This window comes from Pan troglodytes, chromosome 11, assembly GCF_028858775.2.
Source record: "Pan troglodytes isolate AG18354 chromosome 11, NHGRI_mPanTro3-v2.0_pri, whole genome shotgun sequence".
Lineage (NCBI taxonomy): Eukaryota > Metazoa > Chordata > Mammalia > Primates > Hominidae > Pan > Pan troglodytes.
Window position 1 is genome coordinate 33,797,867 of NC_072409.2, and position 144,179 is coordinate 33,942,045.

Genomic DNA, 144,179 nt, shown 5'->3' on the forward strand with positions numbered 1-144,179 from the left:
GTCAGTGATGACTGTAGGTACCTCAGTGGCCTAGGCTGCAGGAAACTGGCAGCAGTGGTGGCAAGGAAGAATGTTAGGGTTCTTGGTGGCAAAGGCTTTAGAGATCTTCGTGTTTTCATTTTCTTCACAGTGGGGAGACTTAGGGGATCTCTCTTGGTGTGTTATCTGACATTGGCCACTGGAAGCCACAACAAGGCTGTGTTCCACCACACAGGTGGTTGGAGTGGCTGTGGATTGTGTCTTGTTGAACTACTGTGGAACCTGTGACATGGGTGCAGGTTTACTCTCTTAGGCATGGGTGGCTGCAGCTTTTCCATCAAGCCAAGGACTGTGACTATGAGACACTCCCCAGCAGTTTGGTTTCATGGGGTAGGGATATAGCTGTGACTCTGATTCTGGGGATCAGAGTATAGGGTTGGCATGGTTCCAGGGATGAAGGTGTGTTCCAGAGGCTCACATTTGGGGGGCAGGGCAATCTGTAATTTGAATTCTGGAGACAAGAGGCCACAGTGGCAACTTGGACACCAAGAGAGAGGGTACTGCATAGTGGTTACTGTGGATCCTGTAATGGTGCGACACAGCAGGGGTTAGGCTCTGTGGAGCTGAATACAGTAGCAACAAGGGCCCATTTCTTGGCAGCAAGGAGTTGTGTGGAGCAGCTGTGGCTTCAGCTCCATGGATGAGGAGCAGTGCAATGTTGTCTTTATTCTCCAGGGAGATGGTGCACCTCAGCAGCACAGACTTTGGAGGGCTGGTCCAGATCCATTGAGGTAGGGCAGTGTGGTTGTTCAGCCCTAAGTTGGGGGGTGATACAGATCAGCCAAAGTTATGTTTCCCTTGGGGGCTGGGCTCATGCATCAAGTTTGCAGCTGTTCCCCTGGGCTAAAGCTCCATTCCCCTGGGGCTGAGGCACTGGGCTGGTTCAGGGCGCTGAGGAGGCTTGACTGCTCTGCTGGCTTGGGTGCAGTTTCTTAGCTGTGCTGGAGTGCCTGGTCCCTAAGGAGCAGGGTGCCACAGGGGCTCAGGTACAGGGTCAAAGTTGCTTCCCTGAGCCAAAGCTCCAGTCCTCTGAGGTCGAGGTACCAGGCTGGTGCAGGTGCTGAGAAGGCATGACTGCTCTGCTGGCTTGGGTGTGGGTTCTCTACTGGGCTGGGGAGCCTGGTCCCCAAGATGCAGGGTACTGTGTGGGCTTGGGCACTGCAATTGCAGCTGCTTTCCTGGGCCATAGCTCTAGTTTTCTGGGCTTGAGGCATCAGGTTGGCTTGGGCACCAAGGCTGCAGAACTGCTTCACCACGTTGGATGTGGCTTCCCCAGCAGAGGGGCACAAGGCTGGTTTACATGCTGGTGGGTCATGGCAACTCTGCTGGCTCAGGCACTGCTTTCCTGGGGATGGGATGCCAAGGCTCTGAATAGTCAGGAGTGGAGTGCAGCAGCCACTGAAATGGGGAAGATGGAGTGTCTCCTAGGCAGCCTGTTTCCAGGGGTTGGTGAGCCCAGCTGATAAATGGCATACTACCATGTGTGAGCATGGTGCAATGATGCTGGAGACTCAGAAATGGAGAGGTGCAGTGCCTATTGACCCCCAGAGGCAGTGGCTTCCATTTCAAGATGGCAAGTGCAGTGGCAGCTTGGGACACGAGGGTGGGTGGGGTGGGGCACAACATGGGCTTGTTTGCTGGAGTAGAATTGAATTCTAGGCAGCTCCCTTAAATTGGGTTCAGGCTCCATGAGGACTGTAGGATTTTCTCATAGCAAAGACTGCAGTGGTGGTAATGGGAGTTGCTGCAGGCTTCCTGCTTACCTTTTCCCAGCAGAGAAGTCCCTCCTGGTTTCCAGCTGATCCCATATGGGCAGATGAGGTGGCAGAGGCAGGGTGTTTTGTTCCCTTTTCTATGCAGTCAGCCTGAGTTTCTGTGTTTTATAAAGTTTCTACCACTTCCTTGATGTACTCCAGCACACTCTTTTAATCATTCTTGTTGAAATGTAGTTGTTTATTCATTGTCTTGGTCCTTTTCTGTGGTAGGAGTGGTAATTAGGCACGTCTAGTTGGCCATCCTGCTGACGTTACTCTCCCATTCTCTTTTATTCCATGTGTTACATGTGTTTCTTGGACTGAATTTTTATTATCCTTTTAATTTTTTCTTCCATATGTTCATTTATTAACTTCCTAGTATTTTTATTTTATTGGGCATTGGGCATCTCTCCGTCTCTCTCTTTAAAACATAGAACCATGTTTCCTGCCATTGGGAAACTTTGAGAAGGTCTCAAATGATTACAATATAATAGCTAAGCACTACAGTATGGGAAAGTGGCAAGGACAGCAGAGAGGAAGGCTTTGATTACTCTTCGGCAGTTTTGGAAGACTCCCTAGAGGGTGAAACACTTCATCAGAGAAGATGAAATATGACAATGCAGGGAGTGTAACATATGCCATGGTTCCAAAGTGTGGAAAAGCCTTAAATAACAGGCAGTTTGATTAGTGATTGCCAATCTGGCTTTTAATTAGAATCATCTGGCAAACTAAAAAATGTACTGATTCTGAAGTCTAATCTCCAGAGATTCTTATTTAACTACTTTTAAATGGGGACCAGACATTTCTTTTTCAGCACCATTTAAAGGAATACAAAGCATATGCAAGGTATCCTACATATGCTATTTAAATTTTTAAAAAATTAATTAATGATGATGGACAGTATAACATATGATTGTCTTCATTTTTGTTGATTAAATTTTTGTCTTATTTATTCAGCATTGGGAATGTGCCTGTCCTTCTGCTAGTGCTGGAAACTAAATGCTGGATAGGATACAGTCCCTACCCTCAAGCATTAGTTTGAGAGAACTCTGTAACAGACATTACTGACATTTTACAAATAAGGAGTTTTAGGCTCAGAGTGATAGTGACAGAGGACAGACAAATTCTTACACAGACAGGGATGAGTCCCTGGTGAAAGCCGACCTTCAAGCCAAAGACAGCCTGAAGCCTGAAGACGGATATGCTGGCTGGATAGAGTCCACGACCGGTGTGAGAACTTCCTCAATGCCTTTTAACCAATTGAATGGTGCTTTTTCCAAGACCACGCATGGACCCCATCAGCACCCACTTCCCCATTCTGAGCCCATAAAAACCAGCCAGACTCAGCCAGACAGACGGCGACCCACTCTTGGGTCCCCTGTTTGCTGACAGCTTTTTTTTTTTTTTTTTTTTTTTTTTTTTTTTTTTTTGAGATGAGTTTCACTCTCGTCGCTCAGGCTGGAGTGCAATGGCACGATCTTGGCTCACTGCAACCTCCGCCTCCCAGGGTCAAGCGATTCTCCTGCCTCAACCTCCCAAGTAGCTGGGATTACAGGTGCCCGCCACCACGACTGGCTAATTTTTGTATTTTTAGTAGAGACAGGGTTTCCCCATGTTGGCCAGGCTGGTCTTGAACTCCTGACCTCAGGTGATCTGCGTGCCTTGGCCTCCCAAAGTGCTGGGATTACAGGCGTGAGCCACAGCGCCCCTCCCTGAGAGCTTTCTTTCTGTTGCTAAATAAATTCTCTGCCTTACTCACTCTCCGGTGTCCACGCACCTTATTCTTCTTGATTGTGGGACAGGAACCCGGATCTCAGTGAGGCTGCGAGCCTGGGGAATGAACAAGCTGTAACATGCCCGTGTTCACTGAGCTGCAGGCGGCAGAACCAGAGAGAGCTGTAACATTTCCTGGGGGCTCAGACCCCGGGACTCCCAGAGCAAAAGCTGTAACATCCCTTGGGGGTCTGCGGTTGCTGGCATCTCCGAGTTTTCGGGTGCCACCACCTCGTCTAGATGCCAGTGCCCAACGCGGAAGCTGCTGTGGCACGCTGAGTCCAGCCGCAGGCTGAGCGTGGAGCCGCGGCAGGCGTGGGATCCGGGCTGGTGGCGCTAGTTGAACACAGCCTTCTGGGCCGAGCGGGCGGAGCAAGTCCGGAGGACCCGAGTGAGGCCCCCGGCAGAGCTCAGGGCGGCCACAGAGATTTCTGGTTGGCGAAACGGCACTGAAGGGATCCTGCAACACTGTAACCCTCCCTCCTGCTCACCCAAGCAACAGGGGAGAAAAAGCCGCCGCGCACTATTCCCTCCTGCTCGCCAAACTGCAAAAGCCACAAGACTTTGTACATGTAATAAGTGGCTGTAGGATTTAAAACCTTCTCTGTCTGCAATAAATGTGCAAGTTTAAGAAATGAAGTAACGGCTGGGTGCGGTGGCTCACGCCTGTAATCCCAGCACTCTGGGAGGCTGAGGCTGGTAGATCACCTGAGGTCAGGAGTTCGTGACCAGCCTGGCCAACATGGTGAAACCCCATGTCTACTAAAAAATACAAAAAATTAGCAGGGCATGGTGGTGTGTGCCCGTAATCCCAGCTACTCAGGAGGCTGAGGCAGGAGAATCGCTTGAATCCGCTAGGCAGAGGTTGCAGCGAGCCGAGATCACGCCACTGCACTCCAGCCTCGGCAACAGAGCGAGCCTCCATCTCAAAAAAAAAAAAAAAAAAAAAAAAGAGAGAAATGAAATAATTTCTTTTAAGAGATATTTCAGGAAGACAGGAGAGCAAGAGAGAAATTGTTATAAAGCTTAAGAATAGTTGTTTTTTGGCCGCACGCCGTGGCTCACGCCTGTAATCCCAGCACTTTGGGAGGCCGAGGCGGGCAGATCACGAGGTCAGGAGATAGAGACCATCCTGGCTAACACGGTGAAACCCCGTCTCTACTAAAAATACAAAAAATCAGCGGGTCGTGGTGGTGGGCGCCTGTAGTCCCAGCTACTCAGGAGGCTGAGGCAGGAGAATGGCGTGAACCCGGGAGGCGGAGCTTGCAGTGAGCCGAGATCGTGCCACTGCACTCCAGCCTGGGCGACACAGCGAGACTCCGTCTCAAAAAAAAAAAAAAAAAAAAAAAAAAAGAATAGTTGTTTTTCCTGCTACCTATGCTGACATTCCTCTGAGGGAGTATTAGAATTTTGCTTCTGATTTTTTTGAATTGAGTCGGGGTTTTTCCATATATGCTGCAAACTGAATTTCCTACTAAATACAGAAACATTACTCCAAAGTGTTTTAGCATATACTCTAAAAATCATCACCCAATATTTGCAATTACTTTAAAATTTGTTCTTAAAAATTGAATATGAGTTTGTAGTACAGAATTGGGGCAAACATACAGACAAGAATAGTGATAATATCTTAGGCAACATTATTGCATAATTGTAACTCACTATCTACCCAGGGTAAAATTATTATAGGGGGAAAATATTTAGAATAAAGTTATTTATTGTTTCTGAACCAGAGAGAAAGAATTAGTGCTCTTTAAAAGAAGTTTGGTCATCGACAGTAATCTCGTGTCAATTGATTATCAGAGAATAATGTATACTGATATGCTTTTTTGTCTTACTCAACCCAATGACCTCTGCAGTATATTTTAGTCAATCTTTTTTCCCCCTGGTTTCCCCTATACTAAAAGATGATCTGAGGCCAGATGCAGTAGCTTATGCCTATAATCTCAGCAGTTTGGGAGGCCAAGGCGTGTGGATCACTTGAGCTCAGGAGTTCCAGACCATCCTGGGCAATGTGGCAAAATCCCGCCTCTACTAAAAAAAAAAAAAAGGCTGGGCATGGTGATGCATGCTTGTACTCCCAGCTACTTGGGAGGCTGAGGTGGGAGGATCACTTGAGCCTAGGAGGTGGAGGCTGCAGTGAGCCCGGATTGCATCACTGCACTCCAGCCTGGGTGACAGAGGGAGACCCTGTCTCAAACAACAACAACAAAAGGATTATCTGATATTATACCAAAAGTATTTGGAATTGTGGTTTGGGGGATGAAATAATATATAAAGTTCATTTCTTTTAGTTTGAATACTTGGACTTTTATTTTTACTGTTCTTTTAAAATTTTAATTAGTTCATTCAGCGGTTTATTGCTGCCTACTATTTTAAATTAACATGGCATTGGACTTCATAAAGAGAACAGTGAGCCATGGTCCTGCCATTGAGAAGATTTCAGAAACTAACAAATGGTTATAGCATAAAAGAAAGACCACTGTAGCAGAAGTAAAGGTCTGGGTAGCATAGAAGAGGGAATAAGTATTAGGTTGGTGCAAAAGTAATTGCTGTTTTTTTTTTTTTTTTTTTTTTTCGTTTTTCTGAGATGGAGTCTCACTGTGTTGCCAGGCTGGAGTGCACTGGCACGATCTCAGCTCACTGCAACCTCCACCTCCTGGGTTCAAGTGATTCTCCTGCCTCAGCGTCCCAAGTAGCTGGGACTACAGGAGCGCACCACCATACCCAGCTAATTTTTGTATTTTTAGTAGAGACAGGGTTTCACCATGTTGGCCAGGATGATCTTGATCTCTTGACCTCGTGAGCTGCCCGCCTCGGCCTCCCAAAGTGCTGGGATTACAGGTGTGAGCTACTGCACCTGGCCTGTTTTTGCTGTTTTAATGACAGTATTGGAAAGCTTTGCAGAGGATATGACACTTTGCCCATCTCTTCTGAGATTTTACCAGAGAAGAAGGAGAAATGTGATCATGCAGAGGAAGTAGCATATACTGTTGCACTTAGGTGTGAAAGAGCTTGAAATAATTGTGTAAATACATAGAGAATGGAACACAGTATGTGGAAAGGGGGATGGAGGCAACATGGGTATGGACAGAAAAGGGTGAAGTATGTAGCTAGAAATGTAGGTGAGGGCCAGATAAGGTCCCTGGGTAAAAAAACAAATAAGCATAAACAAATAAATATATAAAAGGTATTCCAAAGAGGGCTGACAAATATATTTTATTTGTTAAGGACTTATGTTGTCTTTTCTTGGAAAGGCTTAATTATAAATATTTTTTGTCTGACTCCCATAACTTTACATGTACTTCTTAGATTACTTGTCTCTATATTTTTATGAGGTCATGGTCATTTTCTTAAAGATAAATATTAGATTATTAATGTTGAAACTTCTTTCTAATGCTGAAATTTTGTTTCTAGACATAATCGTCATTTCTTCTGTTCTATTTATATTTAAAATTCTTGCCTCAAAATATGTGAGCTTATTTTGTACATGAACTCAAAGATGTCAGGTTCTCATCATTTTTCCACACCAGGGTCTACTCATACTGATCAATTTCTTCATAACCCCAAGCACCTCCATATTCCCCAGGCTATAGATGATAAGATTGAGCATGAGCATTACTACCCCGTAGAACAGGTCAACCAGTTTCTCTGAAGTAGTGCCATTAGATGTTGCCTTTATGTACATGAAGAGGATTGTCTGGTGAAACCCAATCACCACTGTTATGTGGGCTGAACAGGTGGAAGAGACCTTTTTCCTTCCTTCAGCTGAATTGATTTCAATACAGCATAGATGGTGAAAATATGAAAAACTGAATATAAAAAACTGAAATGGTAGTAATAAAGTAAATGAAAAGTTTACTTTGCCCAATATTATTATATTCTCATTCAAGGAAATATCTATGCAGGCCAGAGGCATTAACTGTAATATTTTATAAAAATGATTAATGACGTGTTTTCCACAAAAGTGCATTCATATGTAACTATTAATACATTTTGTGCCAGTCTGTTGAGAAATCCTAATTCATAAGAGACAGCAGCCATGAAAACACAAAGCACCTTTTAAATTTAATTTTATTTTATAGTATTTTTGAGGTGGAGTTTTGCTCTTGTTGCCCAGACTGGAGTGCAGTGGCATGATATTGGCTCATTGCAACCTTGGCCTCCCGGGTTCAAGCAATTCTCCTGCCTCAGCCTCCCAAGTAGCTGGGATTACCGGTGCCCGCCACTGCACAGGGCTAATTTTTTGTATTTTTAGTAGAGATGGGGTTTCATCATGTTGACCAAGCTGGTTTTGAACTCCTGACCTCCGGTGATCCACCAGCCTCGGACTCCCAGAGTGCTGGGATTACAGGCATGAGCCACTGCGCCCAGCCAAGGCACCTTATTTATGATGAGAGGGTATCTCAGGAATTTGCTGATGACCACACAGTTATCATATGCCATCACTGCTAGGAGCACACACTCCGTAGACACCATGGAATAGAAGATAGACATTTGTATAATACAATCTGTGAAAGAGAGTTTTTTTCCCTCTGATAGGAAGTTTATTAGGATAGAGGGAGTAAAAAGGATGTAAGCCCGATATCCAGGAAGGAGGGATTGCCATGGCATAAATATAGGTGGGAAACAAGGAGTGTCGGGATGATCTATATTCTGTTCCCCAAGAGGGTCACTAGATACACCACTAAGCATGTGACAAAAAGGAGTTTTTGTCAACTTATGAGTACTCATAGACTTATGAGAATCAACTCAAACTCAGTTGTTCAATTAGTCCTTTCCATGTACTTTTTCATACCTAGAGTATGACTGATCCAGAAAAGGACACAGCATGTGAGTTAAACGAATGGTCCCATATTATGTAAAGTAAGAGGTCATAGAAGTTGGAGGTCCAACAACTATGCTAGTACTAGCTGGAATAGTGGTAACAGGAATGAGTTTAGCTTATGGGATTCCTCTTTTAGCTCATAAAGCAATTGCGCTACATTGGTAGGTCATTAAATATGCAAACTTCTGTATTCCACTTCCTGAGATTGAGCATGAGGTCTGAGGAAGGGAAGAGCTCTTTGCATTTTAAAACAAGTGTCGGTTATTACTGATACAATTGATCCACAAAGTCCACTTTGAAAAATTAGCATCAAAGAGAGCATACTTTAATCTGATCAACAGACTTATTTATTTGGGTTTATACCATACAAATCATTAACAATACCATTGGTTTAGGATTTTATAGTTTACAAATATGATCACACACATTACTCATTTTATCATCACTATAATTCTCTGAGGGAAATGAAATCTTGAAAGATGAAATTTATATAAAATTAGAGTAAGTGTGAGTGAGCTGCTATTTAAATCTGAGTTTTCTGATTTTAAATCCCATGTATTTTTTTTAACTATACTTCATTGGGTGGGAATCAGACATCTTTTTAATAATGCTCTCCAGGTTATTCTAATGTGCAACTGAGGAAGAACATAACTGATTTAGTCAATGTGCTTCTCAAACTTTAATATTCCCAGGAGTCACCTGGGGAATCTATGTAAAAGATTCTGATTCAGTGGGTCGGACCTGGGTTCTGAGATCTGCATTTATTAACACCCCAGGTAATGTTGATGCTGCTCATCTACAGAACACACGTGAGTAGCAAGGTATCTCTGACCATCTCTCTTTAATACCTTAGAGAGGACCATTGGTGCTTTAATTGTGTGTAGGATAGTAATTAGATAGCTGATGTGAAACAATATTCTGGTGAGACTTGGAGATAAGACTTCTGTATAGCTTATTGCAAATAATTTTGGGTTCTTGATATTTTTAGAATTAAAAGCAACCAAATTGCACACAGGAGAGCCTGCCTTTTATTTCTATACATATGAAAGTCATTTTCTTCTACTTGTTAAATTTATTGTTAGGACCCATATTTTCCTGAAGAAGGAATTTTGAGTCAGCTCAAGCATCTGAGTTGTGAACCAAAGAACATAAAGAAAATGATATAACTATCAGCGGGTGACCTTGTTTGTAGTAAATGCATCAGAGAATATCATTTTAAAAACAACTCTGCATCTTCATGGTATTCTACCTCAGCTGCGAAATATATCCCTAGACAAATACATTAATTGGCTCAATAGACGAGTATACTTAGTATTATAACTTAGTATTTTCAAACAATAGTTTTGGTTATGGTATAGGATTTGCCTTATAATAGTCATTTGCCGATAGGTTATGCTGCTCCTTAATTAAACAATGTTCAACATAGAAGAGAATTTCTAATCCTATTGGCTTTGGAAAGGAGGATTGTCACTGAATTCGAGCTTTCCTAAATTACGCATGCCTCCAAATAGAGCAGGAAAATGTGGATAGGCCAAGATATACTCCTATTTGGTACTATTTATGATTAGAATTTGATCGACTATAGGAGTACAATCTCAGTTGGACAGCAAAATTCTAATAGAGACTTTGAACAAACATCAGTAGTCTGGAGTTCATACTAAACCTGTTTCAGGGAAGGTATGAATTAAGTGGAAAGCCATTCCTTCTCTTTTAACTTCTCCAAAATGTTTATTCCTATTTTAAAGTTGCTTTAAGAAAATATTCATTTTATGCTGAGAATAAGGTAGTAAGTTTGGTACTCGAACATCCTCGAGACGGTTATTCCCAAAGAATTTTACTTGCAAACATCCCTATGGAATCCACCCATGTCTTTTGATCCGTTTTTTTAAAAAAAGATAATAGCATAGAGGCCATTATTTGTATTTCTCTTGTAATGCTAGTGTAACTTCTTTAAAAATCAGTTAATAGATTCCAAACATTTGATCATTGAAAAAGCACTGTGTTTTAATACTTTGTGCTAGAGACTTCTGACATTTATGTTTTTTTTTCTCTAAGGTGAAGTCTTATATTCTGTTTGGGTAAAGATATTGAAAATTTAAGACTATAAAGAGTCCCTAATAAATTATTTTTGTAGGACTTGGAGGATTGGATAATTTTGTTATCATTTTTATGCTTGTCTACTGTGATGAAGGGGAAATATAAAATCATCATAGTACTTTTATTTAGTGGAATATTTGTAACTATTAAATAACATTTTTGAAGAATTTGTGTTAATATAAAAACACTTATGTTAATATAGTTAAAAGAAAAACAAAAACAGTATTTTGCATTGTTTTACAAAACCAAAACCTAAAGCAAGAATACTTACTCAGAATAAAGGCTGAAAAGAAATATCCAAAAGGCCAGGCGCGGTGGCTCATGCCTGTAATCCCAGCACTTTGGGAGGCTGAGGTGGGCGGATCATGAGTTTAGGACTTTGAGACCAGCCTGGCCAATATGGTGAAACCCTGTCTCTACTAAAAATACAAAAATTATCCGGGCGTGATGGCGGGTGCCTGTAATCCCAGATACTCGGGAGGCTGAGGCAGGAGAATCACTTGAAACTGGAAGGTGGAGGTTGCAGTGAGCTGAGATCGCACCACTGCACTCCAGCCCGGGCAATAGGAGTGAAACTCAGTCTCAAAAAAAAAAAAAAAGAAAGAAATATCCAAAAAATTTATCTTGGTGTCTTTTCTGAAATTTCTAAGTTTTTAACATAAGTATGGATACATACATATGGATAAAAGAAAAATGTAACTCCAAAAAGAATAAATGGAAGCAGGGGCATAATTATATTAGAAAGATGACTCAGTAAAAACTGTCAAATCTTAATTTAAATGGCAATTTCTTTAGGTATCTGGAGATCACACATAAAGGCTGAGTTGCACTGCATGTCCATTAGGATGTTTTTCACATCCCAAGTTATATCAGAAGAAATAACTGTACTTTTAAAAATTTTCTGATGGGGGAGTACTTTAATGGACCATTTACTTTTATACAAATATGACCTATGTCCCAGGTTTAATGAAATAGGTTAAAAAAATAGTAACTAAAACTTTGCCAAATAAAGTAAGTGAACAATCTCATTAGCTTGAAACTGTTCTGATATGACTGATTTGGAGGCTTTACTTAAGTAATGCTGGATATAGGATTTAGGGGTCCCTTGTGACTTGGCAAGAAAGAGGAGGGAAAAATGAGTAAAGAGCTTACCTTTTTATTTCTTAAAAAAAAGTACATAGTTATGAAACAAAACAAAACAAAACACAGAAGTCCAAAACCGCTTTCTTCTTAGGAGGGAAACTGTATTAGTCTGTTTACATGCTGCTGATAAAGATATACCTGAGACTGTGAAGAAAAAGAGGTTTAATTGGACTTACAGTTCTGCATGGCAGGGGAGGCCTCCGAATCATTGTGGGAGGCAAAAGGCACTTCTTACATGGTGGCAGCAAGAGAAAATGAGGAAGAAGCAAAAAAGAAACCTCTGATAAACCCATCAGATCTCTTGAGACTTACTCACTATCATGAGAATAGCACAGGAAAGACTGGCTCCCATGATTCAATTACCTCCCCTACGTCACTCCCACAACACATGCTGGGAGATAGAATTCAAGCTGAGATTTGGGTGGGAACACAGCCAAACCATATAATGCCACTCCTGGCCCCTCCAAATCTCATGTCCTCACATTTCAAAACCAATCATGCCTTCCCAACGGTCCCCCAAAGTCTTAACTCATTTCAGCACTAATCCAAAAGTCCACAGTCCAAAGTTTCATCTGAGACAAGGCAAGTCCCTTTCACTCATGAGCCTGTAAAATCAAAAGCAAGCTAGTTACTTCCTAGATACAATGAGGATACAGACATTGGGTAAATACAACCGTTCCAAATTGGAGAAACTGGACAAAACAAAGGGGTTATAGAGCCCATGCAAGTCCGAAATCCAGCAGGGCAGTTAAATTTTAAAGCTCCAAAATGATCTCCTTTGACTCTGGTCTCATATCCAGGTCACACTGATGCAAGAAGTGCATTCCCATGGTCTTGGGCAGCTCTGACCCTGTGGCTTTGCAGAGTACAGACTCCTTCTCAGCTACTTTCACAGGCTGGTATTGAGTGTCTGTGGCTTTTCCAGGCAAATGGTGCAAGCTGTTGGTGGATCTACCATTCTGGAGTCTGGAGGATGGTGGCCCTCTTCTCACAGCTCCACTAGGCAGTGCCCCAGTAGGGACTCTGTGTGGGGGTTCCAACCCCACTTTTCCCTTCTGCACTGCCCTATCAGAGGTTCTCCATGAGCACCCCATCCCTGCAGCAAACTTCTGCCTGGACATCCAGGTGTTTCCATACATCTTCTGAAATCTAGGTAGAGGTTTCCAAACCCCAATTCTTGACTTCTGTGCACTTGCAGGCTCAACACCATGTGGAAGCTTCCAAGGCTTGAGGCTTACCCCCTCTGAAGCCATGGCCCGAGCTCTGCATTGGCCCCTTTTAGCCACATCTGGAGCAGCTGGGACGCAGGGCACCAAGTCCCTAGGCTGCACCCAGCAGGAGGTCCCTGGGCCAGCGAAACCACTTTCTCCTAGGCCTCCAGCCTGTGATGGGAGGAGCTGCAGTGAAGACCTCTGACATGCCCTGGAGACAATTTCCCCATTATCTTAGGGATTAACATTTGGCTCCTGGTTACTTATGCAAATTTCTGTAGCCAGCTTGAATTTCTCCTCAGAAAATGGATTTTTCTTTTCTATCACATTGTCAGGTTGCAAATTTTCCAAACTTTTATGCTCTGCTTCCCTGATAAAACTGAATGCCTTTAGTAGCACCCAAGTCACCTATTGAATGCTTTGCTGCTTAGAAATTTTTTCAGCCAAATACCCAAAATCATCTCTCTCAAGTTCAAAGTTCCACAAATCTCTAGGGCAGGGGCAAATTGCCACCAGTCTCTTTGCTAAAACATGACAAGAGTCACCTTTGCTCCAGCTCCCAACAAGTTTCTCATCTCCATCTGAGACCACCTCAGCCTGGACCTTATTATCCATATTGCTATCAACATTTTGGGTAAAGCCATTCAGCAAGTCTGTAGGAAGTTCTAAACTTTCCCACATTTTCCTGTCTTCTTCTGAGCCCTCCAAACTGTTCCATCTTCTGCCTGTTACCCAGTTCCAAAGTCGCTTCCACATTTTAGGGGATCTCTTCAGCAATGCCCCACTCTACTGGTACCAATTTACTGTATTAGTCTGTTTTCCCCCTGCTGATAAAGACATACCTGAGACTGGGAAGAAAAAGAGTTTTCATTGGACTTACAGTTCCACATGGCTGGGGTGTCAGAATCATGGCGGAAGGTGAAAGGGACTTCTTACTTGGTGGCGGCAAGAGAAAACGAGGAAGAAGCAAAAGCGGAAACCCCTGATAAACCCATCAGATCTCATGATACTTATTCACTATCATGAGAATAGCAGGGGAAAGACCTGCCTCCGTGATTCAATTACCTCCCACTGGGTCCTTCCCACAACACGTGGGAATTCTAGGAGATACAATTCAAGTTGAGATTTCGGTGGGGACACAGCCAAACCATATCAGAAGCTTAGCCACATGGTGACAGATCAGAACTTAACAAGATGGCCAGGAAGCAATTCCTTGTGATCTGGGATGGTTTCGCATCACCTCCTCCCACTGTAAATTACATAAGATTTTTATGCCAATAAATCTAGGGAATAGTATTATCTGTTTAGGTGAATTTTTTGGAAATGCTTACGGTATGGAGTGAGATGAAGTTACAAATTAGCTTCTGGAGTAACAATAAAAAAGCTAAATAGCTTCTACATTTCTATCGTATGATTTAAACATTTCTGAATTTGTTGTGAATTTCAAAATGCCACCCACATTTACAATAACATCTAAATTCCAATTTCAGAGCAAAATACAATTATTTCTAGATTAGTTATACATTAAAACTTGTTTTTTCTTTTTTTATTATACTTTAAGTTCTAGGGTACATGTGCACAACGTGCAGGTTTGTTACATGTGTATATATGCGCCATGTTGGTGTGCTGCACCCATTAACTCGTCATTTACATTAGGTATATCTCCTAATGCTATCCCTCCCCTCTCCCCCCACCCCACGACAGGCCCTGGTGTGTGATGTTCCCCTTCCTGTGTCCAAGTGTTCTCATTGTTCAATTCCCACCTATGAGTGAGAACATATGGTGTTTGGTTTTTTGTCCTTGCAATAGTTTGCTGAGAATGATGGTTTCCAGCTTCATTCATGTCCCTACAAAGGACAAGAACTCATCCTTTTTTATGGCTGCATAGTATTCCATGGTGTATATGTGCCACATTTTCTTAATCCAGTCTATCACTGATGGACATTTGGGTTGGTTCCCAGTCTTTGCTATTGTGAATAGTGCCTCAATAAACATATGTGTGCATGTGTCTTTATAGCAGCATGATTTATAATCCTTTGGGTATAGACCCAGTAATGGGGATGGCTGGGTCAAATGGTATTTCTAGTTCTAGATCCTTGAGGAGTCGCCACACTGTCTTCCACAATGGTTGAACTAGTTTACAGTCCCACCAACAATGTAAACGTGTTCCTATTTCTCCACATCCTGTCCAGCACCTGTTGTTTCCTGACTTGTTAATGATCGCCATTCTAACTGGTGTGAGATGGTATCTCATTGTGGTTTTGATTTGCATTTCTCTGATGGCCAGTGATGATGAGCATTTTTTCATGTGTCTGTTGCCTGCATAAATGTCTTCTTTTGAGAAGTGTCTGTTCATATCCTTCACCCACTTTTTGATGGGGTTAATTTAACAAAAACAAATTAAATGACATAATATCTATAAAACCCTTATAATGATGCCTGGAAATTTGTATTCTATTATTATTATTGTTAATAATGAAGACTTAATGTAGCCTGAGTTCTTTCTACTGTACTACATACAAGATGACATGATAGGATGAACAAAGGTCTGGACCAAGTGATTAGAATATATTTGGAGAAAGGATCTCAGCAGTATATAGTAATAGATTGAAAATGGGATAAGACATGTCTTCAAGACTTCTGATTTGTTATGTAAATTACAATAATGGGTCTCATATAATTAAGTCTTTAGGGCGTTATTCTTGAAATTTCTAAAAGTTTTGAATATCTTTTGCCTGAAGCAATTTAAAGTTATCACTTAGAAATTTTCAGAAGTCCCTGAGAGCAAGAAATATTTAAATTGCCTCCCTGAGCCCAAGGAAGATTCTTTAGAGAATTTCCTGGGCCTTCTCAATGGGACAATGTTTCCACCTGGGCTTCAAGGGCAAATGAAATGTGCCATAGTCAGAAAGTGAACTGCCCAGTATTTTCTTCTCCTCTTACTTTTGAACTAGCAGAACCAAATTACCCTTCCTTTGTAAATATAGCTGATGTAATGTATGCTGTTTTGAAACAATTTAGAAATAATACCTTTGTTATCAATGTTTTACAGATAATATACCCTGTGTCATTGTGGCTTCCAAACAGTAATCCCTTCTTCAGAAATTCATCAGCTTCACAGAAAATTTTGTTGAACAGCCTAAAAACAGAAGATCAAGGCAAAACAATCTGCTGTGTATTGCAACCTAGGAAGTGAGCTGACCTTCCATTTAGAGGTAATTGCTGAAGCCATACTACTAACACAAATTGAAGGGGGGGTGGTGGTTAGCCTTATGAAATGAATTGAAATAAGCCATGTCTTTTGAAAATGTAGTATTTCTTATTAGAGAAAGTGTACAATCCAAGAGGATTGTTTCAGATATAGTTAGAAAATAGAAAAAAAGAAAAAATATTATCAAAAGACTACTTGCATATCCAAAATAATTTGAGCATTCAAAACAGATGATGTTTAGGTTTATAGTTGTTTTCACGAACAGTCCTTCTACAGAATAGGTTTATAATTTCTAACTGGGAATAAAGATTCATTGGTCAAAATACAGTTTTGTGGTCCTCACTTTATTACAAGCACATGTATATGCATCTGAAAGTATCATCTCTCTTCTGTTGCTCAATAAGCTGCCAATCTGTACTCTTGGTCCAGAATGCAAAGCAGTCTGTTACCACCAAAGTTCTGATTCTGTGGCCATTTAAATCACAGCACCAATTCAGTTTGATTTTGTTCAGTTTAGCAAATGTTCGTCCAATGCTAATCATGAGTAGACAATGTTCTAGCATGGTCCCTGTCCCAGAACCTCTAACTAGGCATGCTATTTGAAACACAAACACTTTATTACTTGTTCTTGAATATATCTTTGAATTTGTGAAAATGCAAATGAAGAGGAGCAATGACTCTTTAGTTAATAGGAAGAATTTTGGCTTCTTATGCTTGCGAGTATTTTGGAGATGTTTGAATATTTTTAATTTTTTTTGTTGCTGGTAATGCATTTGTATGGTGACTTTAGATATAACATTTGTGAGATACACACACACATTTAGATTTTAGATGAATGAACTGAAATAGCCTCTATTTAAAAATGTCACCCTACGCGTTCCTTGTTTTAAACTGCAATGGACTTTTGTTATAATGGTATAACACTGTTCACTGCAAAGTGAGTAGACTTTGGTATAATGCGCATCCATCTCATATCATGAATGTGATAAAAAATAGGTTGACTTAGATGAAAGGAGACTTGATATATGAGAAAGTGTGATTGATGAAATTCCAAAGATACTTGTGCAGCGGTTGATACTGGGGACAGAGACATAAAAGAACTTGAGAGAAGAACAAGTCAGTAGAAAATAAGAAGGAACAAAAATAGTGCTTACTATATGCTATGTACTTTACATGCTTTGCCTATTTATTCTCCCGAGAACCCCATTATAAGCCTATTAAGACCCCCATGTTATAGATGAAGATAGTGAGATTCAGAGAATTTATAAATTGCCCATGGTCACAGCTAGTAACTGGCCAAGATAGGACTTAAGCACATGTTCTCTCTATTAGACAAAGTGGACTTGACACAATAATAGCTGCATCGTGGCAGTGGTTAGAAGAATGTTTCTTACCATGAAATTGCTTCTCAGTCATAATTTAACAGGGAATTGGAATTGAGGTGGCATTATTTATAACATAGCATTAAAAAAGTGAATCTAGGATTTAGATAAAAAAGGATGTATTTCTAGGGTATAAAAGGATCCCAAAGTATAAAAAGTGGAGTTGATGGAAATAAGGGCAAAATATGCTGAAAGGAGAAATACCCTTATAATAGCCAAAGGCAGATCTGGTTAGTTAGAAGCTGGTTGAAATAAGTTCAAACAACTCAATTTAGACCTTAAACTTGTGCCAAGTTTTGTGAATAAAGAAAAATGGCCTATGTGTTAAGTGCCTGGTTTGTTTTCAGAAATTACTTTTGTTTTGTGAACTAAGTGGAAGATATTCATCAATGGACAATGATACTACTGGAAATTTGTTTGTGTAGAGGGGTAGTTGGGTGGGGAGAAATGACTGTTCCTGAGAAAAAATTAAAAGAGATAGCTTGAGACTTTCTGAGGCAAGGTTAAGCAAAATCCACCATTCCCAATTCCCAGGGAATGGCTATTTTCCAGTTGATATTTTCCTGCAGTATCACCTAAAGTGAGATGTGCTGTTAGAACATGTCTCTTTAGTCGTAGTCTTTCTTTGCATCGTGTTCAATTGGACTTAGGCAGCAACCAATTAAAATGGCAACTAAAAGGTGTTTGCATTAGAGAATGAGAAGACAAACCAGCTGCTGGGAGACAATATATGCAAATCACATGATAAATAACTCATATCCAAAATATATAAAGAATTCTCAAAACTCAACAAGAAAAAAAAACTCAATTAAAAATGAGCAATAGAACCAGCATGGTGGTGCATGCCTGTAGTTCTGTGTTCTGGTTAAGTTGGTAGTTACATGAATCTGTAGTCCCAGATACTCAGAGGCTGAGGTGGGAGAATGGCTTGAGGCCAGGAGTTTGAGGACAGCCTGGGAAAAATAGCGAGACCCCCATTTGTTATCAAAAAAGGGGGCAAAAGATACTTTACTAAAGAATGGAAAAACATCATCAATCGTCAAGGAAATGTAAAATAAAATCATAATTAAATATGACTATCTATTAGAATGGATATATCTATTAGAATGGATAAAAAATTACTGACAATATTAAATGATGAGTTGGGAAGCAAGTGGAACTCTCATACATTGTTGGTTGAAATGCAAAACTGGTACAGCCACTCTGGAAAACTGTTTGGCAGCTTCTTATACATTTAAACATGCTTATTGTCTCATTCCTGGATATTCTAAAAAAACGAAAGCTTATGGTCATACAAAAATTGGGGCAGAAATATTTATAGTAGCTCTATTCATAATTGCCCCAAACTGGAAACAATCCAAATATCCTTCAAAAGGTGAACAGATAGGCAAAATACAGTAATCTACTCAATAGAATACTATTTAGCAATAATAACTTGAATGGATCTCAGAGGCTTTATCTAAGTGAAAGAAGCTCAACCCCAGTGGCTCATATGATTCTATTTATAAGTATTTATATGACATTATGGTAAACGTAAAACTATAGGGATAGAAAATATCAGTGGTTGCCAGGATGTACAGGTAAGTGGAAGAGGTGACTAAGAAAAGAATATCACAAAGAAGTGTTTTGTGGTAATAGAAGAGTTCTGTGTTCTGGTTATGGCCGTGGTTATATGAATCTATGCATGTTTTAAAATTCATAGAACCATACAGTAGAAGATAAAAAGTCAGTTTATGGTATGACATCTAACTGTATGATAATTTTAAAAAACCACAAAAAAATTCCACCCCTAACCAAAGAAAAAGGTGTTTGCACTTTAACACGAAGATTTCGTATTATTGGGCTTTACATGAATTGGTCGTGTTCTCTGGATAATCAGGAACGCAGTAATCACTGGTTGGGTTCATTTCTGATGAATCACCCTCCAGATTGACACACTTCTTTCAGTGTTGGAACACATATGGGTTATTGTTGAGTTCTCCTGACCTGGGAGTGAGGTTTTAAAGTAAATTACCAAATCTCTTATGCAATACACTCTGTATTGCTTTTATAATTCATTAAAAAACCTCAGGCAAGTAAGGGACACAAGCAGGTAGTCTTGGAGCCTAGGCTTTGCTACACATTAGTTATATGACTTTAGGCTGAACTCTCTCACTTTAGGTTTTCTTATCTTTCAAATGATAATGTGGAGTTTAAATTACGTAATGTGAAAAAAAATCACAAAGTTCCTGGCCAAGAATGAGTGATCAATATCATAAGCTTTCCCCTCATATTTCTCTTCCTGCATTGTTAATTCTTTTCATTCCATTTCCATATATTCCTTCCTCCTCTTCCCTATTTTCTCTTTCTTCAATACTTTTATGGGTCCGTGGCAAATTTTTATATTTGTACATTGGTATACTTGGATTTACCATGTAAATAAATTATATTATTTTTTTTGACTTCTTACAGGTAAAAGAGAGACATTTAAATGGAATGGGAAAACCAAACCATTCTGGTGGAATTTTTTTCTGAAGGGACTTTCTGGTCACCCAAGGCTTGAGTTATTCTTTTTTGTGCTCATCTTCATAATGTATGTGGTCATCCTTCTGGGGAATGGTACTCTCATTTTAATCAGCATCTTGGACCCTCACCTTCACACCCCTATGTACTTCTTTCTGGGGAACCTCTCCTTCTTGGACATCTGCTACACCACCACCTCTATTCCCTCCACGCTAGTGAGCTTCCTTTCAGAAAGAAAGACCATTTCCTTTTCTGGCTGTGCAGTGCAGATGTTCCTCAGCTTGGCCATGGGGACAACAGAGTGTGTGATTCTGGGCATGATGGCCTTTGACCGCTATGTGGCTATCTGCAACCCTCTGAGATATCCCATCATCATGAGTAAGGATGCCTATGTACCCATGGCTGTTGGGTCTTGGTTTGCAGGAATTGTCAACTCTGCGGTACAAACTACATTTGTAGTACAATCGCCTTTCTGCAGGAATAACATCATCAATCATTTCTCCTGTGAAATTCTAGCTGTCATGAAGATGGCCTGTGCTGACATCTCAGGCAATGAGTTCCTCATGCTTGTGGACACAATATTGTTCACATTGATGCCACTGCTCTTGATAGTTATCTCTTACTCATTAATCATTTCCAGCATCCTCAAGACTCACTCCTCTGAGGGGAGAAGCAAAGCTTTCTCTACTTGCTCAGCCCATCTGACTGTGGTCATAATATTCTATGGGACCATCCTCTTCATGTATATGAAGCCCAAGTCTAAAGAGACACTTAATTCAGATGACTTGGATGCTACCGACAAAATTATATCCATGTTCTATGGGGTGATGACTCCCATGATGAATCCTTTAATCTACAGTCTTAGAAACAAGGATGTGAAAGAGGCAGTAAAACACCTACTGAACAGAAGTTTCTTTAGCAAGTGAATGCAAAATGTACTGGAGTGTGAACACACTTGATATTGTTGAAACTTCAGAATTATGTTAGAATTTTGGATACTTTTACTATTTTTCTGCATTTTCATATATTATGTTAAAATAATGAGATACAGCATTTCAAAATTATTGCATGTCCACTCTAGAGAATTTGCAAGACACAGGGCAGTAGGATGAAGAAGACAGAGAGGTTACCTATATTACTCTAATAGTGGGAAATGGCTACTTTTCAACATTTTGAACAGTATCTTTCGTATTATGGTTTTTAAATTTTGCTGTATTGGAATTGGGTGTGATGTGCCTTTTTATGTTCACTTTTCTACATAACGTTATTTCATAGGCAACATTTCATTGACTCTTTCAAAATAAATAAAGCCCTCTGTTGTAGAAAAAGCAAAACAGAAAAAACCCAATATACTGCACTCACATTTTCCAGTGGCAAGCCTTGTGTTATAGTTTCACATTAATCTCCAGATCCTGTTGAGTCATTAAATACTATTTTCTTGTTCTGTATTTAAATATTTTTGTGTGAAGCTGAGTATTTGGGACTATCAAGGGGCAGTAGATAAATAGAGTTTAAAAGCAGGGCCTATGCAATCAATCGGGATATCCTGCTTTATGGTCTTTCTTTGCTTTAACTTACATGTTGGCTTTAGCATAAAGAACATTTTGCAAAATTAAAAATAGGTTTGAAAATCAGTCTACTGGTCCAGATAATAATGTGGACTAGTTTTGGGTTGAATGGAGTGTCCTATCAATGCCCATTTAGAAGATGCCCAATTTTTTTGCTATCCCGAGGGAATTCCAATATTTTTCCAAGTCTTAGAAGAATGTCCAAGCTCTTAATTTTTAGTACAAATACTATTCATGTCTTGTCTCTGTTACTAACCAGCTTAATTTGAGGAAGAAGAGGATTGGGGAATGTCAGACATTATCTTGCTTTTCCTTGGTTTTTATGTCAACATTTTACTCTATGTGAAGAACATTTTAAATTTACAGCCCAAGATGAATGATGAAGTGTGTTCAGGAGTGAACCACCTTCTAGGTAATCAGTTTAGCTGAATCAATTTTTATTAATGGACCAGTGAATTTAGGGTATATTGGGCATAAACATATTTTACGTAGACAAGTAAGAATTACCTGCTTGTGGAATCTTTCGGTTTAGTCACTCGTTTAATCTTCCCAAGTTCACTTGTTAATTTTAGTGGAAAGAATATTAAACAGTCACAAACTATATTTAAATATATCCATCATAGTTGTTTACAGATTAAATCTGATGGCAAGAGTTGAAATTATTGATAATTAAATTTACATCCTGACAAAATGGGCTGTGAAAATCTATTAGTTCCCATACACGAGTTCATTGGACTTTTTGCACCCACTAAGAATTCCTGGTAGGTAGAAAACTCTGGAAGTCAGGCATTTTATGTTTGACTCGTAGTCAGGTTGTCTTGAATGCTCAAATGCTAATTTTGTTTTCCTTCACAACTTAAATCCAGCCACTTTGATAAATTCTCTGGGATGACTCAGGTGGCTCCATAGTCTTACATCAGATTTATACCATTTTTTATTATTATACTCTAAGTTATAGGGTACATGTGCACAATGTGCACGTTTGTTACATAGGTATACATGTGCCATGTTGGTTTGCTGCTCTCATCAACTCGTCATTTACATTAGGTATTTCTCCTAATGCTATTCCTCTCCCAACACCCTACCCCCCGACAGGCCCCAGTGTGTGATGTTCCCCACCCTGTGTCCAAGTGTTCTCATTGTTGAATTCCCACCTATGAGTGAGAACATGTAGTGTTTGATTTTCTGTCCTTGTGATAGTTCGCTGAGAATGATGGTTTCCAGCTTCGTCCATGTCCCGGCAAAGGACTTGAACTCATCCTTTTTTATGGCTGCATAGTATTCCATGGCATATATGTGCCACATTTTCTTAATCTAGTCTATCATTATGGACATTTGGGCTGGTTCCAAGTCTTTGCTATTGTGAATAGTGCCGCAATAAACATAGGTGTTCATGTGTCTTTATAGTAGCATGATTTATAATCCTTTGGGTATATACCCAGTTATGGGATCACTGGGTCTAATGGTATTTCTAGTTCTAGATCCTTGAAGAATCTCCACACTGTCTTCCACAATGGTTGAACTAGTTTACAGTCCCACCAACAGTGTAAAAGCATTCCTATTTCTTCACATCCTCTCCATCACCTGTTTTTTCCTGACTTTTTAATGATCACCATTCTAACTGGCGTGAGATGGTATCTTATTGTGGTTTTGATTTGCATTTATCTGATAACCAGTGATGGTGAGCATTTTTTCACGTGTCTGTTGGCTGCATAAATGTCTTCTTTTGAGAAGTTTCTGTTCATATCTTGCCCACTTTTTGATAGGGTTGTTTGTTTTTTTCTTGTAAATTTGTTTAAGTTCTTTGTAGATTCTGGATATTAGAGATTTATACATTTTTGATAGAAAATTAAAGCAAGAAGAAATTTTGAAGCACACATTTCTCCTTACAGGAGAATATTAGGAGAGTTTTTCTCTCACAGGGTTGTAGAATCAAGGTCTGAAGAAAATAAAGGCATGTTAACTGTCTTGATATATTTATGTGTTCAAATTTGCTGGGCAAAATACACAATCATTATAATACTGACATAATGCTTTATTTTAATACTTGAGCCTCTAGAGGAGTTTTCATGCAGAAAGTTTATTTTAAAAGCTTATGGAGGATCATTTTGTTGTTAGCAATTTGTTTTTTCTAATTTGGAGACAAAGTAAGATAAACTTATCTGATATAACAGGCATGTATCTCTGTGTGTGTGTGTGTGTGTAGTGTGTGTGTGTGTTTGTAGTGTGTGTGTGTTCCTGTGATTTTTCTACCAGACAGCAAAATCTACCATTTCTACCAGATAGCAAAATCTGCCATTTCTACCAGATAGCAAAAATTTCTACCAGATAGCAAAATCTACAATTCTTAGTGTAACTGAAGAAGCAAGCCACACCCCCATCACATGCTCTGCCAGGGGGATAAGGGAATTTTTCCTGTTTCACTTCCATAGCACACTAAGCCATCACTTTAATCACAGCTTTCACCACTTTGTATTGAAATTCACTAATTACATGAATGTTTTTCTTACTAACTATATGATTCTTGAAGGTGAGGACTGTGTCTGAGGCATTTTTATATTTGCAGATGTTCTTTCTACAAGTTTCATAGAGTATATATATAATACATTTCATGTAAACAAGTGATTTAAAAATGTAAAATTGTGACTGTTATCATTAATTGATATATCTTTATCCTATTTGATACTTTGTTATTAGCTGAAAAGAATATTTAAGAAACCAGTGTAAAAATGTAAAATACACAATAGAAAAATGAATAGAGGACATGAGTGCACAACTCACATGAAAGAAAATAAAACTCTTTAAGACACACCAAAATGTAAATAGTAAATATCTATAAAGATTAAAATGCCATTTACAATAATGACAAGATACCATTTTAAGCCCTTTAGATTAGATTGAAAATCTAAATTATTGACAACATCCAGTGTTGATAAGAGGAAGATAAAATTAGCAACGCCATAACACTACATTAGTATTATCCTTTTAGATTCATAAAAAATCTTCATTGATTTTGACCCACTCATTTCAGTTTTAGAATTCTATCTGAATAAATTTTGAAATTACTTTGATAAAAATAAATTTTAAAAGTAAAGAAGAGAAAAAATGAAAACAATCATTCAGAAGTGTTCAGCCTTAAGATGCCTCAGTTTACTCTCATTAGAGAAAGGCAAATTATTTTAGCCTAAGTTATTACATTGTTTTATGATTAGGATCAGTCTTCTTTCTGAACTGTGGTTTTTGCCAGGCTATTTAATTATAGTTTATTCTTGGCTTTGTTTTTTACACCATTATATACTGCTTGAGGATATCTTTTCTTGTCTTGCCTTCTTTTACCTTCTCTTTCTGTCCCTGTCTTCTTTCCTCTTTTATTCCCTCTCTTCCTTCGTTTATCCTTTTCCCATTCCTCCATCCTTCTCTTCCTTCTGTCCTTTCATTCTTTTTTTTACAGTATGTATCACCATTAGAATAAATGAAAATATATCAATGTCAAAGAGTATACCAATAAACTCATCTTTACATGAAAATATCATACATTGAAAATGCATTTAGTTTATCTAACTTGCCAAACATCACAGCTTAGCCTGGCCTACCTTAAATGTGCTCAGAAGACTTACATTAGCCTATGAGTGGGCAGAATCATGTAACACAAAGCCTATTTTATATTAAAGTGTTGAATATCCTAAGTAATTTATTGAATATTGTGCTGAAAATGAAAAGTAGAATGGTTGTATGTTTCTTGAAGTACAGTTTTTACTCAATGCATATTATTTCACACCATCTGTAAATATATGTTTATTCAGAGTCAACTTTTACTGTAAACTAAATCCATAAAGTGAATGGGAAATTTGTGTACAGAAAACATCAATTATACTTCCAAAATGATGAGAGAGATTGAGAGAGAGAGAGAGAGAGAGAGAGAGAGAGAGAGAGAGAGAGAGAGAAGCTCCCTTCTGATTTTGTGTATGAAATAGAGTAATAGGCCTCCCATAATTAGGTCTTCAGGGCTTTATTTCTGAAGTTTCATAAGTTTTATACACCTTTCATCTTGGAGGCAATTTAAAGTTGTGCACAGAGGTTTAGAAGAGTCCTTAAGAGCAGAATATTTAAATTGTTTCTTAAATCCTGAGGCAGATCTTTAGGAATTTGTGGGTCTCCACAATGGGATGGTATTTCAGCATGCACTTCAGAGGCAAATTCAATTTGCCCTATTCCTAAAATTTATTGCCAAATATTAATTTTCTTTCTATTTTTAAACTAGAGGAATCTGATGATACTTTTTCTGAACTAGAGGAATTTCATGACACTTTATCCTAGTAATCATGTCCATAACACCATGTTTCTGTAAACATCAACTAGTCAATCAGTTTCTATGACAAAATGATTACTCACTCGTCTTGCCTCTTTGGAGATTCAGCTACTAATGAGTGGCTATGAAGACTGGCTGCAAGTAGAAAAGTAAGACAAAATTGTCTGTTGCTGTTGCAACCTATAAAGAGAGGCAACCTCTGGTTTGGAGGTAAGTTATTGCAAAAACAAGAACAATATTTCAACTGTAAGAGAGACTTGGACTGATTGGTTAAATCAGTTTGAAAATGACATTTTTTTTTCTGATTTGAGAGTGACTTTGAATATTGGAAATGGAATTTAAGTGTCTATTCACTGGGATGTAGTAGGAACAAAATAAAAGCCATGAGACCAAAAGAGCAGTTCTGCATGCAAAGGCAATTGAACAAAAACTGAATTTGCCCAGCCCTTATGAATTACTTTTTGTCAGTGTGCAGTTTTTTTATGACATTACAAAGTATTTGGACACTGTATCATCTACTTAAGCTAATTAAAGCTCACTACACAGTAAATAGCAGATTGTGTGTTCTTTAGTATAGAATTCATATTAAACAAATCCTTGACTGTGGTTCCCTAGCAGTAACTCAGGTCTATTTGGTTCAGTTACCCATGAACCAGTTGAACTGTGTGCTAGGTAATATGCCAGGGACTCTTTATACAACAATATCATGTGAGGAGAACATTAATGACAAATTTGGAAAATAAAAAAAACTAAATAATCTCTTCGGATCTGAAATATATAATTTGCCAAAGGAATGCATAGTCAGAAAGAGACCATCTTAGGAAATATCCTCATGTGCTTGCATTAGCATTGGCGACTATTTTGAATATTTGCTTTTCTGTCATTAGGTCATGATTGTAATAGTGAGTAACTTTCCTTTTCCTCTTTTATGTTAATAGGCTTGCTCAAGATGTTAAAATAGTTTCAGTCAAGAAAAACTCAGTCATGTGTTTTAAAACTAGCAACACACTGGCACCTTATTAAAATCCTATCTTTTATACCTAACGTAAATGATGAGTTAATGGGTGCAACACACCAACATGGCACATGTATACATATGTAACAAACCTGCACGTTGTGCACATGTACCCTAAAACTTAAAGTATAATAATAAAAAGAAGACTTCAAAAAAAGATAAGGTTTTATATCCAATAAAACTGTCAAATATAAGAGGACACAATAAACTGTTATCAACATGAGAAAAAATAAAATCCTATCTTTTTTTATGAAATAAATTGACTTTGATAAAAGGTGGATCTTTTGGATGATTTTTCTTTTCTGCCACCTAATTCACTGGCATCCAAAGTGTTGGAGTGACTGTGATAAAACGTATCAGAATTTTTAAAAAATGAAAATAATACCATTTATTAGAACATAGTGTGTGATCTGACTAAGTAAGCCACATACACCTGACCTCATGGAAGGATGATAATGAGTAGTTCATGGAGGTCAAAAAAACTCTTAACAGAATGAAAAGTCATAAAAGACAAGCATGAAGGAAACCACTAACAATAGGAACCATTGCTGTGCTAAGTGAGTTACACACATCATTTCATTTAATCTTATGCACAAGTACATGGTATAGATGTTGTCCATATCTTCATTCTACTGATGACTATGGTGATCAGAGACATGTCCAGGTCACCTAGTTAATAAGGGGCAGAGATGGCATTTGAACCAAGCCTCTTCCAAAGTCTGTGACCTTGACAATATTATGGAATATGCTTGATAGTATATCTTGTAGCACAGAGGTAGCTCATGAAACAATAATTTTTGCAGAGAGCAGATTTTTACAGGTTTGCATATAATCTCCGTTATTCAAAGAACTATACATTGTAAAATGCTCTCTGGGGTCTCAAGTAGTTAATACCTTAATCCAGAAAATCTGAAAAATTCTAGAAAATGTAAATTGTATGAAAAGCTACAGAACGATAGGGGAAATTTAGAATAGGGAAATCAGGTTGGGTTTGAAGTGATCCTGAGGTGACTAATTATGTCTCGAAATTGAGAAGATGGACCTGAGATTCACAGCAAAGTGCCTCATAATGTTAGGTGGAGGAAGTATTCTGAAGATAAAAGGCTCCTTGAACCTGAAAACGGAAAAGAATAATAGCCAACATTTACTGAACCGTAATTTTATTCCAGGAAATTTGCTAGATCATAAAAACATTAAAATGTTTCGTGGAAAAAAAGTGACACGGAATTGGATGTTAGACCCTAAGCCAGGTCAAAGAATAGCCTAGAGCTTGTTGGTAGGAAATGAGACAGACATAGTACTGCAAGTCCTACTGATACTAAATAAATTATCTTAAGTATTGGGAATGTGACTATAAAGTACCTGTTCATCTTCAGCAATTACCATTTAGTGTGTGATATTGAACAAGTTAGAACAGTTTTCAAATGCATGTGGTCATGTCCTATGGCAACGGATGGCTTTAATGTAGTATGCTATTGGAAAGGTGAAAGGAGAAAGGCTAGGAATCCCACAAACAAGAACTCTTTAGCTTAAATATTATTTTATTAATAGGAAATACATTCACAAGGTTCAAAATTTTAAAAATGTGCTAAAGGGTATACTGTTAACAGTCCCGCCCCAATTAATAAGCTATATATTCCCTTTTCTGGGGATAAAAATTATTGTTTATTTTTCTAGAGATACTCTATGTGTGAGCAAAAATACATGCATGTATATATACACATACACATATATATAATCTTTTTTACACAAATGATAGTGTACCATATATACTGTTCTATTACTTTTCCATTTAATGTTTCTTGAAGATCTTTCCACATCAGTGCACAAAACATCCTTACTCCTTGTGACGGCAGTACAATATTGCATTATTTCTATGTTTTCTTCTTGTGGAAATTTAAATTGTTTGCTACATCTGCTGTTACAAATGATACTTTAATGAATCCATTTCTATTAAAATCACTTTGGCATGTGCCAGTATACCTGTATGATAATTACTGAGAAGTCAGTCTGTGGTCAAATGTTATATATATATGTATTTGTTATTTTGATAAATATTGCCACAGAGTGGGAGGTATTAGGGAATTTCTGTTTGAAAGTTCCCTGGGATTTTGGTCACTGGTTTCTTAAATATTCTTTTCAGCTAATAACAGAGTATCAAATAGGATAAAGATATGTCAATTAATGATAACAGTCACAATTTTTTTTGTGTGTATACTGTATATATAATATTTGTATATTTATGTTGCATATAAGATATATTTTCTATATATAAAATATATAACTATGTGTTCCATTTTGTATATAACTATCTTTATTATTTCCTTAGGCTATATCTCAGACACAGAATGTGTGGGCCAAAATTCATAAACTTTTGCCTGTGATATAAAAGGAAGACATTTGGTAATCTATAGGGATTGATGTGAGTATATATTACTCACATTCTCATCTGAGGAAAATCGCTGCAAATATACTATAATCAAACACAAAACAATAAATACAATCCTCAAGAGAGTGAAAAAAAGGGATCAATGATGATCAATGAATATATGTATAGATAGTTAGACATATTGACTATCCAAGCTTGTATAATCTAAAGGCTGAAAAGGAACTCTCAAAAAGGCAGATTGTAAGGACTTTGTAAGTATTATACCAGTAAAACCTAGGAATTAGGAGATTAGAATAAAAGTGGAGTAAAAGCATTCTGAGTTTTGGCTTCATTTCGATTTCAGGGATAATTAAGGTGATTAGAGCACACCCTACTGGAGAAAACAGTTTATGGCCTTAGAAGTTAAATTATGAGAGGAGAGAAAAAGAAGGCAATGACTTCCTGAATGAAAAAAGTGGGTAGTGTTCAAGTTAATGAAAACAAATAGTGATGACAACTTCGTCAATTAGCAAAAATAAAAAAGTGGGAAAAAGAGAATGCAATAATTCAAATAATTAATAAAAATAAATTATGATGGAAAGAATAAAATGTAGTACATTAATAATTATGTTAAAGTAAATAGAATAGTCTGAATATTCTCATAAATGACCCAAACATTTAAAAAGTAGTTAAAACATACTCTGATATTTGTTATTTAAAAGTAGTATACTTTAAACAAAGTGAAAAAGAGAAGTTAAAAATAAGAAGTTGTACAAAGAGATAGCAGACAAAAGCAAACTAAAAGAAAGCGGAAGTGTAATATCAATATCATAAAAGTAGAATTAAACTTTAAAGTGTCAAATAGAATAAAGATACATCAATTAATGATAAGTTATAATTTATGAAGACGATATATTAACCATAAATCTATCTACACTACACTAACATAGAAACTAAGCCTATATAACAAAAGGACTCTAGGTATACAAGAATTTGATAACAATATTTACATAGAATTCATTAAATCTAGGCAGCAGAAAATAGGTTATTTCAAAGATTTTAATAATATATTTAATAAATTTTACATGTATACATGTTTTGTGCATGTATTTAAATCTATGTATCTTCCCAAAGAGAAATCACATTTTTTTGTTAACATTTACAACATACATCATGCAATTGGCTGCACAAAAGTCCATAACTAGAGAATTATAGGTCATGTTTTCTATTAAAATAAAATGGGGCCGGGCGTGGTGGCTCACACTTCTGATCCCAGCACTTTGGGAGGCTGAGGCGGGTGGATCACTTGAGGTCAGGAGTGCAAGATCAGCAAGGGCAACATGGCGAAACCCTGTCTCTACCAAAAACACAAAAATTAGCCAGGCGTGGTGGTGCATGCCTGTAGTCCCAGCTACTCAGAACGCTGAGACAGGAGAATCACTTGAACCAGGGAGGTAGAGGCTACAGTGAGCCAAGATGGCGCCACTGCACTCCAGCCTGAATGACAGAGCGAGTCTTTGTCGCAGAAAAACAGAAAAAGAAAAATATATAAATTAATTAAATAAAATGGGAAATAAATAATAAAAATAGAATGAAAATGCCTAATCACTAAATAATGAAGAAAGATGCTTGGATTTAAGAGGAACTAAAGAGAAAAACAAAAAAAATTATCTAGAAACCAGTAAAAAAAATTCTCATAGAAAACTAAGTCTATAATAGAACAAAAACTGCTCTAAGTGCCTTTATTTGAGCAAGAAATAGAGGAGTAACGAGGAGGAAATAAGAATTTTTCTTCTTATTTCAAGGAATTAGATAAATAGTATTAGAATAGAGAACACAGAAATTAGAAATCAGAAACTTAGAAAAATAGATCCGAATAAACAAGAAACTTATGAAGACAGAAACTTAATGAAACGCAAAAAGTCACGAGGATAAATCTAACCTAAAGCTGTTTTTTTTTTTAAAAACCTGTAATATAGGAAAACCCCTTGTGAGTCGAATAAAGGAGAAAAAAAAGTCAAACAGGCATCATAATGAAAATGAGAACTTTTCATGTAAGGGAGGACACAAGAATTATAATGATCAAATGCAACTCTGTGACAAAATATTTGTTATAGAAATGAGTACTTTTCTAGCAAAATATAAAGTATAAAATCAACTGCTATCAAATTACCATATTGAAATCTTTTTTTATCTGATCACAGTTTTTATCTGATATTTCTTTTGAAATATTAGTATTGTTAATTAGAATACAAGGTATTCTAGTCTGTGAGCCAAATTCTCTTTGCCAAATGAGTATTAGAGCTCGAATTCTGAAGCCATACTGCTTGGGTTTCAGTCCTTGCTCTTTCATTTATTTGTCTTTATGAAATTGACCTTAAGCAAATTACTTAACTTTTCTGTGCCTTATTTTCCCCTCTACACAATAGGCTTTGTGATACTAATAGTAACAGTAATTACCTCATAGCCTTGCTATTCAGACTCCATTATGTAATGCACAAAGAAAACAATTAATAGAGGATTGGCACAGAGTAAGAAATGTAGCAATTATTTTGCCTTTGATTTTGTTCATTCATCCAAGAAATGTTTTTGAACATTTGCATCTGTGTCTGTTCTATTCTAGCTACAGGGGCTGTGGAAATAAGCAAGAATAAGTACCAGCCCTAATGAAGTTTACATTCTACTGGGAAAGAGAGACAACATACGTAACATAGTATAATTTCAAGGAGTGACAAGAGCATCGATCTATTGTGTGGTGATTTATAGCCAATAAAAATAGTTTAGTGTTCAATTATATGTAATACAATGCTCATTTCTATTATAACCTACAGTTTATGTATGTGATGACAAATATGACAAAAAGTTCAGACTTCAACAGGAAGATTTAGGTTTGAATCTTAGCTCTACTATATAGTATGTACCTTTGGTCAAGTTTACTTAACATATCCGCTTTGATTTATTCATCTGTAAAATATGGATACTAATACGCCTCTCCTAGAACTGTGATGATATTAAATGAATTAAATGGCTGTAGCACGAAACATGTTAGTTTTATCTTCCCTTCCCTTTCTCCATTCACTCATTCATTCATTCCCTTCCCTCTTTGCATTCATACATTCCCTCTTTTCTGTCCACTTTTCTTTATGCTCTCTCTTCTTTCTTTGGTCTTTTCCTTTTTTATTTTTCTTTTTCCTGGAAATTATGATACATATTCATTGATACATGCTTGAAAGTAATCAGAGTAAGATAAATATTTGTCTTAACATGCTCTGTCTTACAGGTTAAATAGAGAGTAAAATGGAAGGGGAAAACCACACCATTCTGGTGGAATTTTTTCTGAAGGGACTTTCTGGTCACCCAAGACTTGAGTTACTCTTTTTTGTGCTCATCTTCATAATGTATGTGGTCATCCTTCTGGGGAATGGTACTCTCATTTTAATCAGCATCTTGGACCCTCACCTTCACACCCCTATGTACTTCTTTCTGGGGAACCTCTCCTTCTTGGACATCTGCTACACCACCACCTCTATTCCCTCCACGCTAGTGAGCTTCCTTTCAGAAAGAAAGACCATTTCCCTTTCTGGCTGTGCAGTGCAGATGTTCCTCGGCTTGGCCATGGGGACAACAGAGTGTGTGCTTCTGGGCATGATGGCCTTTGACCGCTATGTGGCTATCTGCAACCCTCTGAGATATCCCATCATCATGAGTAAGGATGCCTATGTACCCATGGCAGCTGGGTCCTGGATCATAGGAGCTGTCAATTCTGCAGTACAAACAGTGTTTGTGGTACAATTGCCTTTCTGCAGGAATAACATCATCAATCATTTCACCTGTGAAATTCTGGCTGTCATGAAACTGGCCTGTGCTGACATCTCAGACAATGAGTTCATCATGCTTGTGGCCACAACATTGTTCATATTGACACCGTTGTTATTAATCATTGTCTCTTACACGTTAATCATTGTGAGCATCTTCAAAATTAGCTCTTCCGAGGGGAGAAGCAAAGCTTCCTCTACCTGTTCAGCCCATCTGACTGTGGTCATAATATTCTATGGGACCATCCTCTTCATGTACATGAAGCCCAAGTCTAAAGAGACACTTAATTCGGATGACTTGGATGCTACCGACAAAATTATATCCATGTTCTATGGGGTGATGACTCCCACGATGAATCCTTTAATCTACAGTCTTAGAAACAAGGATGTGAAAGAGGCAGTAAAACACCTACTGAACAGAAGTTTCTTTAGCAAGTGAATGCAAAATGTACTGGAGTGTGAACACACTTGATATTGTTGAAACTTCAGAATTATGTTAGAATTTTGGATACTTTTACTATTTTTCTGCATTTTCATATATTATGTTAAAATAATGAGATACAGCATTTCAAAATTATTGCATGTCCACTCTAGAGAATTTGCAAGATACAGGGCAGTAGGATGAAGAAGACAGAGGGGTTACCTATTACTCTACTAGTGGGAAATGGCCCCGTTTCAACATTTTGAACAGTAACTTTCATATTATGGGTTTTTTTTTTCTGCATTGGAATTGGGTGTGATGTGCCTTTTTATGTTCACTTTTTTCCATAATGTTACTTCATAGGCAACATTTCATAGAATCTTTCAAAATAAATAAAGCCCTCTGTTGTAGAAAAAGCAAAACAGAAAAACCCCAACATAGTGTACTCACATTTTCCAGGGACAAGCCTTGTGTTACAGTTTCACGTTAATCTCCAGATCCTGTTAAGCCATTAAATACTAGTTTCTTTTTCTGTATTAAATTTTTTGTGTGTGTGTGAAGTTGAGTATCTGGGACTATCAAAGGGCAGTAGATAAATAGAGTTTAAAAGCAGGGCCTATGCAATCAGTCAGGATATCCTGCTTTATGGTCTTTCTTTGCTTTAGCTTACATGTTGGCTTTAGCATAAAGAACATTTTGCAAAATTAAAAATAGGTTTGAAAATCAGTCTACTGGTCCAGATAATAATGTGGACTACTTTTGGGCTGAATGGAGTGTCATATCAATGCCCATTTAGAAGATGCCAGATTTCTTTGCTGTCCCGAGGGAATTCCAATATTTTTCCAAATCTTAGAAGAATGTCCAAGCTCTTAATTTTTAGTAGGAATACTATTGATGTCTTGTCTCTGTTACTAACCAGTTTGATTTGAGGAAGAAGAGGATTGGGGAAAGTCAGACACTACCTTGCTTTTCCTTGGTTTTTACGTCAACTTTTTACTCTATTGAAGAACATTTTAAATTTACAGCCCAAGATGAATGATGAAGTGTGTTCAGGAGTGAACCACATTCTAGGTAATCAGTTTGGCTGAATCAATTTTTATTAATGGACCAGTGAATTTAGATTATATTGGGCATAAACATATTTTGCACAGGCAAATAAGAATTACCTGCTTGTGGAATCTTTTGGGTTTAGTCACTCATTTAATCTTCCCAAGTTCACTTGTTAATTTTAGTTGAAGGAATATTAAACAGTCACAAACTATATTTAAATATATCCATCATAGCTGTTTACAGATTAAATCTGATGGTAAGAGTTGAGATCATTGATAATTAAATTTACATCCTGACAAAATAGGCTATGAGAATCTATTAGTTCCCATACACCAGTTCATTGGACTTTTTGCACCCACTAAGAATTCCAGGTAGGTAGAAAGCCCTGGAAGTCAGGCATTTTATGTTTGACCCACACGTAGGCTGTCTTGAATGCTCAAATGCTGATTTTGTTTTCCTTCACAGCTTAAATCCAGCCACTTTCATAAATTTTCTGGGGTGACTGTGGTAGCTCCATAGTCTTATATCAGATTTATAAATTTTTGATGGAAAATTAACTAAAGCAAGAAGAAATTTAAAAACACACATTTCTCCTCACAGGAGAATATTAGGACAGTTTTTCTCTCACAGGGTTGTAGAATCAAGGTCTGAAGAAAATAAAGGCATGTTACCTGTCTTGATATATTTATGTGTTCAAATTTGCTGGGCAAAATACACAATCATTATAATACTGACATAATGCTTTATTTTAATATTTGGGCCTCTAGAGGAGTTTTCGTTCAGAAAATTTATTTTAAAAGCTTAAGGAGGATGATTTTGTTGTTAGCAACCTGTATTTTTCTAATTTGGAGACAAAGTAAGATAAACTTATCTGATATACCAGGCATGTATCTGTGTGTGTGTGTGTGTGTGTGTGAGTGTGTGTGTGTGTTCAGTTTGTGTATGTGTAGTGTGTGCATGTTCCTGGTGATTTTTCTACCAGATAGCAAAATCTACAAAGGTAAGTATTTCTCTATATTCTTACCATCTTTACTCCCATTGCACTCAATTTAGAGCATGACATTTATAATATGATTCAATATACATTTATATCCATGAATAGGAAAATTATATGGAAGGAGGTGCAACTGGAGCGAAGCACATACTTTTATATCCTGCTGAAGTCCCAAGACAGGTTCATGATTTGGTTAAGAGCAGAGATACAGCAAAAAAGGCAAAATTACATTGCTCTTAATCCAATAAATTATTTCATCATCTTCGTACACTTTTATGCCTGCTCAATTTCCAAGTATTCTAAGCTTGAGATTATGTCAACTTTTTAGGGTCCTGGGGACTTCTAAAATGAACACTTAAAAATGTAGCAATATATTGGCTATCAGCTAATTCACATACATCATCTCTCTAAAATCCTATGATCTGGGCTATAGTGTCGCTATCTCATAGATGAGGCCACAAAGCTTATGGAAGTTAATACATCTTGTCCAAACCTCAAAGTATGCAAGTTAAAGACAAGCATACGCACCTGGCTATTCTTTCTTGAGTTAGTTATTCTTTATACTACAGCATGTTTACTTTTCCACATTGCTTGTCATGACATCTAACACCAGTATTTCTTGGCAGCATAGCTAAAATGACCAAAGAAACTATTACCTGCTTCTCAACTTTCATAGCAAGTATATTAAATTTCCGGAAAATAACTTAAAAAAGAAAATTAATTTAATTATTTATAAAAGAACCTTGACACCATCACATGTTGTGTCCAAAAATATGCTTAATCACAATTGATAGGAATTAAATCTTAAATTAGGGGAAGACCTGACATTAATTGAGATATGAGAAGGGGAGGAATTTGATATTAGCTCTAATCTTCCAGAAAAGACTATAAAAAATAGATTTTTTTTTGTTTTGGTAAAGATAACACTCACTTTACAAAAACAGGGGCTCCTAATTTATGGTGTGTAAGTAAAATTTAATCTTTGAAATTATGAAAATTTTTAAGCTGTTTTTGGATGACAACTACCTTTAATTTATTTATATATCTAAAATTCCAAAGGAAATATGTGCTTATTGTAAAATAGTCAAATACAAAGAAATGTGCAAACTAGAGAATTATAGGTCATGTTTTCATATTAAAATAAAATGGGGCCGGGCACGGTGGCTCATGCCTGTAACCCCAGCACTTTGGGAAGCTGAGGTGGGCGGATCACTTGAGGTCAGGTGTTCAAGACCAGCCTGGCCAACATGGTGAAACCCTGTCTCTACCAAAAACACAAAAATTAGCCAGGCGTGGTGGCACATGCCTGTAGTCCCAGCTACTCAGAAGGCTGAGACAGGAGAATCACTTGAATCTGGGAGGTGGAGGCTCTAGTGAGCCGAGATCGCCCCACTGCACTCCAGCCTGAATGACAGAGGGAGACTCCGTCTCAGAAAAATAAATAAATACATACATACATACATAAAATAAAATAGGAAATAAATAGTAAAAATAGAATGAAAATGCTTAATCACTAAATAATGAAGAAAGATGCTTGGATTTCAGAGGAACTTAACAAACAAAAAAATTATCTAGAAACCAGTAAAAATATTCCCATAAAATACAAAGTCTATAATAAAACAAAAAGTGCTCTAAGTGCCTTCATTAGAGCAAGAAATAGACGAGTAAGAAGGAGGAAATAAGAATTTGTCTTCTTATTTCAAGAAATTAGAAAAATAGATTTGGAAAATAGAAATTAGAAATCAGAAAATTAGAAAAATAGATCTGAATAAACAAGAAATTTATGAAGATAGAAACTTAATGAAACGCAAAAAGTCAAGAGAATAAATCCATCCTAAAGCTGTTTTTTTTTTTTTTTTAAAGACCTGGAATATAGGAAAACCCCTTGTGAGTTGAATAAAGGAAAAAAAAAGTCAAAGAGGCATCATAATGAAAATGAGAAATTTTCATGTAAGGGAGGACACAAGAATTATAATGATCAAATGCAACTCTGTGACAAAACATTTGTTATAGAAATGAGTACTTTTCTAGCAAAATATGAAGCATCAAAATCAACTGCTATCAAATTACCATATTGAAATCCCCTTACTGACCAATCACATTTTTTATCTGATATTTCTTTTGAAATATTAATACTGTTAGTGAGATTGCAAGATATTCTAGCCCATGAGCCAAATTCTCTTTGCAAATTCTCTTTAAGCATTAAGTTATTAAGTACTGAGTATTACGTTTTGAGTATTAAGAGCTCGAATTCTGAAGCCATACTGCTTGGGTTTAAGTCCTTGCTCTTTCATTTATTTGTCTTTATGAAATTGACCTGAAGCAAATTACTTAACTTTTCTGTGCCTTATTTTCCCCTCTACACAATAGGCTTGGTGATACTAAGAGTAACAGTATTACCTCATAGGCTTGCTTTTCAGACTCCATTATGAAATGCACAAAGAAAACAAATAATAGAGGATTGGCACAGAGTAAGAAATATAGCAATTGTTTTGCCTTTGATTTTGTCTGTGCATCCAACAAATGTTTTTGAACATTTGCCTCGGTGTCTGTTCTATTCTAGCTACAGGGGCTCTGGAAATAAGCAAGAATAAGTACCTGCCCATATGAAGTTTACATTCTACTGGGAAAGACAGACAATATACGTAACATAGTATAATTTCAAGGAGTGACAAGAGCATTGATCTATTGTGTGGTGATTTATAGCCAATAAAATAATTTAGTGTTCAGTTTTACATAATACAATGCTCATTTCTATTATAACCTTCAGTTTACTATGTGATGACAAATATGGCAAAAAGTTCAGGCTTCAACAGGAAGATTTAGGTTTGAATCTTAGCTCTGCTATATAGTATGTACCTTTGGTCAAGTTTACTTAACATCCGCTTTGATTTATTCATCTGTAAAATATGGATACTAATACCCCTCTCCTAGAACTGTGATGATATTAAATGAATTAAATGGCTGTAGCACGAAACATGTTACTTTTATCTTTCCTTCCTTCTCTCCATTCATTCATTCATTCATTCATTCCCTTCCCTCTCTCCATTCATAATTCCCTCTTTTCTGTCGACTTTTCTTTATGCTCTCTCTTCTTTCTTTGGTCTTTTCCCATTTTATTTTTCTTTTTCCTTGGGAATTATGGCACATATTCATTGACACATGCTTGAAAGTAATCAGAGTAAGATAAATATTTGTCTTAACATGCTCTGTCTTACAAGTTAAAGAGGGAGTAAAATGGAATGGGAAAACCACACCATTCTGGTGGAATTTTTTCTGAAGGGACTTTCTGGTCACCCAAGGCTTGAGTTACTCTTTTTTGTGCTCATCTTCATAATGTATGTGGTCATCCTTCTGGGGAATGGTACTCTCATTTTAATCAGCATCTTGGACCCTCACCTTCACACCCCTATGTACTTCTTTCTGGGGAACCTCTCCTTCTTGGACATCTGCCACACCACCACCTCTATTTCCTCCACCTTGGTGAGCTTCCTTTCAGAAAGAAAGACCATTTCCCTTTCTGGCTGTGCAGTGCAGATGTTCCTCAGCTTGGCCATGGGGACAACAGAGTGTGTGCTTCTGGGCATGATGGCCTTTGACCACTATGTGGCTATCTGCAACCCTCTGAGATATCCCATCTTCATGAGCAAGGATGCCTATGTATCCATGGCAGCTGGGTCCTGGATCATAGGAGCTGTCAATTCTGCAGTACAAACAGTGTTTGTGGTACAATTGCCTTTCTGCAGGAATAACATCATCAATCATTTCACCTGTGAAATTCTAGCTGTCATGAAACTGGCCTGTGCTGACATCTCAGGCAATGAATTCATCCTGCTTGTGACCACAACATTGTTCCTATTGACACCTTTGTTATTAATTATTGTCTCTTACACGTTAATCATTGTGAGCATCTTCAAAATTAGCTCTTCCGAGGGGAGAAGCAAACCTTCCTCTACCTGCTCAGCTCATCTGACTGTGGTAATAACATTCTGTGGGACCATCTTCCTCATGTACATGAAGCCCAGGTCTCAAGAGACACTTAATTCAGATGACTTGGATGCCACTGACAAACTTATATTCATATTCTACAGGGTGATGACTCCCACGATGAATCCTTTAATCTACAGTCTTAGAAACAAGGATGTGAAGGAGGCAGTAAAACACCTACTGAGAAGAAAAAATTTTAACAAGTAAATGAGAAAGGTGAGAGTAATTTTATATTCACAATATGGAAATCAATTAGAGAAACCAAGGTTAAACAGATAGGTTCTCGTTGCTGTTTCACATTCATCTCTCGAAGTTCTAAAGCTCCAAAATACACTTCTCTGATTGCGATACGTAATGAAAAGCAGTAAATAAATAAATTTCAGCGTTTGGAAATAAGTTTCTATTCTGTTCCATTGGTTGATATGTCTATTTTTATCTGAGTACCATGCTCTTTTGATTACAATAACTTTATAACATATTTTAAAACTGCAGCATATGGTGCTCTCAGCTTTGTTTTTGCTTCAGATTGCTTTGCCCAGGCAGGGTCTTTTCTAGTTCCATGTAAATTTTAGGATTGTTGTTTCAATTTTTATGAAAAATGACATTGGAATTTTGATACGGATTGCATTGAATCTGCAGATTGCTTTAGGTAATATGGACATTTCACAATATTAATTCTTCTAATCCATGAACATGTAATATCTTTCGATTTACTTATGTCTTCTTCAATTTTTTTATCAATGTTTTATAGTTTTCAGTGTATAGTTCTTTTACGTCTTTGGTTGTCTTTTTTATTTTGGAGAGATTGGCAACCAACTCATCTAAAATGATATGTGATCATTAAATAACAAGTAAAAGAATGAGGTTTCAAAACAAAACAACTCTACATTTTTTGCTGGAACATGTTAGCTCTCTTATTAGAAAATTATGCTTATTGGCTTGTATTTTGTGAGATGAGGGGTATATAGTGATGAGTCTATTTTGAGCTTGTACACCTTGGCCTATAACTTATTGTTAACATTAAAATGTAATGGGATAATATCTATAGACAAATAGAAAATTTCAAATAATCCCTTATTCCCCATCATTGCTAGGGATTCGACAGTTCTTTTAAAATTGCCTCATAGCTATACATTTGCACATATACTTCTTTTTGTTCTATGGATTTGTATATGCCATTGCTTTATAAGACATCCTTGATATACTTTTTGCAATTAGCCTTTTCAGGCTCTTATAGATAGCCTCTATTATACTAAAAGCTACGTAAAATGAAATCTTTAAAAATGAGATGTTATTCTCGGTCCCTAAATACTGGGGTAGTTTGAAGATGTCAGGATGTGTTGTCTGCCATGATTCTGAAAAGACTAACATTAAAAGCCATAGTTTTCATTCTCCACTGGCCTGGGGAAACTGATGTTCTGTTATCTATGAAAACCTGGGGGAAAATATATTATTTAATATTATCTTGAGTTATCATAGCCATGAACTACCTTGAGTTCTAAAGATTAAGGCTCCAGGGTTTCCATATATAGTTCATTACGTGTCTTCTTTATGTGAAGACACTTTGTTGCTCAGACCAATGTCATGGAAATTTGGAGGTTCTGGGGAAATTCTGGAGGCCATGCCCTGCATACAGAATGAATGCTGATGTAAGGTAAACTAGAGCTACAAGGAACTAAAGTCGTGTGCCATTTAACAACGTTTTGATCAATGACAGATAACATATAATGGTGGTCTCAGGAGATTATAATTTTATATTTTTACTGTGACTTTTCTTGTTATTTTAGATACACAAATACCATTGTGACACAATCGCCTATAGTGTTCAGTACAGTAGCATGCTGTACAGCTTTGTAGCCTAGGAGCAATAGGCTATGCTATGTAGCCTCAGTGTATAATAGGCTATATCATCTAGGTTTGCATAAATATATCCTGTGATGTTTACAACATAATAAGATTTGACAATTATGCATTTCTCAGACTGTACCCCTGTTTTTATGACTGTAATATTTTTTCATGCTGAAATCTCCATGAGTCTAAAGAACATTACTCTCTGTAATACTCTTTAAATTTGCAGACATGTAGATTTGTGTCTAGTTTTCCTAGACCCCATGGAAAATGTTGGTCAGAAACATACAATTTTTAAAGTATTTAGCTGCTGTTACATTTTGGCAGAATATTTAATAAATAGATCCATATTTATTAAAAAAAGAGGTATGCTCAGTTTTTAATGTTTGGATCCAGTTAGAAGGGATGTCAGCTTATTGTTAATAACACTGACTCAATTAGTATAGATAACCTTTTCATCTTCTCAAAAAAAAAAAGCTTTATCCTCAAGTATATTTTTTCACCTTAAGTTTTCAAATGCTTCGTGATATGAGTTCCAATTACTGGGTTCCAGGCAGAATGTAAGTTGGAACATAAAATATTCAGGACAATTGACCCTGGTCTGTGCTAAAATAGGTGAAGCTTTCCACTGAGGTTTGGGCCTCCATCTCTTAGTCTCCCAGGCACAAGAAATCCTGTCTCAGAATCTACTCATACTGCAGTTACGTTGGCCACATCAAGATCTACCAAGAGACTCTATTATAATGATGTTTTCCACAATTTACTTTGAAATTTGTAATTTCCTTTATATTTATTATACACCAGATAGCGTCCAGGTGTTTTTTTACTTATTTGCATTTCTTCTGTGCTGCCTTACTAATATCATTAGAAAAATGTTTTATAGGATTCCTGGGAGCTCATTTATACAGTTCGTATGAAATTGGCTTTACATTTGCTATAATATTTTGGTGCTAAAAATATTTTATGTTTTCTGCAATTTGCTGAAAAGAGAATCTTAATTTTTACAGAACTCAAAACCTAGTTTTAAATGGCCCATAGCCAATGCCAGGCAACAGTAAATTTTTCAAATAAAGTTTTCTCATTCTACCTTATTTTTCTCAGCTCCTAAATACTCTACTGTGATCATAAATATTGCTTGTGTTTGTGACAGCTATATCCAGGGTTAAAATGTTTTTTGATCCAGAATATCAATGATAAGAAGAATAGGATAGCACAAGGCAGCCAGCACTGGTACACTCTAAAGTGCTAAACATATGCAGAGCAATAACCAGAAGCAATCTTCCTTCCACCACAGATCCAATATCAGGTCCCCAAAACATAGTTGTTTTGTAGTCTTTTAGGAAATCGTTAGTCAGGTGCAGCCACATGAGGAGACACAGAAGAGGGTCAGGAAAGCAAAGTTTATTATACCCACAAGTCTTAGAGATAAGGGGCATGATATATCATACAGGGCCACATGGGGAAACCACCAGGATGGTCAGGAGGCAAAAAACAGGTGTGCAGGGAAGGTTTAGGCCACTGCCTTTATTGGAATTTCCACAGGAAAGGCAAGTCAAGGCACAATGAACAGTTTAGGATTGGAAGGTTTGTATAATTTCTGCAGGCTTTGGGCTAAAGGAGTGATCACTGGTTGTCTGGCAATTGTCACTGGGAACCGGGGTTTGAGGGCCAGATAAAGAAGGTATGGCTCTGGATTCGTTAGTTTCCATGTCAGAGGCATGCTCCTAGCTGAGCTTTTTGCTATCTCTAAGAATTCACTAGCCCATGGAGGGCAGTCTCTTCCAAGCCAGGAATGTTTTTTACGATGTCAAAGCATCATAATATACAAAAATTTAAAAAAAATCTTTACAATGCAATGTTCAATTCAATTAAACATTTATTTCCTGGTGCCTAACATGTCCTTAGCACTGTTCTAAGCACACAAGATACAGTGGTAAACAGAACAGGCATTCTTGCTCTCATAGAGCTCATACTCCAGCCAGGGAGTCAAATAAAAAAAATGTAAAAAAAAAAAAAAAGGTTTACCATATTGTGCATCCACTTCATAATATGGTGGAGTAGCTAATGGTTCTACTAAGAAAAGTAAAAAAATCTATGTAGAATAAAAAGTAAATGGACTTTATTATTTCTGTAGAAGTCAGGATATGAAAAGCTAAGATTCTGAAGAAAAGAGAAGTTTATTTAAATGAGCCAAACATTCTGTACTCCTCTTTTATTCTCTTGGGACATTTGCTGATTCTTAATTGTTGCTTGATAGGCTGAGAAACTGGGCAGAGGGCTGCTACTAAGAGACAGAAAAAGTGAAAATAGATTTTGGCATTGTCATGGGTCTAGGAAGACAAAACATGAACTTTGGACCAGCTAAGACACCCTATTCTTGAGAGGCCAAGGTCCCAAACTGAAGGGATGTGCAGATGAGTGGTCCCCACCATTGTCATTGGTTTTCCACATCAGGCATTTGCTGACTCTAGCCTAGTCAGAACAAGAAGCCAGGATTGTACAAAAAATAACTAAGAATGTTAGCTGAGATTGTGACTGCCTCTTGTGTTTATGAGATCAAAATTGGAGTCTGGGACCTAAGGAAAAAAAAGCTTTTTAATGAAATCTCCAGAATCTCAGTTGGGACTCTGGAGGCTCTGGAGAAAAGAATCTAAGAAAAGGAGGTGAATTAGATTTTGGCTTATATTTACAAAGTCTGAAATCCAACTGTAAGTTATTTCAACCCATCTTTGACCTAAGACAATCTCCCCTACTCTGGGTTTCTACTAGAGAGTAAAGTAAATCCTCTTTGGATAAATAAAACATCACCCAGAGATTCTACATTTTTTTCATCTACAATATCTGGCATTTAATAAAAAAATTACAAAGAATAAGAAAACAGGACCAAGAGACAAAAACAGTTAATTGAAAGACCATCAGGTGATCTAAATTTAGAAGTAATCAGACGCAGAGTTTAAAATAACTAATGTTAACCTGCCGTGAGCATAGATAACAAGATGAGGACTTCACCAGACAACTTAATATTATATTTAAAAAATTGAAATTATGGACCTCCAAACCACAATAACTGGTATTAAGAACTAAATACATAGATTTAATAGCAAAATAGACAAAGTTGAAGAAGGGCTTAACAAGCTGGAAGGTAGATCGGTAGAAAATAACCAGACTGGACACATGGAGAAGACAAAGGAAGGAAAATGCAGAAAGGACTGTGAGAGCTACGTGGAATATAATGGAAGTCTAACATATATATAACTAGTTGCTCAGAGGGAGAGGAGAAAGAGAAATGTAATAGAAGAAAAAATGGCAAATGTCAAATATAATTGTTAAACTTATAAAAGACATCAAGCCACAGATTTAAGGAGATCTACAACATCAAGGAGGATGAGTTAAAAAAAAGCCACCTATAAGAGCCTTGTTATAAAATTTCAGAGACCAACTCTAAAGAGAAAATATAAAAAGCAACGAAAAGAAAAAAAAGACACATTTTTTCAAAGAAGCAGCAACAAAACAGAGGCAACTTCTCAGCAGAAACAATGGATACCAAATATAAAGAACAGCATTTTTTAAGTGTTGAAAAAAAATTGCCAACCAACAAGTGTATACTCAGTGAAAAATCCTTTAAAATTGAGAACAAAATGAAAACATTTCCAGACTCTCCCCCTAACTTCCCTCCATCTACACAAATAATTCTTCTTTAGTAGTCTTACCTTGAAAGAAATCCTGGCTTGGTATGGTGGCTCATGCCTGTAATCCTAGCACTTTAGGAGGCCAAGACAGGTTGATCACTTTAGCCCAGGAGTTTGAGACCAGCCTGGGCAACATGCAAAATCCCATCTCTACAAAAAATTACAAAAATTAGCTGAGTGTGGTGGCATGTGCCTGTAGCCCCAGCTACTCAGGAGGCTGAGGTGGGAGTATCACCTAAGCCAGTGAAGGTTGAGGCTGCAGTGAGCTGTGATTGCTGACATTCTTCTCAACTGGCTTGGGTTCCAACACTTCAGGCAAAGCTGTTTCCTTCAAGAATGCCCACTTCACCCTAATCTGTTTCTCACACACCTTGACTCTTCTCCCCTCCTCAGGTGAGCTCTTTTCACTCCATTTAGGTCTTTCTTCAGGGATTCTCTCTTCACCCCTTTCAGACTTGGACACCCATATTCGGAACCTCCCCATCCCACCACGGATGCTTTTCTTACCCCATGAGGACTCTGACAACTCACTCCAGACCACCTGCCTATGGTGTGCAGGTGTTTTCCTTATCCCACTTGTGTTCTAATATCTTCTATCAGTCAGCTTTTCTTTGCAGGAGTGGTCCTCAACCAGGTGCTAGGATCCACACCTTCCTCTTGTGTGTATGCTCCTTTCACGCTGCTTGGACTTTGACACCCTGAACTGAGCCTCTCTTCCACGTTGACATCTTCCTTATTCTGGACAGGCTCCAAAACATCATACTGGGCAGAGCAAGTAAGGATGCCTTTCTCAATGCCATTGGGTCATAAAAATCTTTACTGGTTTTACTGAACAAGTAAGTTCATAGCCTCAGCTCATAGCCTGAGCTGAGTTCCTCACCCAGCTCAGGCTATGATAGTGTACCAGGCAGCTCAACTATATATTATGCAAATATATATTTTATAAAAAATACAACTATATATTATTCACTAGCCAGTCCAAGGTTTTTTATAATGAAAGGAAAATATTTTAAATGAGACTGTAATGAAAATATTTTAAATGAGACTATTGCTTTTGAAAGAAATTGAAATTGTCAGTGTTCCATAAGAATTTATACAATTGATATATTTTCCTCAGCAATTGCTTATTTGATAATAATAAGCAGTAGGATTTTTGGTCTTACCTAGCCAAAATGATCTCTTCAGTATATTCTATTCAGACTTTATCTTCCCTTATTTTTCTCCACGTTTAAAAATCAGCTGTTATTTTACCAAAATCTTTTAGAATTGTAGTTTGGTAAAGGGAATAATGTATAAATTTCAGTTATCTCCCTGTATTAAATCAGGTACTTAGACCGTATTTTACCAACCTTTAAAATTTTTAATTCAACAGTTAATTATTGCCAACTGTTTTTAATTAACTTGACATTAGATTTTATGCGGAGAATAGTGAGCCATAGTTCTGCTATTGGGAAGAATTTCGGAAGGTAATAAATGATTAGAGTATAAAAGAAAAATCGCTTAGTACAGATAAAGTCCAGGGCAGCACGGAGGAGGGAATAGCTAACTCTGGGAAAGCTTTGGACTGTGTTGCAGAGAATATGACACTTGACCTGTCCTTTATGAGATTGTTAGGATTTCACCTGAGAAGGAGAAATGTGAAAATGCAGATGGAATAGCATGTGCTATTGTCATTAGGTGTGAAAGAAAATGATATAATTTGGTAATTACATAGTAAATAGAACACAGCTTATGCAAAGAGGTAGGGGGAGGGAAAGGACAGGGAAAGAGGTTGAAATATGTAGCTGGAAGGGAAAGATGGGACCAGATCCAGTCCCTGGATAAAATAAAAAGCAAGAATAAAAGAACAAAAATACAAAATAGTTTTTTTAAAAAGAGGGCTGAAAAATGTGTTTTAATTGTTAAAATTAATGAGCTGGGTTTTCTTAGAAAGACTTACTTAAAATATTTTTCTTGTTTCCAAAAGTTTTCTCTCACAGACCACTTGTTTCTACATTTTAATGAAATCAGTCATTTTCATAAAGCAATATCGTTAAACTCTTAATCTTCAAATTTTTTCTAACTCTGAAATTCTGACTCAACATGACCTTAATTGCTTTTCTTCTGTCTATCTTTAAAAGTGTTGTCTCAAACTTGTGAGCGTATTTTGTGCATAAACTCAAAGGTGTCAGTGTGTCGTCATTTCCTCCAGAACCAGGGTCTACTCATTAATTTCCTCATAGCTCCATGCACCTCTGTATTCCTCAGGCTATAGATGATAGGATTGAGCATGGGGGTGACTATGCCATAGAACAGGGCAATCAGTTTGTCAAAAGCAGAGTCTTTGGACTTTGCCTTCATGTACATGAAGAGGATTGTCCCATAAAACACAATCACCACTGTCATGTGGGCTGAGCAGGTGGAAAAGGCCTTTTTCCTTCCTTCAGCTGAATTGATTCTTAGTACAGTAGAAAGGATAAAGATGTAGGAGATACAAATCAGCAGTAATGGAGAAAACAAAAATATTACATTGCCCAACATTATAATAATCTCATTCAAGGAAGTATCTGTGCAAGCCAGCTTGACAAAGGCCAATATTTCACAAACAAAATGATTAATGACATTTTTTCCACAGAAGGGTAACCGTATTGCAAGAACAGTTTCTGTCAATGAGTTGAGAAAGCCTAGTCCCCAAGAGACAGCCACCATCTGAATACAAAGTGCCTTGCCCATGATGATGGGATATCTCAGAGGGTTGCAGATGGCTACATAACGGTCATATGCCATCACTGCTAGAAGCACACACTCGGTGGATCCCATAGTGTAAGAGACAGACATTTGAATCACACATCTAGTGAAGGAGATGGTTTTCTTCTCTGATAGGAAGTGTATCAGCATTGAGGGGATGGAGGAGGATGTGTACCAAATGTCTAGGAAGGAAAGATTCCCAAGGAAGAAGTACATGGGTGTATGGAGACGAGCATCCAGGAGTGTCAGAATGATCAAGGTGCCATTCCCTAGGAGAATCACCAGGTACATCACTAAGCACATCACGAAAAGGAATTTTTCAGCTCTTGGGTACCCTGAAAGTCCTTGCAGAATGAACTCTATCTCTGTCCAATTGGTCCTTTCCATGTTATTTTTTCATACCTGGAGTTTAACAAGTCTGTACAGCATTAACATATGAAGTGAGAGATAATTGGTGTGGGAGGGGCAAGTGTATCTCTGCTAGCTAGAGTGGTGGTAACAGCTTTGAGGTTAGCTTCTGGGATTCCTTTTCTAGCTCATAAAGCAGTGAATTGAAGACACATGTTAGTTATATTGGTAGTTTATTAAAAATTGCAGGCCTCTGTATTCCATTTCTTGAGATTGTGATGCAAGAGGTATGAGGCAGGGAGGAACATTTGCATTTTTAACAAGCATCTGTTACTTCTCATGCAGTTGATCCACAGATCCCACTTTGAAAATCAATATTTTGAAGAGAGCATGCTTTAATCTGTTTGAAAAAGATTTGTAATTTGATTTTATACCATGCAAATAACAATGCCATTGGCTTAGTTTCTTATAGTTTACAAATATGTTCATATATTATTCATTTTATTATAATTCTCTGAAGAAAATGAAGACTATTGAGAAACTTATATACAATTATAGTAAGGGAGGGAGTTGTTATGCAAAGCTTCATTTTTTTGTTTTTAAATCCCTTTTTTTAAAACTATACCTTATAACCCTCCCAAAATGATGTAAGTTCAATCGAAGGGGAGGGAATCAGGCATCTTTTCTTTTTTTATAATACTCTTCACATGATTTTAATTTACAACTGAGGAAGAGACCCAGCTATCTTGTGGAGTGCTTTCAAACTTTAGTCTTCATATAAATCATGTGGGGAATTTTGTAAAACATTCTGATTCAATAAATCTGTGGTGGTTCTGAGCCCTGCATTTATTAACATGTTCCCAGGTGATGCTGATATTGCTTGTCTACAGAACATACCTGAGTAGCAAGGCCTTTCAGACCATCTGACTCCAATATCACTGGAGTGCTTTGCTACTTCAATTTTGTGTAAAATAGCAATTGGACAATAGACAATGCTAAACTGAACACTGCTGAAACATGAAGATACCTCTGTGTAGTTTATTGCAATCAATTCTGGTTATATATGCAAGCAACCAAATTGCACAGAGAAGAACCTGCCTTTTACCTCTGTCCATATGAAATTCATTCCTCTTCTACTTGATGAATTTGCAGTTAGGGCTGGTATTTTTCTAAAGAAGGAATATAAGTCCAGTTCAGGCACCTGAGTAGTGCACCAAAGAACATGGAACAAATGACTTTAATCTGAAAAAACTTAAAGCGTAGATATTAGCAGATTACCTTCTTCTTTACAGCAAATAATCACAGAATATCATTTTGAAAACATCTCAACATCCTCATGGTATTCTATCTAGCTTTAAAATATATCCCTAGCAGAAAAAAATTGATACAATGAATGAATTTTGACTTAATATTTTAAACAAATGGCTTTGTTTCTGGTACAGGATTTGCCATTTCTGTGCTAGTCATTTGCCCACAAGTTGTGCTGCTTTCTATGAAAACTCCAGTTTACAATGGTCAGGCAACATAGTCAGCATAAAAAGATGCTTGTATTTCTTTTCCTTTTTTTTGAGACAGAGTCTCACTCTGCCACCCAGTCTGGAGTGCAGTAGTGTGATTTGGCTCACTGCAACTTCTGCCTCCTGAGTTGAAGCAATTCTCCTGCCTTAGCCTCCTAAGCAGCCAGTTTATAGGTGCCTGCCATCACGCCTGGCTAATTTTTGTATTTTTAGTAGAGATGGGGTTTCACCATGTTGGCCAGCCTGGTCTCAAACTTCTGACCTCAGGTGATTCGCTCCCCTTGGCCTCCCAAAGTGCTGGGATTACAGGCGTGAACCACTACGCCTGGCTGGATGCTTATATTTCTATTGGCTATGGAAATGAGGGCTTTCAACTAGTTCAAGCTGCATCCCACTTTCTAGGCATAAATTACAAAGAAGGCAGAAAGTGTTAGGTAGGCCAGCATACACTTTTTTTGGTAGTAAGATAGGAATTTGAATGACTATAGCTGCATATATTAACCTACTCTGAATCTGTCAATGAAATTTTCATAGAGGCCTCTCTGCATTGAAGTTTTTTCAGGCAAGATATGAATCAGGTACACTGCCCTCTCTTTTCCTTTGTTGGAACATCTAAACATTGATTCCTATTTGGAAATTAATTTTGGAAAATAATTATGGTATAAATAGTATCCTAACAGCCCTAAGATGGTTGCTGCAATCATAATTTCACTCGCAAATACTTATAAGAGAAATCACCAGTCTGCTTCGATGCTTTCAAATGGGAAAAAAGGGATAATGGACAATATAGAATAAATTATTTGAATTACTCTTGCAATGCTGGTGTAATTTAAGAAGAGAGCAACAAACACCCTGTAGGCGTTGTGCCTACAGTTTTTCTGCCCTTAGGTTTAATTTCCTAACATGGATTCCCAGAATCTTCTTGGGAACAGGGAATGAAGATTGTTAAGATGCTGAATAGTTTCTAATAAATCACTTTCCATGGGACTTCTAGTATCAAATAATTTTATTCTTTCCAGATCTTTGCTATTATTGGATATTATCTTTTAAAAGAGTTTTTATTTTTGTCTAATGTTGGTGGAATTGTTAAATAATCATAGTACACTCATGTAATGGGCCTTTATGCACCTATTAATATGATGTTTGTGAGGAGTTTGTATGAACATAAAAGTCATGTTTAAATTATTTTAAGATAATTAAGTTAAAACAGAAACAAAAGTTTATATTATAACATTGTGTGCAAAACCAAAACCTAAACAAACCAAGATAACCCAGACAGAAAATAAAGACTGGAAAGAAATATCCAAAATGTGAATGGTTATTTTAGATAACTTTTTTTCTACTTTTCTGAATATCTACATTTCTAAATAAATATATATAAAAGTAAAATGTAAACAAAAGTGAAAAATGCTGAAGCAGTTGTCTATAATTATGTTAGGAAGACTAACTCAGAGTAAAAAATGTTGAAACAATTGAAATAGTACAGCAATTTTGTCTAGAGATTGCACAATGTGGCTGAATTGTGCAGGTGTGTCCTTTCCAATTATCCACAGGAACTCACTAGTTTTTGTATTGGATCTAGAGCATTTATATCCCTACACTTAAAATCTTCTGGGTAACAGTCTTTATTATTTTCTGGAGGTAACCAAGATAAAGAACTTGAGTTCCTAACTTAATCAGAGGATCTCAAAGGAGATTGCAGACCATTAATGCCTAGAACAGAATTGTTACAAGAAGATGAAGTTTGTATTTGCAGCAGGCTTTAAACTAGCTGGAATCCTGCCACCTCAAATCCCTCTCTCCCAGCCCCTGTAAGAAACAATCAGTCTATGATTCAATGCTCTGGGGCTGCTTTAGTGTTGCAATAGGCCTAAGCAAAGTTTATGACTTTTTAATTCAAGCCAGAAGTCAAACTCTAACTTTCTAGAAAAACATCTAACCTTGTTTTGCTTTGCTTTATTAACTTAGCTACTTGAAGGCCTAATATTTAAAGTACTAATTTTTTTTTCAGCAAAACCATGTAACATCTGTATCCTAAATACTCCCTAGAAGAAACAATCTTGTAATCTCCAGCTTTTCTAAAGAGATCAGTTAAGACCATTGATATTACACAAAGTTTAATGGACATGCCAACTATCAATTTATAGATATACTCTAACCCTCAATTAAAACACCATGAGGAAAGACATATTATTTCAGCTCACAAAGGGAAGGGCAATTTATAACATGTGAAGTATTAGTATGTATTTGACATTTCATATAATTTTTATCACTTAATTGTCAAAATAACCCAAATACTACTATGAATTTTTTTTTTTTTTTTTTTTTTTTTTTACAAAGAAACTAATTTGAGATTTCAAAGGATGGCCGAATAGCAACAGCTCCGGTCTGTAGCTCCCAGCGGGATCAATGCAGAAAATGTTCAATATCTGATAGTAGTAAAGGTTACCACTGTTCTGCAGTGTTCACTTATTTTAAAGTACAAAAATTTTATAAAACCACAATTTAATTAGATGAACTTTCAAAAAGGGTCTTTATGATAATTATGCACATAGAGAATAAATTTACCCCTTTTGGAAACCATTTATAAAGACATTATCTACAATAATGACTTCAAATGAAAGCCTACCCCAAATTCCTTTCAGGTCTATTGTGGGAAATTAAGGGCTAGTACAGTGGAATTTGATTTATTATGTAAATAAGAACTCACAAAAATTTAATGTTTTTTCTTTTACCCTGGCTGCCTGGGGTTCGAACTAACACTCAGTTATAATTATTTCTCACCTCTCTTTCATATTACTTGTTGTTAATTCTATTTTTACTGCAAATACCTTTAATTATATGCTTTCTCAAACCCTTATTAGGCATAGTTTATATATGAATAATATATAAATTGCCGTGTGTTCTTTCTCCATGTTACTGTTACTTAAGACTTAGTGGACCAGATACTTGAGTACAACAACCATTAGCCTATTATTTATGAGTCTGTTGCATTGTAAACAACTTTCTTTTCCTCACATGAATTAATTCTGTGATCTCAAAAGAGACTGCATGCCACTGGATTATTTTGGAATTAAAGAGAAAAATTTAAATAAAGTCTCCTGGTCTGGTAGTTGATGACTGAGTTTTTGCATTTTTTTCCTTGATATATATATTAAATATTTATATTTTTGAAATACCACAAGCAACGACCATGTCAACTCAAAAATCTTTGTTGATAAGATGTTTTTCTTTTGAAATAATCATAATAAAATCTTCCCTCTTTATCTTACCTCCTGACTGGGTTTTAAAATCATCCATACCATTCCATGCTGTTAAGTAATAGAAAAAATTCCCAGGAATTTGAATTTCATTTGTACTTTTCAGATGATACCAGAAGATTCTCAATTTGGATACAGTGCCTCCTCTTTCCTAAAAAGAAATGTGAGGAAGAGTAGGCACAATCAGGCAATTTGGCTGTATGTGAATATTCTTAAGAGGATATCAAGGAAATAAAATATATTAAGCATAATGATCAGTGATGTAACTCTAGTTTTCCCATAATTTGTTCTTAAGTTGGTGCTTACTCAAGGGAGACTCAAGTTTTTTGGAGGTGAATTCAGCAATTACTTTTACAAACTTCTTCAGTCCCTAAGGTTGTAAGTTAAAAAATTATAGGATTCTCTAGGGATACAGTTCCTGACTTCTGCATATTCCAAAGACCCAGTTATTCTGATCTAAAGAAAACCTTCCCCAGCCATACATTTCTTGGAGTATTCATTGAATATGTCTGTATTTGATGGCATTATAATAAGTTGGGGCTCCAGTTAGAATGTCCGAAAGTTCTCAGAAAAGTTAAACTTTTCTCACAAATTCACAGATTTGATTTTTTTTGTACTGCGTAAATAATACTAAGTTAACTCTATAGAATCCTACATTTCAACTGTTTAAATTCTTTCTGTTTTTCATATTTTTGTTAATTCCAGACAACATGCAAACATTTTTCTTTATACCAGTAGAATTGTAGCAGAAATAAATTTTAGTTAGCGTTTGCCACTTTACATCAATAATTTTCTGTGATTTTGCATTTTTTATAGTGTACGTAATATTCTTTTTTAATATTTAAAGAATATTTTATTAAGTGGAATTACTATAGCCTACAATTTTCATATTATTGGGCATATTTTTTAATTTTTTGAGATTTTTATGTAATTACAATTGATATCTATGTACTTGGCTATCTAATCTGCTGTTGCTTCAACTAGAGATAAGATACATTTCTGGAGATAGAACTACAGAATACAAAGATATGAATTATGAGAGAATTCTTAGTACACAGGCAGAATTGTTTCCCCCAATTACACTTCATATTTTTCTTGAAATATTTGCACAGAACATTCTTTGTACATTTTCTAGAACCAGAAAATATATGTATTCTTTTCTATTTGTATAAAATGTTACTTTGTTTTATATTTTATTTCTAAGATTGGTGATTAGATTGAACATTTTCTTTGTGTTTATTATATTTTCTCTCTTCATTTGTATGAACTATTAATTAGATTATATGATTAACACTTTGCTCTTCAAATTTTCTGCAAATATCTTTCAAACTGTGTCTTTTCTTCTTATTTTTAACATGCTTTTAAAAAATTGAGGTAAGATTTTAATATGATCCCTGAAAAAGCCTCAATGAAATATTCTTCTATGACTTATTTTTTCGTTCCATCCATATGATAACTATGTTGTTTTATGTCTCAGGCATAGACCAGATTTACATTGTAAAAATATTAACTGATTTTTCCAAAATGGATTATTAAAGCTATGTCTCACAGTTCCCCCCTTATTCATTCACAAAATATTTATTTAATACCTGTTATGGGCTAGACTCTGTGATCAGCCTTGATATAAACTTGGACATGGTAGAAAAAGATAGGGTCATAAATTTTAAAGATAAACATAAGTAACATTATATTACAGGTTATAATATTTCTTCTACCTTTACTTTTAATTTGCATCCTTTTATACTCAACACTATATCACAAGTAATTTTTTACATATTATCAAATACTCAGGGAACACATGATTTATAAAGGCCACATAGTATTCTGTTCTATTTATATCTCAAGCTTTATTTGATCTATTTTCAATTAATGGGGATTTATCTTCCTTTCATTTCTTTACTATTATAAACAATTCTGTAATAATAATTATAACATTCTTTAAGGGGGTGTTTCTATTTTTTTGCATAACCTTAATCACCTCAATAATGAATTATGAAAGTAGAGGTAAAGATAATTACATACATACTGAAATACAATCATACCAGTGAAATCATCAAGTTCTACATAGTTGGATCTTAGAGGTGGAAATTATCTTAAACCTAGTCCTAAACCTTATGAGATGACAGAAACACATCTACAGTATGGCTGGTGACTACCTTACTTCTGCCTGCATACCTAGTGATGATTAGAACACTTCCTGAGGCCACACAAGTTATTTTTGTACAATTCTAATTATTAGAAAGTTATTTACAGTCAACTATATATATTATATATCTATAGGTATAGATATATAGATATGTTGATATATAACTGTCTGTATGCAACTCTTTTTCCCTGTAGAACAACAACAAAAAAATACAGACTTTTCTCATGACAGCTATTTTTTCTTTTTTTTTTTTTGAGACAGAGTCTCGCTCTGTCACCCAGGCTGGAGTGCAGTGCTGTGATCTCAGCTCACTGCGACCTCCGCCTCCCGGGTTCAAGCAATTCTCCTGCCTCAGCCTCCCAAGTAGCTGGGATTACAGGCGCTCACCACCGTGCCCAGCTAATTTTTTTTGTATTTTTAGTAAAGACGGGGTTTCACCATGTTGGCCAGGCTGGTTTCGAGCTCCTGACCTCGTGATCCTCTCACCTTGGCCTTCCAAAGTGCTAGGATTACAGGAGTGAGGACAGTTTTTTTTTTTTTTTTTTTTTAAGTATTTACAGATAGCTGTTCCTGTCCTTCTGGTCTGGTCTATTGCTCTATGTTCCTTCAGCCATTCTCCATGTGTTTTTAAAAAAATAATTAAGTACTTGTATTGCTGAAGAGACTATTTAGGAATGTGAGGTTCTCTATGATAAATAAGGACCCCTCCTATGCATACTGCTTCTGGTTACTGGTTTTGCAGGACTCTATGGAGCAAAGCACTCTCTGTCATGTAAGAGTTAAGAATGAACTCGTTAAGAGCATAGATTCTGGAATTAGCCCCACTTTGTCAAACACTGCTTCTATGATCTTAGGAAGGTTACTGCACCTCTATAAGCTTCAATTTCCTTATGTGTGAAATTAGAAACTTAAAAATGCCTACCTGATGTTGTTATCCTGAGAATTAATGAGGTTATGCATATGAAGAATTTAACATCGTTATGGAGGCATAGTAGATACTCTGTAAGAGTGCTGCTACTCTTCTAATTATATTGATTAGAAAAGTATTGATGACTGTAAATATGCACCTTGCTTTTATAGAAGGAGAATGACTTTGGAGTTGGAAATACATGGATTAGGACCTCAGTTTCCTGATTTGTAGCTTGATGACCTCTAATAAGCTATAAAATTAGTGTTATAATTATCTTGCAGGACTGTTATGTGGTAAAGTTTAAAGGGTGATTATCTTGATTCTTGGCATTTAATAGGAATTCCATAAAAAACAGTTAACATTGTTACATTTGATTATAAATCAGTGAATCTGAGTATAGTTTGCTTAATATTGATGCCAAAAATAATCACTTTCAATTGATTTTGGTAAATAAAACAGACATGAAATCATTTTGTTTCAGTATGAAGTTATATAAATCAATGGAAAGAATATCAAAATGAATCACTGTTTCCAAAGAATGAAATCTATTCCTGATGAGTTGAGAAAAATACGTATTGCTTCTAATAGACAAAATTATAAACTTATTGAATTTGATTAAACAAAGTATTAGCAAGTTGTCTAAGATAATTTCATCTAAATTAGAAGAGGCTCTTTTTTTTGGTAAGTGTATTGACGTCAATGTAGTTCAGCAAGCACATTAGTAGGCACAAAGATGAGTAGGACACAACTCTGACGAGTCCTGAGTTCCTGCTTATTATGGCATTACTGTCAAACTCATAGGAGCAGAGGTAGAATGGTGGTTGCTAGGGGCTGGGAGTGGGGAAAATGGGGAGGTATTGGTCAGATGGTACAAACTTTCAGTTATTAGGTGAACAAGATCCAGCCTGGGCAACATGGTGAAATCCTGTCTCTACAAAAAATTAGCTGGGCAAGGGGGTGCATGACTGTAGTCCCAGCTATGGGGATGCTGTGGTGGGAGGATCACTTGTGCCCAGGAGATTGAGGTTGCAGTGACCCGTGGCTGGGTGACAGAGTGAGCTCCTGTCTCAGAAAAAAAAAAAAAAAAAGATGAACAAGATAACTAAAGTACAGCATAGGTGGTGATGGATGTGTTAATTGATTTGATTTTGATAATCATTACCCAATGTATACATATATACCTTGAATATATTCAATCTTGACAATTATAAATAAGATAAAATGGCATTTTGCATCAGCTTCCTAACTGGTCTCTCAACTTCCATTATTCCCTTCCTTCAGTGTATTTTCCAGGTAGTTGCATGGCAGATATTCTCAAAATATGATACATTCCAAACCACTACTCTGCTTATCAGCATGTCATACCAGCTGAGATTTGTTAAATGATTGATTGTTGCCCATGTCTTACTTCTTAATTAAAAAAAAAAATCCCTGGCAGGGCCTAGTTTCGCAATCATAGCAAACTGGGAAATGGTCACAACTTGGTGTCTTGTGAGAATACTCTTCTGGACAGTGAAATTTGTCTCAAAATGAGAGAAAATGCTACAATCTGACTACATGTTCTTCATTTTCACGTGCAGCACAGGTTCCTATAAAATAAAGCAGAAAATGTTTGAGAGAAGCATGGCTCATACTTCCAAAGCTCAGGACTGTCATTCCGGCAACATTCACTAGTATGTCCTAGAGCCTCAGCTCCCTAAAAGACCTGAGCTCTTTCAAACCAACCCAATAGCCAGGGCTGAACTAGAGCATCATGCTTCTCCTGGAGCTCTGTGTGAAGTAGGGGTGGGTGAAGAGCATAGTATGGCAGAAACACTGGAGATGGAAGGTCAGCATGGTCCAATTCCCTTCTCACTGCAGATGCCCGTGTCAAATGCTACCAGATGTCAAAGGGACAGATACAGATACATTTTTAGTTGCGATTAGTGCTAAATAATGTTAATAATGGTATAATTATTTGAGACATTCAAATTTAAGTTCTCAGATTTCATCACAAATTTGAGCAATCATGACAAAAAGTTAAGCAGCATGATCAACCCTTGAACACTTGCTCACATTTGTGTTATATTCAATATAATATACTCTCAATGAAGCATCTCATAGATACTTATGATACAGCCTCTGCTAGAAAGCTTGGGTATCCTCACTTAATAGAATATCACCTATATAGATTCAGATGAATAAACAGTTTGTTGTTTGGGGGTGGTCATAGTTTCCCCAGTGATTCTGAATCAGCATGATGGATAGTCAGATTACAAAGCCATGCTGATTAGTATGGTCATTTACTTACCACTCTTTGTTTATTTGCCAGTCATCTTACTGGCCCTGTGCTCTTACTTTGTGCCATCTTTAAGTGTCTTTGTAGATTACGTAAATCAGAGTTGGGAAAAAAAGTCTTAATGAATCCTATCCTTGGTGCTGCAGGATTGTCCTTTATATTGTTCCATCCCATGGCTGTCCTGGATATGTGAACAGTGCAGGAGAAAAAACTCTCCATTCCAAAAGTTGGATCCATTCTATTTCCTTACAACTCTAATTCTTTTTTTTTGATCATAACATTAATTATGTAGGCCCTGAATTAATTTCCCAGGATGAAATTGAAATACCTGAATAATTTAATGTATTCTGGGGTCACAAACTCAAATATCTTCACTGCTATGCAATTGATGTATTTGAATGAAACAGACTGGATGTGAAGCAATATAGAAGGGTGAGGACTGTGGCAAATCTCATTAATTCCATGTGACCAAACAAAATGCATGTGTTATCATATTCCCTTTCTCACTAGTTTGTGACTCTATGTCTCTATTGGAATAAGTCTTCTTTAGCCTGCCTAATTACATTTTAAAAATGACTTGATGATGGCAGTTCATAGAGGACTGCTCTCTTTACCAAGAATAAAGTGATTATCCATTTTAAATTTTCCACATGATGATCTCATACGCTCCTTTTTTATTGTTTAGTTACAACTAAAGAGGAGAAATCAATCTCCTAGGAACAGCCCCAGATTCCCTTCAGAAAACTTGTGGAGGGAAGAGTGTTGTTAAAAAGTTACAAGTTCACTTTAACAAGCTTGACTTTAGACTGTTAGCAGGCACGCGGGATATCATCCCTATGTAACCTATTTGTACCAGAGAGAAGTAGGTCAGTCAACTTTTAATGATGTCCTTTGAGATGTAGTTGCCTGCTCAGGTGTAAATATTAGACTGTGTTTTATATTCCTGTGGGAGAAAATTACTAGGCTAGAGATAACAAATAGAAAAGAAATGGTCTTCCTGAGTTGGTTGGCCTGTCTGGAAGCACTCTGTTTTACACGGTTAAAGGTCATACAGAGCTGTACATTGTCATTATCTATTTGCTACAGAGGTGGATAGAGAGGTCTTGGCAGGTCCTTTAGCAATCAGAAAAAAATGGAGCGCTACGGTGCGGTAATAAGAAGTGTATGAATTTTGGAATCTCTTTAGTTGCACTCCACCCTCCACAGTATGGCTTCCTAGCTGTGTGACCTAGGGCAATTCATGTAACTTTTTTGGACTACATATTCTTTATTGTGTAAATTATGTATATCTTCAGGTTTTTATGAGGATTAAATGTATTTGTGACATAAATGATGTTTAATGTGTTCCCTTACCTGAGCTACAGAAAACATAAGTCACTGAAGCGGTTGTTTCATTTTTAATTAATTTGCAACGAGGAAAAGTCGCCTTCTTCGTTTTCCCATTTCTCTAGAAACCTTATGGATGTTGGTCCAGAGACAGTCAAAATAATTTCCTCTCTAGGCTCAGCAAAATAATTGCTCTATCGTCTTTGTTTAGAGTCCTACTGATCTTGACAACTTTGGACTTTTCACTGGTGTAGAGTTTCCTCTCCAATATGCCCAAGAGGAACCATTTCTGAACTCATTGGGTCAGAGTCTTTCTTTCTACATGGGTATCTCTGATATTTTTGATGTTAGTATCTCTAATTTCCATTCTTAGAGTTAGGTTAGTCCCTTTGGCTTTGGAGGCTCTTCATTTTGTGATCTCTGAGACTACATAGCCATGCCTCTTTTTCCACCCCTTGGACAGCCTGCTTGCCTCTCTTTTAGTGCTTGTATTTCTTTCTTCTTTAGAAGGTGGGGTGAAGTTAGTAATGGTTGCTCTACTTTTCTCATATTCTGCATTACCTATAATATTTGCATCAAGAATTACACCATCTATAGCATCAAATGGAATGTCCATCATTAGTGTTTTAATTTGCATCTCCATATACAGGCTGGATTCCATCAACCTGGTGATTCACTATCACCTCAAGTAAACCTGTTTATAATTAACCTCCCCTATTTCTCCACCTCCTTGGTTTGTTGAACTAAGCATCCTTTCTCTACAGTGAGAGAAATGCTGTAAGTGTGGATGAGTGACCTGGTACGTTTAACCTTCACAGTACATCAGAAAACTGAGGTTCAAAGACATTAAATCACTTGCATAGGCAAGCAAGATAGATGTGGAGGTGAGATTCCAATCTAAGCAGTTTGACAACATATTTAGTCTCCTTACCACTAAGTTTTTCTGTCTCTCTTAATTAACAAAAATTTCTTGCACCCTCTCATCTTCCCTAAAGTATCATCGCACTGAAAACCCATGACCCCAGGTTTATTCAGCAGCTTTTCTGGTTAAAGCCCTTGGTCCTAGCGCTTACTGTCCTTTACCTGTGAGTACAGGGATATCCATAAATTTCTCAAGAGGATGATGCAATACTGGGATCAAGAAAATGTCAAACTATTATCCACTCTACATCATGGCCACAATCATCACAGGACTTGGTCATCATAGTCCCCCGAATTAATCTAAGTATCCAGTTTAACAGCTTTAGAGAAATGCCAAGGTAAAATCCAGTAACTTAACTCTCTTTATTAACTCTCTTGCCTTCTAATACCTTTGGATTATTTTTCATGACTCAGAAGCAACTGGACTTTCAGATGTTTCCCTCCTGACTAGCAGGCATCTAGAGAAAAGAAACATAGCTTTTCCACTTAGAACCTCTAGGAGTCTTAGTCTCTTCAGCTGTAAATTAAGAACAAGAAAATATAATTTTCACTATTACTATGAAGATTTAATTAGAAATAGTATAATATGAATAAATAGCAAAATGCTTGGCATATCCGCTCTGAATTCAAATTACTTAGATTGTTCCTTCTCATTGTCTTTCTTTCCTTTTGTTTCCTTCCTTTTTTCTTCCTTATGAAGTCAAGTTTTCTACAAGAATTTAAGTATAAACATTTTCCAGAAGAAGTTACTTTTTCTGAACCTAGTAAAGGTTAATATGCATTATTCAATTACACTTTATTTCTTAGCAGGATTAATAGTGAATGTATTTAACAAAGACTATGGCATAGCTGCCACCCGATCAGAATGGACACCAACTATAAACAACTAATACAGCTGTACTCCTGGCTGCAGTCTTAAGCATGGTTTTATGAGATTTTAATTTGGGGGTTGTAATTTTAATTTTTTTGTTTGTAATTTTTTTCTCTTACCTATGAGCAAGGGCTGACACTGCTGGCACACATTAATTACTATGGCCACACTGATTGCTTATGGCAAATATTTATTCTAATTTACTAGAACACTTGCCATAGAAGTTAAATATTTTGAACATTGCTGCTACTCAATCATTTAGAAGTGTGTTTTAATTGTCTCAGGTTATGGAGCTTTTAAATTAATTAATTACCTTTAACTTAATTGTATATAGGAAAGAGAATATGACTGTTTAATATTGCTTCCTTAAAATTTACTGATTCTTGCTTTCAGCCTAACATAATATCAATGTTTGCAAATGTCTCAAATGTGTTTTAGAAGAATCTATATTCCATAATAGTTGGGCTGATAAGCTCGTTAATGTTTTTGTTCAAATCTGTTGATTCTTATGTTTGTCTGTTTATTCTTTCAGCACTTAAGATGATATGTAGTTACATTAAGTTTTCTTTTATATATTGAGGCTGTTTTATTAGGAGAATAAAGCTTACAATACACGTTTTACTGATTACATAAACATTTATCATAATGCAACTTCCTCTTTTACTTCTAGTAATGCTTTTTGATCTTAAATCAATTTTGTCACATATTAATATAGAAACATCAGCTTTTGATTGTTACTTGCCTAGTATACTTTTTCCTTCTTTTTACTTCAACCCCTATTTTTCCTATGTAGTAGAAAACATACATATTAAAATAAAATGAAAGTTATGTATTCCCTTAAAATAAAATATTATATGTCTATTATAATAATACTACTTTAAAAATTATGAGTTTAGTTCATTTACAATGACTGGTTATTGTGAGTGTGGACTCTCACTAATGGCGGTTTACTTCTGTTGTGTTTAGTGATTTGTGAGTGTAAATTCAATTTTTCTTTGGGTATCCTGCAGAATTAAATTGAAGATTATTTCCTCCAGAGAGCATTTGATCTGCTTTTGCTGGGAATAAGCAAGTGGTACTAACGTGAAACCATTAAGTGCTGCTGCTAGCTTATATGTTACATGTGTGAGCACTGGAAAATGTGACTCATCTTAGGACATTTGATCTCCAGCTTTTAAGAAATTATGCTGTTGATAGTGTTAAAACAAAATACTTTACTTCTATCTCCCTGAAAATTGCTATGATAAATTTTCAAGTCTATGCTTTCTAGGTTGTGAATAGCTTATTACTGAATGTTGTGAAATTGTGTAAGTACATCTTGTAAAATCATCCACAGTGACACTGAAAAGCCCCTTTTGCCCTAGTAGAGGGTTCAGGTCTAATGGAGGAGTCCCAGATTCAGATCTCCAAATTTTTACTTAAAAATCCATCTGCACAGCTGATACTGGCATTTTCCAACAATCTAATCTTATTACTGCCTTTTTTGCAGGTCATGTCACTTTGTTTCATCTCATAGCTTTTCCTTTATTTGTGTGTTTGGGTTTGTGTGTCAGGAATGGCTGTAGGATGGTTAGGATGTAATAACAAATCCTTTCAACCTCTGTGGCTTATTGCAATAATGGTTTACTTATTGATGCTGCTACGTGTATAATGTGTCATGAGTGGCAGGAAGGTTCTGACAGTCACTCAGGGACTTAGACTAATGGAGGCTCTATTTTGAAATGTACTTTTCCACCTGGCAAGGGGAAGAGGGAGTGGCAGGATCTCTCACTGGCAAATAAATATTTCTATCTGGAAACAATAAATACCACTTCCATTAGAACTTCATTGGTCACAGCAAAGAAAATTTGGGTCCAGTTTCAAGGGGAATAGCAATTTTTCTGTATTCCTAAAAGGAGAACCAGAATGTGCAGTGAACAGCACTAATGACTACCACAGGGCATGAAATAAGAGGTTCCTTAGGGAAAATATCCACTTTTTGTAATGCCAAATTTATATTAATGTCAGTTTTATTTGATATCCAATTGTATTACGGTTAGAGGGATCCTAAAATATTTATTGTTTCATAGCAACAGATGCAGTAAGCAAAGACTGTGCCTTAAGCATGGAGATTGAATGTAGTTCAGATTTCATTTTGGTAGTATTAGTTAGAAAGACCTATTTAATTTACTATCCTATATGAACAGTAGAAATGAAGAATGATTTTTTAAATTTTCTTTCATAAGTGTGAGTTCTTATTCTTTTGAACATTCTGCTTTATTTCATTTGGGATGGAGACGAAGAAGAATTCTAGCCAGGCACTTGGAGAAAATCAAAAGGATTAAATATATCAGTAAAGTGCTAGAGTTCCCTCTTTAAGTCTGTTGTTTGGCTTCAGTCATCTTTTGATCCATCTTTATGAGATCTTCTTTAACTAGCTAAAAATTTTAGACTTTTTAAGGAAACTGTGGCCGTGTGTATTAGTTTGTTTTCACACTGCTATAAAGAACCATCTGAGACTTGGTAATTTATGAAGGAAATAGGTTTAATTAACTCACAGTTCCACAGGCTTAACAGGAAGCATGGTTGGGAGGCCTCAGGAAACTTACTATCATGGCAGAAGGTAAAGGGGAAGCAAGGCGCATCTTCTTATGGTGGAGAGAAAGAGAGCACAATGGGGGAAGTTCCACACACTTTAAAACCATCAGATCTCATGAGAACTCACTCACTATCACAAGAACAGCAAGGGGGAAATTTGCCCCCATGATCCAATCACCTCCCACTAGGCACCTCCTCCAATTTGACATGAGATTTGGTCGGGGACACAAGTCCAAACCGTATCACCATGTAACCAGTCATAAAATTAATGGTGTGTGGGAAATATGGGCAAGGACAATGGACAATGTCATATTCAGGCTTGATTAGGGAATTCTTTTTTTCTGTAGGGCTGGCTTAAACACTTAAAAGTGATTATGGCATAGATATACTTTTATATTTGGTATTTCATTTAGCATTATATCATTTTGTGTCAGATGCTCTAACAGCAGAGAGCAATATAATAGGTACTCTAAACTCCTATGTACTAAAGTGAGTTTATGGACTACCTGTTTAGAACATGCTAAAAAACTGTGAAACCACTTCTCTGTACACATTAGTTTGTCACACACTCCCAGGATCTGTGAGAGAAAGTGAAGAATGTAGTAGAGTTTGAACCTCAGTTGTGTGAATTTTGTAGGGACAAAGATGATTATGATGTACATTCTACCATCACCATAATCTCTTCCTTCTCTACCCCCAACCCCATGACCACCTACAAGGGAAGGTGATCTTTCAAGAGAGCTATTTATAAAGCATCTTAAAATTCAAGGGACTGGCATTTCTTACTGGGGAATATTGGCTTGGGCTGAAGCTGCCCACGCTTAGCAGCAGAGCATGGAGAAATAACAATGTAGGGAAAGGAACTGTGTTTTCAGAGTTTAGTGGAACAAAAAAGTCTGTGCATTTCCCAAGGGCCAGATGTTGACAGTATTGTAAGCAGTTGAGTGGAATAGTTCTGTAAAGAAATTCCTTTAAAACAAGTGAACAAATGTCCTTTCTTCTCCCTCCAAAATAAACCAAAAAGAACATGCAGGTTTACAAGAAAATTTTAGGCAGCCAAACCAGATAAGCTAACATAGCATTTTAATTCACTTACTTATTTTTTAAACTGCATTTTTGAATTACTTTCTGTGTATGTGTGTGCATTGAATTGCTGTTTGGTATTACTTTTTTTTTATCCTGAAGAACTTCCTTTAGTATCTTCATAAGGTAAGTCTGCCTGCAAAGAATCATCTCAATTTGTTTATCAGGTAACACGTTTATTTCACCTTTATTTTTGAAATATGGTTTTGCTGAACATGGGCTTCTTGGTTGACATTTATTTTTATTTTTGTTTTTTATTTCTTCTTCCAGGACTTTGAATATGTTATCCAATTGCCTTATAGCCTCAATTGTTTCTGATGGGAAGTTTGCTGTTAATCTTATAGTGGCTCCCTTACACATGATGAACCAGTTTTCTCTTGATGTTTATGAGGTGTTTTTTTTTTCTTCTTTATCTTACAATATTTTGACTATGGTGTATCTGAGTGTAGATCTCTTTTTAGTTTACCTTACTTAAAATTCATTGATCTTCTTGGATGTATAGACTAGTGTTTCATCAAATTTGTGATGTTTTTAGCAATTACTTAAATAAGTATTTTTTTCTGCCTTCTTCTTTCTGTTATTTCCATTATGTGTATCTTGGTACACTTAGTATTGTCTCACATTTCCCTGAGGCTCTGATTATTATATAATGATTATATAATTATTAGAATTATTCCATTTGAGAGTGTACTAAAGAGACTTTTAATAGTCTACAGTTTAGAAACAAGAAAGCAACTGCAGAAGAAAAAGAAAATGTCTTGCTTGACCCAGTCTATTGCTTATTATCCATCTGATTTGCTACATTTCTCAAGCAGATAGTCGCATATTTCATTGCTTTTAAAGATACCTCAAGAGAGACTAAAAACTTGATAGGCCTTATAATTTACCAGAAATAAGAGCCAAGTGACAGACTTAAAACTCTGAGGATATGGTGCTGGTAGATTATTAATTCTGGATTATGGAGAAAAATAGATGGAACTAAAACCAATATTGGAAGCAGCTAATTGTCATAGTGAATAACTAAAGCTGGGGTGATGCTGACAGGAATGGGAAGCAAATAGGGAGGGGCAAATCCCTTACTTTCATCGAAGCTTTCATTTACCCTCTAGCACTTCTTCTGGTAGTGTCTAACAGAAGCTAGTTAACAAAAGAGGAATGAAATGTGATTTTTAGTGTGCCAACCCTAACTAACAAGGCAGAACATAGAAAAGGAGATTCGAAGCTAAGAGAGTTAATAGCATTAGTTATGCCCTAAAAAAAGGATAAAAATTGCATGCCAACTCAAAGCTTTATGACTTATTAAAGTATACCCAACACTAAAAATAATAAAATAGCTGATGTGTATTGGGGATTTTGGATTTTCCAGGTACTATTAAATGCTATGCATGAATTAACTTATTATATTATGAAATTACAATAATTACCTGTTAACACATGGGAAGGTATTGTGCTCTTACTCTCACAAGTTAGAAGTAGCTCTAGTCTTTTCCTTTGGATTTCTGTTTTACATTTCAACTACCATAGACTCCTCAAAGATCTGTAGGTAAAGGGAATGCTTTCTTCTGTTGACCATCACTGACTCAATTCCTTCAATGGAGGTGGGACTTCCTCACATGGGTGCTGCCCCACAGGGAGCATAAATAGAGATGATCTCACTTTTGAGCCATCTCTGTCTTATCCCTCAGTGCCCAAAACCCTGTGCTCCTTAGTACATTGGATAACTTGACTTAATTTCTTCTGCCACTTCTTATACTCATGTTGCAATTTTTGTCAGTCACTAGTTCTGTCTAGTTTTTCTACTACTTAGATTCCATGTGATCTAATGCAGAGTAGAAAAAAAGTCCTTGTTTCAGCCTGGTCTCTTCTCAAAGTCCAAGAGTAGCACTATGCTACCAGGCTATCTATGTTTTATTAAATTAAAACTTAGGACGCATTACCAGGGAACTCTTTCATTTATATTAGTCTTATTATAAATCAAATTCAAGAAAAGTTATGGAAAATAAAAGGTGATGCCTTAGCTATTAAGGAATGTATATGACTAAATGTCAATACAGTTTATTTAGAAGCATTTAATCTAATCAATTTCTGGTGACTAACCTTTGCTACCTCAGATACCACAAACATACATTTCTCATTTTATATGTGAGGTGGCTCACCTATTTGTTCAAAAATATTTATTGAGCACCCATTATGTGTCAGGCTCTATTACAGGATTTTTTGGATGTTGTAGGGTAATAAACAGACAAGATCCTATCCTCAGGGAGCTTATATGTGCGGTGGACAATGTACAGTAAATAAATGAACAATTAAAAATGAATATATAATACATCATGTGGTGATTAATATTTACTTTTTACACTAATAAATAATGAATTTAATATAGGTCATAAATTGCTTTTTCAAATGCCTTTTGCCTTTATTATTTTCCGAAGATTGGAGAGTGATTATTTTCTGCTCAGGCTTCCAAAGAGATTTTCAACATTTATCCATGATAGTATGTTTTAACACCGGGAGCATGTTTTATTTCTATAGTTATATATTTTTAAACAAAAATCTAACAGTAAAAGAGAAAATATTTCTTTTTTGAGATGAAGTCTCGCTCTGTCGCCCAGGCTGGAGTGCAGAGGCAAGATCTCGGCTTGCTGCAACCTCCTCCTTTCCCGTTCAAGCAATTCTCCTGCCTCAGCCTCCCAAGTAGCTGGGACTACATACCCATGTCACCACGCCTGTCTAATTTTTGTATTTTTAGTAGAGACGGGGTTTTGCCATATTGGCCAGGCTGGTCTCGAACTCCTGACCTCAGGTGACCCACCTGCCTTGGCCTCCCAAAGTGCTGGGATTATAGGCATGAGCCACTGTGCCTGGCCCAAAAATATTTCTACCATATGGTTTTGAATGTCACATGGCAAAATTCGTTTTCACATGGTAATTTTATCTTTCTGAATTTTATGTCTGCAGCAGCATTGAAGTCATGTAGTATAAATCAGTATTCATTTTCCATCAGAAAAGTTTTTCCTACACAGTATGTTTTTGACAGCAGTCTTTACATCCTTGTTTCGCAGACTATAGATGAGAGGATTAAGCATGGGAGTCATCACTCCATAGAAAAGGGAGATGAGGGCCTCAATGATGTCTTCATTACCCGAATCAACAGAGGCTTTAGACTCAGGCTTTGCGTACATGAAGAAGATGGTTCCATAGAATATAATCACCACTGTCAGGTGGGCTGAGCAGGTGGAGAAGGCCTTATGTTTTCCTTCAGTGGAAGGAATCCTCAGAATAGTGGCAACAATAAATATGTAAGAGATGGAAATTACTAACAATGGAATAACCAGAACAATCAGATTCGACCCTGTCATACTAATCACATTGATTGAAATATCAGCACAGGCCAGTTTCAAGATAGCCAGAATTTCACAGACAAAATGGTTAATGACATTATTAGCACAGAATGGTAACTGCATTGCAAGAGCTGTCTGCACTACTGAGTCCACAAGCCCAGTGCCCCAGGACCCAGCTGCCATGGCCACATAGGCACCCTTGCTCATGATGACAGGGTATCTCAGTGGGTAGCAGATGGCCACATAGCGGTCAAGTGCCATCATGCCTAAGAGCATGCACTCCGTGGCCCCCATGGCAAAAGAAATAAACATTTGCACCATACACCCAGAGAAGGAAACCTTTTTCTTTACTGCCAGAAAGCTGGCAAGAATTAGTGGGACAGAGGAACTTGTGTAGCAAACGTCAAGGAAGGAAAGATTACCGAGGAAGAAATACATGGGGGTGTGCAGGTGAGAATCAAAGATGATAACTGAGATAAGGACTCCATTTCCAAGCAGGATCATCAGGTACATCCACAAAATTAGAACGAAGAAAACTGTCTGGAGCTTTGGGTGGGCAGAAAGCCCTACCAGGAAAAATTCTGTCGACGTGGAATCGTTGGTCCTTTCCATATTACATATACCGATCTCCAACAGAACTCTGTGAATGATAGAACAGGAATATGTTAATACAGTGTCTGTGAGAGCTACTTTTAAGAATCATATTCTGTATTATTGCAGTTCTGTATTTGGATGCAACAATATAAGTTTGGGGACAATTTCTTCCTGTGAAACCCAGGCCACTAGAGTAGGAATCCTAACCTGACTGTCTCAGAGTTAAGAGAGAACACATGATTATAGGACCTTTGGATCCCAATCCACTTTATTGCTGTTTCCACAAGTTCTGTCTCTTAACCCATCGGCTGCAAATCAGTGTTCTACAGCCTGGATTCAGCAGACAGGTGTGCTTTGTTTGGCAGTGATTGTCTGCACTGTGTTTAAATTTGAAATAGAGATCAACATTCTTCTTTTTTTTTATCGACACGGAGTCTCGCTCTGTCGCCCAGGCTGGAGTGCAGTGGCGCGATCTCGGCTCACTGCAGGCTCCGCCTCCCGGGTTCACGCCATTCTCCTGCCTCAGCCTCCCGAGTAGCTGGGATTACAGGTGCCCGCCACCACTCCCGGCTAATTTTGTTTTTGTATATTTAGTAAAGACGGGTTTCACCGTGTTAGCCGGGATGGTCTCGATCTCCTGACCTCGTGATCCGCCCTCCTCGGCCTCCCAAGGTGCTGGGATTACAGGCATGAGCCACCGTGCCCGGCCTAGAGATCAACATTCTAATCAACAGATATGGTATAAAAATCTGTGCCTTCAGCTTGTCTTTGAATAAATTAGAATATTTGAAAACATTAGACCTGTTTCTGTCATGGAGCTTAGTTATATTAATAACTGACCCATTGGATCCAACGCATGTCCCTCCATTCTACCAGACTACAATCCTCACTCTCTTGTCACTGGAGGTGAATATAAGTTATCAATTAACATGTTAGTCTCATGTTATTCTCAATTGTTGGTCTCAATTGTTTATATTACCTGGCAGGATCTTATATGGATTTGGAATCTTGACTTATGGCTGCACGGCCAACTTATCCATTAGGCACAGTACTCCCACCATATTGTGAAAAACCTAGGAAAATGTTTTGATTTCTTTTAAAATATGAAGAAAAACGTTAACTTTAAAGTTTTAATATATACTATATTTGTTTTTGTAACAATGCAGAAGTAAAATATGACTTTTAAATCTTTATGGAAATAAGGCCCCACAAAGGCAAAAAAAAAAAAAAAAAAAAAAGTGCCTAGGGCCCATCAAAATCATAATGTGGCCCTGTATGGTTGAGCATGTTTTGAAAACTCAGTCTGGTCTACTGGGGTATAGTAGTGGTTATGTATCTGCATATAACCTCTTTGAGGAGAGTAACCTCGTTGAGAAAAGGAACATACCTTCATATTCCTCCAGTATCTTTTTTCAGTACAATGAGCAAGTATTCATTCAAAGAAATGATTTTTTAAAAATTGAATAAATTAAAATTTACAAAGCCAATTTTATCACTGGCTTTGATTAAAATACGTAATGGTGTTTATTGTAGCCTCTACCTAGTTTATTTTCATGCATGCAACAACTAAAGAATCAATTGTGAGACTAGTGCTTTTATTCAAAATATATACATTGAACTGAACCAATGATGTCTAACCATTCATTATTGAAAAATAAAATTTATACAGAAGTGTAATATATAAAACAAATAAAAAGGAAAATTTCTCCAGTTGAAGTTACACTGGTGTACAGGGGAGAATAAAACACCATTCTTTACTTGTTTATTCACTCTTACTCCCTCAGTTAAGTTTAAGAGGATTCCAGGGAGCATAGTTTTAAAATCGTAAATGCAATACATAAAATCCTTTAATCAACAACAAGAATAATAAGATAGTAATTTATGTATTGATTATGCAGATACATTTCTAATTTTTTTATTCATAATAACCCAAGGTAATGGGACTATTATTGTAGGAGATAAGAATTATCCTTTCTTAAACATTTGGTAAACATCAGTAAATTATGGTATGAATAGACTTAAGGAAAAAAGTAGTAATTATTTCAAAAGATGCAGAAAACACATTTAGTAAAGTTCAATTTGTAATTTTTATAGAAACTATCTGAAATCCTCAAGCAGAAGGTAACTTTCTGAACTTCAAAGAAAACTATATACCAAAAAAAGATATTAAGTTATTATTCACTAATACTTAATGGAGACAGTTTATACATTCTTAAAGTTTTTTGTTGTTGTTGTTGTTTTGTTTTTTGAGACAAAGTCTTGCACTGTCGCCTGGGCTGGAGTGCAGTGGCACGATCTCAGCTCACTGCAACCTCCGCCTCCTGAGTTCAAGTGATTCTCCTGCCTCAGCCTCCTGAGTAGCTGGGATTACAGGCATGCACCACCACGCCCGGCTAATTTTTGTATTTTTAGTAGAGACAGGATTTCACCATGTTGGTCAGGCTGGTCTTGAACTCCTGACCTCAGGTAATCCACCTACCTCGGCCTCCCAAAGTGCTGGGATTACAGGTGTGAGCCTCCGCGCCCGGCCATTTTATACATTTTATTAAGATCTGGAATTTGATAAGGATGCCCACTCTTATAGTTACTCTTTAATGTAAAATTGATAGCCTTGGTTAAAATCATAAGACAAGAAAATGGCTGAAGTACAGATTAAAGACAAAAATTTGTAAGACCAGATGAGAAAAATTAGTAAGACTTCTGGAAGCAAGCTTAACAGAAAAATCAATAGCTTTCTCTATACGAACAACAAACGATAAAGTAATAGAAACAAATATAACAAAAAATAAAGATCTACATTTATCTCAACAAGGCATACATAAGACCTTTATAGAAATTCTTTAAAAATTATATTATAATGAAGGGCGTAGTAGAATATGAGTAATTGAAAAGGTATGACATGTTAATAGGTAGGATAAAAATATAAGAATGCTGTCATTTGCCTCTCAAATTAGTCTACACATTCAATTGAATCCGTTAAAGATTTAGCTGGTTTTTTTTTTAGGGATTTGAGTACTTATCCTAAATTCATATGAAAGAATAAAAGTATATAACTTGCACAGTCAGTTTTATAAAAGAAAAATATGAGGGAGCATTCTGTCCCAGACAGAAAAAGAAACGTGGTTTTAATAGAAGGGACTATCATAGATGTAAAAAAAAAAAGAAAAAGAAAAAAGAAAAAGAGAAATCGACTTCTGATGTCATAAAAACAACATAATGTGGATTAAGTGAATAAAAAATTGAGGTACTTACAAAATTTAAAGAAAGCATAGTTAGACCAAACATTTTTAAAAATAAAGTTTTTCGTCTAGGTAAAAGAAAAAAGTCAGTTGTAGAGTAGATGGTCAGCAATGGAGGAGAATAAAAGGAATTTTCCAAGGTCTGGGAAGGCAGGGTTCACCCAAGGAATTTAAGTCTTGTCATCCCACTGGAACGGTTATCCTTAGAGTGGAGGAAAACGAATCTGGCATTTGTATTAGCCCAATGCCATGAAATATGCCATTCACATAAGTAATCCTCTTGATCTGACTGTGTGTTCCCTTCCAATGACAAGCCTGCATTCAGGTAACTTGGATATAAAGAAAGAATGAGCAGAGAAATTTGGTGGTTGCTCCCCATAGGCCTTTGTTTCTCATTGTAAAGCTCGGCACTCTACTTCCTAGTCATATCTGTGAGCTCATGTGTATCTACACCTGTGAATGAGATCCAGTCTCTTCTTACTTACAAATCAATTTTAAGTCTGTGGTACTAAGGGACAGAATGTGGACCTTGGTAAAATCACCAAGCATTGCCATAGGTGTGTTGGTAGGAAATCAGTCACCTTTCCCCGGGGAAGCCTCTGAATCACTACACATTTTATTCAAACACCCAGATTAAGTACAGATGCATTTCAAAGAAGGAGAAATCATCTGAGAGGGGTAGCACAAGATTTCATAATATTCATTGAATTTGGTTCTGATGAGCTGAGGGGGAAATGCCTCAGGTAATAATAGACTGAGGCTAAAAGGCATCAGTGGGAATTCTACAGAAGAAAACAATTACAGGAGGATAGTAGGAAAAGGAAAAAAAAAAGAGGAGAACTGGTTTGCCAATTTGTGATGAATATTAAATGTAGAGTTAAGGAATTATAATTTATTATCTAGGCAATTGGGAGCCACTGGAGTTTTGATCAGGGAATGTTAAAGCTGAAAACACACACAAACACTCAAGATTGTTATGGGAATATTCTTCAGGGTCTTGTACTTTTCTCCCCAAGATTTGGCTGTGACCTGTGCTTTGTAGTTTTGTAAGTGTTTTTCAGGGCAATTGTTGGCATCTTCTTTGGCTTGTAGAGAACCTGACTCAAAATTCATCTTCCTTGGAAATGGACGCATAGTAGTTCTTTTAAGGTTAAATTGATAATAAAACATTTTATTTTAATAATTTATTTTATTTTCTAAAAAGAGACAGTCCTGTCTCCTCTGAGTTCTTAGCCAAGTTTTAGAATAATCAGTGGAAACTAAAGTGTTTGTAGTTTCAGTTTGAAGGAAAGGCCAAAGTTTTGTTGGGTCCTTCAAAACTGGGTCTTAAATGATGGCTTTAGCTATTAAGCTAATGAAACTCGTCAGGCTAACTGCCCCATTCTGCCTTGGTTTTCCAGTTTCTTTCACTTCTGACTGTGAAAGTGACTTCATTGAAACCCAGAGAAAAAGAAAAACATCCCAGTTAATAAGTTAAAGGACTCATGCCCTGGAGGTTATAGGAAGCAAACCCTTCTGCTATTCATGTCCCCAACCCCCTTTTTTTTAAGAAAGCTTTTGTCTCTTCTGTCTCCCTCACAGTTTTTCTTCTAGAAGTAGTAAGCACATTAAGGAATTGCTCATTATGTGAAAAAGTACACTTTCCTTTTTGTCTTTAGTTTTCGTATAGAGGCCCTAGGGTGTATTGAACATTATTAGCAATAGTAGTCAAATGCACGTGAGCTGTAAAGAATCTTGGCTGCACCTCTTATGAGCTTTGTAGCATCATGCTGCATTTCTAGCTTCTCTCAGCTCAGTACCATAAACTTAGCATATATGATAACAGTTAAGCTCAGAGCAAGCTAACCAGCCTCTGTTAGCCCCACTACACAAGTTTATGGTAGAGAGTAGGAACTTAAAACACATTAGCTTCTTTTTTGGGTCATAATTAGTTACAATTAAAAGTGTATGTGAATGAAAGCTACATTCTTAGGCAAAGAATAAACAGGCACTGGTCACTGGTAATTCTGGTCCAAGGAGCGTCCAGAAAAGGTTAGTGGAAGAGGTAATTTACATTCCTTCATATTTACAGAAAATTATATGCAATTTGAATTACATTCATATTTAGTTATAGAAAATGTATTTTTTGTCTTATATAATTTGAACCCAACAATTATTTTGAATATAACCACACAGGTGATATGATGTCTCAGCTATTTTAAAAATACTTTCAAACATAGTGGGCACAGCAGCTGCTGAAAATGGTCAAATTATAGTATTGCAGTTCTACACATTTGGAACACAGAATTAATTTTTTTTTAGCAGATTATAGGTCCAATAATAGTGTTCAAATTGCCTGGCTCTTGAAAATGGGAGAGAATACATCTGTCTTGCAATGATGTTTCTAGGTTAGAGCACCAGACAGCGGAATCTAATGTTCTCATTCTGTCTTCTGGGGGAAAAGAGAGAAGAGGCAGAATAAATGTTTTTGAAAAGGCAGGTGACACTGGAAAAGAACACCAAACTTCATTTTATAGTATAGATTTGAAACTCAAAGACTTGGAACCTCCTTTTTTCTCTTCTTTAAATGAGGCCAATTCCTACCTAAGAGTCCTGTTGTGAATGTTACCCAGACAGTGATCTAACATATAATGCAAATCTCTGTAATGCTAAATGATGAAAACATGACAGATGAAAAATTAGATATGTCCAGTTAAAGCATATAAAATTGATATCTATAATTGAAAAACAATATTTACAAAGCAAGAAGATGGAATATGCCATCATTTTTGTACCTGTGAACCTGAGGAATGGTTTCCTTTCCTTGGTTTGAGACCAGTCTTCTTTCTTAACAGCTGTTTTACTTGACCGCCTCAAAAAATGTTCTGTTATGTAATAATTTTCATGATAAAGTGAGGGGATGTAAGTGAGAATTAGATAGCAAACAGCATGCTGTAATTATTTTCTTTAAGTTTCCACTTACCTATAGTTTATTCCTCAGGTAAAACTGATAGATGAAACTGTATAAAATTCTGAAACTCAGGTGTAGAGTTTCTAGTTTAATTTTGGAGAAAAAAGATACAGGCCCATAGGTTCTAGGGGCTTTTATGGTGACTTAAGTGTTTTGCTACATTTTGAGCACCAGAAACATCCTCCAAAGGACCGGCCATTACAACAACAAGGCAATTTAAATTCTTTTTGGGGTGACTCAGGGAGGGGTCCAATATTTACAACAAATTAAAGGTAAGAAGGTAAACATGGAGAATTAAAAACTTTCTAAAACTCCAGGGATAATGTCATCAGACTCAATTATATCATATGATTGGTATATTCTTGTTCTAATGCAATTCAAATAGTAAATATATTGCTGTCTGCATTATCACAATATGTGAAGATTTTGAGACCCCAATAAACAGAAAAAGTCTTTAATAAGTATTGTTTTTTATTTTTAAGAATTATCTGAAAACTTTCCATAATCAAACGAATAAATCACCCTCATTTGCATAATGCTTTCAAATATCTGATGGAGTTCTTAGAATACTACCATGAGTTAATATAATTATTCCTATTAGACAGATGTAAGCCTGAGATAGGAAGTTCAACTGTTTTGCTGAAGGTTGTCCAGCCAGCATATAAGATAATAAAAAATATCTTAAATCTACCATTTGTGACTCTAGCTCCTGTAATCAATCTGTGGCACTGCCCCGTCTCTCACTCATAAGAGCCCAGAATGAGCTTTTAGAATATTGCGTCTACATTCTGCAATGAGTACAGAAAAGCTAGGTTAGAAATATGTAAATAATTTAAGCTGACAATTAAATATCATTAAAAATTTTTAAATGAGCTTTACTTTTTCTCTAGACCCATGTCAGAATTGAAGCATGTGGAACAGAATGTAACCTCTGATTAAAAACAATTCCTCTTTGATTTTATTAATTTTTAAATTTTATTTCACTTTTTAGTGATATATGATATTTGCATAAATTTATGGGGTATATGTGATGTTTTATTATTTGCATAGAATGTGCACCAGGAAAGTCAGAGTATTTAAGTTAAGATATCCATCACCTTGAACATTTATTATTTCTATGTGTTGGGAACATTTCAAGTCCTTTCTTCTAGCTGTTTTGAAATATATACTATTATTGTTAACTATAGTCATCGTACTCTGCTATTGAACATTAGAACTTATTCCTTCTATCTAACTGTGCATCTGTACTCATTAACCAACCTGTCCTTTTTTTTTTTTGAGACGAAGTCTCACTCTGTTGCCCAGGCTGGAGTGCAGTGGTATGATCTCGGCTCACTGCAACCTCTGCCTCCTGGGTTCAAGCAGTTCTCTGCCTCAGCCTCCCGAGTAGCTGGGATTACAGGCGCCTGCCACCACGCCTAGCTAATTTTTGTATTTTTAGTAAAGACGGGATTTCACGATCTTGGCGAGGCTGGTCTTGAACTTCTGACCTTGCAATCAATCTGCTTTGGCCTCTCAAAGTGCTGGGATTACAGGTGTGAGCCACTGTGCCTGGCCTAGCCAACCTCTCTTTAACACTGCCCTCCCACCCCCAAACACCCCAACCTCTGGTAACTATCATTCTATTCTTTCTACCCACAAATTCTCTGTGACATATTTCCTGTAATTTTTTAAAAAATTTCAATAGGTTTTTGGGGGAACAGGAGGTGTTTGGCTACAAGAATAAGTTCTTTAGTGGGGATTTCTGAGGTTTTAGTGCACCTGTCACCTGAGCAGTTTACACTATACCCAATGTGTAGTCTTTTATCTCTCACCCCTCTCCCAAACTGTTCCCATATCCTCAAAGTCCATTGTATCATTTTTATGCCTTTGCATCCTCATAGCTTAGCTCCCACTTGTAAGTGACAATGTATAATGTTTGATTTTCCATTCCTGAGTTACTTCACTTAGAATAATGCTCTCCAATTCTATCCAGGTCACTGTGAATGCCATTATTTCGTTCCTTTTTATGGTTGAGTAGTATTCTATACACCACAGTTTCTTTATCTACTTGTTGACTGATGGGCATTTCGGCTGGTTCCATATTTTTGCAATTGCAAATTGTGCTGCTGTAAACATGCATGTGCTAGTATCTTTTTCATATAATGACTTCTTTTCCTCTGGGTAGATACCCAGTAGTGGGATTGCTGGATCGAATGGTAGTTCTACTTTTAGTTCTTTAGGAAATATCTATGCTGTTTTCCATAATGACTGTACTAGTTTACATTCCCACCAGCAGTGTAGAAGTGTTCCCTTTTCACTACATCCATGCCAACATTTATTATTTTTTTATTTTTAAATTATGGCCATGCTTGCAGGAGTGAGGTGTTATCTCATTGTGATTTTGTTTTGCATTTCCCTGATCATTAGTGATGTTGAGCATTTTTTCATGTTTCTTGGCCATTTGTATACATTCTTTTTTTTTTTTTTTTTTTTTTTGAGACGGAGTCTTGCTGTGTCATCCAGGCTGGTGTGCAGTGGCACGATCTCAGCTTACTGCAATCTCTGCTTCCCAGGTTCAAGTGATTCTCTTGCCTCAGCCTCTGAGTAGCTGGGATTACAGACGTGCACCACCATGCCCAGCTAATTTTTGTATTTTTAGTAAAGACAGGGTTTCACTGTGTTCGTCAGGCTGGTCTCGAACTCCTGACCTCAAGTGATCTGCCCACTTAGGCCTCCCAGAGTTCTGGGATTACAGGCGTGACCCATCACACCCAGTTCATTTATATGTATTCTTTTGAGAATTGTCTAGTTATGTCCTTTGCCCACTTTTTGATGGGATTGTTTTTTTTTTTTTTTTTTTTTGCTAATTCATCCGAGTTCCTTGTAGATTCTGTATATTAGTCATTTGTCAGATGTATAGATGGTGAAGATTTTCTCCCACTTTGTGGGTTTTCTGTTTACTCTGCTGATTGTTTCTTTTGCTGTGAAGAAGCTTTTTAGTTTAACTAAATCCTATCTATTTATCTTTGTTTTTGTTGCATTTGTGTTTGAGTTCTTGTTCATGAAGTTTTTGCCTAAGCCAATGTCTAGATTTAAATCCTTAATCCATCTTGAGTTGATTTTTGTATAAGGTGAGAGATGAGGATCAAGTTTCATTCTTCTACATGTGGCTTGCCAATTATCCCAGCACCATTTGTTGAATAGGTTGTCTTTTCCCCACTTGATGTTTTTGTTTGCTTTGTTAAAGATCAATTGGCTATAAGTGTTTGGCTTTATTTCTGGGTTCTCCATTCTGTTCCACTGATCTAAGTACCTATTTTTATACCAGTACCATGCTGTTTTGGTGACTATGGCCTTAGAGTATAGTTTGAAGTCAGGTAATGTGATGACTCCAGATTTGTTCTTTTTGCTTAGTCTTGCTTTGGCTGTATGGGCTCTTTTTTGGTTCCATATGAATTTTAGAATTGTCTTGTCTAGTCCTTTTAAGAATGATGGTGGTATTTTCATGGAAATTGCATTGAATTTGTAGATTGCCTTTGGCAGTGTGGTAATTTTCACAATATTGATTCTACTCATCCATGAACATGGGATATGTTTCCTTTTGTTTGTGTTGTCTATGACTTCTTTCAACAGTGTTTTCCTTGTAGAGGTCTTTCACCTCCTTGGTTAGGTATATTCCTAAGTATTTTAATTTTTTTGCAGCTATTGTAAAAGGGGTTGAGTTCTTGATTTGATTCTTATTTTGGCCACTGTCGGTGTATAGGAGAGCTACTGATTTATGTATATTAATTTTGTATCCTGAAACTCTGCTGAATTCATTCATTAGTTCTAGGAGCTTTTTGGAGGAATCTTTAGGGTTTTCTAGGCATACAACCATGTCATCAGCAAAGAGTGATAGTGTGACTTTTTTTGTTTTGTTTTGTTTTTTTTGAGATGGAGTCTCACTCTTGTCACCCAGGCTGGAGTGCAATGGTGCAATCTTGGCTCACTGTGATCTCTGCCTCCTGGGTTCAAGCGATTCTCCTGACTCAGCCTCCCCAGTAGCTGGGATTACAGGTGCCCGCCACCATGCCTGGCTAATTTTTTGTATTTTTGGTAGAGACGGGGTTTCACCATGTTGGCCAGGCTGGTCTTGAACTCCTGACCTCAGGTGATCTACCCACCTTGGCCTCCCAAAATACTGGGACTACAGGCGTGAGCCACCACGCCCGACCGTGACTTCCTCTTTACCAATTTGGATGCCCTTTCTTTCTTTGTTTGTTTCTTTTTTTAAAATTTTACTTTAAGTTCTGGGATATTTGTGCAGAATGTGTAGGTTTGCTACATAGGCATACGTGTGCCACAGTAGTTTGCTGCACCTATCAACCCATCATCTAGGTTTTAAGCCCTGCATGTATTAGGTATTTGTCCTAATGCTCTCCCTCCCCTTGACCCCACCCCCCGACAGGCATGGTGTGTGATGTTCCCCTTCCTGTGTCCATGTGTTCTCATTGTTCAACTCCCATTTATAAGTGAGAACATGTGGTGTTTGGTTTTCTGTTCCTGTGCTAGTTTGCTGAGAATGATGGTTTCCAGCTTCATCCATGTCCCTGCAAATGACACGAACTCATTCTTTTTTATGGCTGCATAGTATACCATGGTGGATATGTGCCACATTTTCTTTATCCAGTCTATCATTGATGGGATTCCCTTTATTTCTTTCTCTTGTCTGATCACTCTGGCCAGGATTTCCAGTACTATATTGAATAGAAGTAGTGAGAATGGTCATCCTTGTCTTGTTCTAGTTCTCACGGGGAATGCTTTCAACTTTTCCCCGTTCAGTATTATGTTGGCTGTGTGTTTGTCATAGGTGGCTTTTATTACCTTAAGGTATGTCCTTGATTTTGCTGAGGATTTTAATCATAAAGGGATGCTGGATTTTGTCAAATGCTTTTTCTATGTCTATTGAGGTGATCATGTAATTTTTGTTTTTAATTCTTTTTATGTGGTGTATCACATTTGTTGACTTGCGTGTATTAAACCTTTGCTGCATCCCTGTGATACAGCAAAGGCAGTGCTAAGAGGAAAGTTCATAGCCTTAAATGTCTACTCCAATAATGTTTATGTGTTAGGCGAGTCTCTTGAAGATAGCAGATACTTGGTTGGTGAATTCTGTTTTTCTGTATCCTTTAAGAAGAGCAATTAGGTCATTAGGGAGGTTTGGGGAGTTCCTTCAGACCTCCAATAAACTTGTTTGTAGAGTCCTGAGGGGTTTCTTCAGAACCCCAATAAAACTTGTTTATTCCTAAACGGGTCCTGTTAAGAATTCTTTCATTATTTTGTCATGTTTTAAGGCCCAGGAAAGCCTAGGCAAAACTCTTGATGGGCTTTTGTTACATTCCAGCCTTCGGACTGGCTTTTTTAGCTTTTAATATTTAACCTAACCACTCAGTCAGTACTGAAACAGTTGTGATGGAGGCCTGTGTTAGTGAATCCTGGCCTGCCACGCCAGCACCTGCACTGGTGGAGGTGTCAGGGGAGTGAAGTGGGCTCTGTGAGAGTCTTTGGTTGTAGTTTTGTTTATTGCACTAGTATTTTGTTAGTTGGCCTCCAGCCAGGAGGTGGGACTTTTAAGAGAGCTTCAGCTGCAGTAGTATAGAGAGGATCAGGTGGTGGGCGGAGCCCTAGAGCTCCCAAGAGATTTTGTCCTTTGTCTTCAGCTACCAGAGCAGGTAGAGAAAGACCATCAGGTAGAGGCAGGGTTAGGCATTTTTGAGCTCAAAATCTCCTTGGCCGGGGCTTGCTGTGGCTGCTGTAGGGGTTAGGGGTGTGGTTACCAAGCCAATGGAGTTATGTTCCCAGGCGATTATGGCTGCTTTCGCTGTGTCATGCAGGTTACCAGGGATGTGGGGGAAAGCCAGCAGGTACAGGCCTCACCTAGCCCCCCCGCAGCCCAAAAGTCTGGTCTCACTTCCACGGTGTCCCCACCAACAGCATTGAGTTAATTTCCAGGCAGTGGGTGAGAAGGGCTGAGAACTTGCCCCAGGCTACCAGCCTCGGGGAAGGGAGGCGGGGGGAGAAAGTAAGCAGGGCTTTCAGGTTTTGCACCTCCCTGCCTGCTGCAGCTTCTGTGCTATGTCTGCACTTCCAATTCACCCCCTCCCTCAGGTTCTGTCCAGAAAACTTAGCGTTTGGTTGAAATTGTTACAAAGATCAGCTGGAAGTTTCCTTCTCCCTGTGATCTTTTCCTAGTTCCTCTGCAGCCCTCCTCAAGAACCCCTGTAAGACAAAGTCAGAAATGGTTTTCCAGGGGACAAAGAGTGCCCACAGGGCTCTTCCCACTGTTTCTTTTACCGTTGTGTTTTGCTCGGCTCTCTAAATTTGTCTCAGCTCCAGGTAAGGTCAAATCCTTCTGTGATATGGACCTTCAGGTTCCCTAGTGAGGGTGTGTGTTTGGGGGTGGATGATCCTCCCCTTTCACAGTTTCACACTTTGGACACTCAGTTTTTTTTTTTTTTTGCTATTTCCAGGGGCCTGCAACAGCAATCTGCTTCCTTCAAAGGGTCTGTGGATCCTCTTGGCTTTCCCAGTATGTTCCTGTGGTAGTTCTTGGAGCAAAAGTTCACGATGTGAGTCTCCACACACTGCTCTGTCCACTGGAGTGGGAGCTGCAAGTTAGTCCTGCCTCCAATCTCCCATTTTCCCCCGCCTGATCCATCATTCTATTCTCTTTGTCTGTAAGTAAAACTTTTTTGTAAAACTCCCATATATGAGTGAGAATATGCAACAGTTGTCTCTCTGTGTCTGGCTTAATTTACTTAACATAATGACCCGCAGTTCCCCCATGTTGCTGCAAGTGACTTAATTTTATTTTTTTTCCCTATGGCCGAGTAGTATTGCACTGTGTATATATAGCAATTTTTTTTTGTTCATTCATCTATTGATGGACACTTAGGTTGATTTCATATCATTGCTATTGTAAAACAGTGCTGCAATAACATGGGGGTACATGTATCCTTTTAATATACTGATTTCCTTTCCTTTGGATAAATACCTAGTTGTAAGATTGCTGGATCACGTGGTAGTTCTATTTTTAGTTTTACTGAGAAAACTTTATACTGTTTTCCATATGGCTATACTAATTTACATTCCCACCAAAAGTGTATAAGAATTCTCTTTTCTCTGCATCCTCCTCAGCATCTGCTTTTTTTGGGGGGAGGGGGTGGGGGGTCTTTTTGATAATAACCATTCTAGCTGGGTAAGCTAATATCTCATTGTGGTTTTGATTTGCATTCCCTGATGATTAGTGATGTTGAGCATATTTTATATACTTCTTGGCCATTTATATATCTTCTTTTGAAAAACATCTATTCAGATTCTTTGCCTACTTTTTAATGGGACTGTTTTTGCTATTGAATTCCTTGTGTATTCTGGATGTTAGTCCTTTGTTGGATAAATAGTTTGCAAATATTTTCTGTCATTCTGTGGGCTGTCTCTTCACTCTTGATTGTTTCCTTTGCTGTGCGGAAATTTTTTATTTAACCTGGCCCCATTTGTCTATTTTGTATTTTTGTTACTTGTGCTTTTGGGGTTTAACCATGAAGTCATTGCTTAGATCAATGTCATGGAGTGTTTCCCCCATGTTTAGTTCTAATAATTTTATAGTTTTGGGTTTTACATTTAAGTATTTAATCCATTTTAAGTTGATTTTTTTATGTGGTGAGACTTAGCGGTCTAGTTTTATTTTTCTGCATATGGATATTCAGTTTTCCCAGCACTATTTATTAAAGAGGGTGTCTCTTTCCCAATATAGATTTTTGATGCCTTTGTTAAAAATTAGTTGGCTGTAAATATATGGATTTATTTCTGATTCTCTATTCTTTTCTGTCAGTCTATATGTCTATTTTAATACTAGCACCATGATATTTTGTTTGCTATAGCCTTGGAATATATTTTGAAGTCAGGTAGTGTGAAGTCTCCAGCTTTGTTCTTTCTGCTCAGGATTGCTTTGGCTATTTGGGCCCTTTTTTGGTTCCATATGAATTTTAGAATTTCTTTTTCTGTTTCTGTGAAAAATGACATTGGCATTTCAATAGGAATTTCATTGAATCTGCAGGTGCTTTGGATAGTATGGTCATTTTAATGGTATTAATTCTTTTAATTCATGAGTGTGGATGTCTTTCCATTTCCGTCCTCCTCGATTTCGTTCACCAGTGTTTTGAGGTTTTCCTTGTAGAAATCTCTTACCTCCTTGGTTACACTTATTTCTAAGTATTTTATTTTCTTTTAGCTATTATAAATGGGATTTACTTATTGATTTCCTTTTCAGCTACTTTGTTTATGGTTTCTAGAAACGTTACTGATTTTTGTATATTGATTTTGTATCCTATAACTTTACTGAATTTATTTATTAGATCTAAGAGTTTTTGGTGGAGTCTTTTGATTTTTCTAAATATAAGAACATGTCATCTGCAAATAAGGACAATTTGATTTCCTCTTTTCTAATTTACTTATTTTCTAATTTATTTATATATTTGCTTAATTGCTCTGGGTTGGACATCCAGTACTATGTTGAATAGGAGTGGTGAAAGTGGGTATTCTTATCTAGTTCCAATTCTTGGAGGAGAGGATTTCAGATTGTCCCCGTTCTGGATTATGTTTTCTGTGGGTTTGTCATATATGGCCTTTGTTATGCTGAGATATGTTCCTTCTATGCCTAGTTTATTGAGAGTTTTTATTATGAAGGGATGCTGAATTTTATCAAAACCACAATTATTTTTGCACCAACCTAATTTTATTTGTATTGGGTACTCCAGTTTGGGGTATATATAGATATATTTAGAATTATTCTATTCTCTTGCTAAATTTATCCTTTTGTAATTATATCAAACATGTTATTTGCATTAATGACTTATTGCTGGTTACCCTGACCTAACAATGGTTTCAATTTGTCAATAGTCTGAGTACACATTTTGAACCCCAAATGTTGATTTCCCAAAGACACTATCATAACAGGAGTTAGTAACCTACAAATACAATTTAGTTTGAGGAAGCTAAAGAGATTCCCATAGGCTTCCTCAGCAAACCCTGACCTAACAATGGTTTCAATTTGTCAATTATTTGTTACTTTGCTTACCGTCCTCCACCATTAGAGCACATGATACTTTGAACATGTTTTAAACAAAGGTTTTAAAGAAAGAAGGTTTCTGCAGGAAAATAGCTTTGTTTTTGTGGATGGCATTTAAAAATACATCCAAGAGGTAATAATAGTCTCTTGCTATCAACATCTCCTGAGATAACCAGTTCATGTTAGCCTTTTCTTTTTGTGTAATTGGTTTTTTTCTTTGCTTTCTTCTATATCAGTACTTACCCTTCTTTTATTTTTATTAATTTTTACCCAGATTATCCTCCTTGAGGTTAGATTGTTACGTGCATTAAGATGACTGATCCAAAAAACTGGCAGCAACAAAAGTCTACCCAATGATTTTCCCCTTCATCTGTTCATCATTGTATGGAGTAGGGTTAGACAAACACAAACAGATAGGCCTGCCTCATCCACTGAGCAGGAAAGAGACAAAGCCCACGAATCCCACATTTTAAAAAATGAAAAGAAGGAATGACTCATTCTGAAGGAATGATGGACAGTTATATTTAGAGATACTGTCACAGCATCATGTTCAGCAACTGATCCTTCCTCCAAAACTCAAAAATGCTATCTGTGTTTCACCAATATTTTCAAGCAAAGAAAAAAATTAGAAATAGGGAAGTTTCTGTAAGTGCTTATATCTTTCCTGTCACTTTTCCATGTCTTTATAAATATATCTCAATAATGTATTCATCAATCCCTCTTTTCTTTAACATACATATATTTTGACACAAATTCATTCAGTTGTGAAAGTTATCCCACCAGTCTCCTGTCACCCTCCCTACATTTAATAAGCAGATTTAGGTTTTCAGTCAGTCCACTTTGTACATCGATGTATGTGATGAATCTATTGTACATGATGCTTCAAAACTTGTTATATTTCACTTGGAGTAAAATAGATCCCTTAATTAGGTATTGAACATTCAAATTAGTATAAGCTTGTTATAAGCCTTTAATAGTGGTAGTGGTATTTGCTTTATTTTCTAAGTATGCAAATCCAAATCCTGAACGAGTGTCTCTCTTATTCAAGAGTCATTTTTATCCACCTGGAACTAAGGGTAATGGCCAATATAATCCACTTGCTAACTTTAAGTCTTCCTGGATCCTTTCAGTAAATATTATATTTTGGGTTGAATTGTGTCCTTCCAAAAGATGTGTTGAAGTCCTAACCTCAGAATCCTCAGAAGGTGACCTTATTTGGAAATAGGGTCATTGCAGTTGTAATTAGTTAAGACGAGATCATACTGGAGCAAGGTGAATTATTGATACAATATGACTAGTGTCCTTGTAAGAACAGCAGAGACAAAGAGACACAAGACACATGGGGGAAAATGCCATGTGACAATGGAGGCAGAGACTGAAGCACCGTGGTTGCAAGCCAAGGAATGCCAAGGATTCCTGACAAATCACCCAAAGTTAAGAAGGGGCAAGGGAAGATTTCCCCCTACCAATTTCAGGGAATCTTGACCCTGCTAACACCCTGAGTTGGACTTGAGCTTCCAGAACTGTAGATAATACATTGCTGGTGTTTTAAGCAATCGAGTTTGTGGTACTTTGTCATGGCAGCCCTAGGAAATTAATGCATAGTCCATAACTGCTTTTAGTTTCCAATTTCTTTATGCTGATAAGCATAACATTTTTTGGTACATTTGCAGCTTCGAGAGAGTGGGATGCATATTTTTTGCACACATTGTTGCACTGCTTGAGTGCTTCCATGCCTTTTTGTTTCATGTCCCCAAGAGGCCACTTTCAAAGAGCTAATGAAGTCTTCCATTTGTTTATTCTAGTCCTTTTCTGAATTCAGAATGAAATTTTATGACAGGCGTAGACCTATCCCACTTTGGTTATCCCTCTTCAGGTCCATAAAATGTTCTGTAACTTACCATCTCATACATGGATTCCCTTGTTATCTTTCAGTTTTTATAAGGCTCATTTTTCAGACTAAATTGCCAATCCATACTCTGCTGCCTAAGAATTGTGTATACTATATTATTGTTTTTATTATCTAGTTTCTCTGATGATGAGATACAGTGTCAATTCTGCCACTGGGCAGATTTATCTTTTTCTTTTTTGAAGTGCAGTTATAGACCAGTCACAATGTTGTTATCTTTGAAGTTGAGTGTCAGCTTTCTACGCTTGACATGGTGGAGAGTAGACATGGTGCTGCTTGTTTGGCATCCTCTGATAACTGGTAATAGGGAGGGGTCCATTTGTCTATGGGGTAAAAAACTCAAGGAGATTAGTATGTGGCCAAAGACATAGCAGACCTTTTCATGTATGCTATGGATACCTCCACTTGTCCACTTTCTCATGTTCTTGAATATGCAATTTCCATTTAATCAGGAACACTTATGTGCATTTATCTTTCTGTTGGAATGTTCTTCTCATATGACCCATAATATTATGCATATTTCAGTTGTCAAAATAATTTTACATACCTTCCTAACAGAATAAGCCTAAATTAATGCTTGACATGCCAATGATTGACTTTCAAAAGGCATGAAACTGGAGGCCTCCTACAGTAATTGTCTATGGTAAAATACCCATGGTTTCCCCAGTGTAGTAGCAGTAATGGAATTTAGCCAAAAGCTCCCATTATTGTGATTGCAAGTTGACACTGCTAGTAATATATGAGAATTAGGGTTTTAGGATTCCAAAGGTTTCAACAGGGCAATGGCTCTTAGAAGCTCCAAGGGCATCTGCTGTTGTTCAGAGCCCCTGCTGTTAACAGTTCAGAGCTCCATTCAAATTCAGCATTTCCTTATCCCCTGGCAGTTCTGTGACTGGAGAATAATAATATTACCAGATATGATATATGATTTATTCATAAATCAATCAATCAATTTTTTAGTCTCTTGTTTTGATTTTGGAGCTCACAGAATAATAAGTTTTTTTTTCTTTGTTTGAGGAATGTCTTCTAGTGATTTCAGCCCAAATAATTTCTAAAAATCCTCAGAAAAAATACTGCTTGTGTTTGACCCTATATTTTAGAAAGTTTAATCAATCACTCCCTGGTGGCTGTATTATTTACCATCATTTGTAATTCAGTTTGCATTCAGATTAAAACAGAATTACATCATCAAAATAATTAATAACAGTAATTTTCAATTGAATATAATGTCTCCTCACTATAATGTGGCAATAAACAAGACAATTTAAATGTCCTCTGGGAACACAGTAATTATGCATTGGTATCCATCTTTACTGGCTTTGAATTTGTTCTGAAATAGAAATAGAAGATAATATATTTGTTAAATAGATCACAAAATACCAATCTCCCTAGCTTGATGCACATTTTGAATTGTTAACACAACTTTAGGCATGGCTGAGGTTATTGTAGTGATCACATTATTTAGTCCCAATAGTTAACAGTTAACCTCCAGGATCCATTGACTGCAGGCCATTTTGGATGATTATATGAGAAAATTGTACTAATACACATATCCTTAATTAAAGCCAAAATTTCTCAATGAACCCTAGTATCCTACATTAGCCACTTGAGTGTGTTCAGATAATTCTAAAGGCTCCCATGTAGCATACTCTATTAAAACAGAATGAAGATTTGCATAATCTGATTATTCGCATAAGGGAAATATCTTCCATTCAGACATAAGATACATTTCAGAAATACTTTCTGGTAGAGGTGATACAACAAACATATGTAACTTTCATTCTAAAATGTATACCTTAAGCATAATTTTAAATTTTAATCTTTCTACAATTGCACCACTTTATCCCCCTAATTATATTACACTTTATTTGTTAGCATGTTTCATTTTAGCACATTGTGCACTAGTGTCCAAAAATTCCATTAAAGTCTCCACACTACCTCCAGGCAATTTTATGTACCAATTCAAAATGCTTTAGGTCCCTTGATGGGGTTGCAACAAATAAACCTGGCCATACCCTGACTCAGAATCATAATTTCATACTTTACTTCATACCATTTTAATTGGCACTGGTTCTGGAGGAATTTAGATTTTTCTACTAATCATCATCATATGTTTTAAATTCATCAGGCCTGAAATACACTGAGGCAATCTCTTGCAGTCATTACAGATTGAGGAGATGATGTGGCAGCTAGATCATCTGTTTGTCTCATACTGATCTATTAAAATTTTAGTAGATTTTCTCTCTGTTTTAGTTCAATTTCTACTGCTCTCACAGAGTATCACAGACTGGGTAATTTATAAAGGACCGAACTCTATTTGGCTGAGAGTTCTGGAGGCTGACGAGTCCAAGAGCATGGTGCTGGCATCTGATGAGGGTCACTCCATGGCAGAGGGGAAGAAGGGCAGAAAGGCAAAAGAGCAGAAGGGCAAGTGAGCTTGCAAGACAGAGAATAGGGCTCATCCATTTTATCAGAAACCTGTTTCTGCAATAACCAACTCACTCCTGAAATAATAATAACGTTAAGCCAGTCATGAGGGCAGTGACCTCATGACCTAATCACATTTCAAAGGCCCCACTTCCCAATATCATCACACTGGCAATCAAATTTCAACATGAGTTTTGGAAGAGATATTCAAACCAGAGTACCATCTATCTGCTCATTTTTAGTGCATTTGCACAGCTTTATTGAGGTGTAATTGACAAGTAAAAATTATATATGTTAAATGTATACGGTGTGTATTAGCCTGTTTTCACACTGCTGTAAAGAACTACCTGAAACTGAGTAATTTATAAAGAAAAGAGTTAATTAAACTGTGAGTTATTGAATTAACTCACAGTTTCACATGGCTGGGGAGGCCTCCGGAAACTTACAATCATGGCAGAAGGTGAAGGGGAAACAAGGCATGTCTTAAATGTTGGCAGAAGAGAGAGAAAGAGAGAGAGAGTGAGAGAAAGAGAGAGAGAGAGGGGTAGTGCCACACAGTTTTATATCATTAGATCTCATGAGAACTCACTTACTATCATGAGAACAACAAAGGGGATGTCGGCCCCCATAATCCAATCACCTCCCACTAGTCCCCTAATCTGACATGTGGGAATTAAATTTGAGATGAGATTTGAGTGGGAGCACAGAGCCAAACCATATCACAATGCAACTTTTTGATCTACATATATATAGATAATCAAATGATTGAAACAATCAAGATAATTAACATATTTATAACCTCACAAAGTTATCCTTTTTTGTGTGTTGAGAACATTTAAGACCAAATCTCAGCAAATTTTAAGCATACAATACAGCATTACAAACTATAGTTGCTATGATGTAGATTAGATTTCTGGAACTTATTCATCCTGCATAATTGAAACTTTTTACACATTGACAAACATCTCATTTTCCCCTCCCATCAGCCCCTGGTCACCACCATTTTACTCTCTGTTTCTGTGAGTTCAGCTTTTTAGGATTTTATATATATAAGTGAGATCATGCAGTATTTGTCTTTTTTCACCTGGCTTATTTCACTTAGCATAATGTTCTCCAGAATTATCCATGTTGTTGCAAATGAAAATATTTTCTTTTTTATAAAGCTTAATAAAATTTCATTTTATGTGTATGTATATCAATATCACATGCTCTTTATACATTCACCTTTTAGTGAAAACTTATGTTGATTTTATATCTTGGCTATTGTAAACAATGCTGCAGTGAACATGAGAATGCTGATAGCTCTTTGAGATACTGATTTCATTTCCTTTGGATATTACTCAGAAGTGGGATTGCTGGATCATATAGTAGTTCTATTTTCAATTTTTGAGAAAGCTTCATACCATAATGGGTGTACCAATCTACATTCTCACCAACAGTATACAAGAGCTTCTTTTTCTCCACATTCTCACCAATGCTTATCTTTTGTCTTTTTGATAATAGACATTACAACAGGTGTGAGGTGATATTTTATTGTTGTTTTAATTTCTATTATTCTGATGATTAGTGATGTTGAGCATTTCTTATGTACCTGTTAGCCATTTGTATGACTTATTTTAGAAGTATGTATTCTGGTCCTTTGCAAATTTTTAAAGTGAGGGTTATTATTATTATTTGTTTCGGGGTTGTTTGAGTTCCTAATGTATTGAAAATATCAACTCCTTATCAGATGTATGGTGCTTTGGTTTGAATGTTTGTTCCCTCTGTAAGTTATGTTGAAACTTAATCTTCAATGTGGCAGTAATGAGAAATGGGGCCTTTAAGAGATGCTTGGGCATTAAAGTAATCCATTCATGGATTAATGAATTAATAGATTAATGGGTTAATGAATTAATGGGCTATCATGGGATGACACTGGTAGCTTTATAAGAAGAGGAAGAGAGAACTGAGCTAGGATGCTCAGTCCCCTCACCATGTAATGCCCTATACCACCTTGGGACTCTGCAGTGTCCCCACTAGTAAGAAGGTCCTCACTGGTTGTGGCACATTGTTGCTGGACTTCTCAGTCTCCATAACTATGAAACATACATTTCTTTTCTTTAAAAATGTATCAGTTTCAGGTATTCTAAGTGACAGAAAATGAATTAAGACATATGGTTTGTGAATAGTTTCTCCCATTCCATAAATTGTCTCTCCACTCTGTTGATTGTTTCCTTCACTATACGGAGTTTTTAAGTTTGCTGCAGTCCCATTTGTCTATTTCTGCTTTTGTTCCATGTGCTTTTGGGTTCATTAAAAAAATCATTGCCCAGACCAATGTCAAGAAGCTTTTCCCTTATGTTTTCTTCTAGTAGTTTTATAGTTCAGTTCTTACATTTAAATCTTTAATTCATTTTGAATTAATTTTTGTATATTGTTTGAGATAAGGCTCCAATTTTATTCTTCTGCTTGTAGCTATCAAGCCTTCCCAGCACCATTCATTTAAGAGATTTTCCTTTCCCTATTGTGTGTTCTTGGCACCCTTGTCAAAGATCAATTGACTATAAATGCATAGATTTATTTCTGGGCTCTCTAATGTATTCCATTGATATATATTTCAGTTTTTTTTTTGATGCCAGTACCATGCTCTTTTGATCACTATTGCTTTGTAGCATATTTTGAAATCAGATGGTGTAATATACCCAGTTTTGTTCTTCTTGCTGTAGATTGCTTTGGCTATTTTTGAGACCATTTGTGATTCAATGAGAATTTTAGAATTGTTTTTTATTTCTTTGAACTTCTTTGAATCTTTCCATTTATTTGTGTCTTCTCCAAAAATCTTTCCTCAATGTGTTATATTAGGTTGTTGCAAAAGTAATTGTGCGTTTTGCTATTACTTTTAATGGCAACAACCACAATTACTTGTGCACCAGTAGTTTCAGTGTATAGATCTTTCACCTCCTTGGCTAATTTATCCTGGTATTTTTTATGTTATTGTAAATGGGATTGTTTTCTTAATTTCTTTTTCTCATCATTTATTATTAGTGTATAACAACACAAATAAATTTTACATGTTATTTTGTATCTTGCCACTTTACCAAATTCGTTTATTAGTCCTAACAATAATTTGGTAGAGCCTTCAGGGTTTTCTATGTATAAGAATATGTCATTTGCAAGCAAAGATTATTTTACTTTTTTCTTTCTCATTTGGATGCCTATGCCTTTTGTTTCTCTCTCTCTTTTTTTGCCTAAATCCCCTGGCTAAGACTTCCAGGATGATATTAAATAGAAGTGATGAGAGTAAGCATACTTGTCTTGTTCTTCATTTTAGAGAAAAAGCTTTCAGCTTTATACCATTGAGTATAATATTAGCTAGAGGCTTGTCATATATTGTCTTTATTATGTTGCAGTACATTGCTTCTACACCTAATTTGTTGAGTTATTTTTTAATCATAAAATATATTGAATTTTGTTAAATGCCTTTTTGTACTTGTTGAGATGCTTCTTATGATTTTTATTGCTTATCCGATTAATATGATGCATCCTATTTATTGATTTGCATATGTTGAACCATACTTGCATCCCAAGGATAAATCCACTTGGTCATGGTGTATGATTCTTTTAATGTATTGTTGAACTTAGTTTGATAGTATTTTATTGAGGACTTTTGTATCTGTGTTCATCAGTGATATTGGTTTGTAGTTTTCTTTTCTTGTAATAATAAAAATCAGAGCAGAATCATATGACATAGAAATTATAAAATAACAGAACAGATTAATAAAACTAGAAATTGACCTTTCACTAGACTAAAAAAAGAGAGAGAATAAATAAAGTTACAAATTAAAAAGAAGAAAGTACAACTGATACCACAGAAATACAAAGGATTATACGAGACTACTGTGAACAATTATATACCACAAATTGAATAACCTAAAAGAAATGGATAAGTTTCTGGAAACATTCAACCTACTAAGACAATTATGAAGAAATAAAAAATCAGAATAGACCAATACCGAGTAAGGAGAATGAATCAGTAATAAAAAACCTCACCCGAAAGAAAACTTATGTCTTGATGGCTTCCCTGGTCAATTCTATCAAATATTTAAAGACAAATTAATGCCAATCATTTTTGAAATTTTCCAAAAAATTGAAGAGAAAACTTATTTTATGAAGCCATACTTTATCTTTCAATTTTGAAACACCGAGATATATATCAACATATTTTGGTCTCAGTAGAACCAAGGCTCAAGTTTGATTAGAGGTCTTTTATACCCCACTGGCCAGTAGCTAAAATCTGGCATGAAAAAATTAAGCCACATACAAAGCATTATTGTAAACAAATTAGTACAGGATGCCTCCAGGGGAGTTTTGGACTTCAAATAGCACATTATTAATGACAAGCCAGGACATTTCATCCTTCTCTTGACCAAGTTCCGGTCTTCAATTTCCAGGCGATCACAGAGATAAACATACAGCTAGCACACTCATTTAGCTCATCTTTATACAGTCAAAGTTGGATTTCTTTACCAGGCTCCAGTAGCTACTCTACAACTAAGGTAATATAATGTAAGCAACTGCATATTTTCATTAGTTTTCTATACAATAAATTGAACTAGGCTGGAAGTTCAAATTTTTTTGCCATGCTTGATCAATTATTTTACCGATGGAGAGTAGAAATAACAACAAATTGGTTTGGTGAACTTCCACGTAGTAGTACAACTTTGTCTTTGAAACCACTTAAATGATTTTTGAGTACCACTTTTACTTTCTTTTTGTATTCTCTACTCCCCACCTTACCCCCCACCCACCACATGTTTTGTTCTATATCTTTCTCTTTTAAAATTTATTTATTTATTTTTTGAGACAGGGTCTCACTCTGTCACCCAGGCTGGAGTGCAGTAGCACCATCTCGGCTCACTGCAACCTCCACCTCCCAGGCTCAAGCGATTCTTGTGCCTCAGCCTCCCGAGTAGCTGGGACTATAGGTGCCTGCCACCTCGCCTGGTTAATTTTTTTGTATTTTCGGTAGAGATGGGGTTTCACCATGTTGCTTGTCTTGAATTCCTGAGCTCAGACGATCTGCCCACCTCGGCCTCCTGAAGTACTGGGATTACAGGCCTGAACCACCACGCCCTGCCATGCTGTATCTTCCTCTTTTTAAAAATAATTCACCACTACTACTAGTGTTTGAGTTGGTGATCAAGATGTGAAAGGAATAATTTAGCTCCTTATTAATACTCAATTTAATAGGTACCATCAGAGAAACACATTGCCTAGATTATTTACTTCAAATTAAAACATCAGTCAGATACCTTTTAACCTCCCCTCCAATTAATCTATCTCTGACTAAGAAATAAGGCAGAAAAAGACTCAAATTAAGATGAGAACACCAAAATCATTCCAGTGTCTGAACTGAGATAGTGGAACATTCTGGAGAAAATTAAGCTAGTAATGTCTTAGGGAATTAATCAGGAGATGAACTGAAGAGATATAGATAGCAATATTGTGGGTCTTCAGCTACCATACTCTGGTATAAGTATATGCAGTTTTGCTCTTAAGCTGTTTATTGATGTGGCTTATAAAGCATTACATTCTAATTAACTTTTTTGTGACCTTTTAGAATTACTAGGCACATTAAAGTAGGGGAGAGGAAATTACTATAGAAACATAGTAACCTTGTACTTATACATCATTTTCTACTAGTCATCAAATTATATTATATTCACTACTTTATAGATCTGTTTGTCTTACTATGTTCAGATTTCCTAGAGAGGGACTGTAGCAATTTCATTCTCTTGAAGATAACAGATACTCAAAAATGTTTCTTACATGCCATAATGGATATGAACATATTTTATGAACTTCAAGATGCTGCTAGGTATTACTATTAAGAAGTGAAGCATAAGAAATGAAGATAAAAGTAATGTTTCACTAAAATTATTTCTTGGGGCTCATATAAATTTGTCAAAATATAAATCAATAAAATAGCGTTGATATTTGTACAAAGAAAGCACTCTATTCTCTGGGGAGGAAAAAGAAAAAATACACAACTCACTTTTATTTTATTTTTATTATTTTATTGATAGAGATGTTTAAGTTTATATTTCACAGGTCAATTTTTACTCTAAAATGTTGATGTAAATATGTTCTCCATTAAAGTAATGGAATTTTCTAACATTTTATTTTAAATATATTTATTGGAAAAAAATGTTGTTACTTTAATAGTTTTGTAAGAAGTATTAATTTTTTCTCATATAGATAATGTGGCCATTATATGTCATGTGTACTTAATACAACTCTTTTTCTAGCCTTCAGTTCTTTACAAAATGCTAAATCAGACACTGGATCTCCAGTACTTAAAAAACAGCTGGCACATATTATTTTCCAGTACATATTTTTTGACAAAACTAATTTAAAAAGTAGGACACTAGAAAAAACTTCTCAAAATTTAAAATATAATAAATAAACACAGGTTTTTAAATACAAAAAAAGTTTTAAAATACTTTTTAAAATCTTAAAAGTCTTTTATTGATCATCATTTCTTGACAACAAAAAATTGAGATAAATTAACTTAAAGAAAAATATATTTACCATGACCAAGTGTTAGAAAATTCCTGCTAAAGGATTGTTTTAATTATTAGTAATATATAATCTATGAAAACACTATAAATATATTTCAAATTTTGATAATTATTAGACAAGAAAGTAAATTTTTTTGAAGGGTATCTTTGAAGGGTATCTTTTTGTGATTGTCAATCTCTCTTTTTTATTTTATTTTATTTTTTTGAGAGAGAGTTTTGCTCTTGTTGCCCAGGCTGGAGTGCAGTGGCCGATCTCGGCTCACTGCAACCTCCACCTCTCAGGTTCAAGTGATTCTGCCACCTCAGCTTCCTGAGTAGCTGCGATTACAGGCGCCCGCCACCATGCATGGCTATTTTTTGTATTTCTAATAGAGATGGGGTTTCACTATATGGGCCAGGCTGGTCTTGAACTCCTGACCTCAGGTGATCCACAGGCCTCGGCCTCCCAAAGTACTGGGATTACAGGTGTGAACCACCATGCCCGGCCAAGCCTCTTTTTAATGTGTAATCAGATGTGGTAAAATAGCAGAGTATCATGGCAATGTAGTTTCTTTTCTTTTTTTTAAAAAATTATTTATTTATTTATTTATTTTTTGGCTGGGCATGGTGGCTCATGCCTGTAATCCCAGCACTTTGGCAAGCTGAGGTGGGTCACTTGAGGTCAGGAGTTTGAAAGCAGCCTGGCCAACATGGCGAGACCCCGTCTCTACTAAAAATATAAATATTAGCCAGACATGGTGGTGGGCACCTGTAGTACCAGCTAGTGTGGAAGCTGAGGCAAGAGAATTGCTTGAACCCGGGAAGCAGAGGTTGCAGTGGGCTGAGATCGCACCACTATACTCCAGCCTGGGCGACAGGGTGAGACTTCATCTCAAACAAACAAAAAAAATAAATTGACAGATAATAATTGTACATATTCGTAGGGTAATAATGATGTTTCCCTACATAGAATGTGTAGTGACCAGATCAGGGTATTTAACGTATTAATTATCTCCAACATTTATTATTTCTTTATTTTGGAAATTTGTCACCTAGAATATTAGACTTTGTAGTTGTTACTAATTGAAATATTAACAGTGATTTTGTGACTTTGAACATATTTCATCACTATATCTCAGTTTACTCACTTATAGAAAGCGGAATCTTAGCTGACTTCTATGGTATTTTTGGTCTGAAAACTTCTGTGATACTGCAATGAAAAAACATAAGAATCCTGGATATATTTTAATTTCTATTTATTTAAATGTTATTTTGGAATAATTTTAGATTTATAGACAAGTTGCAAACATAGTACAGAGAGTTCCTGTGCTTATTATCTTGACTATTAGACTTGTAATTGTGACTTATTTAAATACTACTGTGTGACTTTGAAACATTATTTAATTACTTCATACCTCAGATTACTAATCTATAAAAAGGTAAATCTTACTATATGACTTCCGCAGAAGTTTTCAGCTCTAAGATTTTATGATTTTAAATATACATCCCTGACATGTTTCCGTTTGTATTTTAATGCATCTGTATGATGTTTTGTGGGGTGTGTGTGTATGTGCATGAATAAATTATTCCCCTGCTTTATTAAGCCAACTGTTATTTTTCAGAACCCAAATATTTTACAGTGAACCTCAGTGTTAATATCTACAATGTAGCTTAATAGGCTTTGCTAAAGCATGTTAATTCAATAATATGCCTATCTGAATTCATACTCCAAACTATTCATTTCAGACTTTTTACTTTTGTGGTTTAAAACTTATGAATTTGCTTTTGTCCTGTGGATTTACTTATTGCTTATCTGTATTACTTTTCATTTCAAAAAAATTCAATGAAGACATCCTGTATGAATTTAACTTATCAAAAAGAATTAAGTTAAAGTAAGCAAAAAAGTTGAATCATAATGTGCTTAATGCATAGCTAATATCCATTTTATTTCATTCATAATATCTACATCATTTTTCACTTCTAGCATTACATTTTAGTAATCATGATTTGAATTATTAATCTCTTACTTTGAATGAACTTTGCTTTGGTAGATATATTTTAAACTAGGGAGCTCTCACATTTCATAAAGTTTGGTGAACATCTGCTGCTATTTCTAAAAGTTATGTGGGCAGGAGAGTGTTACTCCATTTGTGAGCTTTAGTTCACCCACGGTCTATTCCCAGCACCCCTCTTAATTGGGTCTGTGGGACACTGTCCCTAACGCACCAGAAGTTTCTCCTTTCCACAGACCTCTCACTCCAACTTTAAATTGCTTTGGGAATTGGGGAACAATTACAATAACTGTTGCATAACAAATATTTACTCTTCTACATCTGTAGAATCTGGCCTGTCTTGTTGAGCCTGACCTTAATTCAGAATGCTGACATAAATACTAAGAAAAAGTACTTGGTTCTTCTAGGAGGTGGACATAATTTATCACTGTAAAGCAAGTCCTGAATCACATGAAACTTATAATTAAACTCAATCTGTAAGTAAAGGTGCTATTCAGCATGCATTTTAATTTGAATAATTTGAAGCAATATAGGTACCAATTTATTATCACAAAAATACAGCTGTGAATTATTAGTATCATTTAATTCTTAGTTGTATTATGTTAATTAATCTTTAAAGCAATTTTCATACACTATATATATTTTTAGAATATTCTACAAGTATAGTAATGCAGGTATGTTAATCACTGTTTTGCAAATAAGAAAACTGAGGCTGTAAATTGCAGGCAAAGAACTTCAAACCAAAGACTTTGATTCTAGTGTTAGGCACTTTTTCACTATGTTAAGCCGATGTCATATATATTCAAATAAGTATTAGGTGATTCCTCTATACTTACAGTACACGAACTGCTCATTATTTGTATAAGATAGCAGCTTATCAGTACTGAATGAAAGGTATATATTTTAAAATTAAAGCCTGCTGCGAAAGAATAAATGTGGCATACCAATGTTGTCCTGTTCATTAATCCACAAATACTGCACAGGGAAATTGCTTGAGTCCAGAAGGTAACCTTTCACCTATTTCAAACCCAAGTATTATGTGCAGCCCCTGAGTTAGACTTAGGTGTGGAAAGATGAGCAAAACGGACAAGCTCTTTCCCTAAGTCTCTTATCTCACAATATACAAGATAACCAATTTAAAGTGTCAGGAGCAGAAGACAGTGGATTTGAATTGTTTTGCCGTTCACTTCCTTTTGCATTTGTGACAGGGCTAATCAGAGTGCGCATGGCCCTTAGCCAGTGTTTCCTATGGCCATTTCTGTACCCCATTTGAGGAGTCTGAAGTAGTATAAATAATTGCTCCTTTCTCTGGGCACTGTTGAATGAGTACATTCAATTTGTTTTTGTGACCTCAATTTTTCTGTGGTTCTCACTAACCATCCACTGCTTTTGACATTTGATTTCTATACAGATTTTAATGCCACTTGTCAGGCAGGATAGTAATATGAAGAGAGTGGACTTTGGACCTCTGCTTGTTATTAGACATGTGACCTTGGCACAAAATTTGGCACATAGGAAGCTACAATAAAAGTTGTCTAAATAAATGAAATGCAGAGATTTTCCTTCTTTTCCTTCCTTCCCTTCCTTCCCTTCCTTCCCTTCTTCCCTTCCTTCCCTTCCCTTCCCTTCCCTCCCCTTTCCCTCCCTCCTTCCCTCCTTCCTTTACTCTCTTCCTTTCCTCCTTTTGCCCTCCCTTCCCTTTTACCCTTCCTCCCATCTTCCCTTCTTTCTTTCCTCCCTGCTTCGTTTCCCTCCTTCTCTTCTTCTTAAAGCTGAATAATAAAAATTAACAATCTATTGTGGGCTCATTTTTTTTTTTGTCTTTAAGATTGAGATTGTGTATTCTCTTCCTTGCCTTTCTCTTCAAAGTTTAAATATTTCTATTGTGTATCCTTAACTAAATTTTTCCTATAGTAAAGATTCTGTTGAGTTGGATTTCTGACTCCTAGTAATATCTGCTCTACACAAAACTTCCCAGTGACTATCATGTGACCAACAGTCACAGTGTGGGGAGGAGTGGATGTGCTAACATTCTCAAAGCTATTAGCCCATGCAAAACCTACATTTGTGATTTTGACCAAAATTAAATCTAGTAGTGATTATAGAAAGATCAATTATCATGTCTATTCTGTAATTAGTGACAACTCCACTAATCTAAATGCTTTAATTCCCTGACTTACATTTCTACTAAAAAATCTTGTAACACCATATTCTATGAGGTCAAATTTAGAGAACTGCTAAAGTCTAATGGGCTAGGTGCTTACCCCATGCTCTGTGCTTTCTAATGATGGACCTCTTTTCCACCAAAAGAAATGACACTTTTTCTGCCTGATTTTAGAGCCTTTCTATATGCACCTGTCAGGCTTTCTTTCTCAGATGTGTTTCCCACTACTCTTTCACAGAAACTCTCTTGTGCTGCCAGTCGGCTTACTCCTAACTTTGGTCCAACTTCTCACTTTTGAGATATCCCTTTTCTCTTTTAACCCTGTCTAATTCTTTTCCATACTCCCAGGTTCAGCTGAACACTGAAACTCCGGAGTTCTCCTTGGCCTAATTTATTTCTCATAAAATTCTTCCTTCTGCGAAAAACTGTAATTTTCATGTAAGCTATAGAAAGTGACTGTAAATTATTTTGATATGTTTTTTTCTTATATCCCTACCTAAATTGTGAACTTCGTAATGACAGGCACTTTAAAAATGCTGCTTTTTAAAAATATGTGTTTCCATAATATTTTTAAAGGGTATTTAAAAAAATGGTGTCAATCTGGAGTTTCTGTAAAACATCAAAGAATTATGCTCTTGACATTTTCAAGGTTCTTATTGCCAATCTACACAATAAGGCAAAAAAAAATTGGCTTGAATTAGAAACATCTAGATAATTGGCCAACTTAGTATAGACTAAGCCTTGCTACTCAAGTGATTTTGGGACCAGTGGCATAGGCGTCACCTGGTCACCTGCAAGAAATGCAGAATCTCAGGACTGGCCTGAACACTAAAAGAGAATCTGAAGGTTTTTAGGTTTCCCAGATGTTTGCCGGGTGTGGTAGCTCATGCCTATAATCCCAGCATTTTGGGAGGCTGAGGTGGGCAGATCATGAGGTCAAGAGATGGAGACCATCCTGGCCAATATAGTGAAACCCCGTCTCTACTAAAAATACAAAAGTTAGCTGGGCATGGTGGTGCACGCCTGTAGGTGGAGGTTGTAGTCAGCCCAGATCGTGCCACTGCACTCCAGCCTGGTGACAGAGTGAGACTCTGTCTCAAAAAAAAAAAAAAAAAAAAAATTCCTAGATGCTTTACATATATATGAAAATTAGTGAAGCCAAGAACTAGACTTGGTGTCAAAAATATTAGCTTTACATTACATTTTATTATTTACTACCTAGTTAATCTTGGCCAAGTTCCATATTTTATAGTTGAAAAATGGGGTTAATATAAAGAATATTATAATTTGTAAATCGTAAAGTGGTATACATACACATGTATACATATTTATATGAAATTTTTAAACATTATTACTGTTTTTATTGGTTGACTTAAATGAGTAAATTATCAAGACAGACTCTTAAGCTACAGAGTAAAATATGTAAAGACACTATATAATGTTCTCCAACGACTATCACATTCATGCGGAGCTGTTCTGGGCAATGGTCTTGTCATAGGAACAGTCATACAAGATACTATGAGATCAACAACTAACTATGCCTTTAAACAATTGTCAAATTTCAGGGTATGTGATTCAATGTATTATTATTAAGTGTCTATAAAATACACAATTAAACTAACTATAAGGTATTAGCATCAGGCCTAGAAAAAAATATAAACACACAAAAATGTCAAAGTTGCTGTGAAATTTTAAACACTTTATAAATTGCTGAATTAAAATTCCAGTCTTTGTTGAGTAGTCTTTTGCCCTCTTTACTGCTTGTTTGCTGGGGTTGATGAAATGAAGATGTTAAGCTTAGAGTTGTTGATTGGCCAGGGGTTTTAGAAACCTCAGCTCGGGAGAGTGTCCTCAACTCAGGAACATGTCCTCAACAGCAGGAAAGGTTCCGTCTGCATGTGTGTCTGATCGTGGGTAGATCTTCACATATTGGCGATGCGGTATAGGTGCTTCCATCATTCCCAATTTCATTGTATTCTAGTCACACACATTACTGAAGATAACTGGATGTCAGAACTTCAAGCAAGCACTCCTTCTAATATGTGCCAAAAGAATGATTGTTCAGGTAATTTGTACTGTTTGTTTCTTGGCAGTAAATACATTTCATGTTAGATCTTCTTTTGATTTCCTGAAAGCAGATGACATGGGTGAGATTAACCAGACACTTGTGTCAGAATTTCTTCTTCTGGGTCTTTCTGGATACCCAAAGATTGAGATTGTTTACTTTGCTCTCATTCTAGTTATGTACCTAGTGATTCTAATTGGCAATGGTGTTCTAATCATAGCCAGCATCTTTGATTCTCATCTTCACACACCCATGTACTTCTTCCTGGGCAACCTCTCTTTCCTGGATATCTGCTATACATCCTCCTCTGTTCCCTCAACACTGGTGAGCTTAATCTCAAAGAAAAGAAACATTTCCTTCTCTGGATGTGCAGTGCAGATGTTCTTTGGGTTTGCAATGGGGTCAACAGAATGTCTGCTTCTTGGCATGATGGCATTTGATCGTTATGTGGCCGTCTGCAACCCACTGAGATACCCCATCATCCTGAGCAAGGTGGCGTATGTATTGATGGCTTCTGTGTCCTGGCTGTCCGGTGGAATCAATTCAGCTGTGCAAACATTACTTGCCATGAGACTGCCTTTCTGTGGGAATAATATTATCAATCATTTTGCATGTGAAATATTAGCTGTCCTCAAGCTAGCCTGTGCTGATATATCCCTCAATATTATCACCATGGTGATATCAAATATGGCCTTCCTGGTTCTTCCACTGATGGTCATTTTTTTCTCCTATATGTTCATCCTCTACACCATCTTGCAAATGAATTCAGCCACAGGAAGACGCAAGGCATTTTCCACGTGCTCAGCTCACCTGACTGTGGTGATCATATTTTACGGTACCATCTTCTTTATGTATGCGAAACCGGAGTCTCAAGACCTGATTGGGGAAGAAAAATTGCAAGCATCAGACAAGCTCATTTCTCTGTTTTATGGGGTAGTGACGCCCATGCTGAATCCTCTAATCTATAGCTTGAGAAATAAGGATGTAAAAGCTGCTGTAAAATATTTGCTGAACAAAAAACCAATTCACTAATGAAACCAAGACATGTAGGTCTTTGTTTAACAGTCACAAAGATGGACTCTTAGGTAAATCAGCCTGAACCCTTTTTGGAGAAACCATCGTTAGAGAGACAGATTTTTATCCTTTGCCTTTACTAGCCCTGCTCCTCTAGAATCACTGATAACTATAGTTTGCTACAAACTCCAGCATGCCCTGATCCACGTTTCACAAACATAATTAATTCTCTTAGAGTCTCATCCCTTGTGATGTCTGAAATGAGTGTTTCTGTGTAGAAACATAGTGGAAAACAATCACACTAAAGCTTTGGAAATAGAGAGCAATAGTACAAAATCTGCAGTTCCGTAAACTACCTAGGTGATATTGGATAGATTATTCTTTCTTTCTAAGACATAGTTACCTTACTTGTAATAAGGAAATAAAATAATAAAAAAATCCAGGTCCCAATATCATTTAATGTTTCAATAAGTTGGAGGAAGCACCTAACATAATACTGGCTTCACAGTGTCCAAGAATTTCAGAATTGAAGCTAAGACTCCATAGTGAGGACTAAAAGTTGCTATTTATCCCCTCTTTTACTCTCAGCTAATAATTACTAGAGCCAGATGTCTCACTGAAAGTCACCCCATTAAGGTAATATTTTCTAAAATTTTAAAATTCAATATTTTCTAAAATTCTAAAAAAAAAGAATTAAAAAAAGAAAAATTGTTGTCACTATGGCCACCTCCCAACGATATCATTCTAATGTTTCTCTTAGTAAGTAGGATTCATGTATTCATCATGTTTTTATTTTGATTTATTAGATCTACTATGAGCACTCGGGCTAAATTTTTTTTTTAATGTCCAACACATGTTTTCACAGGATAAATTCTAAGGCATGAAATTAATAGGCCAGGTGGTATAAACTTTTCAAGTTCCTGGCTAACTTACCATTAGAGAGGTCATATTACTACCCTAAATACCATTATATGTTTCCCCCAATATGTTTGCAGCTCTATTTAAATACATACGCATACACACATATATCTCCATTTATACATACACACATTTGTGTATATATATATATATATGAATATTTTTTCTTTAAAACATTTTTTGAGAATTTTCATTTTCAAATATTTAACAAAAGAATGAGAATCATAAAAGTCAATGTATAATTGCACAGCTTAAATAATTACACATGGTCAACCTTCTTTCATCATTATCCATACCCACTTATCTTCTTCCTTTACTTTAAAGCAAATTCTGGACATAATTACATCATGTTATATATTATGTAATTATGTCCAGGACATCTGTGTGTGTACATATTTAAATGACACAAATCCAACGATCCCCATTCACATTGTAGTCTATGAGAATGCACTTCCAGAACACAAGTTGTGATATGAATGATGCCTCCTCCAATTAAGAATAAGACAGTGCTGGTGAGGACTGTGAACCATGAAAAGGGCACATGAGTCACATAAAAGACGTTATTTCTTACTTCAGTGGGTTGTTACTATAAGATAATTCAGGATGTATATTGACTGATTTTCTAAATTTCAAGAAAAGCCTGGACATCATAGTGAGATCATGTCTCTACAAAAAATTAAAAATTAAAAATTAATCAGGTATGATGATGCACGGCTATGGTCCCATTTACTTGGGAGGCTGAGATGGGAGGATCGCGTGAGCCCAGGAATCCAAGGCTGCAGTGAGCTATGATTGTGCCACCGCACTCCAGCCTGGGTGACAGAGCAAGACCCCATCTCTTAAAAAGAAATTAATACATTTTGAGATAGGCCACATTTTTAAATTAAGCATTGCAACATTTACCCAGCGTTGGCTATTTTACAGAACACATGTGATTCCAGATTGTGTACTCATATAAGTCTTTAATAGAGATACAGGACATGGTCATGATACAGGAGGAAGAAATTTCAGTCCAAAAAGGAGAGTTCTGAAAACTTCAATCATACTTTCCAGGCCACTTTTGAGAAACTGTCTTTTAGAACAATTCAATCAATGTTGAATTCTACACCAAATACATTGTCGTTAACTGCTTATCACTTAAATGGAGTTTGAGTGTATATTTTGAACCCCAAATGTTGATCTTCCTAGGTTACTGTCATACCGTAGTAGTAACGTCCAAATGTATCTTAGAGTATGCCAAAGAGCTTCTCATAGGCTCCTTTTATAGCTACAATTACTTCTCCTTTCCTCCACTTTTAAATTATTTTACTTAGATTATCTTCCCTGGAGTAGGACTGTTAGGTTCAGCTAGAGAACTGACATAAAGTTGCCAGCAATATAAACCCTTTATCAATTCTGTTATATTGGAGTAGAGATGGATAACTGCAAGCATATAGGCCTGCTTCATCCACCAGGTAGGAAAGACAGAAACCATTAATCCCACTTTTAAAAGGTGAAAAGAGAGAATGATCCATATTATCATTCTTTTAGGATTATGGGCAGTAGTAATATTTAGATGTATTGTCATGGTGTTGTGGTCAGCAAATAATGTTCTGGAACTCATGAATGCAATGAATGTCCCGCCAACACAGAAGCAGGCAAATAAAAAGAAAAAGTGTTAGAAACAGAAAAGTTTCTGTGAATACCTGTATCATTCCCACTATCTTCTACAATAACTCAATAACAGATCCATTGGTGGTCTCCATTTAATTCCATGTATAGCAAGTTTTAACACACATTCATTCAGTTGTGAAACACATCCCTTTAGTCCTTGTTACCCTTCAATTTTGTAAGCAGGGGTTTCAGTTGTTCATTTCAATTTTCATTTGTCCATGTTTTTGTGAATGGGAATGGATATAAATCTACTATTTATGATGCTTTGTTACTCAATGTTGAATTTTAGAGTTCTTTAACAAGGTGACCAACATCCAAATTAAAATAATACATTTGCTCTTGGCCTATACTAGTGGTGTTAGTAGTATTTGCTTTATTTGCGAGGTATGTAGACCTGAATCCAGAATAAGTGTCTGTCTCTGTCAGTATTCACTGTTATCCACCCGGAAACCAGATAATGGGCCAGTATAACCCATTTGCCAGCTATGGCTCTTCCTGGATCCTCTCAGTAGCCGACTTATAACTGCCATTCATCTCTGATTCTTCTGCTGAGAAGCAGATCAATTTTTATGTATATTTCCTGCTCTTGAGGGAGACAATGGGATGCATATATTTTCATACTTTGTTGCATTGCTCGCATGCCTCTATGCCCTCTCATCTTATGTCCCCTAGAGGCCAGTTCCAAAAAGAGAATACAGGCTCCCCTTTGTTGATTCTAGTCCTTTTCTGAATTCAGAAGGGAAGTTCTATAGTAGATATAGGTAAGTTTCACTCCAATAATCTCTCTTCAGGTTAATAAAATGTCTCACTACTCACTCCATGTAGGAGTCCTTTATCTTCCAGTCATATGAGGCCTATATTTTCAGACTATTCCATTAGCTATTGTCTAAGAACTGGTAAAAATTCATATGCTATTGTTATTGTCATTATCTGGTTCTTCTGAAGAGTGACTGTTCTGAATTCTCTCTAAGTCAAATGCTAACAATGACTTGGGAATAGTATTTCATCACTTTTACCACAGTTTACTCATCTATAGGAAGAAAAGTCTTACTAAATGATTTTTGCAGAGTTTCTAGCTCTAGACTTCTATAATATTAAAAAAACTCTTGACATATATCTATTCGTATTTAATGTACACAGACCACGGTTTGTGGTGTGTGTGTTGGTTGGGGGGGCTATGTTTGTATGTATGTGTTTGTGTCTGTGTGCATATATAAATACTGTTTTTGCTTCTTAAGTAAATTGTTATTTCTGAGAATTCAAGTATTGTACACAAAATGTGACATCTACTAGAAAATTACAGTCACAATGTAAGCGTTAGTATCTAAAATATAGCTTAATAGACTTTGCTAAGACACTTTAATTCAATAATGTCCTTTCTTCCCAATAATACCCCAAACTATCAATTCTGGATTTTTTTTCACTTTTTTGGCCTTAAACATATAGAGTTGCTTTTGTCCCATGGATCTATTTATTTTCTTGCTTATCTGTATTTCTTTTCATTTCAAAAAACTTGAAAATCGCATGCTGCATAAAATTAATTTTTCAAAAAGAATAAGCAAACAGTTAATCACAATGCATTTAATTCATAGCTACTATCCATTTTATTTCATTCATAATATCAAGGTCATTTTTAGTAAACATCATTTGAATTATTAATTTCTTACTTTGAATTAACTTTGGTAGATATATTTTAAACTAGGACGTTCTCACATTTCATAAAGTTTGTTTGGTGAACATCTGCCCCTGCTCCTAGAAGTTATGTGGGCAGGAGAGTGTTATTTCATTTGTGAGCTTTAGTTCACCCACAATCTATTCCCAGCACCCCTCTTAATTGGGTCTGTGGGACACTGTCCCTAACACACCAGAAGTTTCTCCATTCCACAGATCTCTCACTCCAACTTTAAATTGCTTTGGGAAATGGGGAACAATTACAATAACTGTTGCATAACAAATATGTACTGTTCCACATCTATGGAATCTGACATCTTTTGTTGAACCTGACTTTAATTCATAATGCTGACGTAAATACTAGGAAATAGTACCTGGTTCTTCTAGGAGGGGGACATAATTTATCATTGTAAAGGTAAGTCCTGAATACCATGAAACTGTACCTTTTAAATTTATAATTAAAGCTATTATTACATGTGGATTTATGGTGTGAATATCATTAGGCAATACAGCTATCAATGTGGTATTATCAAATATGGCTATGATAATAATATTATCATTATTATGATCTGCATAGTGCTGGTTAATCCATAAAGCAGTTTCATATGCTAGCTGAATTTTTTCTCAAAACAAACCTGTGAGAAAAGTAGGGCAGGTATTTCCATAACTATTTAACAAATGAAAAACAAGTTACATATTAGAAGAAAAAATAACCTCAAAACCAGGATTTTTGTTTCTGAATCCCAAGCACTTTTTAACTAGGCTAACCCCATGCCATATCTGTTCAAGTGTGAATTAGGTGATGCCTTTATACTTGCAGTGCATAAACCAGTTAATCTCTTTATAAGTTGGCAGCTTATTAGTACTGACAGATATATTTTCTGTTTTTTTAACAGATTACTTGCTGCAAATAAACACTTTGTGCATATTAAAGTTCTGAACATTAATCTGTAAATACTGCACTGGGAAATTGCCTAAGAGCCTAGAAAAACCCATCTATTATGTGTAGCCACCGTGTTAGGCCATAGGTGTAGAGGAATGGGCAAGACAAGCAAGCTTCTTCCCCATGTCTTGTGTTATCTCACAATACATGAGAGAACCAATTTAAAGAGCTGGGATAAGAAGAAAACCAAGGGTAGCAAGACAGGCTTGGCTTAAGGTGGATTGAATTGGTGAGATAATTTCTTCCTAGGAGGGGAAGGCTTGGAGCAGATGGCAGAAGAAGCTGTCTAGATAGCCTAAAATGCATTGTCATTACATTTGTCTGGAAGGCAAAGCCTGGGCTGGAGATCTAGGTGGGATATGGCACATCATCACCACCTTTCCTGGTAAGTTATTATCTTTCTGTTTTCTTCCATTTGCTTTCTTGACTGGGCTGCTAGCGTGTTGATGTTACTTATCCAATGCATCCTCAAAGGATTTCTGTAGCCTGCTTGAGAGAGAATTTTGACCTATGCTACGAAGTACTGTAGAAAGGTTTCACAGCAAATGGACTGTTCTAAGGCATATGATTCAATCCCATAACTGTGAACCTTCTTCCATGATGAGAAGTACTAAGTCCTCAAGAATTAATCATTTCTCCTTGTACATTTTTAACAGACTAAAGTTTCACCTTTATGAACTCCATTTATTATGTTACTCACTGACTGTTCTCTGTTGTTGACACATGATTTCTATACAGATTTTAATGCTACCTTTTAGAGAGAGAAGTAGTGGAAGGAGAATGGGCTTTGGATTTTGCCTTTGCCTGTGCTAGTCATGTGACCTCAGCCAGGTAAGCAAATTTCAAGCACAGGATCTGGCACATAGAAGTCTGCAATAGAAGTTGTTTAAGTGATTTTATTCACTTAAATAAACAAAAAGCATTTGTTTTTTTTTCAATAGGTACTTCTAGTCTTAAGCTGAGGAAATATAGATTTAAAATTTCTTTGAGGCTTAATTTTCTCATCTCTAATTTGGAGATCCAACATTTATTTGTGCTTCTCTTAAAAGTTCAGATGTTCTACTGGTATTCTTTAAACTGTTTCTGAAGTGAGAATCCCTCTGTCTGGTTTGGCTTCTGACTCCAAGACATTACACACTGTAGAGAAATTTTTCACTTATCATCACATAACAAACTGAATGTTAGAGTAGGGGTTGAGCCTCTGCAGATATTCTCAAAACTGTTAGCCCACGTGAGCCCTAAACCTGCAATTTTGGTTAACCTAAAAACTGGAGGTTATGAAAAGATGATGATGGGCTGTGTGTGTGTATGTGTGTACCAGGCAGTAATTGATAATAACCTAATTAATCTAAGCATCTTAATTCCTTGTGTCACATGTCTATTCAAAACCTCATAAAATCAAATTATATAATGTCAGGTTTGAAAGGTAGCTAAAGTTACAGGGGCTAAGCAATCACCTTGTGCTGGGTGTTCTTATCTAATAATAAGTCCCTTACATACAAAAGGGAATGCCATTTTTTTTCTTCCTAACCTTTGGGCCCTTCTATATGCCTGCCTCATTAACTTTTCAGTTGTGTTTCTGCTGAAACTCCCCTGGTACTGCCAACTGCTCCTCTAAAACATTAAGCTGCTCTCCCTTCTGGAATACCCCTGTTTCTCTCTTCTCTTCCAAACCTGCCCATTCCTTTTGTGCTTCCAGACCTGGTATAACTTTGAAATTCTTTCAGGACCCTCACGTGATTTATTTATTTCTCCTTTACTTCCTCCTTCTGAGGTTACTTATAGTATTCACCCTGGCCACATGATATAATCGTATTCTTTATCAAGTTGTTCCATGTGTAGTTTTTGTGTTTTTGTTATTGAATTATGAACTTTTTGATGGCAGACATGTTGTGTCATACTTTTTCCACCCTTACTTGTGTTGGAAGAGGACTGTGCTCAAGTTAGGAAATCAGTAATATCATACCCATATTATAGCAGTCCAGCAAAAGTTTATCCTGCTTTCATAAAATGCTTCAATAGCATTTATTTTCTGAAGTATACTGAACAGCAAGATGTGGCCCTGGAGTATGCTGGCAAACACAAAAGAATTAGGCTTTCAGTCATTTTCCAGGTTGTTAAGCCAGTCCATATAATAACACAAAAGAAAATCTATTTGGATCAGAAATATCTGGATACTCTACTAAATCACTATAGATAAACCAATGTCTTGCTACACAAAATGTGCCCTCATCTCAGTGGTTCAACATACCCTGGGAACTTAATAGACATGAAGAATCACAGGCCTTGCCCCAGACGTGCTAACATAAAATTTACATGTTAACAGTATCCTCAGGTGATTTATGTGCATATGAAATTTGAAAAATTGAAATTCCATCAAAGCTAAAAATTTTGGATAGTACTTTGCGAAAACAAGGTAAAATAACTTTTGGTGTTGCCATCCAAAGAGCTGAGCTTTAAGTTTCCCTTTGTACATATAGGCCACATTCTGTCTTTTACATTTGAGAAAAGCAAATTAAGGATAATGAGAAGATTCATTTGCTTTTGTAAAGTGCTGCACACACATACACACAAATATGTTTGACTATTATTCCTCTTTTTTCAGGTTTACTTAAATGAATTCTCAAGATTAACTCTGAAGCCATGGTAAAACAAATAGAGATCATGTATTGTTCTCCAAAGATTCTCCATCATATACTTGTAGAGCTGGTCTACACCATGATCTTGTCATAGGAAATAACAAAATAGTAAGAGTGGGATGTTAGAATGAGATCAACAAATAACTTTACCTTTGAACAGATGTTAAATTGCAGTGTGTGGGGCCCAATTTACTATTATCAAATATCTTCCCTATAAAAATACACATTTATCTGACTGGAAAGACATTCAGAGTTTTAGGCAGACAAACAAATGTATGTGAACATCTAACCTGCTTTAAAATTCTAAACATTTCTATTAAACGCTGGGTCAAAATTCTGGTTCTTGTTGAGTTGTCTTTTTTTCTTCTTTGCAGCTCTCTCACTGGGCTTGACTAAATGAAGAAGTTAGGTTTGTTGTCTGCAATAGTCTAAGGCTTTTAGAAAACTCAACTTGGGATGTCCTCAACAATAAGAAAAGTTGTGTCTGTATTTACTTCTGATCCTAGGTAGATCTTCACATATTAGATACAGGGCATAGAAACTCTAAACATCCTGGTGTGGCTGTATTCTAGGCACAAATACTATTGAACATAACTCAATGGCAGAGCTTTAAAACAAACAGTCTCTATTTCACCCTAGAGTAATGTTTATTCAAGTTATTTTTTACATTTGTTGCTTGGCTGTGAAAATATTATACATTGGGTCTTCCTCTGGCATCCTGAAAGCTGGGACATGGACAAGATAAACCAGACATTTGTGAGAGAATTCATTCTTCTGGGACTCTCTGGTTACCCCAAACTTGAGATCATTTTCTTTGCTCTGATTCTAGTTATGTATGTAGTGATTCTAATTGGCAATGGTGTTCTGATCATAGCAAGCATCTTGGATTCTCGTCTTCACATGCCCATGTACTTCTTCCTGGGCAACCTCTCTTTCCTGGATATCTGCTATACAACCTCCTCCGTTCCCTCAACACTGGTGAGCTTAATCTCAAAGAAAAGAAACATTTCCTTCTCTGGATGTGCAGTGCAGATGTTCTTTGGGTTTGCAATGGGGTCAACAGAATGTTTCCTCCTTGGCATGATGGCATTTGATCGTTATGTGGCCATCTGTAACCCTCTGAGATACCCCATCATCATGAACAAGGTGGTGTATGTACTGCTGACTTCTGTATCATGGCTTTCTGGTGGAATCAATTCAATTGTGCAAACATCACTTGCCATGTGATGGCCTTTCTGTGGGAACAATATTATTAATCATTTCTTATGCGAGATCTTAGCTGTCCTAAAATTAGCTTGTTCTGATATATCTGTCAATATTGTTACCCTAGCAGTGTCAAATATTGCTTTCCTAGTTCTTCCTCTGCTCGTGATTTTTTTCTCCTATATGTTCATCCTCTACACCATCTTGCAAACGAACTCAGCCACAGGAAAACACAAGGCATTTTCTACATGCTCAGTTCACCTGACTGTGGTGATCATATTTTATGGTACCATCTTCTTTATGTATGCAAAACCTAAGTCCCAGGACCTCCTTGGGAAAGACAACTTGCAAGCTACAGAGGGGCTTGTTTCCATGTTTTATGGGGTTGTGACCCCCATGTTAAACCCCATAATCTATAGCTTGAGAAATAAAGATGTAAAAGCTGCTATAAAATATTTGCTGAGCAGGAAAGCTATTAACCAGTAAGATCAAAGGGATATATGGGTCTTTTATGTATAATTAGCTTGCCTTAGCCATTTGACAATGTACATATGATATGGTTTGGCTGTGTCCCCATCCAATTCTTGAATTGTAGCTCCTATAGTCCCCATATGTTGTAGGATTGACCTGGTGGGAGGTAACTGAATCATGGGAGTGGGTTTTTCACATGCTGCTCTCGTGATAGTGAATAAATTTCATGAGAACTGACGGTTTCATTAAAAGCACAGTTCCCTTGTAGCTGCTTTCTTGCCTGCCACCATGTAAAATGTGCCTTTGCTTCTCCTTCACCACCCACCATGATTGTGAGGCCTCCTAGCCATGTGGAACTGTGAGTCCATTAAACCTGCTTTTCTTTATAAATTACCCAGTCTTGGGTATTTCTTCATAGCAGTATGAAAATGGACTAATAGAGTAAATTGGTAACAGGTAGTGGGGTGCTGCTATAAGGATACCTGAAAATGTGGAAGTGACTTTGGAACTAGGTAATAAGCAGAGGTGGAACAGTTTGGAGAGCTCAGAAAAAGATAGGAAAGTGTGGGAAAGTTTGGAACTTCCTAGAGACTTGCTGAATGGCTTTGACCAAAATGCTGATAGTGATATAGACAGTAAAGTTTAGGCTGAAGTGGTCTCAGATGGAGATGAAGAACTTGTTGGGAACTTGAGCAAAGGTGACTCTTGTTATGCTTTAGCAAAGAAACTGGTGGCATTTTGCTTCTGCTCTAGAGATCTGTGGTACTTTGAACTTCAGAGAGATGATTTAGGGTATCTGGCAGAAGAAATTTATAAGTAGGTAAAGGATTCAAGAGGAAGCAAAGCATAAAAGTTTGGAAAATTTGCAGCCTGACAATGCGATAGAAAAGAAAAACCTATTTTTTGAGGAGAAATTCAAGCCTGCTACAGAAATTTGCATAAGTAATGAGGAGCCAAATGTTATGGCCAAGACAATGGGGAAAAAGTCTCCAGGGCATATCAGAGACCTTCCTGGCAGCCCCTCCCATCACGGGACTGGAGACCTAGGAGGAAAAAATGGTTTCCTGAGCCAGGCTCAGGGCCACCCTGCTGTGTGCAGCCTAAAGGCTTGTTGCCCTGTGTCCCAGCTGCTCTAGTCATGGCTAAAAGGGGCCAGGGTAAAGCTTGGGCTATGGCTTCAGTGGGTGCAAGCCCCAAGCCTTGGCAGCTTCCACATATTGTTGAGCCTGCAGGTGCACAGAAGTCAAGAATGGTTTGGGAACTTCTGCCTAGATTTCAGATTTATGGAAACATCTGGATGTCCAGGCAGAAGTTTGCTGCAGGGGCAGGGCCCCCATGGAGAACCTCTGCTAGGACAGCACAGAAGGGAAATGTGGGGTTGGAGCCCCCACACAAAGTCCCCACTGGGGCACTGCCTAGTTGAGGTGTTAGAAGAGGGCCATTGTCCTCCAGAACTCAGAATGGTAGATCCACCAACATCTTGCACCATGCATCTAGAAAAGCCAGCCTGTAAAAGCAACCGAGAGGGAGGCTGTGCCCTGCAAAGCCACAGTGGTGGAGCTGCCCAAGGCCATGAGCGCCCACCTCTTGCATCAGTGTGACCTGGACATGGAGTCAAAGGAGATCATTTTGGAACTTCAAGGTTTAATGACTACCCTATTGGATTTGGACTTCATGGAGCTTGTAGCCCTTTGTTTTAGTCAATTTCTTCCATTTGGAATGGGTGTATTTACCCAGTGCCTATATGCCCTTTGTATCTATGAAGTAACTAACTTGCTTTTGGTTTTACAGGCTCATAGGCAGAAGGGACTTGCCTTGTCTCAGATGAGACTTTGGACCATGGACTTTTAAGTTAATGCTGAAATGAGTTAAGACTTTGGGGGACTGTTGGGAAGGCATGATTGGTTTTGAAATGTGAGGACATGAGATTTGGAAGGGGCTGGGGCAGAATGATAGGGTGTGGCTGTGTCCCCACCCAAATCTCATCTTGCTCCTCCTCTGACGTCTGCCATTATTGTGAGGCCTCCGCAGCCATGTGGAACTGTGAGTTCATTAAACCTCTTTTTCTTTATAAATTACCCAGTCTCAGGTATTTCTTCATATCAGTATGAAAATGGACTAATACAATACTTGTATTAAAAGATCATCTTGTGTACCATAAATATGTACAATTTTTGTCATTTAAAATTAAAAGAAGAAGCATAGAAATGGCATTATTGTGCAACTATTGAGGACTTTATCTGAGAAAAGCAAAATTATGAGGACAGATTTTTATTCTTTGCCTTCACTACCTTTGATCATCTAGAATCACTGAGGACAGTAATCCGCCGTTACTGAAATTCTAACAGTAAACAGATTCGAATGGGTTCTGACCCAGATCTCATGAAGACAATAAATTCCTTCAGTTATTTTCTCTGGCAATATCCAAAACAAGTATATCTGGTGTATTTGTGGCAACACAGTAGAAAACACCAAACAAAAGCTTTGAAAATGGATGGGAGGAGTATAAATTCAAAACTACTTTAGTAGTATCAGGCAGGTTTATTCATGTTTTTAAAACTGTAGTTTCCTTATTTCCAAAAAGGGAGTAAATAAACCCTGCTCCCAGTGTTATTGTAAAGATTCAGTAAGTTGCACAAAATACCTGACATAATGTGCCAAGTTCATTGTAGTTTCCTTTGTAGAGAACGTTGAGATTGACTTTTCCTATGAGTCCCAACTGAGGAACTGAAGTAAGGACTCCAAAGTGAAGACAAAGGATACTAGCTAGCACATCTTATTTTTGTAAGCCACCAATTATTTGGGTCCATATATCTTTCATAAATCTTCCTACCATTGTCAATCACCACACCTGCTTGCTCATTCTCCCACATATTTGTATAAAGAAAACATCTGAATCCTGTGGAAGACTGGAAACACTGTTCTAATCTAAGTCAAGTAAGAAGGTACTGCAAAAAAGCGAGTAAGAAGGTACTGCAAAAAAACCTCTTGAGGTTTTGGGTGCCTGCAAAGGAAGGGAAGCTGACATCTGGCTTGGTGAATGGGGCTTGCTGAGCTTTCCCTCTCTAGGCTGTAGATAACAGAGGAACAGGTCAACAGGTCTAGAAGGGGGCTGGAGGATGAGTATTTTACGCTGAAAATAACCAGAAGTGTTTGGGGCATCAACAAGATAAACCAGACATTTTTGAGACAATTCATTCTCCAAAAAGGCTGAAATTAGTGACTGTTATAGGAAAAGTATTTCATTTTACATTCCAGTGAGTTTAAACTCTCAGTAAACCTATTACAATCCTTTTTGTTTCTTTTTCTGTGGATTCTTCTGACATGGCCAAGCACAGCATATCCTTGCTGCACATCACCAGTCGTCTTTACAGCTGCTTTTAGCCTTAATTTCCTATGTAAATTTCCTTTTTCTGTTGGTTTTAGAGCCATGACATGACCCCCGTCCTCCTACATGGGGGGTTTATGCCCAGCCAATCCACTTTCTTGGTTTAGGCTTAGATGATCTAGTCACTGAAGTCCTGCTGCACTCCTACTATCCTACCAGGAAGCATGGGCTGTACAATAAACCTCTAGCTGTGGATCCCTCCTTTTACTTAACTTGAATCACACTGGATGCTGGTTTTGGTTCGATTAGGACAAGTGTGCACCACACTCTGTTGGTGAGGCTTTTTAACTTCTGCCAACTCCCACTGGGATGAGCCCTATGTGTCATTCTGACCTTAGTTTAGCTTTTTCCCAACTTTGACTTATGGCACTCAGCTTTTAGGAACATGTCAGTATGACAAGGTCCTGCTTCTGTTGTCTCTTAAGCATTTTATTTTATTTTTTTCCATAAGGGGAAGAGGGCCAGCATCTCATACCTGTGTTTATATCAGATTGAATTATTTATTTATAAAAGTTGATTCAAATGCTTTCCACTGCTTTACAAAAAGTTGGTACAATATTGTTCCAGTTTAGACAAGTTCTATTCATGTTGATGAATGCTCAGAAAATTAAGTTTTAAAACTAATCTGTCCTCCCAGAAAATTGAGAAATCTCAAAAGATTATTACATGTATGACTTTGTGACAAATAATAAATATTTTAGAAAATTTTAAAAATTGTGGAGAAGTATAAAAAAGTAAAACATGTTATCACTATTGCTACCTCCTATAGCAAACAACTGTTAAAATTTTATTATTTCTCTCACTAATTTGGAGTCATAAAATTAATCACTTTTTGTTATGTACTATGAACAACTGGAATTACTATTTGGAAAGTGTTTTTTAAATGTGTGTGCAACTTTTTAGGTTTTTACAGAATAAATTTTAGAAAATTAAATTATTATGAGAAGTGATATAAATTTTTAACTTCTCTTGTTAAATTATATCCCCTCCCCTAAATTATATCATGCTTTGTTAATGATACTCTAAGGGCTTCCCCATATTGTTACAGCTCTGGTGTGTGTGTGTGTGTGGGGGTGTGTGTGTGTGTGTGTATAAACATTTAATTTTGGAAAATTTTAGTTAAAAGAAAAATAATTTTTTAATTAAACCTCGTGTGCCACTTATCTTTAATTAGGAGCTCATTGTTTTATTATTATCTGTACTTAGTTATCCCTTTTCTCCAGATTATTTTTAGCAAGTACTGGGAAGAATGTCTTTTATTTTGAAATAATTTTAGACTTATAGGAAGTTTCAAGAATCACAAAAGAATTTCCTTTAATCCTTCACCCAGAATCTTTAGATATTAACATCTTACCACGCTTGTTTTACCCTTTCTTTCTCTTTATATATACATGTATGTGTGTATATTATATTTATTTATATACAGCTATTTGACAGTAAGTTGTAGATACTATGTCTCTTTACTCCTTAGTATTTTACTCTGTCTTCTTAGCATCAAAGACATTCTTTTACCATAATCATAATACAATTATCATCATACAGTTACAATACTATTATTGAATTTAATGGTCAGTAAATAATAACTTTTGGCAAAATCTAGCCCACTACCTGTATTTTCGTGTCCCCCAAACTAAGAATTATGTCTACATTTTTAAACTGTTGAAAAGAATTTTCAGCCTTTTTGCACTGGTTTCTCCCCATCTTTGTGTATTTATCTACCTTTGGTCTTTGATGTTGGTGACCTTCAGATGGGGTCTCTGAGTGGACGTGCTATTCCCTTCTGTTTGTTAGTTTTCCTTCCAACAGTCAGGCCCCTCTGCTGCAGGTCTGCTGGAGTTTGCTGAAGGTCCACCCCAGACCCTGTTTGCCTGGGTATCACCAGCGGAGGCTGCAGAACAGCAAAGATTGCTGCCTGTTCTTTCCTCTGGAAGCTTTGTCTCAGAGGGGCACCTGCCAGATACTAGCCAGAGCTCTCCGGTATGAGGTGTCTGTCAGCCCCTCCTGGGAGGTGTCTCCCAATCAGGATACATGAGGGTCATGGACCCACTTGAGGAGGCAGTCTGACCCTTAGCTGAGCTCGAACAGCATGCTGGGAGATCTGCTGCTCTCTTCAGAGCCATCAGGCAGGGACGTTTAAGTCTGCTGAAGCTGTGCCCACAGCCGCCCCTTCCCCCAGGTGCTCTGTCTCAGGGAGATGGGGGTTTTATCTATAGGTCCTTGACTGGGGCTGCTGCCTTTTTTTCAGAGATGCCCTGCCCAGAGAGGAGAAAACTAGAGAGACAGTCGGGCCATAGCGGCCTTGCTGAGCTGTGGTGGGCTCTGCCCAGTTCGAACTTCCCAGCAGCTTTCTTTACACTATGAGGGTAAAATCGCCTACTCAAGCCTCAGCAATGGCGGACGCCCCTTCCCCAACCAAACTGGAGCGTCCCAGGTCGATTTCAGACTGCTGCTGTGCTGGCAGCGAGAATTTCAAGCCAGTGGATCTTAGTTTGCTGGGCTCCATGGGAGTGGGACCTGCCAGGCCAGACCACTTGGTTCCCTGGCTTCAGCCCCCTTTCCAGGGGAGTGAACAGTTCTGTCTCGCTGGCATTCCAGGTGCCACAGGGGTCTAGAAAGAAAAAAAAAAAAAAACTCCTGCAGCTAGTTTGGTGTCTGCCTGAATGGCCTCCCAGTTTTGTGCTTGAAACCCAGGGCCCTGGTGGCACAGGTATTGGAGGGAATCTCCTGGTCTGTGGTTTGCAAAGACTGTGGGAAAAGCCCAGTGTCTGGGCTGGAGTGCACCGTTCCTCAGGCTCAGTCCCTTACAGCTTCCCTTGGGTAGGGGAGAGAATTCTCTGACCCCTTGTGCTTCCTGGGTGAGACAATGCCCCACCCTGCTTCGGCTCGCCCTCGGTGGGCTGCACCCACTGTCCAAACAGTCCCAATGAGATGAACTGGGTACCTCAGTTGTAAATGCAGAAATCACCTGCCTTCTGTGTCGATCTCGCTGGGAGCTGCAGACTGGAGCTGTTCCTATTCGGCCATCTTGAAAAGAAAGAACTTGAGCATCCATAAAGTTATTAAAATTTTTTATTTGGAAATAACTATAGAATCAAAGTAAATAATATATAGAGTATCATGTACCCCTCATCAGCTTCCTCTAATTATGACATTTTGTGTTATGGTAGCATAATATCAAAACCACAACGTTGTCATTGGTTCAATACTATTAACAAGACTGTAGAATTTGTTCAGTTTTCACTGTTTTTTCATGTATTCATGTGTCGCTGTGTGTGTGTGTGTAGTTCTATGCAATTTTATTCCATGTATAGATTCTTGTAACCACCACCATAATCAAAACATGTGACTGATCAGTCACTACCAAGGAACTCCCTCTTGCTACCCTGTGATGTTTTACTTCATGTGTCAACTTTGTTAGGCCACGGTACCCAGTTGTTTGGTCAAATACCAATCTAGATGTTAATGTGAAGGTAGTTTTAGATGTGATAAACATTTCAATCAATACCTTTTGAGTAAAGCAGATTACCTTATGTAATGTGGGTGGACCTCATTCAATCGGCTGTCAACATTAAAAAACTGAGTTCCCCAGAAAAGAAAGGAATTCTGCCTCCATGGTGTCTTCATTCAGACTCGAGCCTACAACAACTCCTGCCAGAATTTCTTGCCTGCCCTGCAGATCTCAGATGTGGCATCCCCAATATAGCATGAGTCAATTCCTTAAAATAATTTTTTTGCTTGTGCTCTCACGCTCGCGCGCTCTCTCTCTCTCTCTCTCTCACACACACACACACACACACAGCTCTGTACAGGGGATTTGTTCTTTTCTTTCTTGCCTATTAAACTTTCTGCTCCTTAACCCGCTCCATGTGTGTGAGTCCATGTCCTTAATCTGTGTGACATGAGATGACGAACCACAGGTATTTCCCCAGACAACGAAACTACTTCAGTGATTTTCTAACTCCATCATTTCTTTTACATTTATCCTACTGCTATCTGACAGTTCATAGGTATCTAATAAATGCTCTGGACAGTCAGTGAAGATATTCCACTTTGGTTGCTTGAATGTCTCCCAAATGTCTCCCAAGCCTTTGCGAGCTTTGGGAATAGTTGGGCTTGTACTCTCTATTAGTTCTTTGCTTGGACTCATGAAGCTTCAGCATTCTGCACGTGTGGCTTAGTATTTAGCAACAGCTACAACGGAACCCTTTTGGTGGTCTCTGGAGCTTTTTCTTTGCCAAGGCTTTTTTTACTTCCAGAACTCTTCACTGAAAACTCTAGTTGTCTAGTCTCCTGAATTTTATTCTGATCCTTTTCAATCTAGTGAGACCACTGTGATCTTTTTGGGATCCTTTTCCATGAACCAGAGTCTAACAAGTAATCATAAGGTTCTCTTAATTTTAGTTTTCTTTCCCCCAAAGTCACAGTTCTGCCTCGATTGTTCAATTTTTAAAAACTATTATTTCATTTATTTTGTCCAATTTTCTAATAGTTCATGATTGAGGGTAAAACTGGTCTTAGCTAGTTTATTATTGCCAGAAGCAGACGTTCCCTGTAGCTTTTCTGATTGTATCATTTTTATTTTGTCAGAACATATAACATTCATATATTATACTTGCATCCTCATTCCCAGCTTTATTTTCTTAGATCTATAATTAAATTTATTAAATGCTTTCCACTTAGCTTTTTGCCCAAGTTTCTTTATCTTTTTTTGTTTGAGTATTTTCTCATCAACTCCACAAAGGGATTGTGAGTATAGCATTCCTTGGATCTTGCACTTTTAAACATATTTTAATAGCATTGATATTTGAAGGACAATTTGAATGGATAAAATTTTTTGGTATGTGTTTTCTGAGTGTTTTGAAAATGCACTACATTGTATGATTATTTTGAGAAGTCTGATGCTGAATTAAGACTTTTTCCCTTGTAAAGTATTAATCTTTTTAGTTTAAAAACTTGAAGATTTTTTGTTTTTATCTTCAAACCTTAATAGTTTTACTGGGCTATGTCTTAGGATTGATTAAGCTGTGTAAATTTTTCTAGGAATCTGGTGAATGCTTTCAGCATTTCTATATTTACAGAAATTTTTTCTAAACTTGTTTTAAATACTAATTCTATTCTATTGTTTTATTTTCTGTTTTAGAGATTCAAATTTTACATACTTGTAAAAGAAACGATATTTCTTCTTTGCCTGTGTTTCATTTCAACTACGTGTGAATAGATTTTCTTGAACTTTGTTTTGTTGATTGCTTTACTGCCTTTATTCAAGGCTCTTATTACATTTCATTTTAATCTATTGTTACCTTGGCTATGTTTATTTTAGTCTTCATTTCCAAAATCAGTTTTTTCTTTTCTTTCTTTTCTGAGTTCAATCAAATATCTTTTCATTTGTTCCTGGTGTGTTATTATGTCCCTTTCTGTAAATTTTTGAATTTCTGATTCAATGTGGTTTTAAACTCCCCTGAAGTGCTTAAGGATATATATATATTATATATATGGATATATATATAATATATATATGGATATATATATATTTATATATGTGTATATATATTATATATTTATATATTATATATATTTATATATTATATATATTTATATATTTATATATATATCAGTTTGTAATGTTGTGTTACCATTTTTATTTACTTCTTGTGTATTTTTACTTTTGATGGGCAGGGGCAGAGATTTCCATCAGCTAAGGGGTTTTGATTCTCATTTTCTATTTCATTTTATAGTAGTTTTGAATATAGCCTAGTTTAATCTATTCATTCCATTATTTTGGATAGTTTATAACATTTTTAGGTCACAAGTGCCCCTCATCTGTCTGTGATGTACGGTAAAATTTCATTACATGACTGCTTTGCTTCTTTATAGCGTTAGCTTACTAAAGCCAATTTTACTCTTTGTCCTGAAAGCTCTTTGTTTCTCCTCCTCCTGCATTTTTATATTGCCTGGCTACATGAGGAGGAATTGTATGCTTTCTGATATTTTAGTCTTTTTCTTTTGCAGGATCCAACTTTTTCTTTTTTTCTTTCTTTCTTTTTTTTTTTTTTTTTAACTTCAAGATCTCCAAAGGTTCCTCTCCCTTCCTTTTCACTTAACTTTTACCCAAGAAGCCATGGCTTTCAAAGATAGCTACCTCAAGTCATACATACCTGTGTTAAGGGCTCTGTCCTTGGTTTTAGATCAATCTTAAGTCTGCCTGCTTCTGTTCCCTTCTGTCTTTCCATGAAAATCTTTGCTCACTGGGAGCATGAGGTGGGTTAGGATTTGGTGTTAAATTTTGTGTTTACAGGTAACTTGAATTTTAGATATTTTCTTATTTCTAGTTATGTCTACTATGTGGGTTTGGAGAGTTTTATTTTTTCTTCTGTTATATTCTGTATTTTTGGAAGATATGTAGGGAGGTGTGGATTTAAGCAGCTGCCATTATCATCAACTACTCATAAGTGTATATGCATTTTTAAAATGTTGACCATTTAATAGATTGAAAATAACATCTCATTTCTGAATTTGTTAACTTTTATTTGCATAGAAGTGAAATTGAACATGTTTGTGTATTCATTTGCTAGTCTGTGTCTTAGTTTATAATTTATATTTACTATTTATCCATTTTCTACTTTGGTTTCAATGGAAATTTGAACAAAGTAAATACATTAAAAATTCCATTTGCTTTTAAAAATTCTTTATATATTGAGGTTATCATTAGATCATGTATATAGTAGTTTTTTTAATTTTTAAAGATCTTTGATTGCTTTTCATATTTTTTTATTTATAATGTTAGCATTATTTTTTCATGATAATTTTTAAGCAACTGCTGCTTACAGAGAAACCATTAATTATTACATATTTTTATGTTACTAGGTAACTAAACATTTTTACAATTCCAATAGATTTCTTGGTTGATTCTCCTCCATTTTCTTTAAAAAATTGGATATTAGTATTGGTAACTTTCTCTTTTATTCCAATATTTATAACATTAAATTTGTATTTCTATTTGCATGCATTGGATTATCCATAACAATTAATGTTAAATAATAATGGTATTAGAAGCTATCCTTGTCTTAAACCTAACTTTCACAGGAATGTGTTTTAAAATGGAGTGTGATATGACTCGTGGTTTGAAAGTATATTTCTTTCTTACATTGAAATTTTATTTTATTTATAATTTCAACTTTTATTTTAGACTCAGGGGGTATATGTGGGGGGTACATGTGAGGGTTTGGGGTATGATTGATCCCATCACCCAGGTAGTGAGCATAGTACCCAACAGTTTTTCAACCCTTGTGCCTCTTTTTCCTGCCCCCCTCTATTACTTCCAGTGTTTATTCTTGCCATCTTTATGTCCATGAGTACCCAAAGTTTAGCTCCCACTTATAAGCGAGAACATGTACTATTTGGCTTTCTGTTCCTGCATTATTTTGTTTAGCTTAATGGCCTGCAGCTGCATCCATGTCCCTGCAAATCACATGAGTGCATTCTTTTTTATGGCAGCGTAGTATCCCATAATGTATATGTACCACATTTTCTTTATCAGTCTCCCAGGGATGGGCACCTAGGTTGACTCCATGTCTTTGCTATTATTAATAGTGCTGCAGTGAACATGGGAGTTCACGTGCGTCTTTTTGGTAGAACGATTTATTTTCCTTTGGGTTATATCCAGTAATGGGGATTGCTGGGTCAAAGAGTGGCTCTGTTTTAAGTTCTTTCAGAAATCTTCAAACTGCTTTCCACAGTGGCTGAACTAATTTAAGTCCCCACACGTATGTATAAGTGTTCCCTTTTCTCTGCAGCCTTGACAGCATCTGTTGTTTTCTGACTATAGCCATTCTGACTGGTGTGGGATTGTATCTCATTGTGGTTTTGATTTGCATTTCTCTGATGTTTGGTGATATTGAGCGTTTTTTTAATGTTCATTGGCAACATGTATGTCCTTTTTTGAGAAGCATCTGTTCATATCTCTTGTCTATTTTTAATGGGGTTATTTGACTTTTTCTTGTAAATTTGTTTAAGTTCCTGATAGATTCTGGATATTAGACCTTTGTCAAATGCACAGTTTGCAAATATTTTCTCCCATTCTGTAGGTTGTCTGTTTACTCTGTTGATAGTTTCTTTTTCTGTGCAGAAGCTCTTTAGTTTAATTATGTCCCACTTAATCAATTTTTGTTTTGTTGCAATTGCTTTCAAGTGCTTAGTCATAAATTCTTTTACAAGGCCAATGTCCAGAATGGCGTTTGCTTCAAGGATTCTTATAGTTGGAGGTCTTACATTTTATTTTTTCAAAGATCCTCCATTGCAACAGGATTTTCAAATTAATTAATACACCACTGTATTTATAACATTTTCTCATTCTAAAAATTATATCTTTATATGTCATTCTACTGCTTGTATTGCTCACAATTTAACACATTTCTATTTTTTCTTTTTCTTTTAAATGAGCTAACTAATTTCATTTACTGTTAATTTTTTACGAATTCACCTGAGTTAAATTTTTTGTTTTCTAATATCTGCTTTTGGTTCATTTGACAAATATTTATTTAAGGTACTTTTAAAATCTTCAGCACTGTTGAAGAAACTGGGGATTCAGGATAGTATAGAAATGGAAAGGTTGGTGTTCTCTTGAGACTTACAGTTTACAAATGGAAACACAAAATACCTAAATAAATAAATAATAGCTGATATAACTTCATACATGTGGTAGTTCCATAAAAAAAACTGAATCAAAGTGTCTTGAGCCAATGCCATTTTAAAACAGAAGCCTTTGTTGTTATTAATTTCTTTCTTACCTTAGTTTATTTGTATACCTTTTATAAAAGAATTAGTTGGCTAATATACATGATATATTATATGTATATTATACATATGTTTTCTTTTATAAATTTTAAATAATTAATTTATTTAAAATTGCTAGTCCAGCAAGGAGATATCTTCAAGTTCAATTGCATGACAGCCTGAAAGATTATTCCTGAAGGTGTTTAGAAGGAGGAAGTGTGTGCTATGCTACCTGGATTCATACCTCAGCATTTCCCCATCTCTATCAAGAGAATACGGGGATGCCAACCCCCAACTCCATGCAGTCTAAAATCTGTGTATAACTTTTGGCTTCCCCAAAACTTAACTACTAGTAGCCTACTGTTGATTGGAAGCCTTACTGATAACAGAAATACTTGACTAACATATATTCTGTATGTTATATGGATGATAGACTATGTTTCTGCAATAAATTAAGCTAGAGAAAAGAAAATGTTTTTAAGAAAATAATAAGGTAAAGAAAATGTTGTTAAGATAATCATAAGGTAAAGAAAATATATTTAGTATTTATTAAGTGGAAATGGATCATCATAAAAGTCTTCATCCTCATGTTTTTCATGTTGAGCAGGCTGAGGAAGAGGAGGAAGAGGAAAGGCTGGTCTTGCTGTTTGAGGGGTGGTAGAGGTGGAAGAAAATCCATGCATAAGTGGACCTGTGCAATTCAAACCCATGTTCAAGGGTCAACTATTGCGAATACTCAAGGGCTAAGGTGGACATTGATTATGATTTGTGTTTTAGTTTAAGTTATCCCTAAATTTGCCCAGTCTTCGTAAGTAAACCACAGTTGCCTGTACTCTCAAGAGAGGTCACACACAAGGATTTGCAGGTTTAGTCCAACCCCAGAACCTTTTGAAGAACCTGGGCTCCACAGTTTTTCCAGCAGAGCTGCTTTTTAGTGAAGCTGAGAGGGAAACATGAGTTCAAGGACATTCAGCTGATTGTGAGAATTAGAATAACATAATGGTTAAGTGAAAGGGTCTGTGTCAAATTGGTTGGATTCCAGCTCCACCGCATACCTGATATGTAAACAACCTAAGTCATTTAATCTCTTTTTACTCAGGTTGCTCATTTGGAAAGTGGAAGTGACAATATGGTTGATGAAATGGAATAAAATATTACCAATACCAACTCTAGCATTATTGCTTGTATTAAATTACTGCGTGTAAAGAATTTAGAAGAGTGTCTAGAGCACAGTAATAACTCAATAAGCATTCTGGATTTTTACTATTTATTATTACTTTTAGTATTATCACTGCAGCCAGGACCCTGTTCCACATGTATTTCAGTTGTTCTTTCCTTATGTTGCTAACACCTTGTAAGTAAATCATTCTCCCCTGTAAGCTCCTGCTAGCCTTCATTTCTGTGGCATTCAAAGCCTTGCCTTTGTTTCCTGATTAATTTTTTTCCACACTATATAGCCATCTTTCTCATTACAATGCAATTATTTGTGGTGGGGCCATGTTTCTTTGGTGATATGGAAGCCACTCTGTATTGATTTGCTTCTGTGCTAGTTGAGAGCCAATTGTAGCTGTTTAGGTAATCAGGTCGCCCTCGATCCTAAAAAGCACTATAAGAGGAATTGTCAGTTCATCCCCATCTCCCTTGTGCAGGCTCCAATCTTTGAAAATACTTCAGTGGTCTTTGGGGAAAAAAATAAGTTGCAAAGTGAAGCTGAAGCAAGACTCAAGACAATTGAGAGACAGTGTCAAACAATAAAAGGGTGATGATTTTAAAGTCACAGGTGGAGTTTTATGAATTATTGTGCCACTAGCTGCCTGAGGGTCTAAGCCAGATTGCATCACTTTTTTGGGCTTTAATTTTTTATTAGTATAAAATAATCTACCATTCAATGAGAAATGATGGATAAACAAAATATGATGCAATTTATAACCTCAACAAGATATCACTTTAATTTGACTTACCATTACATGGATTTAGAATTACCATAGTTTAGATCATATCTCCAAAGATAGTTCTGCTAAGTCAGACTTTTTTTTTTTTTTTTGAGATGGAGTCTCGCTCTGTCACCCAGGCTGGAGTGCAGTGGCACAATCTTGGCTCGCTGCAACCTCTGCCTCCCCGGTTCAAGCGATTCTTCTGCCTCAGCCTCCCGAGTAGCTGGGACTACAGGTGTGCACCACCACACCTGGCTAATTTTTGTATTTTTAGTAGAGATGAGGTTTCACCATATTGGCTGGTCTCAAACTCCTGACCTTGTGATCCGCCCACCTCGGCCTCCCAAAGTGCTGGGATTACAGGCGTGAGCCACTGCACCTGGCTGACATTTTCTTAATGTAGATTTGGTGACTCATGACTGCACATATTACATTAATGATTTTTTTTTTTTTTTGGAAACAGAGTCTCACTCTGTCACCCAGGCTGGAGTGCAGTGGCGCGATCTTGGCTCACTGCAAGCTGATCCTCCCGGGTTCACACCATTCTCCTGCCTCAGCCTCCAGGGTAGCTGGGACTACAGGGGCCTGCCACCACGCCAGGCTAATTTTTTTTTTTTTTGTATTTTTAGTAGAGATGGGGTTTCACCGTGTTAGCCAGGATGGTCTTGATCTCCTGACCTTGTGATCCGTCCACCTCATTAATGATATTTCACAGTCACAATTAGACATCCATCTAGGAAAATATATTTGTACTAAATGTGATTACTAATGCGAGCAAGGGCAGGAGTTGACCAGATCATTTTACCTTTTGTTGGAGACTCTTCATGATATTTCAAATTTGAGATGTAATTTTGGTGGACTTAAACACTTCAAAAAGTAACCCTTTCATTAGCAATCTTTTGCACCATCCACAACTAAGAGTGTATCCAGATTTGTTCACATGTCATTTGATGACATTTAGTCACAGGCATAGGCAGTGAGAAGTCATTCTGGTGGCACTGACTAGTAGATCCTGTGTGCCCTTGTCAGGTCCTTGTGCATACACCCTGCTCTCCAGCTCGGCTCTGGGAAAAGCAGGGTATACTAGCTTTGTCTGACTGTGGATAGAAGATTAAAATTAAGCATAACAGTAGTTTGAAATAGCCCATGTCAGTGACTTGGCCTGTCATACTGGCCTGCGTACAATTTCCTCGGTCATTCTACCATGCTTATCCCCTTATGGTCACAACGTAGTGACCACATTCAAGGCAGATGCTGCCTTTAGGCCCCTTTGTATTAAAAGCAAAACCCTTCCCAGAGCCCCTAGAAAACTTAGACTTATTCTTATTGACAGGAACTATTTCCATGAGCACCCCAGCTGCAAGTGAGGCTTAAAAAGATAATAGTAAGCCTTTCTGACCTTTAGAGTAAAGGTGCCAAGGGAGAAGAAAGTCAGCAGCAGGTGTTAAGTATCATAGAAATGGATTCAAGAAAGATCCCCAAGGCAAAATTACGTAGGGCAGAGGATGTGTTCAGTCATTATCCTGCATGGAAAAAGCAAAGTCAAGAATCCTGAGTCACCTGGACGATCAGCCACATATTCTCTCCCTCCTTTGGGTCAGGAGGAGCTAGAATAGATCCAGTTTGACTTGGTAGAAAGTATAAACTGCTCTGTATTTATTAACAAGGAAAAAAGGAGAGAAGATCCAAGTAATCACAAACAGAAATGACAAAGATGACATTGTAACTGTTGTGACAGAAATGCAATAGATCCTCAGAGACTATCCTGAACACCTCTATGCACACAAACTAGAAAATTTAGAGGAAATGGGTAAATTTCTGGAAACATACAACCCCCCAAGATTGAATCAGGTAGAAATTGAAACCCTAAACAATCCAATATTGAGTTCCAAAATTGAACTGGGAACCAAATACTTACCAATCAAAAAGAGCTCTGGACTAGATGGATTTACAGTTGCATTCTACCAGATGTACAAAGAAGAGCTGGTACCAATTCTACTAAAACAATTTTCATAAAATCAAGGGGGACTCCTCCCTAACTAATTCTATGAAGCCAGCATCACCCTGATAACAAAACCTGGCAAAGACATGATGCAAAAAGAAAACTACAGGCCAATATTACTGAGGAGGAAAGATGCAAAAAATCATCAACAAAATACTAGCAAATTGAATCCAGCATATATCAAAAAGTTAATTCATCACAATCAAATAGGTTTCGTTCCTGGGATGCAAGGTTGTTTCAACATATGCAAACCAATAAATGTGATTCACCACATGAACACAATTAAAAACAAAAACCATATGATCATCTCAATAGATGTAGACAAAGCCTTTGGTAAAATCCAACATCTCTTCATGATAAACACCCTCAACAAACTAGGCATCAAAGGGACATACCTCAAAATAATAAGAACCTTCTGTGACAAACTTAGAGCCAACATCATACTGAATGGGCAAAAGTTGGAAGCATTCCCTTTGAGAACTGAAAGAAGACAGTGATGCTTACTCTCACCACTCCTATTCAAGATAGTACTGAAAGTCTTAGCCAGAGCAATCAGAGAAGAGAAATAAAAGACATCCAAATAGGAAAAGAAGTCAAAATATCTCTCTTTGTTGATTATATGACTCTATACCGAGAAAACCCTAAAGATTCTGCTCAAAGGGTCCTGGAACTGATAAACAACTTCAGTAAAGTTTCAGGGTACAAAATCAATGCACAAAAGTTAGTACCATTTCTATACACAAATAACATTCAAGCCAAAAGCCAAATCAAGAGTGCAATCCCATTTACAATAGCCACACACAAAAATAAAATACCTAGGGATACATCTAACCAAGGAGATGAAAGATCTCCACAAGGAGAACTACAAAACACTGCTGAATGAAATCACAGATGATACAAACAAATGGAAAAACATTTCATGCTCATGGATTAGAAGAATCAATATCGAAAACGGCCACACTGCCCAAAGCAATCTATAGATTCAATGCTATTCCTATCAAACTTCCAATGTAATTTTTCATGGAATTTGAAAAATTATGCTAAAATTCATATGGAACCAAAAAGACCCTGAATACCCAAGGCAATCTTAAGCAAAAAGAACAAAGCAAAAAGAACATCACATTACCCAACTCTAAAAACTATACAATAAGGCCACCATAACCGAAACAGCTTGGTACTGGTACATAAACAGACACATAGACCAGTGGAACAGAATACAGAACCCAGAAATGAAGCCACAGACCTACAGCCATCTAATCTTTACAAAGCTGACAAAAATAAACAATGAAGGAAGGACTCCCTATTCAATAAATGGTACTGGGATAGGTGGCGAGCTACATGCAGAAGAATGAGACTGGACTCCTACTTTTCACCATACACAAAAATGTACTTAAGATGGATTAAAGATTTAAATGTAAGACCTCAAACTACAAGAATCCTTGAATAAAACCTAGCAAACACCATTCTGGCCATTGGCCTTGGGAAATAATTTATGACCAAGTCCTCAAAAGCAACTGCAACAAAAGAAAAATTGATTGAGTGGGACCTAATTAAACTGAAGAACTTCTGCACAGCAAAAGAAACTATCAACAGAGTAAACAGACAACTTACAAAATGGGAGAAAATATTTGCAAACTATGCATTTGACAAAGGTCTAATATCTAGAATCTATAAGGAAGTTAATTCAACAAGCAAAAACCAAATAATCCCATTAAGGAGTGAGGAAAAGACATGAACAGACACTTCTCAAAAGAAGACATACACGTGGCCAACAAAGATACGAAAAAATGCTCAACATCACTAATCATAAGAGAAGTGCAAATCAAAATCACAATGAGATGCCATCTTGTACCGTCAGAATGGCTATTATTAAAAAGCCAAAGAACAGCAGATGTTGGCAAGGCTGCAGAGAAATGGAAACGCTTAGAGAGGGAATGCTTCTACATTGTTGGTGGGAATGTAAATTGGTTCACCCATTGTGAAAAGCAGTTTGGAGATTTCTTAAGGAACTTAGAACTACCATTTCACTCACCAATCCCATTACTGGGTATATATCCAAAAGAAAATAAGTCATTCTACTAAAAAGATGCATGCACTTATATGTTCATCACAGGACTATTCACAGTAGCAAAGACACGGAATCATCCTAGGTGCCCATCCTAGGTTCCCGTGGTGGATTATGTAAAGAAAATGTGGTACATATATACCATGGAATACTAGGCAGTCATAAATAAGAACAAAATCATGCCTTTTGTAGCAACATGGAGGCAGCTAGAGGCCACTCTCCTAAGCCATTTAATGGAGAAACAGAAAACACATGTTCTCACTTGTAAGCGAGAGCTAAAAACTGGGTACTTATGGTAACAATAGACATGGGGGATAATAGAGGAGTGAGGGATGGGTGCAAGGGATGAAAAACTAACTGTTGGGTGCTGTGCTCATTATCTGGATGACAGGATCATTTGTATCCCAAACCTCAGCATCATGCAATATACCCCTGTAAGAAACCTGCATATGTACTACTTGAATCCAAGATAAAATTTGAAATGAAAAAAATAAAAATAATAAATCATCCCACTTTGTGTACATAGAGAAAAATATCACATTGTATCCCATAAATGTATACAATTATTATTTATCAGTCAATGATAATATTTTTAAAATGTTGTAGTGGTGGGGGCTGCTCATCATGGAATAATGAAGATGTAATCAGGACACAGTTCAGGATTACATATATAGTTCCATCCTTGGGAGGAGAGCAACGAAAACATACTTGGGTTACGTAGAAGTTAACTCCATCTTGGCTTTGTTTGGACAAGATGACTCTTGCAGATGTAGCTGAAATCTGAGGACTTTTTCTAGGCTTGTGGGGGTCCAACCAGGTAGATAAGGCCATTTTGTTGTTTTGCTTCTGGACAGCTTGTTGGCTTGTCCTACACTGCAATTCCTAATTTAGTTCATTGCATCCCTTAAAAACACTGATTGAGACTTTGAAGAAGATATTATGTGCCCAATACATGCCCACTGGAGCTGATGAAACATAAAACTTTAAATTCAATACAATTTTTATAGGTTTTTTTCCACCCATATAAACACATAAGATGAATTATTGTGTGCTTAATGTTTGTGATTACCTGGAATTAGTTTTTTATCTAAAATTGGTGTAGAAATTGAGTGGTTAACAGTTTTAACATCCCTTCCTCCTCTTCAGCCAAATAACAGCATCATGCTGTGGTCACTACTGCCTGATCCTGAAATGTTTAAGTAAGGATGGAAATAAAAATAACTGTGTAGCTTTGATTTTTGATAAAAATTTCCAGTACCTACCTTTGTAGAGATTCTGAATAGAACTGGGAATCTGATACTTGAGTAAGAAAAGTGTTCTGATGTGTGCTAACAGCACTTGGATTAAGATCACCAGCACACTTCCTACTCATTGAATTCTTTCCTTCTACATGGTTCCATTCCTAATCCATTCATCTACAACTGAGTAATTTCTTGCAAGCTCTGTCTTGCTCAGTCTGGGACCTCTTGTAATCATTATCTGTAATTGCATCATATTCCCTACACCTAAGCCTTAGGAAGGTTATATGTATGCAGCAAGAGGTACCTTCTCCCTAGGATAAAGCCATCACCCACATAAATCCAAAGAACCTTCTCTGATAAAGAACTAATGTGTGCACATTGGCCTCAATATTCTATAGCTCCAGAGAGGGTGGAAAAGACAAGGAAAAGTACATCAATATGTAACATTGGTAAAATTATAATTTATGTAATTTTGCTGACATATATTTATGAATCTGTTTCTACAATATGTATCTGCATTCATATATTATTTATCTTGCAATATAATTTCACTCCTCAGCTTTAATTAACTGGTCAATTCAGCATGCTTTAAGAAAAATAATAACATGATAGGTGTGTGTTGATGAATTCACTGAGACAATCAAAGTACAATATAAGTATATTCTAATCTTATATCCATAGATACTTCAGGATCTCCCAATTGTACCTCTATTCCACCTCATACATAGGATTACAATAGTGCCAACCCTTGTTATGATATATTTGCACACAGATATTTTCTCATCCCCCACATATAACATTTCAAATAAAGAAAATCACTCAGCCGGGCGTGGTGGCTCACGCCTGTAATCCCAGCACTTTGGGAGGCCAAGGTGGGCGGATCACAAGGTCAGGAGATTGAGACCATCCTGGCTAACAAGGTGAAACCCTGTCTCTACTAAAAATACAAAAATTAGCCGGACTTGGTGGTGGGCGCCTGTAGTCCCAGCTACTCATGAGGCTGAGGCAGGAGAATGGCGTGAACCCAGGAGGCGGAGCTTGCAGTGAGCTGAGATTGCGCCACTGCACTCCAGCCTGGGTGACAGAGCAAGACTCTGTCTCAAAAAACAAAACAAAACAAAACAGAAAAACCCAAAATCACTCATGTTTCATTACAGTTAAAACCATGTTTTTTCCACTTTAACATGTTGGAAACTAGGAAGAGTTCCAAAATTGATGCTGTTTTGGTTTTACAAATTATTAGGGGTGTGTGTGTGTGTGTGTGTGTGTGTGTGTGTGTGTGTGTGCATGTGTGTATACTTTGAGTTGTATCCACACTAATTAAAAAACATATATGCTTTTTAAATTGAGGGGAAATTGTGAATCATTTGGAGTAAATTATTTCAAAATTGACTAGCCTCAAAATTTTACAGTTTTGGCATATTTATTGTTATTATGCTTATGTCACAGCTGGACACTGAGATGCTATAGAAAGTAAATATGAAATAATAGGCAATTATCTAATTTTAATGTTATACTAATATTCAATAAATGCTAATTGCTTTCTTGGAAACTTAATTTATTCTTCATAAATGATTTGTTAATATGAAAAGTTTTACTTATAAGACAAATCAGAATAGAGGACATAATAGTAAACTTCTGTTGAAAATAAGTAGTTTCCAGGGTTGGTTTAAGTAAACTATTATGCAGTTTTCTGGGTAATGTTGATTATCTATATGAGTGTGATTGTTATTTGAGGATGGAAATGAAGGCAGTATTAAAATGATTTCTAATCAGCAATTTTTTCAAGGCCACTTTCACCTCTTTGTTCCGTAGACTATAGATGATAGGATTCAACATGGGGGTTAGTCCGGCATACACCAAAGCCATAAATTTATCTATTTCCTGTGAATCTACAGTGGAGGGCTTCAGGTACATGGAGAGAGCTGTCCCATAGAACAAAACTACCACCATCAGGTGGGCGGTGCACGTTGAAAAGGCTTTACTTCGGCCTTGCACTGAGCTGATTCTCAGGATACTGGCGAGGATAAATGCATAAGAGATACAAATGAGTAGCATTGGCATGGGGAGAAGAAGTGCACTGATCACCAGCATGATTAACTGCACCAGGGAGGTGTCCACACAAACCAATTTCAAGACAGCCAGAATTTCACAAGTGAAATGATTGATGATAGTATTACCACAGAGAGACAGTGGCAGCACAGACATCGTTTCCACCAGGGCAGTGAGACAGCCTGTCATCCAGGAGCCAGCTGCAATCTGCACACAGGTTCTCCTATTCATGATGATAGGGTATCTCAGGGGGTTGCAGATGGCCACATACCGGTCATATGCCATCATGGGCAGGAGCACACACTCAGTGGAGCCCATGGCAAGGGAGAGGTACATCTGAGTGGCACACCCTGAGAATGAAATAGTGTTTCTCCCTGAAACAAAGTTTGCCAGCATTGGAGTGAGCGCAGAAGAGGAGTACCAGATGTCCAGAAAGGAGAGATTGCTGAGGAAGAGGTACATAGGGGTGTGCAGTTGGGAATCTAGAATGGTGATGGAGATCAGAAAAATGTTGCCCAGCAAGGTGATCAGGTACATCAGCAAGCACACTGCAAATATGATGACCTGAACTTTGGGGTAGTGAGAAAATCCCAGGAAGAAAAATACTTTTATAGATGTCCAATTTGCCGGGAACATTTTTTTATGTTATGTTCATCTGTACTTATGCATAGAAGGATTAACGTCACACATATATAAAACATAACCCCCTCCTTCACATATCTGGCATGTTTTATTTATATGAACTTGTGTTCTGTTCTTAAATGGTTCTCTAGGTTAGTGATAGTAATATATATTGAAGAAATTTGTCACTAATAAGAAAAATTTAGGCAGGAAGTCAACAGATACATCCTTAAAATATTACTTTTGCTGTAAGATTTTCTTTTGGCAATGTGAGGGTAGGAGGATGGTGATTTAATCAGTATCACAAAAGAATGAGAAAAGAAACAATATTTTGCATTCTTTCTTTTTCCAAAACCACATTTTAACTGATCTATTTACCTCTGTACCATTGGCATGATTTTCTTCCTCTGATTTGGTAATAATCTTCTTACTTAGGAACTGTTTGGATTTCCAAGTTCACAGTTTCTTCTGCCATTCCTGGAGATATATCCAAAATAATTTGGAAGTCTCAGGGAATAAAGGCAAAAAAAGGTATAGATTTCTGCAGCCATAAAGTAACAGAGACTTTGGACACTTAGAAACAAGCCCAGAGTTTCCTTCTCAAACTCAGGAAAATGGTGACATGTGTCTCACGCTAGGAGACACATGGCAGATACTTCTTTCATCTTGCTGTTGTCCTGATGTTTGCGCCGCAGAAACATCCTGCAAAGAACCAGCCATTGGCAGTGTAGGGCAATTTAAGCTATTTGTTCCTTTTGAAAAGTCTTCAGTTCATGCAGCAAATTAAACATCTATTTGTATAGTATTACAAATTCTAAAACTCCAGGGACAGTGTCCCATAAACCCAATTATAGTCAGTAGCTTGTCTTGTCTAATTGTAGGGTTATTCAAACAATACATAAACATGTTTCCTGTCTACACTGTCTTTGGGAAGGGGAACTTTACTCTTCTCCCAATAGTGTTATGAAGTCAGGCTTGTTAATTTAAATGAAGTGAAAAATAATGGATAATGTTGGTAGTTTCTCCTTCAGATTGTAGGAGAGTTTTATAATATCAACGAGATCAAGTTGTACTTGATATGGAGCCCACCAAAGACAGGGGAATGAGTGCTTAAGTAACTTTTCTATTGTTCAATATGGCTTAAAGAGAAGGCCATTGAGGGCAGATATTTCTCATAGAACATGAAGTTCCATTTGCTTTCAGAAACACTTTTTCTTTTGGGAAGTGAGCTTCACCCTATAAAGGCATCTTTACCCTTCAGAAATCCACTGATTGTCCTATCTATTTGAGTGATGCTTTATAATCCCTGTTCACAACTTGTCTGTTTTCCAAGTGAGAGATGAATGGTTAACAGTGTATGGTGGCGTGGGGAATGCATATTGTCAATGTCACCACTGTACAATAGTGATTGTATAACTTGCTTCTTAGTAGCGGATTGTAATCATGGCCATTACTGAATTGTTTTATATCATATCAAATATTCTTCATTCTCAGAGAAGGTCATAAATTTGAATGATTGCCAAGATTTTTTGAAGCACAGTAAAAAAAAATCTCTTCGCTAGTTAGTATTTGCAATCAGAATGCATCTTTTAGGTCTGTCATGTACTCACTCCAACAGAGATATAACTTTCATGGCCTTAGGATCATGCATATGGTTCCCTTCTTTAACTATAGGAAAGCTTGGTGCACAGGAAAGACTAGGGACTTTTTGCAATAAACACTTTCCACTTTACCACTTCATTTTTGTCACCTAGAGCAAGTTGATGATCCTCATTGAGATTCAGATTATTTATAAAAGGGCAATGACAATATTTCTTTATCAGAGTTGTTTTGAAGAATAAAGATATTTCATGTAAAGCAACTAAGACTGTAGTTGATGTACAGTAGGTAATTAATAAATGTTAGATTTTTCTCCATTCTGTGGTTTTTGACTTGCTTCTTCAATCATCTTTTTTCCTTGTATTTATTCTCCCTTTTCATTATTTCCCTCTTTAACTATGGCAATGCCCTTCCTTTGCTTTTCTCATTTAGACAATATTTGCTGCAACTGCAATACAAATGGTTAAGGCAAAAGAGAGAAAAGAAATGGACTAACATCTGGCCCTGGAATCCACTTTTCCTCGAATTTGTTTATCTGATACTCCTTCTGACTTACCTGTCCAGTTCCTATAGACCAGAGCTTGTGAGGCTCAAAGTGAATCATTTAGGTTGACTTGATTGTGCTTGGGGGAAGAGTTAGAAGAGTACATTATTGGCTGGGCGCGGTGGCTCATGCCTGTAATCCCAGTACTTTGGGAGGCCAAGGCAGGAGGATCATGAGGTCAAGAGATTGAGACCATCCTGGCCAAAATGGTGAAACCCCGTCTCTACTAAAAATACAAAAATTAGCTGGGCATGGTGGCACGTGCCTGTAGTCCCAGCTACTAGGAGGCTGAGGCAGAAGAAAGAAGAATTGCTTGAACCTGGGAGGCGGAGGTTGCAGTGAGCTGAGATCACGCCACTGCCCTCCAGCCTGGTGACAGAACGAGACTCCATCTCAAAAAAAAAAAAAAAAAAAAAAAGAACAGTACATTATTTTAGGGCTACCCACAAAAAGATGATGTGGATGCAATGAATAAGTCTCAGAAAGGTTGCCAGTCTTATTTCCCACTCTTTATGCAGCAACAGACTACATTTCTGCTTTGGAGATACTTCAGAAAATGCTGAAAAGAAGAAATACTGAACCTCCATGGAATTTTCTCTCTGATGGTAAATTATTCTACTACAAAGACACATGCACACATATGTTTATTGCAGCACTGTTCACAATAGCAAAGACTTGGAACTAACCCATATGCCCATCAATGATAGACTGGATAAAGAAAATGTTGCACAGATACACCGTGGAATACTATGCAGCCATAAAAAAAGAATGAGTTCACGTCCTTTGCAGGGACATGGGTGAAGCTGGAAGCTATCATCTTCAGCAAACTAACACAAGAATAGAAAACCAAACACTGCATGTTCTCACTCATAAGTGGGAGTTGAACAATGAGAACACATGGACACAGGGAGGGGAACATCACACACTGGGGCCCGTTGAGGGGTTGGGGGCAAGGGGAGGGAGAGCATTAGGACAAACACCTAATGCATGCGGGGCTTAAAACCTAGATGACGGGTTGATCGGTGCAGCAAACCACCATGGCACATGTATACCTATGTTAACAAACCTGAACATTCTGCACACGTATCCTGGAACTTAAAGTAGAATAAAAATTAAAAAAAAAAAGAAAAGAAAATCAACCGACTATATATTGCATGGATTTCCTTCCACATTCTTTTATTCTGTTCTACTGATCTATTCATTTTTCTTTATGCCAGTACCACAGTAGCTAGATCATTATAGATTTAAAATAAGTTCATAATGAGGTAGTGTAAATCCTCCAACTTTATTCTTCTTTTTCAATGTTGTTTTGGCTATACTACGTCCTTTTCTTTTCCTATTAGCTTTGGAATTGTCAGTTTCTCCAAAACCGCTTCCTAGATTTTGAGTGGTATGGCAGTAATTTGTAGATCAATCTTGGGAGAATTGATATCTTAATAATATTGATTCTGCTGATTCATGAACAATGTATCTCTCATTTCTATAGGTCTTTAAATTCTGTCTGCAATGTTCTGTGTCTTTCAGTCTTTACAGATCTGCCAGATCTGTAACAGCCGCGGTGGCTCAAGCCTGTAATCCCAGCACTTTGGGAGGCTGAGGCGGGTGGATCATTTGAGGTCAGGAGTTCCAGACCAGCCTGGCCAACATGGTGAGACCCCATCTCTACTAAAAATGCAAAAATAAGCTGGGTGTGGTGGCATGCTCCTGTAATCCCTGCTATTCGGGAGTCTGAGGCAGGAGAATCACTTGAACCCAGGAGACAGATTGGAGTGAGCCAAGATGGCACCACTGCACTCCAGCCTGGGTGACGGAGTGAGACTCTGTCCCAAAAAAAAAAAAAAAAAAAAGTTAATTTTCCCTGTTATTTTATATTTTAAAATATGTGGTATTTTTCAAATATATATGTATTTCAATTTCTTTTTGTTGGTAAATAGAAATGCAAGTGGTGTGTATATGGTGACATATCCTGATAGCTTGATAAATTCTTTTATTAATTTTATTATTTACTGTGTGGATTCCTTGGAAATTTTTGTCACTGTTCACATACGCAATCTGGTTGTCTGTGAATCGGGACACTTTTCTTCTTTCTTTCCAACTGTAACCCCTTTTAGTTATTTCTCTTGTCTTATTGTTCTGGCTAAGACAGTCAATACAGTGCTACACACAAGTGGTGATAGTGGACATTCTTGTCTTGTTCTTGATCTTAGGAGGAGAACATTCAGTTTTTTAATTGACTTTTTTCTGGCTGTTTCACCTTGGACATATCTCCACATTCAGCCTCCTTTGTCTTGTGCTTAATTGGAGAGAATTGAAATAGAACATCTTTCATAACCCTTTCAAATATAATATTTGAAAACTCTGATATTCACTTGTATAAGCATCTTTCAGGCTATGTAATGATTCTTTCTTGCAGAGCTACAGTGAGTGCATTGATACTACAAATTTATGTTGTATGTGTACATATATAAAATAGAAAATTAAATATCTATTACATATAATCATATACCTCTGTCTCTTTATATTTTTTCTTGGACTAGATCTCTATTAATCACCTATGAATATCAGTTAAAGCTAAAGTGTAGACACTGGAGGGCAAGAATGAAAAATAACTAGACTAAGGGGTAGATAATTCCATGCTAGCAGAATAAGGAATCAAATCAATGTGAAAAAATAATAGGAGGTGATTCAGATTTGAAACTGTGAAGATCCAACATTGAATTGGAAGAGCAGAGGAGAAGCAAGAAAGTATTTGGAAGCATGGGCTGGCTGTCCAGTCAAAGAAGAACTAGGAAGGATAAAGTCACTTACCTGGAGTGTTGAGGAAGAGGCTAGATCTAAATATTTATCCATATGTCGTCTTGTTTTTTTCCAGCATTAAGGGCTCTGAGAATGCCTAGCTTGTCTAAAAGAGGGAGGTTGGTATGATATGGTGGTTCAGAGAGGAACTAGGAATAGGCCTAATAATATGCTTGAAAGCTAAACGAATTGAGATTTTTTTTTTTTTTTAACAATACCATGCTGCTGCTCTGTAACCCCTCTCTGGTTGTGACATGACAAATTGAAAGCTTCTCTGATACAGACAAACATGGGATTAATCTAGTGACTGCCATGAAAACAACAGTGTTGAGAAAATAGATAAAGCAAAACCAGAAATGTGTGTTCAAGGTGTGAGAACCTCCCAGGTGAGGCAAGTGTGGGCACAGGAGCTGTTAGAATGACAGCTTCTTTTGTTTGGAAGACCTAGGCAGTGCAAAATCAACATTTCTCATATTCCTGCTCTAACCACCTCCCTCCCCTCAAAAAGCAAGGAGGCACACAAAGACCACATTTTTCCTGCTCTATTCCTGATCCTGAATAAATTATTTAATTAACAGCCACTAATTGTAAATTACTGTGTTTGTTAGGTGCTAGAGATAAGAAGATAATAAAGGTATAAGCCCTTTCCTGAGCATCCTCTCAATCTAATCAGGGAAATATAATAACAGAATTATAGAATTATTTGTCAGTCACAGGGGTGAGCACCCTTTGCTGTGGTCTGGGAAGGATTGCAAAGGACATCATACAAAAAGTGCTACCAGAGTAGAATTTGAAAAGTTATCACATGCAGCCCAATGAGTATGTGAAAGAAAAGTCTTCCAGGCAGCGAATAACGGTATATTTAAACTTGGAGTTATAAAATGTCATTTTGCACTCAGGAAAAGATACGGAGATCCACGTGACTGGATCATTGAGTTTGAAAGAGGGAGTGCCAGGTAGTAAAACTGGCAATGTCACATGGGATAGTCTGTGCCAATTGAGGGCCTCTGTAGTTCACATTTTAGGTGCTCAAAGGGGATTGTTACCCGAAGGAAAGCAATATAAATATGGCTTGGCAGGAGAATGGCAATGGCGTGAACCCGGGAGGTGGAGCTTGCAGTGAGCTGAGATCGCGCCACTGCACTCCAGCCTGGGCGACAGAGTAAGACTCCATCAAAAAAAAAAAAAATAAATTTGTAGAGATGGTGTCTTGCTTTGTTGCCCAGGCTGGTCTTGAACTCCCGGCTTCAAGTGGTCCTCCTGCCTTAGCCTTCTAAAATGTTGAGATTCAAAGTGTGAGCTACCATGTCTGGCCTTAATTGCCTCTTTAAAGGCCTTATCTCTCAATACGGTTTTATTCTGAGGGGCAGGAGGTTAGGACTGCAACAAATGAAACAAAAAATCTCTGATGTTATAATCCCCTATTGCCACTAGATGGTGAAAAAGACTTGCTTGTCTTTGATGGAGCCCACCCTCCCCCTATGAAAATCTTTCTCAGTGGAGAAAAAATGCACTGCTTTGTTTTCTGTTGTTATTAATATTTACAAATATAAACAAGCTTCTTTATATTTTTATTCAAATTATTTTAAAACATAATAAACTGTCAAAGAGAGTTGCTAGTGTCTTACATTGAAGATTAAATACTAAGGCAAAGCTCTGTGCTTAGTACTGAACTGGAGGCTGTGTGGGGAATAGACTAAGTACAGGGTTTCATCCCTGTCCTTGAACTGAAGGACACTTGATGTATGTCTTACATTAATGTGTCAGTCAATGGCTGCCTTGCCTGGCCATTGTTTATGGTAAATATAGATAAGCTGCGGCTGGGCACGGTGGCTCATGCCTGTAATCCCAGCACTTTGGGAGGCTGAGGCAGGTGGATCACGAGGTCAGGAGTTCGAGACCAGCCCGGCCAACATGGTGAAACCCCCGTCTCTACTAAAAAATACAAAATTAGCAGGGCGTGGTGGCACATGCCTGTAATCCCAGCTACTCGGGAGGCTGAGGCAGGAGAATTGCTTGAACCCAGGAGGCTGAGATTGCGGGGAGCCAAGATTGTGCCATTGCACTGCAGCCTGGGCAGCAAGAGCAAAACTCTGCCTCAAAAAAATATAGAGAGATATTTATATCCATATATATCTACATATAGATGGATTTATATCTATATCTATATATAGTTGGATTTTTATCTATATATCTATATATAGTTGGATTTATATCTATATATCTATATATAGAGAGATTCATATCTATATAGATCTATAGCTCCATGGACAGATTTATATCCATATAGATCTATAGCTCCGTGGATAGATTTATATCCATATAGATCTATAGCTCTGTGGATAGATTTATATCTATATAGATCTATAGCTCCATGGATAGATTTATATGTATATAGATCTATAGATCTATGTATAGGTAGATTTATATCTATAGATATATAGATATATAAAGATATAAAGATCTGTAGATATCTATATTTTGATATCTGTAGATCTATATATAGATAGATTTATATCTAGATATATCTATATATTTATATCTAGATATATCTATATATAGATTTATATCATATATCTATATATAGATTTATATCATATATCTATATATAGATAGATTTATATCATATATCTATATATAGATAGATTTATATCTATGTATCTATATATAGATAGACTTATCTATATATCTATATTATACATAAATCTATCTATATATAGGATATATAGATATAAATCTATCTATACATAGGATATAGATATAAATCTATCTATAGATATATAAATCTATATAGATATATATAGAGATCTATATCTCTATATAGATATCTCTATCTCTCTATATAGATATATATCTCTCTATATAGATATATATCTCCCTATATAGATATATATCTCTCTATATAGATATATATATATTTGTTTTTGGGACAGAGTTTTGCTCTTGTTGCCCAGGCTGGAGTGCCATGGTGCAATCTCGGCTCACCACAACCTCGGCCTCCTGGGTTCAAGCAATTCTTCTGCCTCAGCCTCCCGCGTAGCTGGGATTACAGGCATGCACCACCACGCCTGGCTAATTTTTGTATTTATCATATACTTATATATATATATCTATATATTATATATTATATATATTATTTATATCTATGTATCTATGTATATATATAGAGATAGATAAGCTCTATGGGGACCACCTGTGGCTGCAGTGCTAATCCTGCTTCTGCTTTGTGTGATCACAAGAGAACAAAATAGGACATGGTGTTGGTTTCCATGGTAAGTGATTGTACAGCTTCAGCCAAGGCAGAACTCAAGCTTATCCCATAGCATGGTTTCAATGGGGGCACGAACGGGGATGGCTTGCCTTGTCAAGACAGGCCCTCCTATTGTCAGTAAATGACTTCAAAGAAGGTATATTAGTTTGCTGGGGCTGTCATAACAAAGTACCACAAACTGGGTGGCTTAAACAATAGACATGTATTGCCTTACAGTTCTAACGGCTAGGAGTCCTGATCATGGGTTGGTTCCTTCTAAGGGCTGTGAGAGAGACTCTGATCCATGCCTCCAGCCTCTCTTCTGGTAGTTTGCTGGCATTTTTTTGGCATTCCTTGGTTTGTAGAAGCATCATCCCAATCTCTGCCTTCATCTTTACATGGCATTCTCCCTGTGTTTATTTCTTTGTACAGATTTTCCCTTCTTATAAACACATCAGTCATATTGGATTAGGAGCCTGCACTACTTAGTTATGACCTCATCTTAATTAATTGCATCTGCAATGGCCCTGTTTCTAAATAGGTCACACTCTGAGGTACTGGAGATTTGGACTTCAACATATTAATATTTGGGAGGCACAATTCAACCCATAATAGAAGGCCTTAAAACTATTTCCCAAGTTGGGATTTTAAGTATCCTCTGGTGGATTTCTTTCATTTTTGTGTGTGTGTTGGGGGGTGGTTAAGTTTTATGAGATGGTCAACATGGCCATTGTATAGAAATGTTTGAAATGTGTCATTAAATCTTTATGCTAAAAAGCAAGAATAAATTATTTCTTTTTCTCTTTTTCCTTCCTTCCTTCCTCCCTTGCTCCATCTCTCCCTCCCTTCCTTCCTTTTTTTTATACATGATGTCGTGCTTACATCTGGTACATGACTGAAAAATTATGAGTCAGAAGAAAATAGAAGGGGCTTAAAAGTAGGACAGGATGGGAGACAGAGATTGTAATATATCAAAATGTTGGCACTCATACTTCATGTTTTAAAGAAAAAATGACAACATAAAGCCTCATTAAGTTCTGAATGACCAAGTTTCCTACAGCAAATATTCTAAGACCTCTTATGTGTGCCCAGTTTTCATTTTTTGTTTTTGTTTTTGAGCCTTGAAGAGCACTAGTTTCTTATCTCATAGGCAAAGGCAAGATGCTCCTTGTAATGTTATTCTGTATTCTATTTTCTATCCAAGATGATGTCCATCAGGAAATGATGTTACCTATAGCAGCCAAACTGGCCACTTAAAAGACTGCCCAAGAAGAGGATGTTAGCAAGTGATTCTGCTTTAGCAATGAAATGAGTCAACTGCAGTTACCTTGTAGCTGGGTTTTAGTGTTGTATAAATTTGTCTTCCCAACATGTGTTATTTACATCATCTATATTTAGAAAAATATTTTGCTCATTAATATCCACAAGAAACTTTTGAAGAATACTTTCTGTGTGAAGGCCCAGTTTCCAGCCCAGAGAACTTTGAGCTGGATAAGGCATGATCTCTGTCTTGAGGAGGAGTGTACCCTCATGGAGTTGAGCTCATTTAATAACCTGGATATACACATGTGCACGTCTGCAACACGAATGACCTGAATGCCCATTGTGATCAGTGCCAGAATACAGGGCAAGTGTCAGATACTTTGCAGGTGGTTGATGAAGATACCATGTCAGCCTGTGGGTTATTCTTGCACTCTTGCTATTCCCTCTTTTCTCAAACCTCATTGACCATTCTGCTGGCCACTTTTAAGGGTCAGGCAAGTGAGGGTACACATAACACCTGGGTATGTCTTTGAGCATATCTGTTGAGTCATGATTGTCATCATGATTAGTGTCCTCTTCCTCAATGAAGGACAACTCTTAAATGTCCTCTCTTAACCTTAATGTGCTCATTAATTCTTTAATTCTTCAGCATTCTCAAATAACATTATTTTAATACTTAACTCTTTTTTCACTGGCTTAAATTTATTTTCAAAACCCTCAACTTAGCTTCATTCAACAGCTTTTTAATGTGTGGAATGATGGATTCCTGCGTATAAATGTATAGTTTATTAATGTAATGGAGTCACATTGCCGTGGAAGAATTCTTCCTAATTTTATGCCAGGT

The 144,179-nt window shown here is 36.8% G+C and overlaps 8 protein-coding genes across 8 annotated transcripts; 5 read left to right on the forward strand and 3 right to left on the reverse strand.

Moving 5' to 3' along the window:
* The first annotated feature begins 19,895 nt into the window (after positions 1-19,895).
* On the forward strand, positions 19,896-20,957 carry LOC473007 (olfactory receptor 13C9). Its single transcript, XM_063787613.1, has one exon. The coding sequence runs from the start codon at positions 20,009-20,011 to the stop codon at positions 20,864-20,866; it is 858 nt and encodes a 285-aa protein (XP_063643683.1). The 5' UTR covers positions 19,896-20,008; the 3' UTR covers positions 20,867-20,957.
* An 11,540-nt stretch (positions 20,958-32,497) lies between these two features.
* Positions 32,498-37,008, forward strand: OR13C2 (olfactory receptor family 13 subfamily C member 2). Its single transcript, XM_054658366.1, has one exon. The coding sequence runs from the start codon at positions 32,498-32,500 to the stop codon at positions 33,452-33,454; it is 957 nt and encodes a 318-aa protein (XP_054514341.1). The 3' UTR covers positions 33,455-37,008.
* A 1,678-nt stretch (positions 37,009-38,686) lies between these two features.
* OR13C5 (olfactory receptor family 13 subfamily C member 5) lies at positions 38,687-81,666 on the forward strand. The gene is made up of 2 exons (XM_016962310.3): positions 38,687-39,683; positions 81,584-81,666. Exon 1 carries the CDS (start codon positions 38,718-38,720, stop codon positions 39,672-39,674), a length of 957 nt encoding a protein of 318 aa, XP_016817799.1. The 5' UTR covers positions 38,687-38,717; the 3' UTR covers positions 39,675-39,683; positions 81,584-81,666.
* Positions 44,343-48,118, reverse strand: LOC473004 (olfactory receptor 13D1-like). The gene has a single exon (XM_054658633.1). It carries the CDS (start codon positions 48,116-48,118, stop codon positions 47,183-47,185), a length of 936 nt encoding a protein of 311 aa, XP_054514608.1. The 3' UTR covers positions 44,343-47,182.
* On the reverse strand, positions 67,959-68,921 carry OR13C8 (olfactory receptor family 13 subfamily C member 8). Its single transcript, XM_528373.1, has one exon. It carries the CDS (start codon positions 68,919-68,921, stop codon positions 67,959-67,961), a length of 963 nt encoding a protein of 320 aa, XP_528373.1.
* Positions 81,667-100,820: 19,154 nt separating the features above from the next.
* On the forward strand, positions 100,821-102,789 carry OR13C3 (olfactory receptor family 13 subfamily C member 3). Its single transcript, XM_016962309.1, has one exon. It carries the CDS (start codon positions 101,285-101,287, stop codon positions 102,326-102,328), a length of 1,044 nt encoding a protein of 347 aa, XP_016817798.1. The 5' UTR covers positions 100,821-101,284; the 3' UTR covers positions 102,329-102,789.
* Positions 102,790-110,748: 7,959 nt separating this feature from the next.
* Positions 110,749-111,825, forward strand: LOC473001 (olfactory receptor 13C4). The gene is given in 1 exon segment (XM_528371.6): positions 110,749-111,825. A coding segment is annotated over 1 exon segment (957 nt). The 5' UTR covers positions 110,749-110,866; the 3' UTR covers positions 111,824-111,825.
* Positions 111,826-132,938: 21,113 nt separating this feature from the next.
* OR13F1 (olfactory receptor family 13 subfamily F member 1) lies at positions 132,939-133,898 on the reverse strand. The gene has a single exon (XM_528370.5). It carries the CDS (start codon positions 133,896-133,898, stop codon positions 132,939-132,941), a length of 960 nt encoding a protein of 319 aa, XP_528370.1.
* Positions 133,899-144,179: the final 10,281 nt, after the last annotated feature.

Bases quoted from the DNA above. Each gene is read 5' to 3' on its own strand.
- OR13F1 (XM_528370.5), bottom strand. From the start codon at position 133,898: ATGTTCCCGGCAAATTGGACATCTATAAAAGTATTTTTCTTCCTGGGA.
- LOC473004 (XM_054658633.1), bottom strand. From the start codon at position 48,118: ATGGAAAGGACCAATTGGACAGAGATAGAGTTCATTCTGCAAGGACTT.
- LOC473007 (XM_063787613.1), top strand. From the start codon at position 20,009: ATGTATGTGGTCATCCTTCTGGGGAATGGTACTCTCATTTTAATCAGC.
- OR13C8 (XM_528373.1), bottom strand. From the start codon at position 68,921: ATGGAAAGGACCAACGATTCCACGTCGACAGAATTTTTCCTGGTAGGG.
- OR13C2 (XM_054658366.1), top strand. From the start codon at position 32,498: ATGGAAGGGGAAAACCACACCATTCTGGTGGAATTTTTTCTGAAGGGA.
- OR13C3 (XM_016962309.1), top strand. From the start codon at position 101,285: ATGATTGTTCAGGTAATTTGTACTGTTTGTTTCTTGGCAGTAAATACA.
- OR13C5 (XM_016962310.3), top strand. From the start codon at position 38,718: ATGGAATGGGAAAACCACACCATTCTGGTGGAATTTTTTCTGAAGGGA.